The sequence below is a fragment of the Myotis myotis genome, unplaced genomic scaffold (assembly GCF_014108235.1).
Source record: "Myotis myotis isolate mMyoMyo1 unplaced genomic scaffold, mMyoMyo1.p scaffold_m19_p_4, whole genome shotgun sequence".
NCBI classification, from domain to species: Eukaryota; Metazoa; Chordata; class Mammalia; order Chiroptera; family Vespertilionidae; genus Myotis; species Myotis myotis.
The window spans coordinates 1,409,792-1,550,895 of NW_023416346.1; the positions used below are offsets into that span (position 1 = coordinate 1,409,792).

At 57.0% G+C, this 141,104-nt stretch overlaps 1 protein-coding gene across 9 annotated transcripts; it reads right to left on the reverse strand.

Annotated features, from left to right (window-relative positions):
* Positions 1-19,922: 19,922 nt before the first annotated feature.
* Positions 19,923-101,551, reverse strand: BCOR (BCL6 corepressor). 9 transcript variants are annotated; one of them, XM_036304482.1, is made up of 15 exons: positions 101,405-101,551; positions 42,073-42,198; positions 40,882-40,960; positions 37,184-40,018; positions 36,520-36,573; positions 35,865-36,051; positions 30,953-31,213; positions 30,368-30,712; positions 29,525-29,844; positions 28,983-29,237; positions 24,652-24,818; positions 23,473-23,618; positions 23,000-23,077; positions 22,657-22,813; positions 19,923-21,075 (listed from the first exon to the last, which is right to left on the reverse strand). In XM_036304482.1, the coding sequence occupies exons 2-15, from the start codon at positions 42,156-42,158 to the stop codon at positions 20,784-20,786; spliced, it is 5,262 nt and encodes a 1,753-aa protein (XP_036160375.1). In that variant the 5' UTR covers positions 42,159-42,198; positions 101,405-101,551; the 3' UTR covers positions 19,923-20,783. The 9 variants fall into 9 exon arrangements, with proteins under 9 accessions (XP_036160375.1, XP_036160374.1, XP_036160378.1 ...); XM_036304481.1 differs by having other exon boundaries at positions 101,382-101,549; XM_036304485.1 differs by lacking the exon at positions 101,405-101,551 and adding an exon at positions 59,357-60,201 and having other exon boundaries at positions 28,983-29,168.
* Between the last annotated feature and the right edge of the window lie 39,553 nt (positions 101,552-141,104).

Genomic DNA, 141,104 nt, shown 5'->3' on the forward strand with positions numbered 1-141,104 from the left:
CAGAGGCCTGGCCACAGGGATGAAGACAGCACCCTTGCCCTTGCATTTAACGAGGTGGCTCTGCTGATGGGAGGTTTAAGCGCTCGTTTTCTGGCGGACCTCCTTCCCAGAGGTGACAGACTAACATTGGGGTGTCTTCCCCTGAGCCTTCGCTTAGTCCTGGCCTGCACACCACAGCCTGTTACATACAAAATGTGAAAATCCATCAGGCTATATGCATGGCTGGCGCACTTTACCAGTGAGTTACATCTTGTTGGTGTAAGTCACACCTTGTTTTTGATTACCTGTTACTGGGTAAAACCACCTTGAAGCTTAGTGGTGTCAACAACAATAATCATTTACTTTCCTCCAGAATCTGCAATCCAGGCAGGGCTTGACAGAGACGATTCACCTCCACGCCCTGCTGTGTAGCTGGGACCCCAGGATCCCTTTCAAGATGGCTCGCACGTGGTTGGCAAGCTGGTGCTGGCTCCGCTTCCCCTCCATGTGGGCCTCTCCGCAGGGTCGCTCCAACTTCCTCCCAGCGTGGGGGCCGGGTGCCAAGAGCCAGCGCCCAAGAGGAAAGGGAAGCTGCCATTTACTTAAGGCCTGAGCCTGGCGCCAACCGTGTGGGTTCCGCCACGTTCTATTGGTGAAGCAGTCCCAGAGCGCAATTCAAAAGGAGGGGACACGGAGCTCTCCCTCCTCTCCCGACTTCATTTTTTGTTTTACACCCCACTCTTCCACATCTCTTTCCTCCCAAACATCAATGGGAATTATTTGATATCCCAGTAAATTTGTGTGGGTGTGTATAGAAAAGACCATTTACATTGGGGGCTTTTGTTTGCTTGTTTTTTTTAATATATTTTTATTGATTTCAGACAGGAAGGGAGAGGGGGAGAGATAGAAACATCAATGATGAGAGAGAATCACCGACTGGCTGCCTCCTGCATGCCCCCCACTGGGGATCGAGCCCACAACCCAGGCCTGTGCCCTTTGCTGGAATTGAACCTGGGACCCTTCAGTCCGCAGGCCAACTATCCAGTGAGCCAAACCGGCTGGGCACATTGGGCTTTTAAAATTACTATTAATTTGTTAAAGTTTTAGATTTTAAAATCTAGACTTTCACAAGTCTTTAACTTTCATTTATTAACCTTGTTACTTATTTATTTTTAAACCCTAAGGGAAGATGCAATTTATGTTTTTAATATATTTTATTGATTTTTTTACAGAGAGAAAGAGAGAGGGATAGAGCGTCAGAAACATCAATGAGAGAGACACACCGATCAGCTGCCTCCTGCACACTCCCCACTGGGGATGTGCCCGCAACCAAGGTACATGCCCTTGACCGGAATCAAACCCGGGACCTTTCAGTCCGCAGGCCGACGCTCTATCCGCTGAGCCAAACCGGTTAGGGCTAACCTTGTTATTTTTACATAAAATTAGAGCAATCATTCTTAAGAGAGGGCTTTGATTAAGGCTCAATCAAGACAAGTTGAACAGACTAAATTCCCTTAAACTGCCCCCCCATTTTTAAATTTAGCTAAATTTTCCTAAACATTTTAGACTGCAATATGTATATTGAATTTGTTTTCTTTTCTTTTTAACCATTTGAATGCCTGAGTGAACAAACTTATGACCTTAGTAAGCAAAACCTTCTTAAACATTTATAAGTCACATAAATTGAATCTGTGAATATGCCATTGTCTTAAACAACGCAACTCTGCTTTGCAAATCAAATTTTAATTCCTTTTACCTTATTACTGAAAGTTTCAAGTCTATTATACATTTTTAAGTTGAAATCAGAGGGTAAACTGTCTGAGTCTTTACTACCATCAAGTTTTCATAAACACTACCAATTAAATGGCATTCATAGATTATTCTTAAACTTAACACCGAAATCTCACCCCAGTATCTCTGATTGACTTCATCTTCTCCATATTCAATTCTCCACCTTCCCAAGGTCCCTACCTGGGAAGGGACCACCCCCACCCCTGTCAGTTTTGCTTCCATTTGTAAATTTATTTCAATATTCCTGACCTATAAATAGTTCTGTTCTTGGGATTCTCCTTTAAACTGGTAATAATATCACACCTTCCTCTACTTAGTGAGTTAAATAGCCACGCTCGCCGGGCAAATAAAACCTTAGTAATGCGTTCATTTTATATGTGTATGAGAGGCATGATTTTGCCTTCTTTTGAGCATTAGCCTTTAACATTGGTCAATGGTTCACCACATGATATAAATCATATTTGTGGCCAGCGGGAAAATGGAGGCCAGGACGAGGGATATGGGCCGTACAAATCTCCAGGGAGAATTTGCTTACAGCCCGCACAGACCTACAGAGCCCTTTTTAATCCCCCATTTATAGTTGCCAGGACAACTGAAGATCCAAGGCTGTACCCTTCCGGTGGAACTTTTTGTTTCTCAACATCAGGTTCCAGGTTCAAGGTAAATCCTACCCTGATTCTTTCAAACCTCTTCTTTCTCTCCACTCTACCACCCACATAGCTCCAATATTTGATTGCATTCCATTCTCCTATTTACTACCTGTGGTGGTTTTTAACTGTGTCCACACATTCTTTGATTCTCCACCTTCAAAAGGTGGAGCCTGCTTTTCTCTCCTTCCCTTAGTCTTGGGCAATGCTTAATGAATCGGTTGTAATGAACAGAACATGACAGAAGGGACCGTCTCTGACATCCACGATTAGGATATAAAGGCTTTCTCCTTGCTATCTGGGGGAAGCCAGCTGCCCTAGCGTGGGGACGCTCAAGGAGCCCTATGGAATGAGCCATGCGTCGGCGAACCGAGGCCTCCTGCCAACTGCCATGCGAGTGCGCCATCTTGGAAGCAGATCTCGGGCCCCAGTGGAACCTTCAGGTGACTACAGCCCCAGCCAACATCTTGCCTGCAACCTCGCGAGAGTCCCTGAGCCGCAAGCATCTAGCTACGCGGCTCCTGAATGCCTGATCCACAGGCAACTCTGAGATAATAAGTGTTTGTTGTTTTAAGCCACTAAATAGTGGGGTGATGGGTTGTGCAGCCATAAATGACTAATGCGTGAGTCGTCTTGCATCGGGACATAGCTCTCAGCCGTTCTAATAGCACTAAACTCATTTCTATTTTGCCCAGATGAGTGGCTGTGCCTCATTCAACCCCCAAAGGAAGACACCCATTCATTTTTCTCAGCCTGGAGAACCGTTTTCTAAAAGCCACGAGGAATAACTTAAATCACATCGCTGGGAGTAAAACAGTGAACTAAATATAGATGGCAAAATAATGTTTCCGGCAATAACAGTGATGATAAAGGAGCAGGAGCAGTAAAGCAGTTTTAAGTACTTCTTTTGATCACTTTGCAGTTGAAAGTCAGATCTTTGTAAGAACTCATTACCATGTAACTCAGAGAGAGGACCATTCTGGGAGACAGAGTCAAAACGAAACGAAACACATTCATACCCTGCAAGAAGCCACCAAAAGCGTGAAAAGCAAACCTGGAATGATTCAGTTCTGGAGGAGTGGATCTGCTATAGGTATGCCCCGAAGTGCTGCTTAAAGATGAAATAACTTCCTTTCTCTCGGTGCAGTATTTTTCAACAACTGAAATGATAAAATTTTTGGAGTGTGACCTAGATGACTCAGATGACTTCCTGTGCCAGGAACAGGGACCTGGTAGTGTAGATAAGACTCCTCAAAAAGCTTAGGCCGGTATAGCTCAGTGGTTAGAGTGTCAGCCCGCAGACTGAAGGGTCCCGGGTTCGATTCCAATCAAGGGCCCATACCTCTATGCAGGCTCCATCTCTGGCCCTGGTCGGGGCGCATGCTGGAGGCAACCAACGGATGTGTTTCTCTCACATCGATGTTCCCCTCTCTCTGTCTCCCCCTCCCTTCCTTTCTCTCTAGAAATCAATGGGAAAATATTTTTAAAAAGGGGGGGCACTTACTGTCTGATTCAGGGCCAAACTAGTCTTTGTGGTTAGAGGTCGGGACAAGGGTTGTCCTCTCGGGGGAGGGGGAGGGGTGACTGGGCACAGGCGTAGAGGGACCCTCAGAGACCACAGAGGTCTGTTCCAGCGCATGCACTTGCCTGCACGGCCGTTGCCCTTCACTATGTGTGAGGAGGACATGGCACCCTCCCGGGGAGGGTGGGCTCGGGAGGAAGGGGAAGCTAGGGAAAAGCTCCCTGGAGGAGGCGATGGGGCCTTTTCTTCACTTGAAAGTCTGCCTTAGCCTTGGGGAGAACAGGGAGGTGCTGAGAGAGCAAAGCCAGAGAGGCCGGTATGTGGGGGAAGTGTCCCCAGTCTCAGTGGCCAGGAGAGAGCGCCCGGCTCTCCAGTCACCATAGACCTTGTCTCCCTCTTGCTCGCCAGCTGGGCTGGGGAGCTGTGTTCTCTGGCCTGGCCTGCGCGGCTCTGGGGCTGAATGAAAGGAGGGGTATTTTGAAAGCTTCTGGGAAAACACATTTAAAAATACAGTCTGTTCAGCTGCCTATAAAAGCGGCGTCACTACATTCTTAAGAAAGGACAGAATTCAGTCATCAAAGGGGTGCCCCGGTTTCTCTAAAACAGGACTTCTGAGCTTGGGTTAGAATTCACGGGACTGGCTTTGCTTTGATCTAAACCTGAACTGAAATTCAGCGCGTCCTTCAGTCTTGCACGTGGACAACAGTCGCATCGGTGTTAGCGGCACCTGTGACCTGGTCCCTGATCAAAATCACAGATATTTTCATATCATATCACAGGTACTGCTGATCACAGGTGATGCCGATCTCTCGATGTATTGATCGCATCGCTAATTTGAAATTATGATATGTGTTAGGCCTGCTGCTGAGTCTTCTGATTTAATTCGTCACTCAGAGGCACATCCATTCGTGTTCCGCTTGTCCATGCTCCGTAACAAATTGCCTCAGAATTTAGTGGCTGAAAACAATCGTTGCTTTTGCTCTTGAACCTGCAATTTGGGCGGGGCTTGGCAGGCTGCCTGGTCTCAGCTCCAGGCAGTGTCGGAGGCCACAGAGGGCTGTCCCAATGCCTCTGGGCTCCTTAAGCCTCTGGTCACTCCGTCCCTCCAGGAATCTCCTAGCCTGTCCCTGTCGTGGGTTAGAGTGAGCCCTGCATCGTGGTGGCCTCTGCAAGGCTTCCTCTGACCTCGCTCCCCTGAGAAATGCCAGCATGTTGCTTCTGCCACATTCTATTGGTCAAAGTCAAGCGACTCTCTTCATAAGGTCAGTCTAGATACAAGGGGAGGGACATAGACCCCGCCTCGCAATAGGGGGAGTGCCAGAGAATTTGTGGACAAAATGACCATCAGAGATTTGTATATATTGGTATGTTGATAACACACTTCAATATCATTGGTTTCCTTTGTAATTCTATTGTTTCATTATACACCTTGTAAAACACTTCTGATTCTAAGCGTCCTCCTCTGTCCATTCCCCACAGCCTTGACCCTGGTCCAGGCTCCCACCTCTCTGGCGGGACCGCTGCAATAGCACCCTTATTGGCTTCTGCCAATGGCCTCCTCCATCTCAAATCCTTATTCCAAAGCCCATCCTTTCTTAAGTCCAGATTCATCCATCCACCCATCCATCCATCCAGTCAGTGATTCGGCCGTGTGATCATCTATGTAACAGGAAGTGTGTTCTCTCACCAGACACCAGACCTGTCATTGCCTTGATCTTGGGCTTCCCAGCCTCCGGGACCATGAGAAAGAAATGTGTGTTTATAAGCTACCCACTCTATGGTATTCTATGATCGCAGCCCGGACAGATGAAGACAACACCGCCCCTTTTTCTGTATTTTCCTTTCCCTTTTCCTTTCGGAAGCCAATTCTGTTAGGTGACATCTCTGAGCATTACAAACCAGCACTGACTGAGGTCACTTCCGGTTAATGGGTCTTCCCCAAACACTACTTTGTTATTCAGAATCAAGTCATTGAGCGTGTCCTCCAAACCAAGAGAGGGAGAGAGACAGAAACATCATTGCTGAGAGAATCATGGACCGGCTGCCTCCTGCCCGCCCCACACAGGGGATCGAGCCTGCAACCCGGGCACGTGCCCTGACCGGGAATCGAACCCTGACCTCCTGGTTCATAGATTGAAGCTCAACCCCTGAGCCACACCGGCCGGGCTGCTTTATTTCTCTTTAGAAGTGTGACGCCAGGGAGGGTTCTGAGAGAGCTAAGGGGGGAGCAGGTGAAGGGCAGCCGCACCTCTGGGAGGAGGCAGGTGGGGAGAGCTGGTGTGGAAGGGCAGGTGGTGGACAGCAGACTTGGAATGAGGGTCCCTGGGAGCGTTGGCCTATGACCTTTGACCGGGAGAATGAGAAGAAAGCAGTTCTGAGAGACCCTGGAGCCAAACACGGGCTGATTTGGGGGTAACCTGGAGGGCCTCAGGAAAGGAAGGACTATGAGCAGGAGCTGACAGGCGTCGGGGTGGGGTGGGGGAGCCGCGTGGTGGCGGGTGTCCCACTGGGGGTCTCAGCAGGGAGGGAGGGTTGAGCTAGGGACTCCAAACATCACATGGGCCCGGCCAGAGGGAAATGGCAGCTGGAGGTGTGGGGAAGTGGGGTGGGACTGGGCCTGGTGTGTGGGGAAAGGGCCTCTCCCATCTCCAGAGAGGCCCCTGGAAGTGAGACTCAGTGCCTGCCTCCTCGTCTGCATGGGCCTGGGCATCCCGTCTGCCAGAACAGATGCCTCCCCCTCCCTCAGCGAGCCCTGCTGGGAAGCAGCGCAGGAGGGGCTGAACTAGAGATGGGATGGGGGGCAGGGGGAGGGGGGAGAGATGGGATGCAGCGCAAGGCTCACCTCTGGGCTTCCCTGAGGTGAAGATTTCCGCTTCTGTCTCATTTAAGCTCCGACTAGTTTATTGACCTGTGGTTGTTCATTTTTTTTGGTTTGGGCCCTCAAGTCCAAAGCCATTCCTGATAGGTTCCACAGGGCATTAATTAACTAAATCCTAGCACAGTAACTAACCAGATCGCCATCCAACACCCTAAGAGAAGTGTGCTCCCGGCACACATGTGTAAGAAGCGGCTGCACCACGCCTGTGCGACATGAGGCCACGGACCAGAGGTCTCCGCGCGCAGACCCAGCAAGTGGGAAAGGCGCTCACCAGCAGCCGGCCTCCCCTTAGTTCCCAGGAAGCTAGCCAGGGAGCGGCTGTGGTGGGGCTCTAGATCTGGTCTCTTTGCCCTGCAGTGGGGTGTGGGGCGCACGCGTGTGCATGCGTGTGTACGTCTGTGTGTGTGCATGTGTGTGCATCTGCACGTGTGCGCATTTGTGTGTGCATGTGTGCGCGTGTATGCATGTGTGTGCATCTGTACGTGTGCGCGTGTGTGCATGTGTGTGCATCTGCACTGTGTGCGCGCGCGCGCGCGTGTGTGTGTGTGTGTGTGTGTGCATGTGACAGAAACATCAGGACCAAAGGGGAGCATGATTCTAGAAACTTTCTCTTTTTGTTTGTCAATCCTCACTTGAGGATATTTTCCCATTGATTTTAGTGAGAGTGGAAGGGAGGGGGGGAAAGACAGAGAGAAACATCGATGTGAGAGACACATGGATAGGTTGCCTCCTGTACATGCCCCGACCGGGGGCCAGGGAGGAGCCCGCAATGGAGGTACATGCCCGTGACCAGAATCGAACCCAGGACCCTTCCATCTGAGGGCCGATGCTCTATCCACTGAGCCACACCGGCCAGGGCTCTGGAAACTGATTCCATCTTCCCACGTGAGTGAAAAAAGTGTCCAGAGTGTGCGAGCCGGTGTCGGGCCTGGCTGCGAGGTCACGTCCAAGTTCACACTGCTGGCTGCTCTTTGGAAGAATCAGGAGAGCTGGCACCCCAGGGTCACGGGGCAGCGATGGCCTGTGGCAGAGCAGCACCGGCGCCTTTAGACAGGACACTGCCCGGTTGGCACAGCCCCTGCCACCTTCTGGGGGAACCCCAGCCCACATGCGTGTGCCCATCTGCCCAGCTACTCCTCTCACTGCCGGTGGCCCCGCAGCACTGAGTGCGGGCCCTGGGTTACACTCACGGGATGCTTGCTGTCTGCAAAGATCTCGGTGAGGGGGAGGGGTGGTGGCTTTATCTCCGGCCTCTAAAGTCTTTGACGCTCTTCCTGCAAAAGATGGAGTCTAATCGGTCTCTTTTTAAAAAAATATTATTTATTGATTGATTCATTTCAGATAGGAAGGGAGAAGGAGAGAGAAACATCCATGATGAGAGAGAACCATGGACCGGCTGCCTCCAGCACACCTCACACTGGGGTTGGAGCCCACAACCCCGGCCTGTGCTCTGACCGGGAATCGAACCCTGACCTCCTGGCTCAAAGGTCGACGCTCAACCACTGAGCCACGCCAGCCGGGCTAAAGTGTATAATTCAATGGTTTCAGTCCATTCAGAGTTGTACAACCATCACCACCAAAAAACTCCACACGACCCTCCTATCCCCTCCCCCAGCCCCTGGCAGCCAGCAGTCTACTTTCTGTCTCTGTGGATGTGCGTGTCCTGGACATGTCACTCACATGGAATCATACATGTGGTCCTGGGCATGCAGCTTCTTCACTCAGCAGGACGTTCCCAAGGGTCACCAGCGGGAGCATGTGTCGGGACCTCGCTTTTTATTGCCAAGTAACATGCGTGTATGGCTAGACCACGTGTCCACATTCATCCACGCATCAGCTAGAGACATTGGTTCCTATCCACTTTTTGGCTTTTCTGAATAATGTTGCCATGAATATTTGTGTACACGTCTTTCTGTGGGAATATGTTTTCATATCTCTTGAGTGGAGTGGCTGGGGCATTTGGAAAATTCTCATTTAACTTAAAAAAATTATTGATTGATTTTTGAGAGAGAGAGAGAGAGAGAGAGAGAGAGAGAGAGAGAGAGTTGCTGTTGCACTTAGTCATGCATTCATTGGTGGGTTCTTACATGTGCCCTGACTGGGGATCGAACGCACAACCTTGATACAGGGGGAGGGAGGATGTTCTGGCCAGTGGAGCTACCCGGCCGGGGCCTCAGTTAACATGTTCAAGTTCGGCCAAGTGTCTTCCAAAGCTGCTGTGTCATTCGGAGCCGTCTGGTGGCTTTGCTTTACACTCCCTGATGCCCCTTGGTGTTGAACATAATTTCTTGTACTTATTGGCCATTTGTTTATCTTTTTTGGAGAAATGTCTATTCAAGTCCTTTTCCCATTTTTTTAATGAGTAGCTTAATTTGCGCTTTTATTATTGAGTTGTAGGAGTTCTTTCCATATCCTTTCTCCAGCCCCCGTCAGATACATGACTGGCAACGCTCTTCTCCTCGTCTCTGGGTTGTCTTTTCACTTTCTTAATGGTAATTACCTGCAGCATGAAAGCTTTTCAGTTTGGAAAAGTTCCATTTGCTTTTGCTTTGGGGGCTCATGCTTTTGGTGTCATATCTAAAAAGCAATCGCCTAGCTGAGATTAGCTGCTGTGCTTTCTCTGAAGAGTTTTATAGATTTAGTTCTTGCTCGCAGGTCCTGGCTCCATTCTGAGCTGGTTTTGGGGTATCATGTGATGTGGGGTCCAATTTCATCCCGTGCCCACGATACAGAGCCTTCCCGGCCGCGTCTGTTAGGGACCGTCCCTTCCGTGTTGAAGGGTCTTGGCAACCTTGTAGTCAGTCATGTGACCAACTGCGTGGCTCTGTATCAGTCGGTCTGTCTGCCTTCAGGCCAGCCTGAGCCAGGAAGTTTGGGGGTGACTGCCCTGAGCCATCGTGGCTGGAGCAGGGAGGCAGGAGGGAGGGGAAAGCACATGGGAGAGATTGAATGAAAGATGAGAAGGAGAAAGGCTGAAGGGAGGACAGCATTTCCTTGCTCCCTTTTGAGTCTCCATCAGCCCCGGCCTGTGATGGCAGCTGGCTTCTGACCCGAGACGGACCACGGGGTGCTCCTTTCTGGAGAAGTGAAATGGAGCCTTTGGTTGGGGACCGTGTTAGAACTTGAATAGATTTTGCAAATCTCTGAGTTGGGGGTGGGGTTGCAGAGGCAGGAATTAAGCCTGGGACGGATCAGCCAGCCTGCAGTTGCCTCCAGAATGCGTTTAGGATCAGGGTGCCACCCACTAGCAGGATTATCCACAGAGGAAAGCCGGGCACACAGCGAACCATTGCAAACGCGTGTGATTTTCCTTCTAGGCTGAGGCACATGATGCGCCTGAAGACCAGACTCTGTTACTTCTGTTACATTTTAAGCGCAGCGCAGGCTTCAGTCAAAAGAAACTGCCGCTTCCAAAGTTTGTATCCTTGGCAGCTCTCTCACCTCCCCTCCCTCCCTCCTTCCCTCCCTCCTTCCCTCCCTCCGCCCCTTCCTTCCTAAACCATTTCCCTCTCCCAATCCCCTGCCCCCACAGGTAACCACTGTCCTGAGTTAGATATGATCACTCCTGTTCTTGTTTTTAGACCTTTACTAACGATCAGAAACCTATTGAGAAGATGGCATTATTTTGCCTGTTTGTAAATGTTGTGTGACTGTGTCACCCTGTACACATTCCTTGGTAATTTGCCTTCTATTTCAGTCAGTATTGTTTGTGACACGCATCCGTCTTGGTCGGTGTAGCTGGGATCTAGTATCGCGTTGGTGGACGATGAGCCAATTTATTTATCCACTTGCCTGCTCAAACGCCACCTCCCCAGAGAGGCCTTCTGGGGAGATCCCAACACAAGTGACCTAACCACTCATATAATGTCCACCTTCCTCCTCTCCCTCCTCCCCTCCCCCTCCTCCCTCCTCCCTTCAATATGAACACACTGAGGGAAAACACCTTTCAGAAGCAAAGCTGGCTTCTGCGAGTCCTGGCCCCAGTCCCCTTTCACAGTATGTGTGACATCTGGGTCAGCCAAGAAGCAGATGCCAAGATGCCCTAGCTCAGGGGTGGGCAAACTTTTTGACTCGAGGGCCACAATGGGTTCTTAAACTGGACGGGAGGGCCGGAACAAAAGCATGGATGGAGTGTTTGTGTGAACTAATAGAAATTCAAAGTAAACATCATTACATAAAAGGGTACGGTCTTTTTTTTTTTTTAGTTTTATTCATTTCAAATGGGCCGGATCCGGCCCGCGGGCCGTAGTTTGCCCACGGCTGGACTAGACCAAAAAACAGTGAGTCATTGGAGGAGGCAGGAAAGGGAAGGGAAGCCCTCCGACCTTGATCTTGACTGCCACTTGTGGAAGAGAGGAAGGAAGGAGTGGGAAGGAGATGCTCACACTGCAACATAGTTGCAATGCAGTCCCAGCTGGGCCAGGAGGAGCCTGGAACCAGGTTCCCATTGGAGGAGCCCACAGGCGGGGGACTGAGCCGGCCTGCGCCCTGTGTGCTGGTCACTGGTTGGGAACAGCCCACGGAAAGTGTGGCCTTAGCCCGAGCCCTGAGCGTGGGGGTGGGTTGCGGAGGGAGGCAGTGGGGTCTTGAGGGACATACACTCTCCAAGGCAGGTCTGAACAGCCTGTTCTCCCGGCCGGCCCAGCAACCCCGGCCAGGCCTTGGTTCTGCCTGCCTGCAGGTTCTGAATGAGGACCTGCCTGCTCAGCCTGACACCTGTCCTCCCATTTGTCCAAGTTGAGGGCTCTGGGAAGGAGGGCGTATGAACTGAAAGTCTGGGCTCCCCCCAAATTTCATATGTTGAAATCAATCCCCGATGTGCTGGTCTGTCTGTATGTATGTATGTATTTAAAATATATTTGTGTTGATTGCAGAGAGGGAGGGAGAGGAAGGGAGAAAGAAACATCAGTGGTGAGAGAGAAGCATGGATCAGCTGCCTCCTGCACGCCCCCCACTGGGGATCGAGCCCGCAACCCGGGCCTGTGCCCTGACCGGGAATCGAACCCTGACCTCCTGGTTCGTAGGTCAACACTCAACCACTGAGCCACGCCAGCTGGGCAGGCCTTCCGTTTTTGACAGAATCTAAATACCTTTCAGAAAAGGGAGACGAGTGACGAGGCAATGAATGTTTTCACCTGTCGTTGTTTCATCTTTCTCCGAGGAAGCAGCTACGAGAGGCATTTTTGCCCTCAACTTCTTATTTTGAAAAATTTCAAGCCCATAGAAAAGTTGCAAGAACAGTTGAATGTACGCTTTCCCCAGATTCGCCCGTTGCTAATGTTTTGCCCTGCTCTTATCTCTGTGTGTTCACTCTTTTCGGAACCATGGAAAGTAAATCACAGACATCGTAATTTACCCCCAAGCACCGCGCGCGCATCGCCCAAGAATAAGAACATTTTCCTACATAACCACAATGCCATTATTACTCCTCAGAAAATTTACATTTATTCAATAATACCCTCTAATTTATCGTTTTTATTTCAATTTCCTCATTGACTCTATAATGGTAGAAACCACATCAGGGGTTGCTTGGGGTGAGGGGGCTGTTGAAAGCAAAGAAACACAGGGCACTTTTGGGGGTGACGGAAATGTGAAATTCTTGACTGGGGGTGGTGGTTACCGGGGTGTAAAATTGTCAAAACTCAGCCGAAACCGGTTTGGCTCAGTGGATAGAGCGTCGGCCTGCGGACTGAAGGGTCCCGGGTTCGATTCCGGTCAAGGGCATGTACCTGGGTTTCGGGCATATCCCCAGTAGGAGATGTGCAGGAGGCAGCTGATCGATGTTTCTCTCTCATCGATGTTTCTGACTCTCTATCTCTCTCCCTTCCTCTCTGTAAAAAATCAATAAAATATATTTAAAAAAAATTGTCAAAACTCACAGAACTGCACACTTAGAATGGGTGTCTTTTATTGTATAGAAATTATACTTCAATAAAACTGATTTTTAAAAATTCCCCAGTCGTCCCTAAAGTGTTTACAGTTATTTTTTCCCGGATCTAGGGTTCTAGCAAGGTTCATGCATTGTGGTTGGTTGCCTTGTCTCTTCAGTCCTCTCTAATCTAGAACATTCCCTCCCGCTTTTGTTTTCCATGCCACTGATTAAAAAATAAAAAAATAAAAGGGCAGGCCAATTGTCCCGCAGAGTCCCCCATTCTGGATGGATCTGTCTCCTCATGGCTGGATTCAGGTGACACATTTTTGCCAAGAACCTTGCAGAGGCAATGCTGTCCGCTTACCCACCGGATGGGGAGGTCTGCCAGCACGTGTCAATGCTTCTTAGGGCCGTTTAGTGGGCGGAGCTTGGAAATGCACATTGTGTCTGTTTTGTTTAAATCTTAAGTTGGCAATTCAAACCCAACACAAGGTTCTTTCTCCCTTCCCCACAGTCCATGTCTGTATCAGAAGAGAGAGGGAGAGACAGAGAGAAACATTGATGTGAGAGAAACACATCGATGGGTTGCCTCCTGCACAAGTCCTGACCAGGGCCTGGGCCAGGGAGGAGCCTGCAACCAAGGTACGTGCCCTTGACCAGAATTGAATCCGGGACCCTTCAGTCTGCAGGCCCACACTCTATCCACTGAGCCACACTGGCTAGGGCCACAGCGGTTTCTAACATTACCAATATACTTATCGTTTGCCCTGTCATCAGTGCATATACAACTCTTTCAGAATTACAACACAAATACCTCTATGGGAGACTTACTAAGTAAAGTTCAAGTTCACAGCTATTTTTGTTCTTAGAATATATTCCACTAAAGATGTACACTGTGTACTATTGTCAAAACTTTGGTTCATCCTTTCCTCTGTGTGATAATGGCAGTGTGATACAAAGTTGCATTTGTTCTTGTTCAAATTCAGCAACTTTGTTTTTGACTTTTGGATGTTGAAACCATTCAAAACTGCAGAGTTGGCGCACACAGAGAAGTCCTGCCCATCCCCGACCCCCGGAGCCTTTGCAATTGCCATTTGCTTGTTTTCTTTCTCGCCCAGCTTTCCCAGTGAAAGGCAGCGGTAAGACAAACACAAAGCTAGTCAAAGAGCTTGCAAACCGTGTGGGGGGCACTAAAAAAAAGAGGGGCCCTGAAATGAGCCTGTCCCCCCTCTCGGTTTGCAAGCTCTTTCGTGTACCTGAAGGTATTTTTCCCATTGCTTTTTAGAGAGAGTGGAAGGGAGGGAGGGAGAGAGAAAGAAAGAGACCGATGTGAGCAACACATTGATTGGTCACCTCTCAAACATGCCCCAACCAGCGAACCATACATGCCCTTGACCGGAAATCGAACCCTCGACCCTTCAGAGCTCAGGCTGACACTCTAATCACTGATTTCAAATGAACTCAAGAGTAGAGAGACCAGCACATAAACCTCCATGTGCCCATCACCTGCACCAACGCTTACCACCCGGTCTGGCTTGTTCAGCCATGCCTCCTCCTCCCAGGTCCCCATCCTTTCACCCACAGGTGCTTCAGCATAAAGATAAGAGCGCCACCCAAACATGTGGCGCTCCTGTCTCTGGTTTCCATGACTATTCCTTAGCTTCTTCAAATCAGACTCAAAGATGCCTATTCTGCAACTCTTGGTATTTCTGAGTCTTTTTTAGTGTATAGGTCGCCCCTCCGACTGGTTTTTACCAAGTCATGTGCCTAAGAGGGCCCCAGACCAGTGATGGCGAACCTCTTGAGCTCGGCGTGTCAGCATTTTGAAAAACCCTAACTTAACTCTGGTGCCGTGTCACATAGAGAAATGTTTTGATCTTTGCAACCATAGTAAAACAAAGACTTATATTTTTGATATTTATTTTATAGATTTAAATGCCATTTAACCAAGAAAAATCAACCAAAAAAATGAGTTCACGTGTCACCTCTGACACGCGTGTCATAGGTTCGCCATCACGGCTACAGTCCGGCTTTTGTGGAATATGTACCCAGAGTCCCCTTGTTCCCTATGAATTGTGACTAGATGTAGGCCTGCGAGTGAATCTGTGCCCGTGGTCGGCAAACTGCGGCTCGCGAGCCACAGGCGGCTCTTTGGCCCCTTGAGTGTGGCTCTTCCACAAAATACCACGTGCGGGTGTACACGTACAGTGCGATTGAAACTTCGTGGCCCATGCGCAGAAATCGGTATTTTGTGGAAGAGCCACACTCAAGGGGCCAAAGAGCTGCATGTGGCTCGCGAGCCGCAGTTTGCCGACCACTGACCTAGGCGATCCGCTGTGTAAACTATGCATTGCATTGTTGAGAAGTCTTAGTACAAAAAAAACTAACTCTCAATAATTTCTATAGATTGCACGTTGAAATGGTAAGACTTCGGCTAGATTGAGTTAAAATAAAATATAACAATTTTGCCTGTTTCTTTTCACTTTTTAAAGTATAGCTTCTAGAAAATGCTACATTCCATGCAGGGCTCACATTCTATTCCTAGACTCCTCCATAGTAGGTGTTTCCCCATCAGGAGGCTTGGAATGCCCGGATGTCCCTTTTGGACTCTATTTCACTGAGGGCTGGAAAATGGCAGCGTTCTATTATTGCTTCACATACTGGCCGCGGACTGTTGGAAAGCAGACCGGTTCCTTTCCTATAGGAAAGGCAGGGAAAAGCCTTGAGTCTTTTTCTTTCTTTGCCAGATTTCAAATGATGTGGTTTCCCCCAACATCCCTCCAAAACACATCAGTTTTTGTTGTTCATCCTCACCCGAGAATATTTTTCCACTGATTTTTAGAGAGAGTGGAAGGGAGGGGGAGAGACAGAGAGAAACATCGATGTGGGAGAGACACATCGATTGGTTGCCTCCTGCACACACCCTGACCAGGGCCAGGGATGGAGCCTGCAACCGAAGTACATGCCCTTGACCAGACTTGAACCTGAGACCCTTCAGTCCGAGGGTGGATGCTCTGAGTAACTTCTGTGTTTATATTTATATTCGTTGCAGTCACCCTCACTGATGCTCAGAGCAGCCCATGTTTATCCAGTTGGGACTTCTCCAGGCCGCTGCCCAGTCTCTGGCACGGTCCCAGCAGCCCGTGTATATCCACACGCCCCTCACACGCTCTCCCTCTTCACCTGGAACCCACGATTTCTCAAAGGAACCTCAGTCCTTTTAGTGGGAAAAGGTGTTTAGAAACCACAGTCTGTGAGCTAGTGGTGCTCATTCCCATTGGTAATTGTTTCTGAGCCTTTTCCGTGGACAGAACTAGGGAACACTTTTTGAGATAAAATTCATATCAGTTCACAGTCCTACCTTTAACTCACCAGATCACAGATTTATTAGAAAGAGTTGTAGCTCGGGAACAACCAGATGGAAGAGGGGAAGAAGTGAGGGGCCCCATGACCTCTCCAGGCATCCCCCTCTCCCCGAAGCTCCCATACTTCTAATTCAAGTTCAGCGCCACACTCTCTATCCAATCTCAGCAACGTTACATTCGCATTTCCTTCCTCCCATGCCCCGAATTCCAGCTCTCAACAATACCAAATACTTTTGCTTGAGCTCACAACACAGAAAGGACAGTTTCAGTACAAGGATGAGGTCACTGAGAACAACGTAATGTGGTTTTGCTTAGGGTAAACCCACTAGGGATTATATAATCAATTTATTGTGTCTTAAAGTCACTAGGAATAGCTCCTTTCTGTATGGGTGTGCTACCAAGTGAAGACAGGTTTGTTTCATTTTTCCTTTTGATTCCTAGGCATTGCTTCTGGTTTATAATTATACGAACTCTAAAGTCAAATCTTTAGGGCCATTCAGAGGCTCGCCCTTTCATCCCTTCCCCCTGCAGCCTGTTCTCTCCCCGAGGGAATTTTTAAGGCAGATGTATGTTTATGCCTAACTCCCCATTCCCTGGGTAAACAGTAGGAAACCACGGATACTCTTCTTCCTGTCTCCCATCTCAAACAATCTGGCTCCCGACCAAGTTGTTCGAATCATTTCTGTAAACCCATTTTACTGGGCTTGTTATTTATTTCATTCTCTCCATCACTCCCACCTGCCAGAAGTGACTGCCTTAAAAAAAATCAGCAAACGATTCACATTTCTTTTTTCTTTCTTTCTTTTTTTTTTTTAATATATTTTATTGATGTTTTACAGAGAGGAAGGGAGAGAGATAGAGAGTCAGAAACATCGATGAGAGAGAAACATCGATCAGCCGCCTCCTGCACATCTCCCACTGGGGATGTGCCCGCAGCCCAGGTACATGCCCTTGACCGGAATCGAACCTGGGACCTTTCAGTCCGCAGGCCGACGCTCTATCCACTGAGCCACACCGGTTTCGGCCTTGGGCGTTTCTTATAATCAGAAAAAGTAATAGACCAAAACCACTTACCTGTCAGCTGCCCTTTGTGTTCTGTGCATCCCACGCTTCATTTGGTGCCCCAAGTCTCCCCCAAAAGGGGTTCCCTTGCTCACTCCACGCTGCTTTCTGGCAGTGCTAGGTTCCGTTCCCAGCCATGCCCGGCTTTCCCACCTGCCAGGCGGGAGTTTGCTGACCCCTCCCCCTCCATGTACTTCAAGACCCTCCCTTCCAGCACATAACATCCCCAGCCTCGTCCCTGACCCCAGAGCCCGCTTTGTCTGCTCTGCCTACACATTCTCAGGGTTCAATGCCGGTCTGGGCCGTGCTCAGGGCATTCTGAACACAAGTGGACTTGAAACAAGTTATCAAATCTTTGGAAGAGCCAGGGGAATGTGGGTCAGGGACCACAGCGTTACCACTACCACCACCGCTTCTCATCACCTACAAAGCTGAAGACTCAGTGTTGTAAGGCTGGTCTAGTTACTCCAACTGGTCAGCGTGTCTCCCTGCAGCCACTAGAGCAGGGAGATGCCTCTACCTTACTCTGCCTTCCAAACCAAACAGATTCCTAGCTGCAAGGGAGTTTAGTAGTTTTCAGTTTTCGAACCTCTGCAGCTAAGGAGGACCTAAAAGGAAGTGGGACGGAAATGGAGGGCCAAGTAACAGTCCCCAATGTGGATCCTGCAGTAGAGGAGCAGTGAGGTCAAAGGTATAGGCCTTGACTATCAGGCCATGCGTTTGTACTTAACCTAGAAAGTGACCAAAAAACATGAGGTCGGGAGGGTGAAAACACACAACGAAAGCCCAGTTTCTGAAGATAAAGGGCTGGCCACGACGGAACTGCTGTAGTCCCTTAAGACCAAAGGCAATGCAAACCTGACCGGGGCTTCAAAGAAGATGGGGGAAGATGAGGATTTGAGACGTCAAAATATATGGCCACAAATTGGGCTTTCAGAATAAGACTCCAAATCATATTCTGAGTATAACTCCCCTGAAATCCTCCAGTCTGCTTTGGTTCAGAGACTATACATTGCCCTACAGTTGTCTATAGGAGATTTGCCATTAATAACACTTTTAAAAAAATCTGTGAGAAACCAAGATGGCAGGGTAGGTAAACGCCTATACTCGCAGCCCCCCACAACCACATCACAATTACAACTAAAATACAGAACCACCATCATCCAGAACCGCCGGAAAGCTGGCTGAGTGGAAGTCGGACAACTAGAGAAGCACAGAAGAGAGTGCACGGGGCCTGGCAGGAGGTGCTGAGGGTGCGGGACAGGCCGGGCCGGCACCCACGTGGGCTGCCCTTTTAATCGGGAGGGAGGTCGTCTCTGCAGAGGCCGCCCGGAGGAGCAAGGGGTCCCAGCCCCACACCAGGGTCCCAGAGCTGGGAAAAGATGTCCCCACAAAGACAGGCTGTAAAAACCAGCGGGACTGGGGCTGACGGACACAGAGGCTGCTGGAGACCCAGCTGCTCCTCTTAAGGGGCCGGCGCGTGAACTTACATGGCCAGGTTCTTCCTAGTTCCAGCGCCGGGACCCAGACGCAAACCGGGAGGAGCTGGACTGTCTGGCATCAGGGCAGGAGCTCAGGGGCGGCTTTCTCCCAGGCGCGGTGCTCGCAGGGGTCACGGTGCCTGTGCTGGGACCTCCCTGGCCTGGGCTGACTGGCAGCCCTCCCTGAGTCCCCATCAGCCTGGAGCACACTGTCAGCTCCGTCCAAGTTGTTTGCAGCAGCTTTTCCCTATGAATGGCCGGTCCTGGCTCTCAAACAAGCTGCAGCTGGTGACAACCTGCCCTAAACCTATCAATAAAAGGCCCAAGACCCTGCTCTAGCACCAGCCTGCCTTGATTCACAGCTGGGCCTCCCTCCTGCACAGCAGCTCTCCCACTGTAGTCCCAACTGGTCCTCACAGCCAGTTGGCCTGGAGGTCAACTCCTCCCAGAGACGCACCTACAGGGCCCAGCTAGGGGACTGACGGGGGAGGCTGAGCCACTGGGAAATAATGGAAAACTCCCCCTACCTGCTTAAAGAAATAGACTTCCAGGTCCAGGAAGCACAGAGAATCCCAAACAAGAGGAACCCAAAGAGGCCCACACCAAGACACATCATCATTAAAATGCCAAGGATTAAGGACAAAGAGGAAATCTGAAAAGCAGCAAGAGAAAAGCAGTTAGTTACCTACAGGGGAACACCCATACAACTGTCAGCTGATTTCTCAACAGAAACCATGCAGGCCAGAAGGGAGTGGCAAGAAATATTCAAAGTGATGAATACCAAGAACCTACAACCAATATTACTCTACCCAGCAAAGCTATCATTCAGAATTGAAGGTCAGATAAAGAGCTTCACAGACAAGAAAAAGCTGAAAGAGTTCAGCACCACCAAACCAGTATTATATGACATGTTGAGGGGTATTCTTTAAGATGAGGAAGAGTAAGAAGAAGAAAAAAAAGATTAAAAAATGTGAACAAATGGCAATAAATACAGATCTATCAACAGTTGAATCTAAAAATCAAGACAAACAAAGAAGCAATGTAATGAACAGAATGGTGAATAAACAGAATCTGAGGCATGGAAGCATGAAACAGACTGACGAATCTGGGTTGGGGGGTGGGGAGAGGGCAGGAAGAGATCAACCAAAGATCTTACCTATGGACACAGACAACAGGGTGGTGAAGGCATGGGGTGGGGCAGAACCGGGTGGAGGGAGGCAATGGGGGGAAGAAGGGGGAACATCTGTAATACTCTCAACAATAAAGATTTTTTTTAAAAATCTGACATTTTAGGAATACATAGGACACAACAGACTTCAATGTTCTCCTTTCTTCAACAGGTTTATTGCCTTTTAAGAAAATTTTTGTAAAATATAAATACAAAGGCAGAGAATTTACTTACAAAGTTAAAACACAGATTTCAAACATAAACACACAATTCAGAAAATTTTAGTTTTATGTACATTTTCAAGCAACCTCAACATATTATGTTAGTTTTCAATATTTTACAGGGTACAGAAAAAAATAGCTCAAAGTCTTCTTTAAATAAGAGCATAAAATGTTTAAACATATAAACAATCCGGTTTGATGCGTGAAAACTAATTTCACAGCTTTTAAATTAGGATATAAAAGTTTCATACAATTAGTTGTTGTGTGTGGATATGGTTTGAATTTATATTACACGCCACTGGATTGCATCCAATAGCATTTACCTGACCCGAGCAGGTAGTCTGTAAACAAAACATAAAGTTACAACATCACCGAATTCACCCCCGAACCAACCACGCAGTTGCGCCCACACTACATGGTTGCGGCCTCGGCCATCCATCGGAGCTTTTGTGTGAAATTAAGTCAAAGTGTTGCGCTCCCTTTCCTCATTTTTTTTTTCCTTAAAAAAGAACAGCAAAGAAACAAATCTTCCAAGAAAAAAAACACAAACATATCCCAAAGCGTGTGTGCATGGACAAGTAAAGGAACGGTATAACAACTTCATAAAAACTGACTTAAAAGTTTAAAAAGAAAACAAAAACACGTTGCTAAGTCCTTCCGACTGGGGCCGTTTCTCTTATATAAAGAAGAGATATTTCCATATGTAATAGTGTCCTTTCTTTACAGAAATAGCCGTATTATGACACATATGCACAAGGATTAACACTATGACACACTGTACAGGCGGCCGGGCCGGCTCACCAGTAGTCGTCTGAGCCTGTGTCGCTGGGGTGCAGCCACTCCACGGTGGAGCCCAGCAGGCTCTGCAGCTCGCCCGTGAACTCGACCAGATCCAGGAGCTCCTTGCTTTCGGGGTTAAAGGCCTCCAGGTCTTTGGAGCAAGAGAACAGGAGACTGGCTGAGACCTGCCGGTAGAACTCGGCCTCGGCGATGGTGACGATCTCCACGTTGGGGAAGTTGCAGCGGAAGATCCGGGAGGACATCTTCAACTTCTTCAGCACGTCCGACAGCAGCAGCCAGTTGCGAGGCCTGCGAGGGCAAGGAAAGCCGTTCCAGTGCCTGGCAACGTGCGAAGCGCTTGCGAAGCGTTACCTGCCACCCCGGGAGCTCGGGCCCAGGTGGGACAGGGCCACTCCCTCTGCCTGGACACCACTCGCCCCAGCACTTCCCACCCAGAACAGGGAATCCAGTTCTTGCCACTCTCTTCTGGCTGCATCTCCATTTATCAAGAGGCCACTTAGGGCCCGGCCCGCGCGGCTCAGTGGCTGAGCGTCCACCTATGAGCCAGGAGGTCACGGTTCGATTCCCGGTCAGGGCACAGGCCCGGGTGGCGGGCTCGACCCCCAGTGCGGGGCGTGCGGGAGGCAGCCGATCCAGGATTCTCTCTCATCATGGATGTGTCTCTCTCTCTCTCTCTCTCTCTCTCTCTCTCTCTCCATCTCCCTTCCTCTCTGACATCAATACAAATACATTAGGAACAAACAAATAAAAGAGGCCCCTTCGGGAGGACCAAGCAACTCAGCCAGAAGCCGAGCAGCAGTTGTGAAGGAGCCGCAACAAACTGCTGCGTCACAGGCGCTGATGGAAACTGACTCAGGTCCTCGCTCTCCAAGGGAGGGGGCCAGGCACAGCCGCCTCCGGTTTCTCCTCCCTCCACCCTCACAGATAGAGCATCACGAACACAGGCGGGCTCTCCTTCCTCTCCCACGCCCGCACCCCGGCCCGCAGTGCGCCTGCGGAGGTGAGCTACCTTCCTCACGCACGTCCTCGCCGCCCTCTACGGTTCCTATTACTAATACGCCGTCACTGTGTCCATACTTGTTTCCCGCCTTGGGGCCCGAGGAGGGTGTTACTCATTCAGCACCATGTGGACACACAGCAGAGAACAGTCTCCTCACAGGTCCGCCACAGGCCTCGGGCACAGGGGCAGCGCCCGGCCACGGGAGCCACACGGGATCTAACCAAATCTGATGACACACAAGAGCCCGGGCGCCTCACAGCGCTTTTCCTCATCAGATACAAGAAGGGCATGTCCCCAATGACATAGGTCAGGGGACCGCAGTGCCCTGGAAGGCTCCTTGGTGGCCCGTTGGAGGGACTTAGGATCCCTTTCCAAAGACTTTAGTGAGTGAAGGCTCCAAGAGTGGAAACTTCCAGTCACTGACTTCCAGGTCCTTTGAGCTCTGGGGGTGTATTCTTTTTTTTAAAAAATATATTTTTATTGATGTCAGGGAGGAAGGGAGAGGGAGAGAAACATCACTGATGAGAATCATGGACCGGCTGCCTCCTGCAGGCCCCACACTGGGGATAGAGCCCGCAACCCAGGCCTGTGCCCTGACCAGGAATTGAACCGTGACCTCCTGGGTCATAGGTCGATGCTCAACCACTTAGCCACGCCAGCCAGGCTCTGGGGGTATGTTCTGATGAGAGCAGTTACCAACCATGCTGTGGCCCCACCCCCACCCCTCTTCAGGGAAAGATCTGCATTTTGAGTTTGAGGTACACTTTGGAATTCCCTCCCCCACCCATCCTACTGTTTCAGGGGATTTCTAACTCCGCCCCCCCAAGAGCAGCTGAGCCATTTCCCGAGCACACGACAGCCACGCTCACCCCTGAGCGACGGACACTTGGACGTTGTAACACGGTAAGAGAGGGCTTTCTGAAAACTCAAATTCGAACACATCGCTGTAGGCCTCGTCATCCTCCTGCAGGTCCTCTGGCCCCGGGGGGTTCGCTAACACGTCATATCCACTTTCATCGTCCGGCTCTAGAGGAGGGCGAGCGAGAGAGCGAGAGAGTGAGGCATCAGTCACAGCCAGACTGTGTCAGAGAAGGACTCAAAGACTCTTTCACAACGAGCCCTGCTTGTGGCACCCACACCCTCACCCCCGGCAGAGAAATGGTCCGAAAGGCACGCATTTCCCGCTGAACCAGAAAGAGTGATGCTGCTCACCACACACGGAGCTGCCGTAAAACTCCCAGAAGCTGCTGGAGTCCTCGTCGCTGCGGCCCTGCAGGTCTTTCAAATAGTCTGGGGAGAAAGAGGGTAAAGCTGCTGGTGAGGACCAGGTGCGGGAGGCCGGGGGGCATCTCACCCCCAGTCCACCCAGGGTGCATCCTGTCCCACACCGTTCCCTGCCCCCTACCTCCCCACCATGGACGGGCCCCCCTCGCCCTCATCAGCCCCTCGCCCAGCAAACCAAAGCTAGACAGGCAAGCTAAGGATGTTTTCCGCCCTCACGGGCAAAAATAAAGCTGGCACCTCCTCTCTGCATTCCGTATCTGCTCTTTCCAAAACTAACGACACGGCGTGACCCAGTAAGTAAACGAGGTAAACACGGATGGACCCACTGAGCGAGTGGCCAGGAGCTCGGGGAATCCCCACCCTGGGGTTTGAATGAGGCCATGGCGTGAACTCTGTCGTACCTGTTAGAAACCTTTCCATGAGTTCGCTGTGCGTCATCTTCATGATGGTTCTACCTGAGTACGTAGCCAGAGTGGGGTCAGCACCATAGGAGAGGAGCAGGCGGACGATCGCCAGGTGGTCGTTCTCGACCGCATCATGGAGGGGTCTGGGGGACACGGGCAGAGGGTCAGCTCCCGCGCGCACCGCTGGCCTCTAACAACACCGGCACGTGTGATGCCGCTGACACTCCCGAGAGGGACACTGAGGCAGTGACTGGCCCAAGGTCAAGCAACGTGTCTACTATCCCAGGCCTAATTCTCAAAGGCAAATGTACCTTAATCCAGGGCCTAAGGAGGGACACAAGCCAAAATGAAAATGTTTTCAATGAACTTAAGTAGTTGAGATAACTTACAGGAGAAAAAGCCCACCATTGTGGAATGGCTCAGTGGGTGACCACTGACCTATGAATCAAAAGGTCATGGTTTGATTCCCGGTCAGGGCACAGGCCCGGGTTGTGAGCTCAGTCTCCAGTGTGAGGGCGTGCGGGAGGCAGCCGGTCCATGGCACTCTCTCATCATGGATGTTTCTCTCTCTCTCCTCCTCTCCCTTCCTCTCTGAACTCAATAAAATAAACAAAAACAAAAAAGCCTCGTCTGTTTTTTAAAAGGTGCAGGGCCCTCTCACCAGTGTCCACGGATGGGAAATGCTATTCGGAAACCGTAAACACATTTCCCTTTTGCTGCTGTTATGACTGTCAGGGAAGGCCTCGTGCCCCGCTTCCCAGCAGCACCCCATGAACCAAGGTCAAGGACAGGGTGTGCGGGCTATAGATGTGTGTGGCCCGGGCAGATCGTACACCAAGCCAGTGGCAGTGGCCCTGTTTGGATTCTGGGACTGTCGGCTCCAGGATATTTTAAATGCTGTAATTCAATAGATGCTGATGGAAAGTATGGGGTCTTAAAGGGTAACGTCTCCAATTACTCAGGCAGGCTCGACATTTTCAGACTTTTGTCCATGGGAACATTGCAAACTTTGAAAGTTCTCCCTAAATTTGCCAGAAAGGTCTGGTCGATTCCACCATCCGTGTGCTGCCATGTGACTCTCCATCTTTCCTTCTGGGGTTGCCCATGTACCCTGAAAGCCACTGCCTGTGCCCCGCAGCCCGCAGGGCCAGGCTGCCACGAAGACCTGCAACTGACCTGGTTCCGTCCTGGGCACTGCAGTTGACATCAGCACCGTATTCAAGAAGGTGTCGCACGATGTTCAGCCACCCCCTGGCACAGGCTTCATGCAGGGCACAGTATCCGGCATTGTCACGGTGGTTCACGTCACAAATCTTATTCTCCAAGCAGTACAAGACCACCTCCTGCGGGGAGCGAAGGGGGACCGCCATCAGACCGCCACACAATGCACCTGGTCAGGGTGGCCGAGGCACCCATCCTTGGGTCCGAGAGCACGTGTGAAGGGCTCAGTGATGGAGAGAGTGTCCTCTGGGCTCTGCAGGCTGGTGACTGTACGTGAAACCAGCAGCTTGGCCCTGGGCAAATTACCCTTGAACTTCTCCTCATGTCCATTTCCTCCTGAGACAGGAGAGCCATGGAAGCTGTAAAGGCGGCGGGAGGATGCCATCAGCTAGCTGAGGCCTCAGGCCAAGGCTTGGCTTGGCCGGGACAGGTGTCCGGCTCTAATCTCTTAGATGACACATGGACAAGCACAGCCTGCGGCGCACACGCTCCCGTTCATATGTTGAGTAGAGGCAGAGCAAAGCTCTGTCTGTGCATCACCAAGAAATGACACAAAATGCTTCGCATACACCCCTTGTCCCATTTTGCCTCACCGTCCACCCACTTGGGGCTGAATGAATAGCATGTTCATGTTTACTTCAGTGAACGACAGGGACTGAGATACCATACACTGGCCCTTTCTCAGAAGGAGTTCTGTCAGCAGTTCGCACCAGAATCGCTGGATTTTTACTCTTTGGCGTGTTCATAGTCCTATGAAGCGCTCCTAGCAGGCAGAGCAGTCATTTGGTCCCTGTTTTATTATTACTACCCTGACGAAGGAAGTTTTCAAACACAGAAAACAGCGCTGGCCAGCAGAAGACACGCTTTACTCTTTTCCTACCAGCCACGCCCAGCAGATGGCCCGACACATGCTCCAGTGGGTCGGGGGTTGCCGCGTGGGTCACGGCAGGCCTCTCCATGACAACTCTTCAAGGCCCTTTGCGGGACATGTCAATCAAAGGTGACCCACCACTTGGGAGCTAACCAGAATGTTCCACATGAGAAGGGAAGGCTGCGTGCTGGTGAACGCGGCCAGCGGTGCCCTGTGGCTTCAGGTCAGTGCGGCAGCTCCCTTCCAAAAACAAGAGGAGGAAGGGACAAGCCATGCCCACAAATGCGCTCTCCCTTCAGATCTTAACCTGCCAGCAAGCCCACAATCCTCTGGGCTCCCAGGCCACCTGCCCCGAGCCCTGGTATCCAGGATACCGCATGAAGCTGCTGCTCTTTTAGCAGGTCCTCCCCAGCCAGGCTGGAGCGGGCGGCTGCAAGCTAATGAGCTGTGTGCCCCGCCGGGGAGAGGCCCTGTCACGTGGTCTGGGATCAGGTCTGAGCGCCACTGACTGCTGTGCACAGATCAATTTCCCCGGGGCCCGGTGGCCTGTCTGGTGGCCTGTCACCCGGGCTTTATTTGCTCTGACAATTATGGCCCTCACCTGGAAACCCTCGTCGCTGCCAGGGCTGAGCGGAGGGCACCCAGAAATGAAAGGGCAGCAGAGCCGACGGGCAAGTCAACTCCTTCCCAGGAGGGTGGCAGGAGGCAGGAGCAACCCACAGCCAGGCCAGCCGTTTTGCCACGGGCTGTCCTCGCACAGCCACGTTGCTGTCACTATGTACACAGCACTGCTCGTTTCAATGAGCGTGCCTTCTGTCGCCCCATGCCATGCCATGCCACAGTAACCCGTGGCGTGCCAGGAAGGGAAGATGGCACTGTTCTCATTCAACACTTGGGGCAACCAAACTCCAGAGAAGTTAAACCCCAAGTTCAATGGACATGAAGTCCTGGAGCTAGAACTCGGGGCTTTTGGTACCTGGGCAGCTGGCAAGGTTCAAAAGGCCCCAGTGAGAGGGACGCAACCCAGCCGTGACGAGCACCCGCAAGCCCTCTGTCAGGGTCAAGTGGGCTGACTACCTTCTGGCCGGGACGGCCTCTAAATGGACAGGCAATGCCTGTGCACCCAATACATTTCTTGGTTTATTTTCTGCCCTAGAAATGGGAGCGCTTGCCGGGCAGCCCACCCGTTCCCAAACAAAATCACACTGTTTTCGTTGGACAGTTCTCTGTTAAGCGGCTATAAGCCGAATGCCATTAACCACAAAATGTAACCATAAAGGCCATAAACCCGACATTGTTAATTAATTAAATGCCTCATTAACTTTTTAAAAAACATGATTTATTCAATTCATAGAAAATTTAACCATCACCACTAAACGCGCAAGCATGTGGTTGCACATTGGCCTTTTAGCCTACGAACCAGAAGCCTTAACTGGGAGGGAAGGTTTGGGCGTCTCTGGCCAAGCGAGTCGTCTGTTCCATGCAGAGGGTGTTTGCAAACCTCAGGAAGCAGCTTAGCGGGACACAAAGCTCAGACAGCCTTTGACTGCACCTGGCTCTTCAGCACCAAGCCACGACGGGAAAGACTAACTCCAGGAAAGCCCGCCCCGCCCCGTGCGTCCAAACTACACCTCCAGCGGGTTAAGCAAATTGTCCTTCGACTTTCAAAGGTTCCAATTGCCACATCTCCTGACCAGCTGCCGTCCTGACATAAATTCTGCCTAAAGAAATCCTCGAAAGTTGGGTTCGAAGTTGAATTGGTTCCCCCAGCAGTGAAATGTTCACTACCAGAACCGGTGACCTGCGCAATTTACATATGGAAGCAGCTGTCCGGACACAAACATTCCCAAGGTCTCAGGAGCCATCAAGGGCCTGGGAGCCTAAAAAGTATGGTCAAGGGCGCCTCGGCCCAAGCCTCCGACCCACCGGCTCTACAAAACGCAAATGGAAGCTTCATGGAGGGGCCAACAAGGGCCTCTTGAGGTCTCTGGTCCCAAAGGGAGACTGGTGGGAACAACGCCAAGATCAAAGGCAAGGCCAGGAACCCCGAAATCCACACATGTAGAGCAGGCTGTCCTCCTGCCTCCCCTCCCCTCCCCCCACCTCCAGTGTGTGCTGGAGACACAAGTCTATTTTCTCAACCACAACTAGTCAAGGGTGCACACGTGGCCCGAGGGGTCCAGCCCAGTGCCACGGGCAGTACCCACCCGGTCCTCCCAGTTGCTACGATCAACTCCAGGACGGACATGTTGACAAAAGCAAAGCACATACAACCAACAACCAGATAGCCCCAACTAAGAAAGCACTGTTTCCAACAGCTTCCCCACAGTCACGCCTCGGGGGCCCGGAGTGGGAGCCCAGCAGGGAGGGCTCCCTGCGCCATGGGAGCCGGGCTGTGGGAGCCAGAGCTGCAGACAAACCCTGCGGCCCTCAGCCACCAGGGCCTGCCACCGGAGCTTCTCCGCACCTCCTCTCTCAGCTTGCTGAGCTGCATTTTATTTTCCCCATTCAACTCCCAGAGGGCTGATGCCAGCATAAAAAAATGCCTTTGCCCTGTGGGCTATTACATCACAATTTCAACTGACAGGCGTGGTGGGGGAGCCGCTGGGGCAGAGGGAGTCATCTATCTCTCGGAGGTTAGCTGTGCAAAGGGCAATTCCAGTTCGAGCCCAGCCGGCCTGGGAGAGGGTGGGGGAGGGGCAGGAGGCGGGGGAGGGGCTGGGCTCGCAGGATCACTCAGTACCTGTACAAGTTGTCATTTAACCCCTCTGGGGCTGTTCCCTCATCCGAGAACGGGATCACATTAGTGATCGGCACGGGGAGAGGTGGAAAGGGGGAAATGAGTGACTTTGGGTCATACGGGCTTAGAAACACAGAAGGTGTCTTTCTTTGGATATTGCGCCAGCGCCTCAGGGCATGCCAGATGGGGATATGGGGTCAGTGAGGGCAGTGATTTGGGGGCAAAACCTGAGCTCCCCTCCCCCTCAGCCCTGGGACTCTGTCACACTCAGAAAGAGGGCTCAGGTCTCCCCCACCCCCTACCTGCACAGACATTTCCTGCCCGCAACCCAAAACAGAGCCAGCAACTTCTTTCCCCCATGCTGATCAGAATCCAAAAGGGCTCATTAAAATTCCCCCAGTCGCCAAGCCCTGGGTTATGTCAGATTTCATATCAGAGATAAGTGAGCGGGATGGAAGGATGCCAAGCCGCCTGCGTGCCGGGACACGGCCTGCACATCACAGGCCTTCCTTCCACACCGCGGCTGAACAGGCCACCAGAGAGAGACGGCAGAGGAGCCGGCGACTCCGACAGCCTGTGGGCCACCCCATGGGGCACCACTCCCAGCCCTCCCCCAGCGCCAGGGGCGGCCGCCTGGGGTTTGGTGGGGAAGCCAGGGGCCGCAAGGACACTGACCTCATAGCCCAGGCGGGCCGCGCGCTGCAGGAGGGTCTCGCCCGCGTTCTTGTTGACAATCAGCCTCCGTGCCTCGGGGGGCATGGGGCGCGACTGCGTGGCCTCGGGTGGGGAGCTGGAGCGAGGCAGCTGGGAGGACTGCGACGCGGGTAGCAGTTGCTGCAAACGGTCAAAGGGCTTCTGGTCCTGCTTGGCCGGGGACAGATCGTAGTCGGAACTGGACTCGGGCCGCTTTCGGACTCTCCTGACGGTCACCTGTCACAGAGGGGGCAGCGCACACGTGTGAGGCCGGCAGCCTCCCCAGCCTCTTCCCTGGGCGGTAAACACCCGAGTGGAGGTGGGCAATTTCCCTGCTTTTGGTGCGGGGAGGGGTGCTGGGGGCAGGGATTCCATTCTCGCTACTTTGAAACTTCACTACCACCCAGGAGCCATGCCCCCCACGATGGGGGAATGATCCTGGGAACGGAGTCCAGGCAAAGGAAAGCCTGGTGCCCAGAAGCAGGTGTCCCCCAGGCCCAGGGACGGGCGAGGGGCAGACGTACCTTGCCGTCAGCATTGTCCACGTAGTAGTCCCCGGGCAGCGGCAGGCTGCGCCGCGGCTCCTGCGGGATCAGGTGCTTGGTCTTGCACAGCCGCTTCCCGGACGGCTTCTCGCCGTCGGTGTATTTCTGCAGCAGCGCGGCCTGGCAATCCTCCTCCTCGTCCGTGCACAGCACATCTGTCTTCGGGTTTTCTTTAATTTTCGGATGTTTGGCAGGCGGCCTCGAGGCTGGCGTGCAGCTTGGCTGAGTCTGCTTTTTGCCGCTCGCATTGGGGGATGAAAGGCCCTTCATGGGCGGAGAGGCGGCGAACACAGGCAAACCTGGACGCGGAGGGCGAGAGGGGGAGAGGCGGGTGTTACGGAGCTGCAGCCGGAGCGGAGAAAAGCCCATTGTCGGCGCCCCTCGCTAGAGCAGCTTTGGGTTATCTTAAAGATACACCAATTACGTTTTCAAGGCGTTAATATTTTAATTAGCCCACATCCAGACGTCAAATAGGTTAACCCACAAAGCACTGTGGTGAGTTCTCCAGGGGCGCTCTGGCTCCCACCCCACGGGGCCTGGGAGCCTACAACCTGCCCGAGCAGGGCCAGTCTGGGTGCTGAGGACCCAGCGGCCAGACACGCCTGAGGCTGAGTGAGTGCCCGGGGGTCACCCAGACTCCCCGGCGAGGAGCAACCCAGGAGGTCCAGCTGCCGCCTCTCAGCTGTGCTCCTCACTGTACATTCCAGAAGGAAGCACGAGGGCTGGAAGGACATCATGGAAGAACTCCCCGCCTGCCGCCACCTACATCGCTCAGGTCCCCCTCGAGGGCCCTTTCCCACCCCCAGGGTGGCCTCCGCTTACCTTGCTCATTGTCACTGCACTTGAGGGCCTCTTCCGCCCAGCTTCTGTTGCCTTTGGTCTCTGCCCTTTTCCTGCCAGGCTTCTCTTCGGAGAGGCTATTGCCCTGGGCTGTGGCCTCAGGCTGACTGGCCTGGGTCACTTCCTTCCTGCCCTGCCGGCCAGGTTTGCTGTCTGCTGCCGACACCTGCTGCTCCCACTGTTCTCTAAGGTGCAGCAAGTGGCGTTGCTTTTTAGGATGCAGCCCTGTTAATTCAATGCACACCTTCAGGTTGGTCAGCTCATTATAATGTGGGTCTTCTAAGTGGTTAGAGGAACTGTTTGTCATTTCCCTCTCAGGCCAGTCATCTAATGGAGAAATAACTACAAATTAATCAAAAAGCCTCCCGGGAGGGGGAACCAACTGTCTTACCCATCACTAACGGGGGTGGGGGAGGGGAGGGGGGGCACTAGCTCTGCCTCTGGCTTTGGGGGAGGGAGGTGTGAGCGGGTTCCCCAGGGCTCTAGGGCAGCGCCAGAAGCATCCACTGCACCACCCAGGGCCGCCCCGGGGCCGCTAAGCAGGCAGCCGCCGCTGACCGCGCTCACCTTTGGAGACGCGTCTGCGCTTGGCTTTGAGCAGCGGGTCCTCTGACAGCTCCTCTCCGGGGGCCTCCGCGTGGGTGCTGTCACCCGAGGCTCTGCGCTTTCTGTCCAGCTGCAGGGCGGGGCTGCCCGGCATATCCGCGGCGGCCTGCTCGCTGGGCGGCTCGCTTACTGGCTGCCTGTCCACAAAGTACTTCTCCAGGGACAGGTCCTTGTTCTCCGGGGGCTCGAAGGGGTCGTGTTTGTTTCCAACACCATATTCACCTGGGGGTGGGGGGACAGTGACACAGAAATGAAGGCCCCAAGGTCACCGTGAGAAGGCAGGATTGGAGAGCAGGCAGGCCCTCCGTGACCTGAAACGGGGCACGTGATAAAACAGCCCCCACCTGCTACAGGGCCTTTTCTCACAGAGGATGGGTGACCCCAAAGCAAGATCCAACCAGGCCACGGCCACGGCCACCCCCCCCCCCCCCCGGGTAACAGGGGAGATGGTGAAGGAAGAGGAATGGGGGAGTGTTGGGGGCCAGGGAGGCTGGGAGACCAAGGACACTGGGAGGAGGGGTGTGGCCCACACACAGGGTCAAGTTCAATTTCAAGGAACTCAACCTGATCCCTCCCCTCTGTTCTCTCTCACCCACCTCAGGGGGAGGGGGAAGTGCATCGCTGCACCACGCACACCCACAGGACCTTCCCAAGGCAGGAGGCCACCCCTCCCTCCATCAAGTCACCCCTGTCCACGCGAGGCCACCATTGGCTGAACTGCCTTCCTCAATCACCTCAGCCCATCTCTCCCTACGAGCCAGCTCAGCGGCTACTTGGCTGTTCCCAGTTTTTCTAACACACAAACAATTCCCAAACCACCATGGGGATGTCCAGGTGCTCCCCCCACTGACCTGCACGTCACCATAACACTGAGCTAATGACACCATCCATGTCCATTTCTGGGTGAAATCAACACACTCCTCACACGCTGACCGCTTCCAATGTCACCTCCAGCCTTCTCTGGGGGGCATTCCTGGGGCCCAGTAGCAGTCAGTTCTGGGGACAAGTGTCATCTGGCCTTGGCTAGCCTGTGCTCTTAATGCTGGGCCCTGTAGGTGGGGCAGTGGGAGTCGCATCTACTCTTGCAAAGGATCGAGGGCTTGCCCCCGCCACGTGGGTCCCCCCTTGTGGCAGCGTGGTGGCAACGCCCCAACACAAAGCTGGCAGAGCCGGGGGAGCCACTGCTCACCCCCATCTCCAGCCCGTGCAGCGCGGCTGCGGCTCTGTGCTCCGTGACCTGCTGAGCCGCTCCGGCAGGAACAACGCCACTTTCCAGCCCGGCCCCCTTCAGCTGTAAAGTGGGGACATGACCGCGAGCCGCCTCCCGGGCGGGCGTCATAAACAGGTCCAGCCGCACCGGGGAAGCCGGGAGAAACGGCTCCAACCAAAGGGCACCAAGCGTCTCCAACCAGGTGGAACCGCAGCCCCAGATGCACTACATTTAAGGACATAAGCCCTCCTGGTCACACCATTCAACTTTGCCAGTCCATTCAGCCATCCCAGAGCCCCGGGGAGGGCCTGGGGAGCCGTGGGAAACTAAGCGTTTTCTTAACAATCACCACGTGCAATTTTAAAAGTGTGCTCCCCCTCCCCCCCTTTAGGCAGGAAAGATGTCCAAACCAGGTGGTTGGCAAGCAGAGGTGACAGGGTGATGACACGCGCCTTCCAAGGCCATGATCAGGCCGGGGCTGGGCCTGCATGGGCCCCGGCCAGAATGGGGTGCTCGGCCCGTCACCCCGCCCACACCTGCGCTGCCCCTGAGAGCCACTTCCACACTCTACCTTTCCGCTCCAGGCCGTGGGGACCCGAGCATGGACAGTCCCAACCCCGCTGCAGAGGCACCTTCCTCGGGGAGCTGCTTTCCCACATCTTCGCTCTCACGGCCAACTTCCTGACAGCAGGGCCGGCCTTGCCCACCGGGGACAACCACCTGGAGGCTTTGTGATGACTTAGTTCACGTGTCAGCAGGCTGGGGCTGGTAAGGCTGCCTGGGCGTGGAGGGCGCCCCTCCCCCCTCCCCCCAGCCGCGCACAGGCCTGCATTCCTGCCCTGTCCCCAGGGGCCCTGCAGGGTGATATTGCTGGCTCTTCCTGAAGTGTCATCAGGAACCCCCCATTCCTAAAGGTGGGGCTCACTGCCATCTCCTCCCGCCCCCCGCCCACACATAAACTTTAGTTGCTTTCTTCCCCATTTCGCACAAGGATCTTTTCCCAAACTCAGTGCTCCACCCTTCCCCATCTAGGCCTCTCAGGCAAAGAGCCCAGTTCCCCGCTGCCGCCCGGGCCTGAGAATAGCCCGCAGGACACCCTGACCGCCGAGGCATGCATGGCCGCCAGCTACGGGGCAGAGGCTCCGGGTCACATTCCTGCACACCGCCTGGGAGCTCCTACAGGAGTCTCCCAACCACAAGCCACAGGATCACCCTGGAGGGCAGAGGAGATGTGCCGATAGCGGCGCAGGCCTCTCGCCGCACCTGCACTCTTACTGCTCTCGGCCCTTCTGCCAGGGGCAGGCCATGTGCTCCCGGCCACTTGGTGTAAAGCAGATGTGACTGTGGCATTGTTGTTTGTGGTTTAACACTTATTTCATCCCTGCAGCCTGGTCATATGACTCAGCACATACATCCCATAATTTATCATTGTTATGCCATTGCATTATTTTGCAGCAGCATTGCCATGGCAACATTTACAAGTCACCGTGGCAACAAAGCACCCTCACCACTGGTGAGCCATGCCCAGTGAGCCCGACACAAGGTGGGAAGGCTGCCCGTGCCCGAAAGTCCCCCCTCTCCAGTAACCACAGCAGCCCCAGCAAAGGCTAAGCTTGTGAACACACCGTCTACAGGAAAGACACGGCGATCTCTGTTCCCAACTCAAAGCAGTTTCCAGGACTTGCAGGTGCCCGGCCAGAAGACAAGTTTCCTGAGCAAGAAGTTTTGTGGAGCCCTTTGACTCCCGCCTCTTGCAGCTCCTGCCCGGGCGCCACCACTGAGCAGGTCCTGGGGCTGCCTTGGCAAAGGAGCTGTCACTTCATATTCACGGTGAGATGGACGCATGCCTCCTGCCCTCCCCACCCTCAAAACGCCACTGATGGCTCCTATTCAGAAAGTCCCAGGCTAAGGAGGCTCCTGACTCATCGGCTGAACTTCTAAAATAAAAACCTCACTCAGCCACCTCCCTCGCAGACCAAGAATGAGTGAGAATCCTGGCCATTGTGTTTTCAAGTTCATTCACCTTCCCCGAGCCGGCCCCTCTGCGCGGACTGCACCCACCATCTTAGAAGCTTCTGGTGCCTCCAGGAGTGGAGGGAAGACTGTCTCGGGAGGGGCAAGGTGCCTGGAAGGCACCCTGAACCCTCTTTGTGACCCCTGCCTGCTCCAGCCCCCACGTGCTCAGAGCTCGGCTCTCAGCCACAGCGCTCTCATGAGAAGAGAACCAATGGGGGGGGGGGGGGGAGACAAGCCCACATGGGCTCAAGCCACAAGGCCAGAAGGAGAAAGAAGGCCTCTCGCCTTCCCCAACCTTTTCCCTGCCCCCATGGTGGCTCGCTTGGCCATGTCCTGGGGGCCCCACTGGCCTGGGCTTGGAGAAGCGTCAGGAAGGCCTTTCTGAATCACCCCGGGCTTGGCCCGCCTCCCCTCTGGCCACACCGAGTTCTCATTTCCAGGTTCAGCAGAACAGACTGGGGAGGACACCAACTTCTCCGGGAGCAAGGCCGGGGTGAGGCCGCTGAGATGTGAGGGGTGTGCGCCATGTGGGTCTGGCCATGTCACTGGAAAACCAAAGGGCAGGAAGACTGGAGGCTGGCTCATTCCCACTCCTTGCAGCCTCCCTCGCCATCCACCCAGAGGGCTTCTCCCTGGCAGGCGCTTTTCCTTCTTCAAAGAAGAACCTGCCCAGGAGCCGGCCTTGCCCACTTCCACCGGGTCTCCCCAGGGAACTTCCCGGACAGCTGGCACCCGGGGGCCTCAGACGGGAAGGGTATGTGCCTGGTGTGGGCATGAGCTGCCCGGACCCTCCATTTTACCATGTCAAGCCCGTGAGGCCAAGGAACAAGGACACCTTCACTTCAGGTGCATCCAGAACCCCTGCTGCTCAGGTAAGGCCCCTGACAAGCAACAGCAGCGCCTTGTCCTGGACGAACGCAGGACACATTGGTCCCGGTATGGCCTCCTCACAACCACAGGCTGCTGCCGACCCCCAGGGTGAGCGCTCCTGGGCCACAAATCCTCCCCAACTCCATCAAGTGTGCGGAGGAATGGCAAACCTCTGACATTTAAAGGCACAGCGCTCCCAATCACACCCATCATCCCAGACTGTCCTGTCTTGGGGGGGTGGGGGGGCTTTTGCACCCACTCTCTCAAAATGCCCTACTTCCCCATCACCAACGCACTGGGCAGAGAAGTCATGTGAGCAACCCCCAAAGGCCACCGCAGCCGTAGACCAGCTGGTGGGACTGAAGAGTGGCTGGAGGAAAGCGAGCTTTCTGTCCACATTTTGCCTCCAAAACAGGAAACACACTTTGTCTAGTGGGAAGAAGCCCTTCATTTACACGGTGCGCCTCCCCATGATGACAAGCAAACCCGCCACAGAAAAGGAGTCTGCTCCTCAGCCTGCATCGCATTCAAACAAACCCTCTGCGTCTGGGAGAGCACAAGTCCTCTCTCTTCCAGACCAGACTGTGCCTGCGGTGGTGGGAGCCACCTCTGGCTACAAGTATCATTCCGCTGCTACAAAAAGAACATACATGGGCCACACCCGACTCCTAGTCTCCGGCTGCCGACCTGCTGTTACACTGTTACTAACTACAGGACACAGTCTTCCATAGGTGCCTCGTTCCCGCGGTCCCACACAAGCCACTCGGGTTCACTTACATCGCTCACTGTCATTCTGGTCAGCAATGGCCTCCTCCAGGGCGACCAACTTTGGCTTTTTGTCCTGATTTCCTTTCAAGCTTTCCCACTCTGCAGGGCTGAACTTGCACGCCTCGGAGTCTTTGGTTGTTGGGTGGCCACCTTCTCTCTCTTTCATCTCCAACTCTGAGAAGCGCATCATTGCACGCTAGAAAGAGAACGAAGATGGAAACAAAAACAACACCTTACCATAAAAGCTATTTCATTTGCCTTACCTTAAAGGAAAGTATTTTCAAAGAAAAGTTTGCCCAAAACCAACCACAATTTATGATACAACTGAGATATTTTAAAATTTAACAGATAAAAATTTAAGAGGATCTATATGTAAGTAGTCACACATTCTTTATTCATAAAGCCATATGTATAGATACGTATGCGCTGTGTATGTATAGCCATACATACACTCTTGCATAGAGACAGACATTCTCTCTTGAAGGTAAATAAAACAGAACGAAAACACAACGCAAAGAAAACAAAACAAAAACACAACAGAAAAGAAAAAGTGCACAATGAATAAAGACGACCATGGCCCACAAACTTCCCTTGGTATTTGGAAATGAAATTTAACTCAAAAGGTTTATGGAAGATTCTAGTAATAAAAATTTGAAGAACTGACCTCACAGTAAGCAGCGGGTAGACATAAAATACTGTCCTCTTGTAATCCTTCCATCTATGTAATTAAATGGATGAAGTTATCTAAATGATCCATTGAGTGCCCATTTTAATTTGGCTTTATTTATCTTTTAATTAAAAGTAAAATATCTTAAGGAAATTCCTATACAACATCTATCATTCACTAGCAAGTTAAATACATACTCTATCCCTTTAAGCGACTTTTATTTTTTTTTTTTGGTGAAAAAAAACTGCACGAATCCCACAGACATGCGGCTGCTACACACCTCCACCAAGTAGCGCGTCAGGCATCCTAAGTAGCACTTCTAGGCATATTCGTTAACGTACAGTCACGGCAAAGAAATTAAAGCAACTGATAGGTAAACGTCATGCAGTCTTTAGCCTTCACACTCATTAACTTCCTTTATCAGCATCTGAGTGGCGTTCTTAAAATCTACAGAATAACTTAACATAACCAGGCACATGAACCTCCTCAGTGCTCCCCCTCAGGTCCCCTTACTGGCCACCTTTCATACATTTAAATTACCATAAGCTTCATAACCACACCTGCCTTACCAGACCCCCCCCATGTCCCCCCACCCCCATCCCTTTACACATTACAAAGCTGACAACTGGTCAAGTCACTGAGATTCGGGGGTGGGGCTCACCTGCAGTGCCCGCTGCTCCCGGCTCAGCTGACTGGAATCTGCGTACAGTTCGGTGGTGACACACTTGAATCTGTCACCCACGTAACCAGCGGAGTTGGCGATTCTCTTGGCCAGCTTCGACGGCTTCGGCTTCAGCACTTTGCCATCAGATTCTGCCTCATCAGCTCCATCTTTGGTATAGGTGGGGGTGACGTCCACACTGGGTGGGGCACCGCCCACACAAAATGGTTTGGGGTCCTCTGGGGTTTTACCAAAAGTTACAGCAGGGCCATCGCTCCCGAGTGTCGGCTCCAGGAACGAGGTGGAGACCGGCACCCCCAGGTTCTCCTTGCTGGGGCCCGCTGGAGCGCCCTCCTTGCTTAAGCTGAAGACGGCCTGGCCCGCGGCCTGTTTGAAGGCATAAGCTTCATGGAAGTCACTGATGCGCCCCAGCTCCTCTCTCAGGGCCATGAAATCGCGGTGCGACTGCAGGGCCGGCTCGGCCGCGGGCTTGGCGGGCTCAGGGGTCTGGCCGATGCCGTCGGCGGCGAAGCCGGCTTTGGACACGTTCGCGTCAGGTTTAGTGTCTGACTCTTCCCGAAGGAGGTCCACATACACGAGCTTGTCGCTCTTGATGACCGTTTTGCCTTGATTCCAGCCGGGGCTGGGCTTCAGGTTCTTGTCGGCTGGAACGTCTGGGTGTAACTTGGTGCTGCTCGCTTCCAGCAGATCGAAGCGGCTCCGGAGGGTGGGGTCCTCGTAGCGGCCTCTCTCGTGGGACCGGGACCTCCTCTCCGGCTTCTCCTCCTTCGCGATCTCGATGGGCGTGTGAGGTATCAACATGGGATGCACCATGCCCAACCCCAGCGCGTCCTGGTAGGTCACAAACTCCGGCCGGCCGGTGGGCAGCCCATAGGGCAGGCCGGGCTTGGGGGCCAGGTGCCCGGGAAAGAGACTGCCGTTGGGCAACAAGACCGGGTGAGGGTAGACAGGTCCCTTGCCGTGTAAGGAGAGGGGGCTGATGGCAATGCCCTCGGGCGCTGGGTAGGGGAGGTAGCTCCTGGGGTAGGGGATGGGTGGGGACCTGAACGCCTCGTTCGGAGAGAGGAAGATGGAGCTGGGCGGGAGGCCATTCTCGCTCGCTTTGAAGCTGGGGTCTGGGTTGCTGGCTTTGGCGCCCTTGCTGCTGGCCCCGCTGTGCTTGGCGGGCGTGGTCTGGGGCTGGCCCACGTGCTGGATGACGGACGGCGTGGTGTCCACGGAGCTCCTGCTGGTCTTGCTGCCATCGGCATTGGCATTGGCATTGGGGGCTGGCGATGCGGAGGCCGGGCGGCCCGCACTGGACACTGCCCCCGAGACGTTAGTGACCACAGTGTCCGTGCCGCCCATGCGAGGACACGAGGAACTCCGCTGCTGCGGGAGGGCCCAGTCCAAGGCCTTGTTTTTGAGCGGCAGGCCCTTGCCATTGTTCTCCTCGCTGGGGCTGGGCCCGGGCACCACCCAGGACGAGGGCGCCGTGCTGATGATCTCAGATCTATAGATAGCGCAGCCGCTCCCCGGAGGGGATAAGGTTTCCTTGGGCATCTCGCCCCCGGCCAGCACGAGGCCACTGGCGGCTCTGCTGTGCACCAGCACCGTGGGAGCCATCTTCTTCATGTGCTCGGCTTTGGACGCATCTGCGTCCACCACCTTCGAGGACAAGTCCAGCGGCTTATCGGTGACATCTTTGGTAATCGTCTGCTTCTCCAAGAGAGGAGGGGAGCCCCCGTCTTTCCTGTCCTGACCCGCCGTTTTCCGAGGGTGCCCGGGCACCGGCTGTGCGCTGTCCGTCCCCTCTGCCACCTTCGGGTACTTGGAGAGCCGGGCCACCGGGAAGTCTCCGCTGACCGTCATGTATGGCTTCGACAGGGTGACGGAGGGCGACGTGGAGATCCGGGCGAAATGCTTGTGGAACTCGGGGTAGGTGTCCACCGTGGGCTGCGAGGGCAGGTGGACCCGGGGTGAAGGCCGAGGCGAGGGCGGCAGCAGGAGCGCCGCGTCCCCGGGCAGGCCACTGCTGACCGGCTTGGAGGACGGCACCCGGGGCTGCTTGCTGTTCTGGATGTGGGGGTAGGCGTGGGAATCGACGGGGCTCCCAGGGTTGACGCCCATCTTCCAGGGCAGACTCTTGTCGGCACAGTGGACCAGCGGGGGGATGGCTGGGGAGGCCGAAGGCGTCGAGAGCCTCATGGGCGAAGCCAGGGACGAGGGGATATGGGGGCTGACGTAGTGGGGCGGCGGCAGGTAGAGGAAGCGCTCCCCGTTGGTACAGACGGGGGAGTAGAGCGGCTGGGCCAGGCTGTAGGACTGCTGAGGTAGCAAGGCCTTGTACATGTTCAGGGGGTACTTGTTTGGCGAGTCCAGGAAAGGGTAGATGGCTGGCGTGGCCCCCTCCATGTAGGGGTTGACCCAGGGCAGCCGCAGGTAGCTAGCACCATTGATGTTGAGAGGGCTCTGCTTGTCGCCGGCCGGCCGGTCCAAGCCCAGCGCCTCTGCGGGGGGCACCGCGCCTTTTTGTATTCCGGGTGGCGTTTTGTAGATGGCACTGAAGCCATTGGGGGCTTTTCCAGAGACGGCGGAGGCCTCCACCGTCTCAGGGGTGTTGGGTTTGAACTGCACCTCTGGGTTTCTTTCGGAAGAAAACCCGAGACCGCCGAGGGAGCTGGCGGCGGCCTCCCGGCCTTTCTCGGAGCCCAGCCCGCACAGGCTGGAATACACGATGTTGCCCGGGACCCGCAGCCCTTCCCGAATGAGGCCGGTGCGGTCCATGCTCAGCGCCGTCAGGCCATCGATCCGGTGGGCAGTGGTCGCATCCACCTTGGCGGAAGAACACGGGGTTACTAAGACATTCCTCCCAAGCACCCGGCCGTCCCAAAGAGCGACTGCCACCTGCTCAGGAACACACCAGGCGCCTCAGCATCTGAGCAGAAAGGGGGGAGGAGGAAAGGGTGCGGGTTCTCCGGCGCCCTCCCCCCTCATCCAGAACCCTTGGCTGCCAGCTCCACTAGGGACCCACACGTTATCAGTCATCTATTAACTCTGGGAAATGCACCTTCTCAGCAAAAAAACACGGTGCCGCCACGGACACACACTAACTCCACGCCTCTCAGGGTCCAGAACTCAGACTAACCCTCCGTGGCCCGTGGGTGGGGGCGGGGCCATGCTCACTGGGTCTTTCCTGGATGCTATTTAACATAACAAGAAACAATCTTCAGCGGAGGACTGAAGATGGCTCATTTCTAAATCAATAAAGAGGCCAGGGGTCAAACTGCGGTTGCATCTTTTGACTTCCTCTCCGTGGTGTCTGAGAAGCTCGTGCGTTTCAGACTTTACTGGAAACGGAAACCCTAAGGATCTCTTTGGAGGCTGGCAATCTCTCTGTCCGGGAGCACTGATGTGGCACGCAGCTTAGCGAGGAAAAGGCGGCACATCTCCCACCCGGCTAGGGGACGTGGGCACGTCGAAAGGAGCACTCGGCCGGGACCCGGGGTGGGTGGGAAGAGATGAGGTAAGGTGAGGGCCTAGTCCTGCGGCAGACAGAGGCTTCCCACTGAGCCCTGCCCTGAAACACCAGGCTCCACCCCCACCCAAGCCCTTTAATGGTATGCAAATTAATGCACGATTGATTACAGATCACTGCGACTCAGATAGCACATCAACAGAAGCCATTCATCTCTTACCACGTTGTGGTTCAAGGGATTTTCTTCCCTCAGTTCCAGTCTGGCCTTTGAAGCGTCACCGTCATTTACAGGAATTTTCCTACGTGAAAGGACACACCGACTTCATGAAAGCATCCCTCGCTGAAGCCATCATTCCCAGATTGCCCCCAGAAAAGACCATTTCCTAATAACTCCATTTTTTTTCAACTGCCCTTAGAAAACATTCCTCCCCCATGGCCCATGGTGATTTAACTGGACCGGGGAAAACAGCTGAAAATTAAGCCCAGCCATTCCTCCAGCACAATCTTTTCTCCAGAGATGCCAATCTGGGCTCTGCTGTCTTAGACGACCCTTATAAGCTCTACATGAGGACAGATATTAGCACACTGGTCAAAGCCCAAAGCAGGGGACAGAAGGCTGGAGTGTACTGGCCACATCGACCACTTCCGTGTTACCCACGAGGGGAGGCTCTCAAAACTTTTCCCCCAAAGTTAGGTCCATGTCCTCCGAAACTGGTTTCCATGGTGACAACGAAGCCATATTTGATTGCCTTTATCAAAACGATGAGGGATAAACACTAATATCATACAAATGTCAGCTGCTCCCGGCTCCAGAGGAAGCCGCACGTCTGTGCCAGGCTGCGGCAGCCGCCCTGGGACTTGTTATCAGGGAGCATCGATAAAGCAAGCGCCTGGTGCCAACTCCCAAATCCCCAGGATAAAACCGCTGACAAGCAGCAGGGGAGCTCATCATTACCCCGAAAACCAGCCTCGATCATCTGTTTAGATGTCTCCACCCCACACCCTAAAATCACCGATTAGGAACTAACAGAGCTGTCAGCTGACTGAACCCAGGAGCCAACAGCCACGCTGAATGGGCCGCACAGGACGCCTGGAAACGCTGGGCTTAACCGCAGTGAAGGGTGGCTCTCTCCCCAGTTATTACTGAGCAAACTATTTGTTTTAAAAGCACATCGAATGCCGATCCACCTGGGCCCGCACTCCTGACATTTCGAGTTAAAGCAGCATATAGACTGGGATTAATTCTCCTTCATAAATATGAAATAATAAATTAAGAACGAAAGTGCACTGTAAATCAGGGGCCGCCAGCGAGGCAAATCTTTCTCCCCCACCCCTTTCGGGGCCCACCGTGGCTGTGAGACCCGCATGCTTCCCTACCTCCCAGCCCTCCCAGCCGGGCGCGGGCACTCACCTGTCTTCGTTGATCCCGCACATGCGGACCCGTTCGCTGCTCATCCAGCTGTGCACGTTCCCATACAGGGGGGTTGCTGAGAGCATGTCGTCTTCTTGGATGGCAGCTTTTCTTCAAGCGTCTAGTCTGTTTAAAACAAAACAAAACAAAATCCCAGGAGGTTGACTAAAGAGCCAACTAGGAAACGAGAGAAGCCCTCTTTCTAGGCAATCCCCACAGAGCGCAGACCCGGGGAGGCAGACGGTGCCCGGGGGCTACCGGTGGCACACACCACACCCCAAGGTCCGGGGAGGCGAGAGGGTTAAAGCTCCACCTCACACCACCCAGGACGGAGCCCCTCCCTGCCCGCAGGCTGGCCTCCTCTGCCTGGGCTGCGGCCTTTGCATTGGGGCAGGTGGAAGGCACAACAGCCAGCGAGGCCCACGCCACCCTGAGTTTCTGGGGCTGTGCAACTTCCAATTCAAGGGTTAAAGAGTCGGGGGGCTGGTGGCCCATGGCACCCCAATCCTAGATTAGATTAAGCACCGAACCTGGGTGGTTTGGCCTGGGAGCTGCAGGGGGAGGCGGCTGAGTAATTCAATGACGCCTGCTCACTGGGGACACAAATCATTAGCGAGCGAGCGCACAGGTCTTAGCAGCCCAGGCTGCTGGGCTGCAAGCCGCTGGCGCCCTGGGAGCAGCCAAAAGCCACCCATTTTCCGCCTCCTGGGAGGGGACGGCTGCCAGCCAGAGGGGGGAGAGCACCTCTCCCCACCCCCACTTCCTTACCCCCTCAGCCCTGCCCCCACCCCAGCACATTCTAGTTTGCTGCATGAGTGAAGGGTCAGGACAAGCTGCATTTTATTAACAGGATTATCACGGCGCGTGATTTATCCTCGTGCAGGATTTTAATTGCTCTTCGGAGGTTGAGCCGTTTCTTTTGACTGCGCTTCAGCCCATATCCTGCTGTTAAATGCTGGGTTAATAAGTAGGGGAGCCTTTAATGCCTGGGACCGATGGCCCTGGGCAATTCCCTGATCGCAATCACAGCCCGGCTCCCTCGGCCGGCAGGCCGCGCGGCATCTCTCCCCCGGACCCAGGCCCCAGCGTGGAATCACTGACGTGAACACCATCAGGGGAACTTTCTTCCTCCTTCTCCCTCACACACCCACCCACACAGTTTCCGAAAGCCCAAATGTTCCCTAAGTCGACACATTTCCTTTGTTAGCAGGAAAAAATATGCAAATGATCGTTTTTTTACACTTTAGCGCAGAAAGCCTGCCGGGTCGCCTGGGATGGAGGCACCCGGTCCGGATCTTTTCAGAGGCGCAGAGGGTGGGGGTGGGGAGCACCAGGGAGGCCTGAATCCAAATGCCAGGCTGTCCTTGGGCATTTCTTTGTCCCAACTAGGCCCTTTGTCCACCAGCAGAGCCCCACCAGCCCCTAGACATACAACACCGTCTGTTCACCAAGCGCACGGGCGTGGGCACACCGCGCCCCGCGTTCAACAATGAAGCCAGAGGAACGCGGAGGCCATCTGCAGAAGGCGGCAGGCCTGGTGGGGTCCTGAAGGGACTAGTCCTCCAGGAAGCATCTTTCTTCATCGACGGGGGTAGTTTCCAAAGCACAAGCCACGCCCCCTGCCCCCCAAAGAGTCAGGTATTGAAGGTCTGCAGAGGCGCGGGGGCTTTTAGTCCAAATATACAAATGGAGTTGGGGGAGGCCACCACCTGTGCTGGGACAACCACTAGGCATGTCCCCAAGGCTCCTTTGAACAAAAGGAAGACATCATGAGCGGCCTGATGTGGACGGTGGGCAACATTCCTCGGTGCCAGTGTCCTTGGCCATTGGCTGAAGCAGTGGGACCAGACCACGCCACCCCCACTGTGTGCCAGGCTCAATGCGGAGATTACACAAGGAGCTGAAGGGTCACTGAATCAAACCCCCAAGAAAAGGATGCGGAAGAAGAAAAGTGTGCACCTGCGGTGTCCATCTTCAGAACTGGCCTTCCCTTGCACAGCCCCTCCCCGCACACCTCCTTAGTAGCCACTCGGTGACAAGGACCCCCGACACCTGGCTGAAGGCCGAGGGAGGGAAGGGCTGCTTCCATCAGCCCCGAGGTCCTTCCCGGGCGCCAGGATGCGGTGTCTCACATGCACAGAGTCAGACACGCACAATTCAGTGTCACGTGTGTGTGTGTGCGCGTGTTTAGTGGTGACGCTGGAAGGGGGATGGGCAGGGATGAACACGAAGAAGCAAAAAACAGACGGGGGGTTTCCATTGTTGGATCCTGCTGACTACACACACACCCACCCACACACACACACACACACACCCCACACCCCACACACACACACACACACACCCACACCCCACACACACCCCACACACACACCCCACACACACACCCCCACACACCCCACACTTATAATCTATAGCTGCCCCATGAACTTTTTGTGAACTGTTTAAAAGTGGAGGTCTGTTGAACAAACCGGCGCCACTGCCAGCCATAATTCCATTGCAACAAGCTAAAGACTTAACTCTTCAGGCTCCTGGCCCAAGATGGAGCCGAGTGGAAAGGGCCAGTGAGCCGTGGGCCTGCCTGGCACCGGGCCCTTCTCAGGGTGACAGACAAGAGCAGCCCAACTGCCCGGCAGGGACACTTCTAGAAGTGGCTGTTGATCTAGTTGGGACTTTTTTTAAAAAACCTCTAAAGGGAAGTGTCTCAAAACTGGCTTCGCTGACCCTGGGCCGTGGAGGATCAACAGGGCAGGCACTTTGCGGCTACATAGAAGAGGCTCATCTGCCCTATTTCTCAACACCCCCACCTCCCGCACAGGCGGCTCTGCTTCGCCGAGTGCCAGGACGTGTGAAGTCACTCAGGAAAGCACTGGGCAGGCACCAACCTGCTCGCAGTGCGAGCTGCCCGGCTACACCCAGGCTCCGGGTTAACCCTTTTCCCAGGAGCGGAGACGAGGGCGCAAGGCTGCGGGTCGGGATGAAGATGGAAGATGGAAGATGGAAGATGGGGAGGCTGAGGAGTGGCTGGAACAGCGGGTCTGGGGAGAGAGCTGGCTCGCAAGATGCAGACACACACCGAGGGGCCCACACACCGAGGGGTCCCTGGCTCTCAGGTTGGCGGTAACCGGAAGCGCGGGAGAGCTCAGGGCTCCCTCAACAGACGTGGGCAGACATCTGCTCTGGGAGCCAAGAGCTATGATTAGTGTCTGAGCCCGGCCTGGCCCGCGGAGAAGGGCCTGATTGGCAGAAAGAGGTCAGAGGGACCACCCTCGGTGACAAGGCCTAAGGGGGCGCACGGGCCTCAGGCAGCACCGCCACCGGCATGCCACTTATTCCTGCGTGAGGACGCCATTAGGGACGGAGGGAAAGGAGAGAACAAAGAGCAGGTTGGAGAAGAAGGCGCCGGGCTGAGAGGCGGGCTGAGCGAAGGGAGGGAGGCAGCACAGACCCCATTGGCACCTGTCCTTCCTCCCCGCCCGGCTCCTCCTGGCGCCAGGCCACTTTCCACCGCCTCCGCCCGCCCTCAGGTGCCCATCAGTTAAAGTCTGCACACCACGCTTGTCAAGTGAAGCAGACAGAATGGAAACATCGCCACCGAACCGTCCAACTCTCGCGTCTCACACATGCGCTGATGGGGCCCCTTCCCAGGGTCTTCCTCGCTGGGCACCTTGTCCCGGGCGGGGACCCCGGCCGGCGTGCTGTGGGGCCTCCTCCGGGAGGGGGTGCCCCTCACCACTTGGCTGTTCTCTGGAGAACATGTGTGCCTCTGGGCAGGTGGCTGAACCTCGTCAACCCTGGTCCCTCATCTGTAAACATGCGCACACGCTTTCCAGGGGATTGGCCAGCCCTATGGACTTGAGCTCTGCCTGGCAATCGCGGGTACAGGCCGCGTTTCACCCCATTAGACAGCAACCCCAGAATCGCAGTCTAGCTTCTCTGTGGCACCAGGAAGGCCGAGGCGGGGACAGAGGGGCTGGGCTGGGGAGGGTGACCTTCAGCAGAGTTTCGAGGATTTCGGGGAAGCAGAAGCTACCCCTAGGGATCCCTTCCTGGGGCAGCTCTAAGTGCAGCCGGTGTCACACACTGGGTCCTGCTCTGCTTGGGGTGGGGTGGGGGTTGCTATTTTACGATGGGGGGCTCTATGGGGTGGGAGATGAGAGGAGAAAGTTCCCCCCATGTGCAGTGTTGGGGCGGGTCCCCCTGGGTGTGCATAGCAGCAGGTAGCTGGCACCCCCAGGCTGTTCCCCAAGGTCGGGCGTCAGGCTTCCGGAGCTGTGGCTGCGGGAGGTGCGGTGTGGGGGAGCGATCCTGCCTGCCCTCCTGGCACACTCCCAGTCGTGGTGATAGCCTCCGGGGGCCTCCCCACCCACGCCCCAAGTTTTGCATTAGTAATAGACGGAGCAAGGGGTGGGGGAGGGGAGGAGGGCGGGGCGCTCCTGCAGCGCCCCCTTTCCGAGCAGCCAGAACCTTCCCTACCCCCTCGCAGGGCCGTGGGTCAGAGGAGAGAGCCACTAGGAGTGAACTTGGCCCTGGGGGGGCGGGCGGCGCGGCGGCCGCGAGAGCAGCAGGGGCGCCCCCTCCCCCGACTCAGCCCCGAGCGCGATCAGTCGGCAACAAAGGGATTTTCTCTCCCACCGCACGCACCCGGGCGGCTCCGGGCTCCCCGCCCTCCCCGCGGGGCCGCGCACACCCGCTCCCACGGCGCGACCCCGCCTGGCCTCCCACGAACCGCCCCCCCCCCCCAGCCCCTGACCTGGATTAACCTAACCCCTCGCCCCGCACACTCCTGGGGGCCGCTTTCCCGAGCCCTCGCTCGGTACCTCCGTTCCCCGACACTGTTTCTGACAAAAAGCAACTTCGGGAGGGCGCACAGGGAGCCCCCCCTCCCCGCCTAGGCTCCCTCCCCACCAGCCTGGAGTGTTGCCTCCTTAGACCCCTCCTCCAAGATGCAAGCCAAGTGTAGCCAAGTGTAAAGACGGAGGGGTAGGGGAGCCCCAGGATGAGGGGGAGCTGCTGCCCCTCTGGGGCTGGCAGCCCAGCCCTGCACTCCCCGCCCCCCACCCTCAGCCCCCAGGTAGATCCATGGCCTGGGGACAGCTCAAGGGACCAACGCTGGACCCGTCCCCTCCCCCGCTGCCCAGCAGGCCACTGCCCCGGCTTTTTGTTCCTTTCACTTTCCCTCCCGGCTGTGCCACACACAACCACGTGCGTTTGCAAGAGGGGGGTCCATTTGGAAGCTCGTGGCCTCCCCAGCAGGAGGAGGCCTGGACGGGAACCCTAGGTTGAATGCAATTAATCACTTACCCCCCACCCCCAAATCCCACACCCCATTCTGTCTAGTCTCTACAGAGCTGGGTTCCCACTTGGCATTGATACAACCTGGGGGCAGATCCAGACTAACTGATTCCCACAACTCCACAGGGGGTGTCAGCGCCCCGCGGTCCCCACCAGGGCTTTGCAGAAACGAAGCCCACGTAATACCCCCCCCCCCCAAAGGAACGAGCCACACCATAAGGCTATTAACAACAGCTACCACCAGCACACACAGGAAGCACAAAGGAACTTTTTACGAATAAAAGATGCAGAAAACACAGGGTCCTGTGCCTGCACCCGCGTTCCTTGCCAATTGTGTGCTGCCTGGGGGTCCTGGGAAGGCTGGAGACGAGGGTCAGAGGAGGAGAGGGGCACCCACTTTCTTTACAGGGAACAATGGGAACCCCGTGTCTGCTACTCAGCCTTGGAATCGGAACATCCCAAACAAAGCTGGGAACAAGTGTGGCTGAGATGGGGGCCCGTGAATGTTTGTAGCTGCTCAGAGCTTAATTACTCCTCCTTGATCCGTGGGACCAGACACGACACCGCCACCGCCAAGGTTAAAATGGCCCGAACAGCGCCGAGCAGATGTGAGCGAGCTGGCAGACGCGCAAATGAGGCCTGCCTCGGAGCACGATAACAAGTGACTAATACATTGCATATCGTTGAAAGAAAATTATTTTTCTCTAATTTGCATTTGCTTGGGGGGAAAAAAAAGCCAACCAGAGTCCCTCCTCGCAAGCAAGCACGGAGTCTAATCCTGGAAATCCAGGCCGGCTGCTTTAAGAGAGCTGGAAGGAGGGAGAGGCTGCCAGTGTTTTGGCGATGGGAGCTTGTTTATCTTTCCGCCTTTCCTCCGAGGCGAAACTCGTTTTGCAAGCAACATTCCTACAGAAAATGGCACACGTCATAAAGAGAGCCCGGTTTCTAGAACTGGCACCGAAGTTCACGGATCACTCCAGAAGCATCTCCCGGAGTCCACGTTACCGCTCCGACGGGGAGACCTGGCCGGTGGGGGCAGGGCGGACTCCATCTACAGACATCCTGTAGGCAGCGCACCTGGGGACCTGCCAAGTCACCCGGAACAGGGCAGGGTCCTCTTCCGCACCCTGGGGGCTGGGGCTCAGAAGGCCACCCCCCTGGGGAGGGACGGGGTGACACCACTGGCCCCAGGACAGCCCAGGGGCAGACCCCCCCACCTTTGAGGCCATCCCCGAATTTCCAGGACTGGAGATGGCGGATCACTGCCACCAACAGCTGTCCCTCCCACCCTGGCGCCTCCCTGCAGAGCCTGGTGGGGGACGGGGTGGGGGTGGGGGTGGCAGGAACTCAGAAGGCCTGTGGCCGCGGGCCTCCAGTTGACTAAGTCAGAGTGGGTGGCGCTGTGGGCAGCCCTGAGGGCTGCCTCTCTTTGCCCTGCAGCTGAAGCAAATGCACCCTAGAAAGGGGGCAGGCTGGGGAGGGCAGGGAAAGGGATGTGGGTGATCAGAACCCAAGCTGCACCCCTCCCACCCAACCACACCCCCCTATTTGGGTCCCGACCCCACACACTTGGGTAGCCAAGGCGAGGCGCGGGCCGTTCCGAGCACACACAGCGCCCGCCTGTCTAACTTGTGTGAATAGCGGGGCCATTTCAGAGGAGGAACAAGGGCCTTCAGAGCCTTCAGTTTCCAGAAGCCTCCAGTTAATACATTGTTTCCAAGCAGCGGGCTCAGGGCCCAAAGTTAGCTCCCCAAACCTGAAAACCCCTATCCCGAGCGGCTAAGGACCCAGGCCCACAGATCCTGCCTGGCCCAGCCCCTCCAGACAGGGACACCCACCACCCCTGGGGCCTGCTCCCGCCACCTCTCTCTAACAAGTTCCCTCAACCACAACACACAAGCCATCCTGCCGGGCCACCGCCAGCCCCGGGAGCCGGAGAGGTGCGTGTGGGCGGGGTGGGGGGGGCGCCGCGGCGCGGAGCGTTCTCTCCTCGGAGGACACTCTGGCCACGAAGTGGCGGCCACCTCTGCGGCCGCATAGTGTGCGCTTTGTGTGCGCGCTGGGGAGGCGCGGCGCAGCTCGCGCACCAACAGCTGTCACATTATTTGCACTCGCTGTAAACAGCCTTCACATTCCCCCCTTACCACATCGTTAGAGCCAGACTAACAATCCACAGTTCGAGATCAAACCAACAACAGCAGCATTGTGCCTGCCTCCGCGGCCTTCGCACCGAGCCCAGCAGCTGGCAGGTTTCTCCGGAACCAGGGGACCCCCCCCCCCCCCCCCCCCCCCCGCGCCTCCGGCCTCCAGCCGAGGCTAGCCAAGGCAGCATGCGTTTGTCGCTGCCAGATTGTCAAAGCAAGAGAGCACGGCCATTTCACCAGGGTGGTGGCGCGGTGTATCAGCCGGCTCCCAGTTTGCTCCTCCTGGTGGCCTGGGGGACGCCTCCCCCCGCCCAGTTCCTCAGCTGGGAATAGAGGTTGTGCAGGCTCCCAGGGCTGCTTGCTATGCTCAGCAGAGCATGGGCCAGCCTGCCTGGGCCACGCTGGGCTGAGGATCGGGGCGGGGAGGCCTCCAGCTCTACTGGCCGCCACAGGGGCCCGCCAGGCAGTTCTGCGCTTTCGCCAGCCCCAGTGTTTCGGAAATCGTCCAACTCCCTGAATACTTACTGGTCGCCCCACTGATCAAAATGTCTCCTTTATGATTTTTGGTTAAGTCGAACATTTCCATAATCGTCATTATTAGCGCAAATTACACGCCTAATCGGTCCTTAAATAGATTTTAATTAAATAATCATACAAGGCTCATTTTATGACTTAAGAAAGGCATTACTTTTCGTTATAAACTTTCCACCAGGATATAGAATAACGATATCAGACAAATACTTTGTCTTTGAAAATCACCGATAACCAATGGGCAAAGTGTGATGGAACGGACTAGATTTCACCTTCTGGAGTCCAAGGGGAGACCAGGCCCGCCACATCTGTGCGTTGGTCCTGAGAAGAGGGGGTGGGCTTCGTCTGCAACATTACTTTCTCCTTCTCTTTGGAGCCAGCAGAAAGCGACCCCAAATGCCACTCCTCCTTCCTCACTGAAGAGCTTTCTCCAGCCAGAAGCCTCCTAGCCCCCACCCCCCTCCACCAGCCCTCCCACCCCCCACCCCTCTGTCTGCAGGGAGCGCAGCTCGGGCAGGCTGCTTGTTAAATGCCGTGTAAAATGCTGTTAATAAAATAATAAATACAAAGGTGGAGGCTGCTGGTTCCACGGGTGTTTTGACTGGCGAGACCTTGGCACTTGCCTGTGTTTATGGGCAGATGACTGGATGTTTCTAGACTTCATTTCGCCTTTCCTAAAGGCCTGGGCCGGGAGCGAGCGCAAGTTGGCCTTTGGACAGAACTGGTCAATGCCTCAGTTTCTCCGATGGAACCAAGTTTCACACTCAAAGCTGGAACATGCCCCACTGAGACCTCAACAACAGCCCCCTGCCCTGCTCCCCGTCACCCCCCTCTGGGGGTCCCCAGGGCAAAGGTTACGGTGTCTTCAGACGGCAGGCAAAGCCCGGGCTGCCCGCTATGCAAAGGACCGCTGTTTGGTGCGTCCTGGCCACACTCTACCTCAGGAACAGTGAGCTAAGATGGGGGCAAAACTGCTGGCCTGATAAAACCCACTGCTCACGAAACAATGTCAGCAAAGGCTGGGAGGCATTCTTTAGAGAGGGACAGGGATTCGTGCCTACTGAAGCTCTTTCCGCACAAAGGCTTTTAGGGGAAGAAGGGAAAAAGAGGGAGGAGGAGAGGGAGGAGGAGGAGAGAGAGGGAGGGCTCCTGTTTCAGAGCAGGCATCCCCTGAGAGTCAAGAACCAAGTGTAGCTTCAATCAAACGCTGACTTCCCCTCTGGGAGTGAGTAGGAAACCTGATCACAGTAGCACACTACCGGCCGGGATCCATGCAGGTCTGGTTTTCTTCTCATGCTAGTAATTTTTTTAAATACATATCGATATAAAAGAAGCAATCCCTGGCAGACTTTATTGAAAACCACACTGAGCCCTCATAACATCCGGACTTAATCCCTATCAAACAAACCACAGCACCTCTGGCTTCTGCAGCAGGCCACCCCCTCTCACCTCTTCCAACCAGGTCCCCCCACCCCCACCCCCCAGCCACTGCCGTCCCCTCCCCCAAAGAATGACGGGAAGACCTCGCCAAAGAGCACCCAGATACCGGTTCTGGAATCAATTCCTAACCATATAATGATCCCACTTGGGGGGCGGGGGTAGCCAAGTCCTTTCATATGGAACCCTTTAAAATGCAGAATGCAAAGAACTGTAACAAAGGGAGAGAGGGAGGGACCCAGGGAGGTGGATGGGGTAGAAATATCCTTGGGGCAACCCTGGGAGGGGAACTTAACCTGCAAGTTGGTCCCCAGACAGGCCTCAGGTCTTCAGGGGAGCGGGGACTGACGGAGCAACCTATAGGAACACGACCGGCCATTCAAAGCAGTCCCTAATCCTCGGGGCCTACTATGTGCCAAGTATTCTTTGATCCTAAGGTGGATAATTATTCCCAGTCTTACAAATGAAGAAACTTACCGAAGCTCAGAGGCCATAAATAACTTGCCCCCAAGGTCACACAGCTAGTAAAAATGGGCCACGGTCAAACTCAGTCCTGGAGTTGCGGAGAGGAGCCAATTATTGGTCTAATTGTGCCATTCGAAATCCCCAAGAAGTTCAGAAGGCTTCCACAGGCCTGTTACTCAAGTCCAGGGTTAAAAAGCTGGCCTTTAACACCGAGGGAACTCCCTCCACGGGAGCCTGGAACCCGGTCCATTTGAAGTCTTTCGACATTTCCCCACACCCTCCACATCTCCCTGCACTTGGTGTGAGGTCAGGGCTCCACTTTCTCCTCCATCCGGGATCTCAGAATAGGCTCGGAGAGTTGGTGGGTTGCTACTCTCGGGTCTCTGCAGAAAGTGCTGATTCCTGCCACCAGGACTAGGCTTGCCACCCTAGTTTCACCACATAGCAATAAATCAAATGATCTAGATAGAGCAAAAGCCCTTTGGAGAGAGTGCCTGCACCCACCATTCCTAGGGTTGTAAGAAAAAAACCCTGGGACCCGAGTGTGGTGGGGGAGGGGATTAACGTGGAAGTGGCTAGCAAGACGCAGAGCCCTACTGGACCCCTATGGGTCCCCAATACAGAAAGCCATTCCTTCCCAATCAGCGCCCAACATCCCCTCCCTCCCCCACCCCCAATTTCCAGGTCTGCCCCGGGCTTTCAGATGCTCCTGAAACTACCCACGCCGGGCCGCTCAGCTCGGAGGGGGAAGGCACCAGCGGCGGCAGGAGCACCGGACCAGTTGCTCCTCCGTAAGCCTGGGCTCCGGATGTGTGAAACCTGCAGGAGCCGCGGGGCGGCAGGGGCCGGCCTACGCGAGGAGGGATCGCCGATGCAGGCGATGGTGGGCCAGGTCCTCACCCTGCCAGCCAGCCCAACACGCCCCCGAGGCCCGGCTTCCCCTGACTCCGGGCCAGTGGCTTGCTCTCATTTTCAAACTTTCCAGCATCTTCGATCGGGGCAGGGTTTCCAGCTCCCCACCTCCGGCCTCCCCGCCCCCCAGCTCGGTATAGGCGCTTCGAACCTCAGGGGAGTGACCCCCGCCCCCAACCGCGCGAGACCGTGACCCCGGCAGACGCCCCCCCCCCCCTTGGGCCACCTGGAGCGGGCGGTTTCTCCAGCGACCGGCGTCCGCCGAGTCTGGGTGGGAACTCCGCAGCCTCCAACGGCCGGAGTCAGCCCTGGGCGGAGGGAGGAGAGGGAGGGAATGAGGCAGAAAGGGTTATTGGGCCGCTTAAAAATTTTTTAAAAAACTCTTCAGATGGAGAGTTCTGGGTGTTCCTGACACGACTGCAAGCGGTCGCTCGGGTAGAACAATAGAAACGGGGGAAAGAGGCGGAAATGGTGCGGGAAGACCCCCATAAACCTCTCCTCCCCCTTGCAGCGCCCATGGGCATTAAAAGACTCCAGTGCCTTCAATGCAATGGTGCCTGTTTATAACTTTTTCCCGCTGGGTCCCCACAGCCTAAACACATCCCCTCCTCACATCAGGAACCACAAACGTCACTCCCAAATCTGTGACCTGAAACTCCGCCCCCGGCACACAGACCCCACTCGCCCCCCTTCCCCAGCAGTTCCTCCGGTTTGCACCTAGACAATAAATTTAGTTTAATTTAGCTTCCGGTCTTTAATTTTAGCAGGTCTCCTTTTTGCATGCAAATCAATATGGCAATTACCATCTAAAAGCTCGCCCAGCCCCGGGTCAATGTAAATTGATCATTGTCCGCCTTCCACAAAATAACACCGGGAGGCTGTGGTGCATAATGAGATTATACTGGAAACTGTCTCTTAGATCACAAATTATATTTTATGCTGTCAGGATCTCCTAGCGGACTTCCCCACGGGTCTAGCCACGGGGAGCCGAGCCATGGGTGCTGAGGGGTGCTGTCGGCTGGGGAGACATGGCTCTAAAAATTAAACAACTGGGGATCCCCATTTTTGAGCCCCTCCATTGGGGGCAGGCACAGATGAGCTTGCGCTGGCAAAGGGGACCTTCCTTCTACAGAAATGTCCAGGAAAAGCGTCGTTCACTAATTTCCATCCAACACCAGGTCACCTCTCACTCCCAGAGGAACACACTGGGGACAACCACAGAAAGCCCACAGGCAGGGCTGGAGTTCGGTGGCCATCCCAGGCCAAGTGCTGGTGATCAGGCGGCTGGCTTCTCAACCCGGCGACTGCCACCCAGGGCTCAGCAGCGCAGCCGGCTTTGCACACAGACAGGATCTGGCCGGCCAGGCACGTTGGCAAAGCAGCGGGGGCGGGCCCAGGCCTCCCGCCCAAGGCTGGGCGAGGTCTCGCCCGGCTCGAACCTTGGGGTCCGGGGATGAAGCCTCCAAGATGGTCCTTTCTCGCCCAGAGCACCGCTCTCCCGCCCTCTGCGGCCCCTGGGGCACGGGTGTGACCCTGGGGCCTAACAAAGGGCCATCTGAGCTCCTTTCAGCCCTGGGCTGGCGGGGGAGGGGTGGGGCCGGCCCTGCGCACAGCCCCCCAACCCCACCGGGCAGGAGCCCTCGAGGAAGCCAAGGTGGCATTGTCAGGGCTGCCAGGCGCTCCTGAGGACGGTCCTGGCTGTGCTGGGGTTCAGGCGGCACGACGGCCTCCGAGCCTGCCGTCCAGCCTGTGGCCCAGCCCGGCCTCGCCCAACCCGGAGCGGGCTCCACCCGGGAGTGCGGTCTTCCCAATAAAAGCTGGAATTCCCGGCTGGGCTCAGACAAAGAGGGACCGTGCCGCAGGCAAAGCAAACCAGAGCCTCATTGACGTGCGCCTTTGGGGTCAGAGGTGCCTGCTAATCACCCAACGCATGCCGAACCCACACGGTCCCCTCCAGGGAAAAAGCGAACCAGAATGAAAGCACGCCCCTCTCCCTTCCTCCCAGGGGCCCAGCTTCGCACCTCTCCGGGTTCTGTCTTCTCAGCCCACTGGGCCCTGGATGGCCTTGAGCAGCTGAGCAGTGCACCACCTCTTCCTCTGTCCTCACCCAGTGTGACCCGCTCCTCCTGTTCCTCCATCCACTGAAGGTCAAGAACTCACAATCTCGTAGGAATCCACCTACCCGCTTCACACATACCCATCTCTTCCAGTCTAGATGGGAAAAAACTATAACCAGAAGGAATATTGGTAATTGCGGGCCATCCACCCTTACGCTGGTCAGCTTTGCCTGCAGTTCCCTTCTAGCCAAAGACACATAATCTCCCTGTGAAGGAGGGTGTGAAAGTGATGGCGTGGCCCACGCTCCCGTGTCCATCATGGTCTCATTCCGAAGGAAAGTGTGCGTCAGACACTGAGTTGTTGGCCATTCAGCCTGTGTAGCTAAGCATGGGTGTGTGCGTATGAATGCTTTCTGTTTCCAACTGACCCTCTTCACACCTTTAAATGGGCTTTTGTCTCTGGACCCAAGTTACAGAAATTCTGCCCGTTTCCAGCTCAACCAAGTCTGGGCTTTTTCTTAGAATATCGCTACAGGTCTCTGCACCCGCAAGTCCATGTATACATCCCTCCTGAAGGATCTCTTGCTCCTTACGGGCATCGGGGCCCAAGTGTCTTGATTTGTCTCAGCACATGTCACCCAGGCTCACATCTTAATCTGAGCCTGTCTAACGTGTACACCTCCCTACTGCTTCCATTCTTGCCTTGACTACATGTGGCTCGTTATCAGGCAGGTTAAATGTAACCAGAACATCCCATAGACAGCAAACCCTAAAAGGGAGAGGAGGGGGAAGGAGACCGGGGTGCTACTAATGATTTATTTATATACAGTGTAACCCACCCACCAATTTCAACCCCTGGCACAGCTGTACGCAATTGTTAGACCAATTCAACACTGACCCCATGTATGCGTACACAGACGATCCATCTTGTACACATCACTGTCCAGCCCCCGTTTGAAGGCAGTCTTCCTCACATATCTCATACTAACTCCCCACAAGTTCAAGTTAAAAGTGGGTCTATTTATACAGACAACTCAAGGGCCTATCTGCTCTCCCCAATGCAGACCTGTACACAGTGGCTTAGGTCTTCCATTGGCAGCGGTCTTGGTCAGAGGCCCAAACCGACCACAGCTCTGAGCCGACCTTCGCCTCCTGGATCGCCCACAGGTCTCTCCTGCGTCCAGGCCTCCCCCAGAGACAAGCACCGGGTGAAACTCGATCATCTAATCAGCTGCGTTTGGTTTTTTGGAAGAATCCAGCCCAACGCACCAGGATGTGCGCATGCAAACATTAGAGAAAGAAAAACCCCAGGTCCAGACTCCTGCCCCTCCCCGCGGGGGCTCCTCTGCCTCCAGGAATTCCTGCCAGGCTTCTTGCCCACCGCACCCCCCACCCAGCCGGCCCCCTCCACCCTCCTCGCTGGGCCCGCAGGCTGGCTCGCTCACGCTGCTCACGGGAGTCTGCCGCCGCCTCCGCGGCCCGCCCCCGCCCCCCCTTCCCGTCCTTCAGCCGGGAGGGAGCCTGCATGCCTGTCTAGACCGATCTGTCACCGGCACAGCAACCACCCCCGCGAGAGCGCGAGCCCTGCCCGGGTGCCCCTGCCCGCGCGGCTCCCGACGGACAGAGCCCGGGGAGCGTGACCGCGACTGCGGGGCGGAGGGGGAAGCCTGCGGGCGCGGGCCGCCCCGGCCCCGGCCCCTCGAGCTCCCGCCAAGCCGGCGGCCCGGCCGCAGGCCCCGCTCTGCGCTGGGCGGCCCTATTTTTATCCGGTCTAATCCCCAACTGGGCGGGGAGCACCGGCGTCGCGCTCGGAGAACAAGAGACAGGCGAGGAGGCGGGAGGGGCGGCGAGGCGGCGACGCGAGCGGAGCGAGTTAAAGACACAGGCGAGGCGACCGAGGGCAGGAAGAAAGAGCGGCCGCGTGGGCCCCGCGGCGCCGCACGCAACGCGCCGCCCGGCGGAGTTCCACTCGCCTCCGGGCCCCTCGAGGCCCGGCCCTCCCCACCTCCCAGCGGCCCGGGCCGCGGGGCTCGGCCTGTGTGGGAGGCAGAGGCCCGGCCGGCCCTGCAAAGGGCTGGAGAGAATCGCTAATGAGCTGTGCGGCCCATTGATCCGGAGAGCACTTCCTAATTAACTCTCAGTCACCTACTGGTGACAGCGCCTCAAAGGACAGCGCGGGGGCTGTCCGCGCCCCAAGCTGCCCGCCGAGCGCCGGGCGCCCGAACCCCGCGCATTCCCCGAACTACCCCAGGCGGCCCAGGTTAGCAGTGGCGTACACTCGGCACACCGAAGGCCAGGCTCGGATTAAACCTGGACGGCATATGAATCAACATACCCCCCCCCCCCCACTTCCTGCACGCGGTGAAAGCGTGCCCCAGATAAACACGAGAGCCAGCTCCGCCAAGCCTAGACCAGATCACAGGTCGGGGGTGGAGTGGGAAGGTCGAGAAGCAAACGTCTTCTCCGAGTGTCCAGGTACAGGAGCCTCCGAGGCTGACAATTAAAACGCCTTCCACACCAGCAATTCTGTTGGCAAAACCGAATCCAACAGCCTCGTCAGGATTGATTTCGACCCGCGGTGTCCGTTTCCAGAGCCACAGGAAGTGTCAGGTCGCTAGAAATACCCCAGTCTGTCTGGGTTCACCACCCACCACCTTCTGGGGTGGGCCATTTCCTCCCCATTTTTTACTCCCAGGCCATTTTAAGGATCTTTCTCCAACAGGCTAGCCCTAGAACATAACACCATTACCTCTCCCCTAGCCTCTCAAAAAAAAAAAAAGAAAGAAAGAAAAAAAAAGAAAAAGAAAGAAAAGAAAAAAGGGGAAAAAAGAAAACCTAAAACCCTGAGCTGTCTAGTCTAGACGCAGAGAAGCTGTGCGAATACCTATTTGAAGCGCACTGGTTTCTTTTCAAGGTTTGTTTTTAAATACGCATACCCCCCCCCCCCTTCACGCTTCCATCCCCCAACCCCCACCCTTCAGACGCCGGCGGCGCGCGTCCTCGCGCGCGGGCACTCACAGCCTCTAGCTGGAGATCTTGGACTTTCTGGAAAAGATTCATTAACAGCAAATTAAGCCTCGCCTGGCTTCGGCCTGCACACGGCCAGACTCCGCCGTCTCCGGGACCGGGGGACGTGCCCACTCCGAGGGCTAGCAGCAGCGGGAAGCCCGCAGGGACCACGCGTGCCTGCAGCCGCCCGTATCCGCACACGGCGCCTCGGGGCTCGCTTCGTAAACAGCAGGCGCGCGTCGCCGCCGCCCGGAGCCCCCGAGTTGGCGGAGGCTCCGCAGCGCGCCCCCCGCCTGCGCCCAGCACCGGCTCCGCGGCGCCTCGCCCTCCCCGCCGCGGCCGAGGATCCCGCCCGGGTGCGCAAGTTCCTCTTCACCTTCCACCTCCACACCGCACAGCCTCCGAGCGGGACCAACTTCCTCCGGCCGCAGACTCGCCCCCGCCCCGCGGGGCTGCCCACCAGACTCCCCGCTGCCCAGCGGAGGGCCCAGGGCTCCCCACCCCCGCCCTCCCTTCCCGCCGCCGCCCCCGCCCCGACACAGCCTACCCCCACCCCGGGGGCTCAGAACTTCCAACCTAGCCCGCGGGGTCGAAGCAGGGTGGGGATGGGAGGGGGTCGCCGATTGCAATTTTACAGGAACATTTACAAAACAAAGCGTCTGACCTGGCGGATGGGCGGACGGGCCGAGTCGGAACCCCTCGCTCCGGTCGATTTCCTAGTAGTTTTTTTTTTTAATCCACGTGATTCGTGCTTTGGGGCAAGCCAAGAAAAAACCCGGGACTCCCCTCCCGAGTTGCGCGGCGGCGGCGGTAGCAGGTCGAGCTCGGCGCGGCCGGGGCGCCTGCCACACACCCTGGCGCGAGCACACGCCAAGTTCCACCAGGAGGAACGAGCGCCCCCGGAGAGGCGAGACGCGGCGGCGGCGGCGGCTGGGGGTTTTTACAGTTCTTTCCCGAGTCGAAAAAGAAAGCAGACGGGAACCCGCCGCCCTCCCCTTCCTGCTCGCGAGCTAACGCCGAGCCGAGCTTCCCAGCTTCCAGCCCCGCTGCCCCCCCTCCCGCGCACGACTCGCGGCGCTCGGCGGCGACCGCGCTCCCGCGCACGCAGACACACACACACAGGCTGCAAACTTCCACTCGGCGAACTCCGGCTCTCCCCCCGGGCCTCCGGGAGGCGGCAGGACCCCCGCCGCGCCCCTCCCTGTGCCCGCGCCCGGCCGCTGAGGGTGGCTGCATGTGTAATAAGTTCGAGCGAAGACATAAAAACGAAAGCGATCGCAGCCCAGGGAAGCGCGAGGCGAAAGCTTCGCGGGGTCCACGAGTCAGAGGAGCAGCCCGCAGCGGGCGGGGGCCCAGGGAGGGGGCCGACTGCAGCCCGCGGCGCGCCCGCCCGCCCGCGCGGCCTCCCCGCGGAAAGGGGCTTCGGGCACTGACCTGAAATCCCCGGCCGGGGAGTCAGCCGGGAGCTGGCGATCCGGAGCTGTGAAGTCCCCCCGACCCCGAGCAGAGTCCAGGCGGCTAGGAGCCAGGGGCGGCCGGGTGGGTGAGCGTGGAGAGGTGTGCGGGGTAGGAGGAAAGTGCGGTGGCGACGGCAGCGATCAGAGATGGAGCCGCGCCGGGGAAGCGTGGCAAGCGGCAAAGTTTGCCGTCCCCGGCTGGCTGCCACCCGCTCGCGGCGCCGCGCTCGCTCGCCTCCCTCGCCGTCTGCTGCCAGCCGGCTGCCCTCGGGGTCGGCCCCGCTGAGGGGTGGGCTCTGGATCGGGTGGGGGCGGGGCGGGGCTCAAAGCCTCCGGGCAGGTGGCGACAGCCCCGAGCGATCCTCCGGGCTCCCGCGGCTGGGCCGGGCTCGGCCGGGCTCAGCAGCTCCCGCGCCGCCGCTGCTGCCACCCGCGCTCGGGCAGGAGCCCCAGCGCCATGTTGACGGATCGCCGTGAGCGCCCGCTCGGGCTGTGTGTGTCTGTGTGTGTGTGTGTGTGTGTGTGTGTGTGTGTGAGAGAGAGAGAGAGAGAGAGCGAGAGAGCGAGAGAGGGAAAGAGAGAGAGCGTGAGTGTGTTGGCCAAGTCGTCCCTGCGCGGCGACAGCGCGGCTTGGGCTCCCCGCCTGGCGGCTCGCGGGCTCCCCCTCCGCCGCCGCTCGCTTCGCTCCCGCTCTCGGTCGCGGTCTGGGCTCCGGCGCGGCTCCCCCGCAGCTGCCGAGCTCCGCCGGCGATCAGCGAGGAGCGTAGCTCAGGCTCACCTTGCCGCTGGGAGCCCGGGCTCCGTCTGCCGCCGCACGCCGCGATCCCAACGCGTCTCCCCTCCCCGGTTCCCTCCTCTTCCTCCTCCCCCTCCCTCCACCCGCCCTCTCTCCCTCCCTTCCTCCCAGCAGCCGCCTCCCCTCCCCCCGCAGGCGCAGCGTTCGGGCGACAACCGCCCGCCCGCCGCCGCCTCCAGCTCTCGCAAGTTTGAGCTCCCCTGGCCTCGCTCACCCTCTGCTGCGGCGCCGCGGCGGTGGGCTCGCGGCGGGGCGCTTCCCCGGGAAAGGGGGGCCGGAGTGGTCCCGGCCATCAGCGATCCCCCGCCGGGCGCGTTTCGCCTCTCGGGGTCCGAACCCCAGACCACTTGGGTGGCGCCCCCCTCGCCCCTGGCCCTCCCCTTCCCCGCTCGGACCGAGTTGGCGGCGCACACCGGGTCTGGGCGCGCCCCAGACCGACTCCGGCGGCGGCGGCGAGGGCGGCCCGCAGATCCCCAGCGCAGGGGATGGGGGCGGCGGGGGCGGCTCTCCGAGACTCCCCTCGCTACCCAGAAGGCCAGTGGAGGCCCGCGATTACCATAAAGCGCCTCGCACTCCGCTCAGCCAAAGCTGTCAAACCCCCACGGCAGCCGCCGCCGCCTCCTCTTGCCACCAGCGCGGCGCTCCCCCGGCCGCCCGGCCCCTCTGAGACCCAGCGGAGCCCGGCGAGTGCCCAGGGGCGCCCATCCCCCGCCCGGGGCGTCCCTTCCTCCCGGAGGAGCCCTTGCCCGTTGAGCTGTCAAGAGCTACCTGCAAACACGGCCCCAGGCACCGGGGGCCGTTCCGCCCTGAACTCCGCGCCCGAGTTCCCCGGACGTTTCAATTGTGTGGGAATTGCTCGGCGAGGCGGGGGGTGGAGGAGGCAGCCCTCGGAGCACCGGAGGCGGGAATGGGGGGGGGGCACGGTAGAAGAGTGCAGATCCGCCAGAATGTCTCCCAGTTCGCGGGCATTTCACAGTCTGCACCTCAGAGGGCGGGAGGGTCTGCCCGAGCCCCCCACCCGCACCCCAGGAGATTATCTCCCGCGTTTTATTTTCCTTGGCAGGGAGCAACTTTTGGCTTACACCATTCGCCCCATAAATTTCCACTCGGTAACGTTGTGCTGATCGTACAGCCCGCGCCCGCAGCAGTTAATTCAATTGACACGTATTGAGCTTCTCCAGCGCACCCGGCGCGGCGCTGAGCGCGGGCGGGGGGGGGGGGCGGCGAAGGAGGGAGGCGGGGGCAGGCAGGCGGGAGGGGGAAGCGGAGAGGCGAGGTTCCGGCCTCCCCGGAGCGCAGGGCCTCTGGGGAGAGCCGAGAAGCCCCAGTACCTGAAGCTAGCGGAAAGGGGTGGCAGTGGGGGTGGGGTGTACGGGCCTCACCGCACCCCGATCGCCGGGACTACGCTGCCAAAGGTGACCCCACTCCGATGCACACTGGGGTCTTTTCGTGCTGGAAATGGGGAGTCTCTGCTTAAGGACAAGATGGTGCAGGCTGGATGAGAACATCCATCCGAAATGGAGGTGGCTCGTGAATCCACACGGAAAGTTTTAAAATATCCTGGAGTGTGTCCATGCCCAAAATAATCAAAAGCATCTCAAGTTGATTACTAAGTCAAGGTCAAGGCCAAAATCAGCTCCAGCTAGAAGATCCCTTTTAAAATGTAGACCTAACGCCGACTGCGGGACTGGTGTTAGGTGCGATTTTATTTATTGTCTTAGTTCTTAGCAGTTATAAAAACAGCCCTTCCCAAAGCAGAAGCGAAACATCTCTACCGTTTGAAACCCGAAACTTCGGGCAGAATCAAGTCTTCGTGTTGCAGGGCTGCTTATAAGAACTGATGTAAAAGACAGGCGGGCAAGTGCCCCGCCAGCGGTGCCCAGCCCCGTGGCCCCTGCTCCTAGGACCTGCGCCTGCAGGGTGGAACGCCCGCTTTTCCCCTCGTCTTTCTGGGGGTGGATGTCTCTGGAAGCTAACCCACACATTTTTTTAATCTCCGGTAACAAGCAGAAAGACACCTGGACTATTATGCTGTAAAGCTATTTTTTATAAAGACGTTTTAGGGCCAGACATTAAAAGTTATTAGACCGAATGCATGCGAGTTACAGACGCAGCTGGAGGAAGGCCTCTGGTTGTGTGTTGGAGCAACATTTCTTTTTGAAGCGACTCCTTTTATTCAAAACAAATCTAAAATGACCGAGAAGGCTCAATTGGGCGCTTGTGGGGAAACTCTCCCAACACGGTTCCAGGCAGAGAGGCCGCTGAGCCGCTGTGGGCCGGTCTGGCGAGCTGGCCTGGCGATTGGGGAGCGTTGCCAGGCTCTTCCGGCTCGGTTAGGCGGCCGCAGGGACGCTGGCCACGTGCCCAACCCTCTTTGCTCCCCTTCCCTTGCCTTCCCGACTCTCCCCCAAGGCATAGGCTTTTCCCGGAGTTAAGAACTGCAAGTAACCGGCCAGAATTTTTGGAAAATCCCGGAACCAAGCGAGAGGATGGAGCCTGCTGCCTCTAGGAGTCCGCGGCCCCCCGGAGCTGCTGACAAAGGGGCCTGTTTGTCTGACTTTAAAAGTCTGAGGGTTGAAATGAATGGGGGGGGGGGTCGCTGTAAATGTGGAGGGGCCTCCAAGAGGGCTGACTGTGGGAGAAATTTGATGCTGGAGACAAACAAGCCAGTAAATTCGCCTTTGACGTAATTTGCCGCATTTCATACCCCCCTTTTTTCAGGAGTGTCGCCTCCAAGGTATCCTCGTTTGGGCTGGTGGGATTAAAGGGGTTCTCTTCCATCTCTAAGGGCACATTTTCCAACTCTGTGGGATTTAAAAAATATCTTATTAAGGGAGTCCTAAGAGGCATAAGTGTGTGTGTGTGTGGAGGGGGGGGGCAGGGAGGTGTTCATGACTCACTGAGAATTAAAATGTGAGATTTTCCTGAGGTGATCCAAGCCAGAAGGGGGTGGGTAGGGATTGCATCCCTATTGGCCCGGTTAGCAGGAAAGCTCAAGGGCAGCCCCATCGTGGGTTCCCACGCAAGAAGGGGCTCCAGGAGCTGGGGACACACGGAGCCTGCAGCGTGTGTGCGGGCAGCCGGGGCCTTCAGCCTGCTCTCTCCCACCAGCCCCTTGGGAGCTGACGCGGGGTCAGGCCGCTAGACCAGGCACTCTGTCAGGAGAGGGTTTCAATGAAAGCGGAGAGCAAGTGAGTGAGTGCGATGGAGGGAAGGAGGGTGCAGGGCAGTGGAGACACAGAAGAGGCGCTTCTAATTGACCTGCGGAGGGCCGCCCCTCCCCTCTCCCCTCCCGAGGGTCTCCTGGTGCAAACATATGCCTGGACCTCCAGCTCCCAGGCACTCTCCTGCTACAGGTTCTATCCAGGCTCTGCAACTGGGCGAGCAGGTTGGGGCTTCAGGGAGCAGGCCTGGAGCCTGGCCACTCTTTTCAGGCCAGACTAACTGCAGGGTGGCCCAGGGCCTCCTCCTCACCTTCAACCACGGCCCAGGCCTAGGGCAAAAGGCCAGGCACCCCATGGTGAGGTTCTTACTGGTGTCTGGAGGGTCCTGGGATCCCAATATTGCGCGCGGGGGGGGGGGGGGGTGTCGTTTGTAACACATGCGTAGGATCTAAGTCATAAAGCTCTGCAGGGCCCGATGGCTCTCTTCAGAGGCGGTTCTCAAGCTGATGACACTGGTCACTGGAATAAATGGGAGTTGGGTGATTTCAGATCATGTATTTTTACTTTACAGTGTGAGCCAGCCTGTTAATGTTAACCATTTACACACACACACACACACACACACACACACAGTCTTCCTGGTCACTTTGTGAAAGAACTCAGGGCTCACCCAGGGGCCCTTAAAACAGCCACTAGCCCACCCTCCCAAGCACAGGGCATCCCTGTCCCAGGAATTTGCTAGAGAGAAACTGAAGGTAGCTGCCTTCCATGGGGGAAGCCTTTGAAGAGTTATTGGGCCTTTGGGGTAGGATGGCCCCAAAGGCCAGGCCCACGTGGTAGCAGCAAGCAGCTGCCTCTGAGAATTTCTGGTCTGGGCTGGATTAGTGTCAGGCTCTGAGATTCCCCAACCCTAGGGACAGTGGGTGAACTGCCACTGCCACTGGGGGGCCCGCTGGGTAGATAGGTGGGTGTCAGCTGAATAAGCATAAATGCAGTCCCTGTGTGTGGGGGGGGTCCTGTCTTGCACTCCACCTGGTCCCACCTTAAGAGCCCTCAGGCCCAGGTGTTGGGCCGTAGCTCCAGCAGGTAAACCCGGCCGCCATATCCTGCCCAGGCTGCTAATGTAGCAAGGGCCTCCAGCTCAGATTTTACCCGCTGGGGGTAGTGCCGAGACTAACCACAGGGATGCGGAGCGGAGAACCATCAACTACTAGTCCAACGGCCCAGCGCCCCAGCCTCCAGCCCAAGGCATTTTAGATCAAGGCTTCCTCCATCACTCCCCTGGGACCCCTGCGGATACCCACCACCCCTGGGACTGGAATGATCTGGAAGGCCCCCCGTCAGCCCCTTGCTGGGGGCAGGAAGGGTGTAGGGCCCAGCAAACACCACGCTGATTCTAAGCTGATCTGTCCCCAAATACCTCTGAGCCCCCCCCCCCCAACTCGGCGCAGAAGTGAGTGGCGTAGGGAGGGTTGCCTCAGGAAGGTCGAAGCCAGGAGCAAAGCTGGGGGGTGGCACAGAGCCGGAGAGTCCACACAGCCTAATCCACGGCGCTTTGACCTGCTCCCATCCCCCTCACCCACAGTGCTCAGCCTTGCCCCCCCCCAATGATACCTCCCCCATCCCTGCGTCTCTAGCCCGTTAGCAGCCGGCAGCCCCCAGCCACGAATGAGGGGGGTGGGGGGACGCAGGGTGTTTTGTGTTCCGAGGCCTGACAGAACCTTCTGTGTGCGGCAGAGGGAGGAGGCGAATGCATAATGCACAGCGCCTGGAAGCCCGGCCATTAGCGGCCTGTCGGTGACACAGATAAACGACTGAGAGGGAGGGGAAACGCCATGATTTAAAAGTGTGTTTGCAGACACTCGCATATATTTTAATGATTTCCAGCAGGCCCTGCGTCCCGGCCTTGCACCCCCCTCCCCAAAAGGGGGATCTGTAAGGGGGGGGAATGAAAGCAAAGCGAGAGGCCTCCATCGGAGACTCACGCCAGCGTTTGCGAGATGAAGGGGAAGAGAGGTTGGGAAACAGCCCCGAAAGTGAGGCCTAGGGAAGCCACATGACCCAAGGCCATCCCCAGAATCCCCCCTCCCCCCCAAATCTGGCCATGGAACCTTCCACCCCTACTGGCCCCTCTAGGTTGTACTAGGAAGGCCTGGGGGAAAAGCTAAATCCTGCCAACCTTGCTGTTCCCAGGCGCCCATATTCTGGAATCTTCCTTTCCCACTGGCGATCAGACCTCTTTCCTCCAGGTTGAACACACCAGTGCTTTTTAGCAATTAAGGCGAGAAGGGGGTGGGGCTGAAGATAAGCCAATTTTTTTCCGCCGCGCAAGTGTGAAAGATAAGATAACGTTAAGCTGGGGCAAAGCGGCTGCTTACAACCTCCCCTCAGCGATTTTGATCGGTCACTTCTTATCTCGCCAAAATGCTCCTTTGGAAAACTGCATCCAAAAAAAAAAAAAAAAAAAAGAAAAAGGCTAAAGGGAAGCATTTTCATTGGGAAGTGACATTTAAAACCCACCTCCTCTAGGCCAGCAACCCCCTCCCCATTGGCAGGGCTCCCCAGGAAAAGTCGCACCTCAACTCCAGGGTTTCAGGATGGGGGGGGGGGGGCAGGATTACTAGTGTAATTAGGCCGAATAAAACCAGAGATGCGTGAGGAGGGCTCATCTGCATCCAACCCCAAACCCGGGTTTTCCTTCTTAGTTACTGGTGGGTGTTTGTGTCCGACCACCGCGCTGGTGTTGAAACTATAGTTATATCTGGGAGGGTCGTATAACTGTGTCAACACGAAGTGGTTGTTAATGCGAAATAAGAAACTGCTTATTTTTACGGGCCCCTGGAAAGGAAGGACAAGGCATCGCACGCCCCAAACCCACGAATCCTCAGCTGGACTCTCGGGAGTTTTATAAAAATCCTTTTTTCCACACAAAAATCTCACGAAGGGGTTTCCGGAAGACTTTGTTTTGAGAGCGGTTTCGGTATTGAACTCCAGGCCCCCAGGGCAGCCTGGAAACTCACCCCAGCCCAGCCCGGCCGCCGGCCCCAGATCCCAAACATCCAGGCGGGAGCCCCGGGCCCAGTGGACAAGCCTCTGCGCCACGTCCGGCTCGGAGCCCCAAGCTCCCACCTTCTCATCCCCCATCCCGAGTTCGCACCTCCATGCGGGAGGCAGCCTCGGGGTGCCCCCTCGGGGCCCGGGCTGCACGACCTACAGCCCGGGGCCAGCCGCGGCGTCCGGATTGTCCCCGGGGAGCCGAAACCGCGGAGCGGGGAAACCCCTCCTCTCGCCCTTCCCCGAAGAGCCTGACCGCGGCGTAGGCGCCGAGCGAGCGGGCATCCGCTGACAGCCGGGCCTCACGTCAGGCCCACAAGCGACCCATTAGTCAGCCTGAGTTCCCCTCGGGCCAGCCGTCTGGCGCGGCCCCAAGGCCGGGCGGGGAGGGGGTGCGGGGCGGCCGCGAGCGGGGCGCGGGGCGGGGGCGCGGGCTCTGCGGGGCCCGGCCGGGCTCGGTTCCGCGTTCCTGGGCCCGCGGGTAAGCTGAGCCGGCGGGGCAGGCCGCTCCCTGGCTGGCGCCGAGGCGCCGAGCTGCGCTTCACGTGCCCGCCATCAGCGGCGGCGGGAGGGGAGGGGGCGGGGAGGCGCGCCGCAGCCCCGCGGGGTCCCGGCCGCGGCCTCCCTCTCCGCCGGGGGCTGGGCCCGGGCCACCCTCAGCCCCCAGCCCCGCTCCAGCCCCGAGCGGCGCGGCCGGACGCCGGGAGGCTCCCCGGGCACCGCTCCGAGAGCTGCGCGGCGGTGGCAGCCGGGGAGGGTGCTCCTCGCGGCCGCCCCGGGAACTTCCCGGCCGCCCCGCCGCAGTCACCGGCACCGGAAGCCCTAGCGCCGCCCGAGCGGCCTCCGCTGGCCCCCAAGGCTGTTCCAGAAGACGGCTGGCCGCGCGTCACCCTCGATCCCTCTGGGCCCCGGCGGCCGTCCTCCCCCTGGGGTCTCCCCATTTCAGTCCGCAGGATCCTTCTCGCCTCCAGCGAGATCCCCCTCCACCCCGCCCTCCGCGCCCCCCGCCTCCCGCCAGCCCCGCAGCTGGGACGGGAGGGGCGCGGAGCCAACGCTCCGGCCGGGCAGGAACACCTGCTCCAGGCCCTGCAGCTGGGCGCGTGGTGCCGGGAGAGGCTGCCTGCTGCTGCGTGCACAGATCGCGGGGAGAAAATGGGGCTCCGAGGCTCGGGGCGAGACACGGCCGCACGTCGGCCACCCCCATCTCTGCCAGCCCTCCCGTGGGATCATGCCCGAATCTTGGGGACTCGGGTCTTCTGAGGGTCAAAGGGCCGCCTCCCTTGGGATGGAGCTTCTGGCCTTAAGTAGTCGTCCGCCAGACAGTTGGGGCAAAACCTGTTTGGGGAGCCTTCCCTGTGTTCGCCCCCGTCTCCAATCGGCCCCCACTCTAGCCTCGGGAGGCGGACGGGAGGAGGTCACGGGGCACCGGCGACTCCCCCGCCACCCCCGCTCGAAGGGCCTGGTACCAGGTACGGACCCAACGTGGGGAGGGCCAGGGACCCTCCTCATCTCCGTGCCCCGCGGATGGCGGCGGCCGACGTGACCCGCGCTGCTGGCGCTGCCTCGCCACCGCCTTCCCCGTCCCGCCCTCCCTCGCAGTCCTGGCCCCGGGCCCGGCCGGGGAAGGCGTTGTTTTGCCAGCGGGAGCCAAGCGAGTGCGCAGAGAAAAGCCTCCCCGCTCTAATGAGAGTGCACGCAGCGCGGCGGCGAGGAGGATGATTACCCGGCGGGCGGGGGGCGGGGGCGCGGGCCCGGGCCGCGGGCAGCGTGTGCGGCGGCCCCGCGGGCCCGGAGTCCCCGCCTGTCTGGCTGCTAATCGCACGCTTTCTGCTCTTACGGAGGCAGGCGGGAGCCGGCGGCCGAGCCCAGCGCCGGCGACTCGGCGGGTGACACGGAAACATGGCGCAGCGCCCCTCCCCCGCCCGCCTCCCCGCGCTCCCGCCTCGCACTTCCTCCCGCCCGCGCGGCTTTTGCAGTTCTGCTCTGCTGTCGGCCCGGCACCATTACGCCAGCAGCCTCTCCGAGGCGGCCCCGCGCGTCTCTTTCCCCTTTGTTTTCGGGGTCTATAGAAAACGTTTGCTTTTGTCCCGAGCTCTCGTTAAACCAAACTTGTGGTGGCAACGCCAGGCGCTGCGGGCGGGGAGGGGCCCGGGGATTTTGGCAGCAGCCGACCAGAGCGTGGTGGAAACTTCTCTCGCTGGGTTCCCCGCCACCCCGCCTTCCTCTCTCCCCCGCTACACACACACACACACACACACACGCAGGCCAGCAGGCCTGCCGACGCTTCCCCCTTCTCCCCAGAGAGGCCTCAGCGCTCCAGGAAGGAGGTCTGGGCCTGAAGGACCGTGCCCAGGGGGGAAGAGCCTGGGGTGCGTGTCTGTGAGCCCCGAGTTTGGGGCACTCGGTGGCCTGGCTTCTGGCGGCCCTGACTTGCCTCTCCCTCTCCTTGATCTTTGGGGCTTTGTACGAGCCGGTGGAAAGGAAGGGGAGGGAAGAGAAGAAAGTGGTTCGTGTGTGAGGTTTTTATGTTCAGTTTGTTGGAACCTCTCACCCCCGCTGTACGGCCTCCTTTATAGGATCTCGGGCGAGAAAGGGGACCGTGGGCTCCACGGGGAAAGGGTCAGAACCTTAGGCCTGGGAGCTGGACCGTCCTCTGCTGGCTGGCTCGGCCACCCTCCTGCAGAGTGGGGCCAGGTCCCTCCACACAGAGACACCGAACCTCCCTCCCCGGCGCGGGAGCGCCAGGCCCCCTGCCCCCTGGCGCGCTCCCCAGTCCTGCGCGAACGCCCGTGGCTCTCCGCCCTGGAGCTGCTCAGGCGGCAATTTTTTAAGCCTGCAATTAAGCGAGGCGTCGCCGTGTCCTCTGCTAGTGTCGATCCTGTCAGTCGCACATGGCCTTGGTGCTCCGGTCCGAGGCCCCGCGATTAGTCACAGGCTCGCTTCGCTCCTTCCCTAATCCGCCTCTGCAGGCAGCCTGGGGACGCGGCCGACTTGGCGGCGTTGGCAGGGAGCCACCGCGCGCGGGGCGGGCGGCCTGGCCAGTCCCAGCCCCGCTGCGCCTGAGCCGGCGCGGCCCCGGGGTGCGGGCTTGGGACTCCCTCCCCTCTCGCAGCCTCCAGGCTGGGGCGGCGGCGCCCCTCCTTCTCGTCCTCCTCCTGGGCCTGGGAGATCTATTTGCGTGGTGTCATTTGTGTTTCAGTGCGTTCGAACGCGGGAGGCGAAATCCTTATTGATGTGCCTGTGTGGAGCCCTGGGTTGTCGGAGCGGTTTGATTTAGGGTGTTTGTGTTGCCTTAAGCGAGAAACGAGAGGAAATCCTCGCAGCGCCTTCGGCGGGCCAGGCCCCCCGGAGCATCCCCCCGTGCGCCGCGCGGAACTGTCCGCCGCCTGGACCTCGGCGCGCCGAGCCCACAGCGAGCAGGTTGAGGGCCAGGCGGGCGGCCCATTATGACTCATAAAACCGGGCAGCCTAATCACCAGCTGCCAACCCGTTTACGTGTGGCGCTTCCCAATGCTCCGTTCGCCCAGCCCGGGCCTCCAGCGGGTTCGCCCCGCTCCGTGGGGGCGAATCCAGTGGCCGCTCTGGCCCGTGGGCAGCATGCCTTCCCTTCCCCGGCGACCCCCTCTCTCCCGGCCTTTGCGCCGCTCGCCAGCAACTCCTCGGCTTGGACAAATAGCTTTGGAGGGCGCCGGCCGCGCGGAGCCAGTAAATCAATCATTAACTCCCCAGCGAAACCTGGCCAGGGGAGCGGGGGGAGTGGCGGCCAGAGGCGAGGCCGTGGGGCGAGCGCCAGGCCCCCGCCTCGGGTTAGGAGCCATCCACGTGCCAGCCGACAAGGTGCGTGAAGGCCAGTCTCCCTCCCCTCCCTCCTCCACCCCCCCCCCCGCCCTCGACCCCCTCCAGAAGCCTCTGCCTGCCGTGCCTTTCAGGCCCGCACCTCGCCGCGCCTGGCAGGTCGGGTTACCGCGCAGCCCCGGGGAGGGCTTGAACATTAACGAGCCGCCCCGGGCCTCGCGGCCTGCTCTCCCCCGGAGAGCCTGCCGCGCCTGGGCAAGCTCCTCTGATCCGGTCGGGCTCCTCCAGACTCCGGTTGGCCCGACTCAGCTGATCGCCCTCACGTCGACCCGTCTCCCTGCGGCGCCCTCTCTACGGAGCCCCCGTGGGGCAGCACGCAGGGGGTTAACCTCTCCGGTTCGCCCCGGCTCCTCGGCGGCGCAGAGGAAGCGCCGATCAGAGTGCTTACAGGGGAGGAGACGCGCGTCCTCGGGCCTGGGTCGAAGAAAGCCGCCTCGGAGAGAGGCTCGGAGCCGCCCGCCTCGACCCGCTTCCCACACTCCCGGGAACGCGGCGGCGGCGCTGGCCCGCGCGATCCTCTCCACTAAGCCCGACGCTGCGGGGCCGGGGGGGGGCGCGGGGGGGGACTAGGGGCGGGAGGCGAGCCTGGGCTCCGCGCCAAGAGGCCGAAAGCCGCAGATTAGTCACCGCTCGGCTCGGCGCTCGCGGGTGCGCCGGGAACCGGGAGGGCAGGCGTCGGCCCCGCTCGGCCGGACTCCCGGGGCCGGGGAGCCGCGGCGCGGGCGCCCCGCCCCCACCCCACCCCCCGCGCGCGCTCGGCGCGCCTGGCTGGGCTCTCGGGGACCCGCACCGCCGAGATCCTCTTGTCAGTTCAAGGGCAGGACAGAAACTCTGCAAGCGGAGTCTTGCGAACAGGAAATTTCTCATTGACAAGGTGCCGCCCCTCCCCCACGCCGGCTTCAAAACAAAACAGAAACCCAGCGCCGGCCGCCAGCGCGCCCAGCCGGGGCCCGCCGCCGCCTCGGCGACCCCCGCGTCTCGGGCCCCGAGCGCCGGGGGCGGCAAACCCACAGGCCTGGCGGGCAGGCCCGGCTCGCGCTCCGCCAAGGGCGCCCGGTTGCCACCCGCCGGGGCCTGGGGTCGGGGCGGGCGGGGGCGCCGATCGCGGGAGGTTCCGCGCCCTCCCGGGTGATGAGCCCCGCGGAGCGGCTTTGCGGAGCTGCGGGAGTCAGGCCAGGTCGGCGGCTCCCCGGGGGGAGGGCGACGCGGAGGCCGTGCGGCGCCGCCGACTTGGCGAATCCCGCTGCGGGGACTCGGGAGGGCTGCGAGCTCGGCCTGGCAAAGTTCCCGTGGAAACTCCATGTTTAGAAACTCCAGCCGCGTTGCGGGAGTGGGGGGGGGGGGGGGGGGGGAGAACGCGCAGGGCGCAGTCCGCACCTTCCTGCCACTTCCCCGCGGGGGGCTCAGCGCCCCCACCCCCCAGCCCCATGGGAAGTCAGGAGGGTGGGGAAGGCCGGCCACCGGCCTGTTCTTTTGTTTATGTCCCTCCCTTTCCTCCACACACTAGAGGGAATTTCTAAAGCGTTTTATTTATTGAATTCAGCCAGGGGAGAGAGGCTGTCTTTTTAGGACCCTGATATCCAGGGTAATTTCGTATTTGACGCATGTAAATACTTACTTCTCTCAGGTAAGGTCAAATTATTTATCATCTTAATTTATATTTCAATAGGCCCACAATTTAGAGGCGCGAAATGCCTCCTTATGAATCATTATGGTCTATTAGGGGAAGTAATGTATAAACAGCACTATTTGGGAGGGAATCACTTATGTTGACATTTAAATGGCTCTTCAATAGTTAAAAAAAAAAGACATTCGAGTGCCTTTGATTAAGTATACAATTTACAAGACCATCAGCAAAGCCATCAGGAATATAAATTCTTCTTGGGATTTTTATTTACTTCTTTGCCCCTTTTTTAAAGCCTTCCAGGGCATGCATGTCATTTAATCCCTTTGGGAAAATCTACAAATTTCAGGCAAAAATGTCATTCTCTCCTCCAGCTAAGGTCCAATCAGGAACCCAGGGAGCCACTGGAAACGTGAGGAAACTCGCCCAGCAGGCCGGGTGGGGGAGGGGGGAGTTTGTACACCTTTGTACCTCAGTAACAGAATCAACCACTTCCTAACAATGTTGCCGCTGATTGTCGAAACATCATAGCTTCCCTGTTCGCCCACCCATCCACCCTCAGACCACCTGAAGTATCTCTTCTACACTTGCTACAAATGACCCTAAGGCCCGTCCCCTCCCCCACCACACACACTCTTTATTGAATGACTTTGTGTATTCATTCCCCTGAAGCACCTCCCATCTTGACCCCACATCCCCTTCCCCGCTCCCTATTTATCTGCTCCCTTGCACAGCTGTTCTCAAAAGGGGTGTCTGCGTCCAGGCGGCACCCCATTTCCTTACCTGGTGCACATGCTAAAGATCAGCGAGCGTTGAGGTTATTCTATATATTGGTATAAAAACAGCTTTGTAACAGCGTAAGATTAGAAGCAACCCAAATGCCCAGCAATGGCATTGATGGTACATGCACACAAAGGAATATTCTGTAGCTACTTAAAAAATAAAGAGCTGCTCTGTGTACTGATATGGAATGACCCCGAAGATCTACTGTGAAGGGAAGGACGTAAGGTACAGGCAGGAATGAGGACGTATAATATGGTACAATGCGGGCATGTTACAGTTTGTGTCAAAACAAAGGAGGGGAGATGTAAACATGTTTATTTGTATGTGCACTAAACATCCTTAACACCACGGGGAGCACCCCCCCTACCACCCCCACCACCGCTCTCTCTGTACACACGCATGTCCTTAATTTTATTTTCAAAAATCTTTTTTTTTATAATAAATTTTATTGATTTTTTACAGAAAGGAGGAAGAGGGATAGAGAGTTAGAAACGTGGATGAGAGAGAAACACCGATCAGCTGCCTCCTGCACATCTCCCACTGGGGATGTGCCTGCAGCCAAGGTACATGCCCTTGACTGGAATCGAGCCTGGGACCCTTCAGTCTGCAGGCCGACGCTCTGTCCACTGAGCCACACCGGTCAGGGCTATTTTCAAAAATCTTACAGGTCATTTTCTATCAGCACATGGAGATGGGTCTTGTTTGTATAGATACATTATTTCTCTCACTCTTCAACCCACACCTCCAGCCTCGCTGGCCACTCTGCAGAGAGTGCTCAAGATCACTAGTTATACTGGCCAGTGTGGCTCCGTGGTTGAGCGTCGACCTAGGAACCAGGAGGGCACGGTTTGATTCCCAGTCAGGGCACAGGCCCGGGTTGTGGGCTCAATCCCCAGTGTGGGGCCTGCAGGAGGCAGCCGATCCATGATTCTCTCTCATCATTGATGTTTCTCTCTCTCTCCCTCTCCCTTCCTCTCTGAAGTCAATACAAATATATTCAAATTTTTCATTCTTTCCTTTGGGTATTTGCTAAAGGCCAGACACGGCAGTAGGTGCTGAAGAAACAGTGGTGAGCAAACTGTCCCTTAAGAAGGGATGAGCGCCTCCCTTCCCTTGGATCCTGTCCTTTGTCACAACTCCCTTCCCTTTCAGAGAAAATGTCTCAGCCACTCAAGTGCTTAAAGCAAAATTGGGGGGCGGGGGCTCCTTCTTGACTTATCTCCATCTGGTACCTCCAGTCCACTGGCAAGGCTCACTGATTCTACTTCCACACGTTCTATGCGGTAAACCCACTCTTTCCCAGGGTAAATCTACTCTTTCTCCCACAGCACCCTGAGGCCGGTCACCACCTTCTATACAGGGTTATTCCAGCTGGGTTCTGTGCCCTCACCCCTCCAACATCCTCCACAGGGCAGCTCGGAAGGGCTTTTGAAACGCCACACAACACTACCCTACTAGTCCCCACTGCACTTGGAACAAAACCCAAACTCCTATCTGGCCAGTGTGGCTCACTGGTTGAGCGTCAACCTATGAACCAGGAGGTTGCTGGTTGGATTCCAAGTTGGGGCACATGCCTGGGTTGCAGGCTCGGTCCCTAATGTGGGGCCTGCAGGAGGCAGCTGATCCATGATTCTCTCTCATCATTGATGTTTCACTCTCTTTCCCTCTCCCTTCCTCTCTGAAGTCAATAAAGATAATATTTTAAAAAAATAGCTACTGTTTATTAAAGGCCTCTACTCTTTTTTTGTTTGTTTGTTTTTGCCTTTACTCTTTTCAGTAACCTTGTGAGATCCATTTCCAAGTTATCTCACATAAGCCCCCAAACCACCCTATGGGTGAGGTATTACAATTCACACTTGAGGTTTGAGGAAATTTAAGCTCTTACAACTGTCTTCCCAAAATACACATGGAACCTAGCCGAGTTCGGCTACCGAGATTCCGACTCCAGACCTGGGCTCTTTCCCGTCCAGTATATTGTTTGCTTCCCGCACACATGCACTGTTCCCCACAAACCTTAAAGTATCTCTGGAATCAGATCCTACAGAGATTCTCCAGTCTTGTCCCTCTGGGGTCGTCCTGGCAACTCACCAACTGCTGTAAATATTGCAAAAGGAGTTTGTTTCTTTCTGGGGTCAGCAGGACTCAGCTGATTTGCTGTGTTCGCCATGGGAACCTAGGAATTTATCATCTACATGAAGCGTTGCCTTCCTCCCAGGTAAGCTTGGAAAAAATGTGGGGCCACGTTCAAGGGAGGGACTTCCTCCCCAGAACAAGTAGACTCTACTTCTGCTGATGAAGTTCTGCACGCACGTCCACCAATGCTGAATGATGGCCCAGCCTCTGGCCAGATTATAAGCAGCTGTCCTTTCATTATTTCTGGACAACTTTTCTCCCCGCTTTAAGCTTTTATAATGCAGCCCGGCCGGTGTGGCTCAGGGGTTGAGCGTCCACCTATGAACCAGGAGGTCAGGGTTCGATGCCCGGTCAGGGCACAGGCCCGGGTTGTGGGCTCCATCCCCAGTGTGGGGCGTGCAGGAAGCAGCCCATCCATGGTTCTCTCTCATCATCAATGCTTCTCTCTCTCTCTCCCTCTCCCTTCCTCTCTGAAGTCAGTAAATATATAATATATATATAGGCAATTACGCTGCTCTTACCATGGAGAGAGCTACAGCAGGGAAAAGAGGACCCAGGAAGAGCCCCCGGCACAGGCCTCTGAAGCTGGACACCTTTGGGCTGTGGGGACAGAAGGATCATTGCTTTGCTCAGCTCTTAGAAGAGCAGCAGCTAGGACTCATAAGGGCTGATATCTGCCACGGACAGTCCTAAACACTATATGCATTACTCATTCCATACAGAAGGCGGCCCTCTAACAAAGGCATCTTATCCCCATTGCACAGATGAGGAAACTGAGGCTTGGGGGCTAATTAACTTGCCTTCCTGCCTGGACACTCCTCGCCCCATTCCTAGAGCCCAAACGTTTCTGCACACAGTCCTTCAGGCCTTCCAGACACCGTGGTCGGCTTTAGGCTCTGCCCACTCCACGGGCTCATCGCCATCGGGTACCTTACCCGGACCTGAGGGAAATGGCCTGGGCGCGGGCGATGTCGCTGGAGGACATGGCCACCGTGCTTCTGTCCCCATGCCCCTCTGAGATGCCTCTTCTGTTCAGTGGCTTCCAAAAACGTGGCCCGTGCAGGGCGTGCGGCAGCGGTGGTCTGGGCCCCACAGCAGAGGTGACACCCCTGCCCTGTGCCCTCTGGTCAGCGGGCGGACGCCCTGGCCCGTTCACTGCCACTGGCTGCGCCGGGACCTCGCTGACCTGCTCGCTGGCACAGGGAGTGCGGAGGAGGGGAGATCCATCTTCTAGATAATTCAGGTCTGTCTTTCCTCGAACCAGCCTCTGTCCTCTGTTCTGGGCCTGACGACGGTGATTAATGCGCAGCCGAGTATTTCCTCTCTCCGGCTTCTTCCTCGCTTGGGGGTTTATTTTACAGCCATTGCCAGAGTTTCAACCCAGAAGAGAGTAAATACTCAGGGACCGGAGCCCAGCCCTCGGTGCGCCTCCGAGAGCGTCCCAGGCGGCAGGTGGCACCGGGCCATTCTGCCAGAGGTGACGGGACTGTCTAGGGCTCCGTGCTCACCCACCTCCTCCAGCAATAAGAGCTTAATCTTTTAATTATTCTGAAAATACCAAAAATAAGGTTGGCAGGGAAGGCAATTAATAGGATCGCACGGTCCATTCCTTGTTTGCAATTATGTATTATTATTTCTCTCCCCATTGTGTTCCAGTAATGATTTGAGGCTGCTTCCGTGATACCCAAAACCCAGCACAGAGCAACAGAAGAAGTGGGACATGAATTATAATGTCACGCCTGCTCACATCTTTGCCCCCGTCCACATAATGGAACTGAATTCATAACGCCTTTCAGAAATGAGGTAATTCAGCTCTTCTGGTGGCAACACTGGGCTCTTTGTCGGGTGAGGGCGGGGGGGGGGGGTATGCGGTCATGGAAAGGGCCGTGGAGGGGCCCAGCAATCCCGTTGCTAATGCTGGCCTCTTCGGTGTGTGACCTTGGGCAAGTCACTCACCCTCTCTGGACTTTGGACTCTGAAATCCTTAAATGTCTTTAAGCTGCCCACCACCCCCCCTCCCGGCAGAAGCCAGCACTGCCCATCTGGCATCAAGCCCCCGAGGAATTACTGTTAGAGAAATGGGTCCCAGGAAGCACACGCTCCATCCTGCACCACCCCCTCCACCCCCTTCTCTCTCTCTAGAGAGAGAAATCTTCCCAGACACAGGGACAATGAAACCTGCGCTGCCTCCTCCCCCAAGGCAAGGACCCCCCATCTTCGCCCCTCAGACCTCCCCTCTCTCCCTCCTTCCGGTGGGAGCTTCTTTCTCTCCTCTTGCAGTTCAAGAGCCTCTTCTAACCTGGCCAACCCCAGTCTCACTTCCCCTTCTCCTCCCTGAGCCGCACCTGCTTCTTGTTTAGCCTCTGGCGCACCCGGCACAATGCTTAGCGAACACCCAGGCTGTCCTGCCCCACCCAATGGCTCCGCTGGCCCTGCACTGCCTTCTACCAGGGCTTCTGCCAGGGTTTCTCGAAGGATCCACCGGCCAGAGGGCCACCGCAGGCTCAGCCCTCATCACTTGTCTCGAGTGGGAGGCTGCCGGAAAGACAATTTTTATTTGATTTTTATTTGTATTGATTTCAGGGAGGAAGGGAGAAGGAGAGCGAGATAAAAACATCAATGATGAGAAAGAATCATGGATTGACTGCGCCCCACACTGGGGACGGAGCCCGCAACCCGGGCCTGTGCCCTGACCAGGAATCGAACCGTGACCTCCTGGTTCATAGGTCGACACTCAAACGCTGAGCCACGCCGGCCGGGCTAGAGAGCAGTTTTCAAATGCAAAAACATGCAGCAACATGGGCGCACCCCAGGAGTGAAATTACACAAAGGAAGGCCACCTCAAAACACAGGCCCCAAGCTTCCGGCTGGTGGCCACGCGCAGGTTTGGGGCCAGTGGCTGGCCTGGGTGGGCATGGAACTGTCCAAATCCTCTCCCCGGCCCTAAGCACCCTCCCATCTGGCTGTTCCCAAGTTACAGCTTTTATAGTAAACTGGTGACGTAGTGGGTGAAAAAACTGTACAAGATTCCATTTGCATTAAATTTTAAAGTGGGCAAAGCCAACGTGAGGTGTCGGAAGGGGGACAGGAGGCGAGCACCTCTGGGAGGGGGGCACCAGGGCCTTCTGGGGGGCGGGGGCACTGCATGTCGAGCCGGCTGCTGCCTGCACGGGCATGCTCAGCCGTAAACATTCATCAAGCTGTACATTGAGGATTTACACACTTCTGTCTGTTTGCTGCACTTCAATAAAATGTTAACAAAATAAAAAATACAATAAATAAAAAATACATAAACACACTGGGGAAGAATAAGGTTTATCGCTGCATGTGAGCTCTGGGCAGGAGACCGGGCTGCAAGCGAGCGAGCGAGCGGGGAGCTGGGGGTGGAGGGGCCGCGAGGGGGGCAGTGAGCACAGGTTAGAGTTACTGAACACATGTGGTTGGCAGTGCAGCCCCAGGCAGAGGTGCGGGCCGAGGCTTCTTGGGGCAGCTTCCCCGCAGCCCTGCCCGCAGCCCAGGCCTCGGAGTGAGTGGATGGGAGGCACCTTGGCAGCTGGCCAGACCCCCATCCTGTCAGTCCTGGCACCTTCTCCCTTGTACCTTCCACTCCAATGAAACTGGACTTTTCCCTCTCCCCGAAGCGGGCACAGCCTTGTCGCCCACACATGGCCCCCTGCAGCCACCCTGCTCCCTCCCTCCCCCTGACCTCGCTTCTTCCCCGGGTCCCCACCAACCACCTGGCTGGCCATCAGGGACCTCTCTGAGCGCCTCACCCCTCCAACCTGACCCTCCCCCACTTCTGTTTTCTTTCATTTTTAAAAAATATATATTTTTATTGATTTCTGAGAGGGAGGGGAAGGGAGGGAAGGAGAGAGAGAGAGAGAGAGAGAGAGAGACATCAGTGATGAGAGAAGATCATCGATCAGCTGCCTCCTGCATGCCTCACACTGTGACCTCCAGTTCATAGGTCGATGCTCAATCACTGAGCCATACAGGCTGGGCCCCAATTCTGTTTTTCCCCCCGCTGCACAGCTCTAAGAGTCATGCAGTCCTGTGCCTCCAGCGCTTGCCTAGCACAAGCTCTCGCCTAGCCTAGGCCATGGCCGTGACCTAACTGGTCTCCCCATGCGCTCCTGCCCCTCTGTAGTCCATTTCGGGCTGAGCAGCCACCAGCAGCCTCCACCCCTGCAAAGATGGACTGCCCCTGGGCGCCAGGTGCCCCCATCCCCACCCCCAGGGACAGATTGATGGCTGCCCCCAGAAGCTTGTGTTCCAGCAGGAGAGAGATGGATGGTAAACAATGACGGGCTCTGCGCTGCCGAAAGAGAAACAGAAGTAGGTAAGGGGTGTCGGGAAGGCAGGAGGTGGGGAGGAGGCTGCGGGATTAAAGGATAAGGAGGTGAGGGGGCGCCCCTAAGGAACAAGCAGGATTCCAGGTGGAAAGGAGGGGGAGGAATCCGAGGGCTCGCAGGGGCCCCTGCAGCCAGAACCACGGAGCCCCCACAGCTGTCACTACCCTCAGCCATGCCTCAGGCCCGCCCTCCTCACCTTGGCTCTTGGATTCTGTTTCCGCCCCTTCCCACATCTGGGCCTTGCCTGGACCTGGCGCCGCCCCATCCCCCCTCCTTTGGACTTCTCATTTGGGGCTCTACTCAAACCCCACTTCCCCCAACACACCTTTCCACGGAAGGTTAGTCCCCCCCACCCAGCTTCACCCCCTCAAAGCGCCCTGCCTCCCCCACACTCCAGGCCTCACCAGTCCGCAACGATCCGTCATGAAGTCTATAATTAGTGCACTGGGGCCATCGCATCTGTGACAGGTGTTTGCTCTGTGCCAAGCACTGTCCTGCGTGCCAGCACCGTGGAGAACAGGACCCACAAGGTCCCTGTCCTCTGGGAGACAGACGTAAACAGAAAGCAAATAGAGAAGACAACTCCAGAGGCTACAGAGAAGGTGAAACTGGGCAGCGGGGCTGCAAGCAGCCACAGGAGCGTCTGTAGGCAGCATGGCTGGGAGGTCTCATTCAGGGAAGGCCTTTTAAATATATATATTCACTGATTTCAGAGAGGAAGGGAGAGGGAGAGAGAGAGAAACATCAATGATGAGAGAGAAGCATGCAGCGGCTGCCTCCTGCACACCCCACACTGGGAATCCAGCCCGCAACCTGGGCCTGTGCCCTGACCGGGAACCGAACCACGACCTCCTGGTTCATAGGTCGACGCTCAACCATTGAGCCACGCCGGCTGGGCCAGGGAAGGACTTTTTTTCTTTTTTTCAATCCTCACTGAGGATATTTCTCCATTCTTTTTAGGGAGAGTGGAAGAGAGAGGGAGAGACAGAGAAACATTGATGTGAGAGAGAGACACACCGATTGGTTGCCTCCTGTATGTGCCCTGACCAGGGCCTGGGCTGGGGAGGACCTGCAACCTGGGCATGTGCCCTTGACCAGAATGGAACCTGGGACCCTTTGGTCCACAGGCCGATGCTCTATCCACTGAGCCACACCGGCTGGGGCCAGGGAAGGACTTCTGAGCTGAGAAGGCACCAGCTGTATGAACATGAAGAAAGAGCTCCAAGCAACCAAGGAGCAAGCACACAGGCCCGAGGTCGGACTGACCTTGAACTGAGGAAGGACGGCCTAGGTGGCTGGAGCCGACTGGGCTGTCTGTCTAGAGCAGCGGTTCTCAACCTGTGGGACGCGACCCCTTTGGCGGTCGAACGACCCTGTCACAGGGGTCGCCTGAGACCATCCTGCAGATCAGATATTTCCATGACGATGCATCACAGTAGCCACATGACAGTGATGAAGCAGCAACGAAAATAGTTTTATGGTTGGGGGTCACCACATGAGGAGCTGTATTTAAAGGGCCAGAAGGTTGAGAACCACTGGTCTAGAGGTAATGACAGTCCCCCAAGACACAAGACCCCGTGTTCTCTTTGCAGCTGCTCCCACCGCGCTGGCCCCCGCGGTGCTCATGCATCTGTGGGTGAAGGAGTTGCTGTTTCAGTTCTGCCCGTCCGTCAAGCCCACGTTCTCTGTGAGCTCTCCGCAACCCACTCCAGACCCCCCAGAACACTTCCTACCCAAACCCAACCTCAGAAGCTTCCCCTGGGAGCCTCCAAGGGTCTGCTGGGGGCCGGGCCACCCCTGGAAACCATATGAAAATGGCAGCCTTCATGCCTCTGCCCGCATCAGAATCGCAGAGGATCTGCGACGAACCATCATGAAACAGTGGTCCCAACCCTTCACTTTGCAGATGGAGACGCCAAGGTGTGGAGGAGGGACTGCCCACCAGGCTGCCCGCTGCTAGGACACACGATCCAACCAATCTGACTGGGAGAAGCCCGGTGGCTTCTGTCGTTGGCACTTGGTCTCACAGCCCTGTGTGAGGCAGCGTACCTCTGGCCCCCTCTCTATGGCTGCCCTTGCCTTTTTTTTAAAAGAAAATTTTTTTATTGATTTCAGAGAGGGAGGGAGGGAGAGGGAGAGAATCATGGGCCGGCTGCCTCCTGCACGCCCCACACTGGGGATCAGGCCCGCAACCTGAGCCTGTGCCCTGACCGGGAATCGAACCATGACCTCCTGGTTCCTGGGTTGACGCTCAACCACTGAGCCACACCCCACTGGGCTGTACTTGCCTTTTACAAAAGATTTTTTCCCAATGATTTTTTTTTTTAATAGAGAGAGTGGAAGGGGAGGAAGGAGGGGGAGAGAGAGGGAGAGAGACAGAAAAAGAAACATCGATGTGAGAGACACATTGATTGGTTGCCTCCCACATACACCCTGGCCCCGGATGCAACCTGCAACCCAGGCATATGCCCTTGACTAGGAATTGAACCACTGAGCCACACCGGCCAGGGCTGGCTATCCTTGCTTTTATCTGAAATGTACACTATCTCCCTCCTGGCAGGAATATCCTCTCTCCTCAGATCATATATTCCTTGAGAGCAGGCTGAGCACGTTGGCCTTTTAAAAATGTTACTTTACCTGATCTTGTACTTCCACGTCTACACAATTCCAGTTGAGGGACCCCAGGAGCACTGCGTGCCCACGGGCTCCCTCCTCCCACGCCCGAAGGACCAGGGAGGCCGCCACGTGGGCGTTCACTGGCTTGTGGTCAGGCCTGTGGCTGTATATTCTTAGCCGCCCTTGGCCGCCCGTCCTGAGCATTTCAACTCCCCTGTCACCAGGGCTTAGATGCCTCACCACCAGGGCAGAGCCGTCCTCTCTGTGCGGGCAGGCAGCTCCGCGTGCAGAGGGACGGGGACTGTGTTGTTTAAAGGCCCGCAGCCCGGTGTCGCACAGCCTGTTGCGGCCGCCGCCGCCAGAGCCTGCCTGGCCAGCCAGACTGTTTGGAAAACACGGTCTGGCTCAGCAGACCTGCCCGGCGCGGCGGGAGCTCCTGGCCACAGCATGGCACTTAGCATGTCTGACCTCTTTCCTCAGCCCGGGGGCAACTCCGAGGCCTGGAGTCTGGGACACTCGCTGACCTTCCTTTATGGAACGTTCCAGACAGCCACGACGGCCACTGTGGGTCAAACTGCAACTTTATTTATTTATTTTTTTTTTTAAAATATATTTTCTTGATTTTTTACAGAGAGGAAGGGAGAGAGATAGAGAGTTAGAAACATCGATGAGAGAGAAACATCGATGGCTGCCTCCTGCACATCTCCCACTGGGGATGTGCCCGCAACCCAGGTACATGCCCTTGACTGGAATCGAACCCGGGACCCTTCAGTCTGCAGGCCGATGCTCTATCCACCGAGCCAAACCGGTTTCGGCAAACTGCAACTTTATTTATTTTCAATATATTTGTACTGATGTCAGAGAGGAAGGGAGAGGGAGAGAGATAGAAACATCCATGATGAGAGAGAACCATGGATCGGCCGCCTCCTGCACGCCCTGCACTGGGCATGGAGCCTACAACCCGGGCCTGTGCCCTGACCGGGAATCGAACCCTGACCTCCTGGTTCGTAGGTCACCACTCAACCCCTGAGCCATGTCGGCCGGGCTCAAATAGCAACTTTAAAAAACAGGGCTGCGGGGATCAGAACGCCTCCGTCTGGTCCTTTCCTGCCACCAGTCCCTGGGGAAATCCTCCGTCTACATAAACCGGCCTCTCCCACCTCGAGGGCATGTCCTGTGCGGACTGGCAGCCAGCTGTGTGCAGGGGTGGGGGCACAGGCAGGGATGCTGCGGCCAGTTAGGCGGTTGTGGGGCAGGTTTCTGCATAGTCACCACCTCTTCACAATGCTGTTCAGAGACACACCTAGTCCGACGGCCCGGAGAGCGCGGCTCTGGCCTGAGTGTTGGCGTCAGCCTGCTGGGCGCCCCCTCCATGTCCCTGAGCTGCACCATGTGCCCATCAGAGCCATCAAGTATAGGGCGCTACATCTCTCCAAAGTCCACGCCATTTCTTCTTGTTTTCTCCCTCACGTTCTCATTTCTCCTGGGGTGGCTGAACCTGCAGCTATGTCTTCCTTTATTATTATTTTTTAAATAAATTGTTATTGATTTCAGAGAGAAGGGGAGAGGGAGAGAGAGAAACATCAATGATGAGAGACAATCATTGATGGGCTGCCTCCTGCACGCCCCGCCTCCCCCCCACTCCCCCACTGGGGATGGAGCCCGCAACCTGGGCATGTGCCCTGATGGGGAATTGAACTGTGACCTCTTGGTTCAGAGGTCGACGCTCAATCACTGAGCAACACCGGCCGGGCAGCTGTGTCTTTCTTTTCTTCACTTCTCTGGTTGGGGAAGTGCAGGGCCACAGCCTGGGAGGAAATGCGGGCTGGGGTGTGGGATAGCCTCCTGGGGGGTGTGTGTGTGTGTGAGAGAGAGAGAGAGAGAGAGAGAGAGAGAGAGAGAGAGAGAGAGACAGGGAGAGAGAGAGAGAGAAAGGGAGAGAGAGAGAGAGAGACAGAGAGAGAGAGAGAGAGTTAAGAGGGAGCAGAAATACTGCCTCTCTCCCATCACTATCCTTCCACCAATCTACAGCAGATAAAAGTCAGGTTCAATGTCAAAACTCTGAGTCTCTGAGGGCAGCATGCATAAGGAAAGGCCGCTGAGGGATGGACTGGGGGGTGATACGCACCGAGAAGCGGCGCTCGGGGAAACCTGCCCAATGCCCGCGGGGCTTTCTGTGACTTTGGGATTTGAGGCCTCGGGAGAATTGTTGAGCTGGGGCTTAAGGGGACCACGAGGCCTCTGAAATGGATGCAATTCTACACATGCTTATTGGAGAGCCCTTATGTATAAGGCAGGCGCTATGGGAACAAGCACGCATGCTCCCTCATCTCAGAGGCAGTGTCAGTCAGATGGAACATGAGGGGTTTGCGTGGGGGGAGGAGGGGGGGATAAAGCAGGGGAGGCTGGGAGGCTGGCCTCACAAGGAGCTGGTAATAAACTGGCAGAAATAGTAGTTCTAGAAGCTGACATAAGGCACTGTACAATCTTTTGTAGTAGCTTAAACTTGGCCACAACTTCCTTGCAGTTCCTCACACCAAGGGGGTGTGTTATGGGCTGAATGGTGTGTCCCCCAAATCCATATGTTGAAGTCTTTGAAGAGGGAATTAAGTTAAAGTGGGGTGATTAGAGTGGACCCTAATCCAATACGACTAGTGTCCTAATAACAGGAGGAAATACGGACACAGAGACACATACAGAGGGCAGACGTGTGGGGACACAGAGAGAAGGCGGCCGTCTACACTCCAAGCAGAGAGGCCTCAGGAGGAACCAACCCTACTGATACCTTGATCTTAGACTTGCCGCCTCCAGACCGTGAGGCAGTACATTTCTGGTTATTTTTTAAAAATATATATTTTATTGATTTTTTCAGTGAGGAAGGGAGAGGGATAGAGAGTTAGAAACATCGATGAGAGAGAAACATCCATCAGCTGCCTCCTGCACACCCCCCCACTGGGGATCAAGCCTGCAACCCAGGTACATGCCCTTGACCGGAATCGAACCCGGGACCCCTCAGTCCATAGGCCGATGCTCTAGCCACTGAGCCACACCGGTCAGGGCCATGTCTGTTGTTTGACCACCACCTGTGGTACTCTGTTCTGGCAGCCCAAGCAAACTAACACAGGGCGGAGTCTGCGTCCCCACCCCCGGAATCCGGGTTGCCCTGGTGACTCGCTCTGATCAACAGAATGTGGCCGAGGTGACACAGTGTAACTTCTGAAGCAGAGCCTGCAGCCTGCAGCTGCCTGCTTCGCCCTCTCAGTGCTGAGCAGCCAGGGAAGGAACCAGCCTCGTATACCAGGGAAGCAAGGCAACAGGGAAAAGAGCCGCAGCCAAGAGCTGCCACCAACTGCCACCTGCATGAGGCCAGTGCAGGGGTGAGCCTAGCCAACCGCCTAGGAGTGAGGAAGAAGAAGAAGCCATTGTTGCTCAAGCCAGTTTTGGGGTAGTTTGTTACACAGCAACAACAGACTGATACACCTCATTGCAACATCCTGTAGAAAGGTTTCCAGCCAAAAGTCTCACCTTATCTGCTACTATTTCTCCCCTCAGGGCTTCCTGGCTCCTGGAGTTGCCCCCCAGGGAGCCTGCTCTCTCCTATTCTGAGGCACAGCATGAGGGGCCTCTCAGGAGGGACGGGCAGGGAGCTCTCTCTCTGAATCATTAAGAAAGAGAACCCCATTTCTTTATTTGTCCTCTAAGGACAAGCAGCCACCTATACCAGTCAAATCCCCAGATGTTGCCCGGCTGGTGTGGCTCAGGGGTTGAGCATCGACCTATGAACCAGGAGGTCAGGGTTCGATTCCAGTCAGGGCACAGGCCCCGGTTTTAGGTTCCATCCCCAGTGTGGGGCGTGCAGAAGGCAGCCGGTCCATGATTCTCTCTCATCATTGATGTTTCTCTCTCCCTCTCCCTTCCTCTCTGACATCAATAAAAATATATATTTTTAAATCCCCAGATGTCGACAAATCAAACACCTTCTACCAGGGGTTGGCAAACTTTTTGACTCGAGGGCCACAATGGGTTCTTGAACTGGACTCAGAAGAAGGAGCTGCAGCCGTGTTTCCCGACGTTGCCATGTTAACACTGCTGCTAGTGAAGGAGCGGAGGGGAGAGCAAGAGAACCCTCTGCTCTTTCGGCTCCGCGGGCCGGATAGAACAGCCGGACGGGCCGGATCCGGCCCGCGGGCTGCAGTTTGCCCACAGCTGTTCTAGCTACACAGCATAGAAACACTATAGAAATAGCCGCCATTTAGAAAGCACCTCCTAAGCACAAGGCATATATTTAATCCCCGTGGAAGTATGGTCAGCACAGGCTGCTAGGCACCGTGACTACCCTCTTTCGTAGGTGAAGAAGCTGAGACGGAGAGGTTAAGTCGCTCTCCCGAGGCCACAAAGCTAGCGGGCAGGCCTGGCCTCCTAAACACGGGGTGTTCCCTCTCCCCCAGGGTTTGACAATTAAGGGGGTGGGGGGCGGTCACATAAGGAGAATGGAGATTTGGGCCCCAGCGAGGAGGAATGCGCAGAGCTGGTCACATGAAAGTGGTGGGCTGGGCCAGGCGGGTATGAGAAGGCAGAGCCCTGGGTGGAGAAGATGAAACCAGCCAGGAGGAAGGGGGAGGGGCTGGGAGGCTGGAGGAGGTTCCGGTGGGGGTGGGTGGGGGTGGAAGCTCTCTCTCTCTCTCTCTCTCCAGACCTGGGGGCAGAACCAGCCAGTCACATAGAACCCACCCCCTGGAGCAGGCTGTCCCCCCCGCCCCCCCCCCCCCCCCCGCACCTCCTCCTTCTGGTTCCTCCAGATCTCCGCCCTTCAGGCAACTCCGTGGGGGGGGGGGGGGGGGGGGCGGTGTGTGTGTGTCTGTGTGTGTCTCTCCCCCTCCTGGTTATGCGAATCCCTGACATGTGAGGACCAGCATGACTAGGGGCCCACAGTGCCAGAACCTTCATTTCATCCTCATGGAGACACTTTGAGGGGGCGCCTCATGACCCCCAATTTACAGACGGGAAACTGAGGCACGGAGCTGTGAGAGGACGGACAGCCTGCGGTATGGCCTTGCTTAGTCATTCCGAGCAGGAGTCCTCTCCTGGCCTCCACGGTCCTCCGGGACCTCCTGTGGTGAATTCCTAAGGTTTCATGCAGGTGTGTCATAGGCACGTGGTGTGGCTCCTCCACCCGCACCAGGGAGGCCCACGGGTCACATCTCACACCGGCACAGCGGCGGGCACAGAAGGAGCCTAAGAATGTGAACTCCGGCGACGAGGCTGGCGCATTGCGTGCAGCTCTGAGCACATCCCACCCCACTGGGCGGCTAGCAGTGGTGGCCATGGGGGACGTGAAAGCAGGACCAGAGAGAGCAGAATAAAAGTGAGCAAGCCCAGCCGGTGTGGCTCAGTGGTTGAGCATCAACCTATGAACCAGGTAGTCAGGGCACAGGCCCGGGTTGCAGGCTCGATCCCCAGTGTGGGGCGTGCCGGAGGCAGCTGATCCATGATTCTCTCTCATCATGGATGTTTCTATCTCTCTCTCTCCCTCTCCCTTCCGCTCTGAAATCAATAAAAAATAGATTTAAAAACAAACAAACCAGAATAAAAGTGAGCAAGAGGCATAAAGGGGCACATATGCCACCCTGGCAGCAACCGGAGCCCAGCCTCCTGCCAACGCAGCCTCATCCACAAGCCACCGCCCCTCCCCCTTCCTCTGGGAGCCTGGAACGTGGCCCGAACGGTCAGCTCCCCGAATCTCTTCAGACTGGGACTGAAAAAAACAGGGGGACCCACGCCTGAACATGAAGCGGACCACCATGCCCACAAAACCACTCTGACTGCCTTCTCTCCAGGGCGCGCATCTTGTGCTGATGGCACTGCTCTCGGCCGGGTGGCCCCGTGTGGAGCCCACGGCAGGGTTGACGGGAGGCAGGAGATCCTGGGGCACCTTGTGGACCCAGCCCCTCATGTACCCAACAGCCACCACACGGGCAAGAGAAGGTGCCCCCCGCTGCCCTGTACCAACTCTCCAAAGGACTAGAGACCAGCAAAGACTGTCCCTTCACCCCAGGGACACTCACGTTTGGCCAGCATTTCAGAGACCATCTCACTTAACCCTCAACAACCATGAGGAGCTGTGGTGGTTTGAAACATGTCTGCCGAGAGGTGGGGTCGATGCCCCCTCTCCTAGACACCTGGGTGGTGTTGTGACAGCTTTTTAAATATATTTGTATTGATCTCAGAGAGGAAGGGAGAGGGAGAGAGAAACATCCATGATGAGAGAGAACCATGGATCGGCTGCCTCCTGCACGCCCCCCACTGGGGATCGAGCCCGCAACCCGGGCCTGTGCCCTGACCGGGAATTGAACCCGGGACCCTTCAGTCTGCAGGCCGGCACTCTATCCACTGAGCCACACCGGCCAGAGCTTGTGGCAGCTTTGAACGCAGCAGAAGTGATCCTGTGAGCCGTCTGAGGCTGAGTCAGGAAGACACCATGCAGCTGCCCCCTGGGGGGTTCAGAAAGAAGTCCACAGTCAATCTGGGGAGACACAGAGCTGGGGACGCGCAAGGAAACGTCCCGGGTGGCAGCCCCACCACGCTCCCAGGCAGCGGCAGCAGAAACCGGGAGCCCTCCTCAGCAGTCCTCACACGCAGAACCGTGCACAAACCAGGCGGTTTCTGGAAGTGGTGAAGTCACTTGCTGGTAAATAACCAACAAAGCCGGGGTGATCTGAGGCGCGGAGGGGCTGTGTGCCTTGCCCACGATCCCTCACCTGGGAAGGGGAAGAGCTGGGACTCAGGCAACGTCGGGACATCGCCTGACAGCCCCTTCCCCTGGGGCCCCTGGTGTTTTCTCACTTCCTAGAAGAGAGCATTCTTTTCAGACTCAACTAGTTTCCAAACCTGGCTGTGCGTCAGAGGCAGCTGCGGTGCGTGTCAAAGACAGGCGGCCAGGCCTGCCCGGCTCCTGAGTCAGACTCAGGCGTGGGGCCAGGGCGTTCTACACCGACACCCCAAGTCGCAGCTAGTCCGTGACTGAGCCAGCCAGGGGACTCCGCTCTCAGCCAGGTTACTGTAGAGCAGTGATGGCGCACCTTTTGAGCTTGGTGTGTCAGCATTTTGAAAAACCCTAACTTAACTCTGGTGCCGTATCACATATAGAAATGTTTTGCTATTTGCAACCATAGTAAGACAAAGACTTATATTTTTGATATTTATTTTATATATTTAAATGCTATTCAACCCAGGAAAATCAACCAAAAAAATGAGTTCGCATGTCATAGGTTCGCCATCACTGCTGTAGACAATTAACTGGGACCAGCACGCCCTTCTTCAAAATACACCGGTGTTAGGAAGTCACTCCTGATCTGTGCTCACATGACTACATTCAGACTTGCTGGACCCTAATGTCCGAGAAGTCTCCTCCGGCCCCACACAGCTAAGAGACAGCCTAAGGGCGTGGACCAATCAGGAAGGGCACTGTGGGCAACACTGTGGGCAAGATGCGTTAACACCTTGGATCCTGCGGTCCCCGTCCTCGAAGAACTTAGATGTCACTCATTTCAGAGGAACCAAAGGTTTTGTGGCCGTGACAATAAGTACAAAGAAAACAAGTGCGCCTGCAGCTGGGTGTCAATAGTGAGCAAGGAGGTCAGTCCTGCGGGGAGCCTGGGAGCTGAGGCTGCCTGGAGGGCAGAGCCAGCAGGAGGGCGCAGGTGGGTAGTGGGGAAGCATCGGGTTGCCTGGAAACCAGAGTAGGACCAGGTGGGGGGAAAGGAAAGGGGGACCTTGAAGCTCGATCATCAAGCTGTTGTCATGAAGGCTCAAGGACCCAATTTCAGATTTTCTTGCAAATGAAAAGAAAACCATAGGCTTGCATTTCCCAGGACATCAGCCAGCATTTTCCCAGGATGATTTTGTAGGAGGCACTTGGAAGAATTTTCAAGGAAGGAAAAGACTATTTCTGCCCTTATAGAGCTTGCATTCTCACAGGGTCCACACAGTGCCTAAAAGTGAGAGAAGCAATTTCCAAGTGCTGACAAGGAGCGCTCTCATGCTCAGCGGCGGGAATACACACTGGCACGACCATTCGGGCACTATTATTCAAACTGAACACAGGCCCCACCTATGGCCCCAACAATTCAACTGGTGGGGATACACACACCCGGCAAGAATGTGTCCCTCCCTTCTCCACAAGTGTTCATAGCGGCGAGATTAGTAATCGCCCTGAAGCAAAACTGCCCAAATGCCCATCAACAGGACAACAGTAGAGAAATAAAATGTGTTGTAGTCACAACTGAACACCAGACAGCAGAGAAGGAATGTGCCACACAGCGCACAATACGGATGGATCTTAGAAGCACCATGTAGGGCAGTGGTTCTCAGCCTTCCTCATGCCGCGACCCTTTAATACAGATCCTCATGTTGTGGTGACCCCCAATTTCATTGTTACAAATTGAACATAATTAAAGCACAGTGATTCATCACAAAAACAATATGTAATGATAGATGTGTTTTCCGATGGTCTTAGGCGACCCCTGAGAAAGGGTCGTTCGACCCCCAAAGGGGTCGCGACCCACAGGTTGAGAACCACTGATGTAGAGCAACAGAAGCCAGACACAGAAATAGTTCATACTGCAGATTCCATTTCTATAAAGTGCGAAATCAGGCAATGCTAATCAACGCTGTTAGAAGTTAGGACAGCAGTTATCTTTGGGGCCACAGTACCAGGAAGGGAGGGTGAGTTGATTTCCGGGGTGCTGGTGATGTTTGTTTCCTGATCTCAATACCAGCCATATGGGTGGGCTCACCAAGCCCTACACTTATGACATGCGCACTGTTCTGTACAGCTATTTTGACTCAATAAAAAGTAAATCATCATCATTGTCATTATCATCTAATGGGGAATGAAAGCCGAAAGCGCAGAAGGTCCTCCAGGGGACAGTCGTGAAGAGATTTACATGGGGAGTGGCAAAGAGGGAGGGCCAGGCATGGACAAGTTCAAGATGGACCCGTGAAATCAGAGACCAAACTGCGGTGTCAGGCATGCCCGACGCACTCCATAATGGCAGCTGGTCCAGGAGGCGATTGCATGCAGGTCTAGGCTAGGATCAGGTCCAGAAGATGGATCACCTCGAACACGTTTGGAGCCAGGAGCCAGAATCCCCCCAAATGAGAGAAGGTCTGAATCTCCATGAGGCCCCACCATTAGACGTTTGCCCCCACACCTCGCTCTCTGCTTCCAAGACGTAACGCTCCACGCTGCCACCTGGAATTTTCAGACCATGGATTCCTCCGATTGGAATCGTTCCGGGCAAAGGCGATTAGGTTCCATTAGCCATTGGAACCAACTGAACAGCTTTCCTTCCTGCAGGGAAGGGCCAGGTTCCAGGACTTGGCCGACTGCACAGCCCTGGAGGAATTCATGGAAGGGAGGCCTGATTTTCAACATCATCACTTTCTGAAGAGACACTTACGGATCCCGCCCACATTGCTCAAGGATGGCAGGCGAAAGGCAGGGCAGGACTAGAGGACAAGGAGCTGCAAGGAAGGGCTGGGATCTTCCATCGCTGCCCTCATATAGCACAAGAAGGCACGACCTAGATGGCCGGTGGACCAGCTATAGGTCTGGTTGGTAGTAGAATGGCACCTCCTGGGTCCTGCCTCCAGTGGTCTTTCCCACGCGCACCATCCCCGCACCGGAAGTGCAGGCAGGAGGAAAGGCACCCATCATGGTGTCGCTCAGCACTGGGATGGCCTGTGGTCCATCTTCCCAGGTTTTCTGAGGTTGGTAGCCATGACCCAGAAGCCTCTGGCCCCATCATAAACCACTCCAGGGCCGCTAATGTGTAATTATTGCCTGGATTTATTTCAATTTAATTTTAAACAGGAGATTCCAGCCAAGGCAGTTCTCGCATTTGATCTATGTATTTGTGTATCTAAATGTCTTAGCTAGAGATACATAGTTTGGGTTTGAACCATCTGTTTCCGATTGCATTGCTGCTCTCAAACCTTCACCTTGCCCCGTATCTACTCCCTTTACCATAGGACTCCACAAGGCATCCCGCTAGAGGTGGAGCACACCTCCCCATGCCCTTGACCTCAGGCCACAGGCTGTCTCTTGGCCAATGGCATGTAAGCAGAAGTCACCGTGTGAGCATTCTGAGTCTAGGACTTAAGAGTTATGTTGTTTCCCCTCTGCCCATGAAAAGAACATGTCCCAGGTAGCCCACTCATCCATGGAGGACGAGGGATGCATGGAGCAGACTAGATCCACCCACACTTAGAGTCAAGCCCAGTTGAACACAGATGAGAGCACAGGTGACCCACAGACACATATGTGAGAAGTAAATGCTATTGATAGAAAAAAATGTGTATTGATGTAAGCTACCCAGTTTTGGAGTGGTTTGTTACACAGCATTATTGTGGCAAAGTACTGACTAATACATCCCCCCTAAGTACTTTAGTCCATCAACCCAAGATTTATAACGTACAATCTACCATCTAAAACAGTGGTTATCAACCTTCTGGCCCTTTAAATACAGTTCCTCATGTTGTGGTGACCCCCAACCATAACATTATTTTCGTTGCTACTTCATAACTGTAACATTGCTACTGTGATGAATCATCATGTAAATATCTGATATGCAGGATGGTCTTAGGCGACCCTGTGAAAGGGTTGTTCGACCGCCAAAGGGGTCGCGACCCACAGATTGAGAACCGCTGATCTAAAAGAATATTCCATCTCTAGCCCCTCACCCAAGGATATTTTTCCATTCATTTTTAGAGAGAGTGGAAGGGAGGGGGACAGAGAGAAAGAAACATTGATGAAATACATCGATTGGTCGCCTCCCACATGAGCCCCAACCAGGCTGGGGATTGAACCTAGGAACTGAACCCGAGACCCTTCAGTCCACAGGCCAACACTCTATTCACTGAACCAAGCCGGCTAGGGCTTCCCTTATCCTTCGTAATTCTTTCTTTCTTTCTTTCTTTTTTTTTTTTTTTAAAAAAAAAATTGATTTCAGACAGAAAAGGGAGAGGTAAAGTGATGGAAACATCAATGACGAGAAAGAATCATGGATCGGCTGCCTCCTGCACGCCCCTCACTGGGGATCAAGCCCGCAACTTGGGCATGTGTCCTTGACCGGAATCAAACCTGGGACCTTTCAGTCCACAGGCTAACACTCTATCCACTCAGCCAAGCCAGCTAGGTCATCCTTCATAATTCTTTACAGCATTTATTACAACCTGAAATAATATATATATATATTTTTCACTCATATATTTATTCTCTTTCTCTCTCCAGAAAAATGCAGTTTTATGATGGCCAACACACTGTTTGTTCCTAGCCATAAATGAATGTCCCAAGCCACGGTAGGGGTGCCTAGTGGGTGCTAAATGCCGCTGTGTGGAATGGATGGATATGGTCCTTTTGGTCTGAAGTTAAAATGCTTCTCTAATTTACACTCTGTGTCAGCTCCACGCCATGGCGCGCAGCAAAGCCGGGGAAGAAGCAAGCATTTGCTGGAGAGAAGTCGCAAACAGGAGACCTCCATGTGTCGCCCCCAAGGAGGATGAGGTATTCTTCCTCCAGGAGCCATTCCCAGAGGTAGGGGCCTCAGAAACCGCAGCTGGCGTCCAGCACTGCGACAAGGCGGCAGGTGGCTGGGCCAGTGCTGTCCCTGTGACCACAGCGCAGCTCCATCTCTGTGTCCGATCGGGGCTGTCCGCAACCCTAGGCGGTCCCTCCGTGTGTCAGCTCACTGAGGGGAACTTCAAAGGGACTTAGGTGGCTCCCAAGAGCTGTCAGGAAGGTTGACTTTCTGGCATCGGGCCAGCATCACACGTTAATTAAATTACGTGGCAGAAACACCACAATGTCAAGGTCAGATACTCCAGCCGTCAAAGCTCTGGCTCTTAAAACATTCACCATCCGACCATTCCTATGTGAGGAACATCCCAGTCAGCTTTGTCTGGAGGGTCCACAGACCCTCTCCGGCTTGTCACACAGGGGAGACTCCTGGGAGTGCACCCACTTGCCCGTGTGACCCTCGACTCGGGCCTGAGCCTGGCTTCTGTGAGCCCGGCTCTGTCTTTGAAGTAAATACAGCCCGGCCGGCGTGGCTCAGGGGTGGAGCGTCGACCTATGAACCAGGTCAGGGTTCGATTCCCGGTCAAGGGCACATGCCCGGGTTGCAGGCTCCATCCCCAGTGCAGGCTCGATCGGGCAGGAAGCAGCCGGTCCATGGTTCTCTCTCATCATTGATGTTTCTATCTCTCTCTCCTTCTCCCTTCCTCTCTGAAATCAATAAAAATATATTTTAAAAAATAAAGTAGCCCTAGCCGGTTTGGCTCAGTGGATAGAGCGTCAGCCTGTGGAACAAAGAGTCCCGGGCTCGATTCCGGTCAAGGGCAGGTTACCTTGGTTGCAGGATCCTCCCCGGCCCGGGGCCCTGGTCGGGGCTCATACAGGAGGCAACCCATCGATATGTTTCTCTCACATCGATATTTCTGTCTTTCCTCTCTCTTCCACTCTCCCTAAAAATCAATGGGAGAAATATCCTCAGGCGAGGAGTAACAAAAAAATAAAAATAAAGTAAATGCTAGTTCTTTTTTCCAACATGGTTCTATCAGCAGGGCAGCAACTGGCCAGGCTGCAAATGGGAGGAAAAAACCCACTTTCTCTCCAAATGTCTTTTTAATAAGCATGGCTGGAGACTCTGTGAGCGTGGAAACTGTCCCTGGGATGTCCCCATCACTTAGATGCCACTGGGCCTCGGCGCAGAGCTGAGCTGGGCGCGGGGGGAGGGGTTAGGAAGCCCATTCCTGGTTTCCTTGGGCCTCTCTCAGGGGGAAGCCGTGAGCTCAGGGCCAAATGAGTCACTTGCAGTCACGTAAGCAAAGGTGATACGAAACATGTTTAAGTCTACCCGGTACCTATCAGGCACCTTCCATATGCCAGGCGTGACTTTAAGTGCTTTATGTCCATCAACTAATTTAACTGTGGCAACCCCCATTTTCTAGACGGGCAAGGTGAGGCTGCTGGAGTCACTGCCCCAGGCCACACAGGTGGTCCAGTGGCAGACAGGTTTCTGCCCAGGCAGGCCGGCTCCACCAGCAGCCACAGCGCAGTCTCTGCTGTTGACCCCACAGCTTCGTCAAATGCCCACGGTGAGCAGGGCACACCGGGAAGTGCTGGGGCTGGGTGGCGGGAGGGTGAACATCCAACATAACTACAAGGGCAAAGTATTCCTAAGTAACGTTTTAAGATAAAGGTAAATTAATTTCGATCTCTGACGGGCTTTTGAATTCTTGCCAAGGGGAGGTGTGCTGAATAAATAGAGCACTTTTGAAAGTCGGCCTTCGTATATGGGTGCTCACTGTACCAGTCTTTCGATTTTTCTGTGAGTTTGGGATTTTTTAAAATAAAATAAAAATCTTGTTTTTTAAAAATCCTCACCCTAGGATATGTTTATTGATTTTAGAGAGGAAGGGGAGAGGGGGGGAGGGAGGGAGAAACATTGATTGGTTGCCTCCATAGGCACCCTGACAGGAGATCAAATCTGCAACCTTTTTGGTGCACGGGACGACGCTCCAACCATTGAGCAACCCAGCCAGGGCTGAAATAGAAGTCTTCTGAAGAGTTAGCCCTCATAGACTACCTTGGGTGACCGAGGGAGGGAAGAAGCTTACTGCTTCTGGGCACACCCCAGAACCTGAGAGCTGTGTGGGTGTGCAGGGGTGACCCCTAACGCCTGCCGCTAACGTGCTGCCGTGTGGGTGCTGGAGTCTGCGGGAGTCTGGTTACCCAGCTGTGAGTGGACGTGGGCAGAGACACCGTCTGCCCTTTGGTTTGCAAACACGTGCCTGAGGGGGAATAGCAAGGGCACTGTCTCTCCCGGCTACGGCCACATGGGGCTTCTCTATTTCCATGAGGACTCAATTCTCTAAGGAGGCCCCCCCCCCCCCAACAGTCGCAAGCACAGTGCCCAACAGACAAGGCGGCTGGATGGGATGTCTGTTCAATGATTGAGCCAGAAAGGGCCACGTGGCCTGGTGGTCTCCCCCTTGTATGTGTGGGTACCTCTGGGGCCCTGGATGTTGCACTTCCCACGAGTCGGCAATGCTTCCAAGCCCTGGCACGCGCACAGGTGATAGCATCTTTATGGCACACCATGGCAAACAGCGACCCAGTGCTCAGACTGCCCAGCACGGTCGCTCAAGGCCTGAAGCTATCAGCCAGGGGGCTCGGGCCACCCCCAGACCCACCAGGCCACCCTGAGGAGCTGGCCAACTGGCCAGCCGCTCACTCCTTTTTTATTTTTTAATATATTCTTATTGATGTCAGAGAGGAAGAGAGAGGGAGAGAGAGAAACATCCATGATGAGAGAGAATCATGGATCGGCTGCCTCCTGCACGCCCCGCAACCTGGGCCTGTGCCCTTGATCGAAACAGAAACCGGGACCCTTCAGTCCACAGGCCAACGCTCTTTCCACTGGGCCACACCGGCCAGGGCCAGCCACTCTGAGGAAGTGTTGGGTTAAGGCAAGGCAGAGGCCAATCTGGCTCTGGAACTAGCAACTGCAAGGGAGAGAGGACGGGCTAAGGGGCAGCTGGGCTCCCTGGGGCCCGGCTGGGTGCGAGGGTGTGCCCAGGGCCGGGGGGCCACTCGGCCTGAGTGGTGGGCCGGCTCGGGCGCCCTGCCAGCTCGGGCTGGCCCTGGGCCAGGAAGTCTGACTGAACGCGGGCCAGCCCTGTTGGCCCACAGACTCTGTAAGCTGAACTGCTCGGCACTCCTTGGCCTCTTTGTTTTCACTTCCCCACAGCTCTCCCTTAGCTGAGGAATGTGCTTTGAAGGTTCCAAGAGCAGAGGCTGGGCCCGGGCCAGATGGCTGCGGGGAGGGCACCTGTGATCACACCGCGAGCTCCCCAAGGGGCAGGTGGAATCCGGGGGGCACAGAGCGGGGAGCACCAGGCCAAGCGCTCTGCGCTGCAGGGAGACTTCGTCTCCAGGCTCGTCTCCAGGCTCCAGCGCTGAGCCGGGGAGGATGGGTTTGTTTTGCCGAGGGAGGGAGGGAGGGAGGGAGGGAGGGCGGCAGTGTTCCCTCGCCAGCTCCCCCGGGGGAGCCTGTATTTGTCGGGGAGCTCCGGGGACAAGCTCCACTCTGCTATTTGTCCAGGCAACAGAGGGACTGCGGGGAGCGCCCAGCCAGACAAGCTGCCTCCTCCATTGGCATTACACTCGTTTCCCTGGCGGCCTTGGGAGCACTCAAGCCTCCACGGAGGCGGCAGGAAGGGCCCGGGCCCACATGGCCTCGTGCACCTCCACCCCTGTGAGAACAGGCTGCCGTCCAGGCCGCCCTCCTGCACGCCGGCCAGGTGTGACTCAGTGGTTGAGCGTCAACCTATGAACCAGGGAGTCAGGGCACAGGCCGGGGTTGTGGGCTCGATCCCCAGTGTGGGATGTGCAGGAGGCAGCCACTCCATGATTCTCTCATCATCGATGCTTCTCTCTCCCTTCTTCCTTGAAATCAATGAAAAAAGAAATTTTTTTTAAAATGCAAAATCCTCCCCCCTCCCCCACAAGTGCTGGGCATCCTTCCCTTCTCCAGCCCCGTGCCCACATCCTCATGGCCTTCGCTATCAGGCACAGAAAAGTCTCCCCTACTCAGTCCTCGGGGGCACACAGCACTGTGGCCTCGTAGGCCCAGCACACGTGCTTAATAACTGACTACACACCAGGCCTCTTCAGTGACCAAGAGCAGCCTGGATCTTTCTCTAACCAAACTTGCTTGCCTCCTCTGATCCATTACCCAAAGCAGGGAGCTCTGGGTTCTGGTCTCACCTTTGCCACCACGTGTCACTCTGTGTAAGTGTTCTCACCCTCTGCACCCATTTCCTTAGCTGCGCTAAGTGGGGGCTCAGTGAGAGCCCCGACAGCCAGCCGACCAGACCTCCGCCCCCTCCTGTTCGCCGCCGGCTGTCGCCTTATCCTCAGGGCAGACCAGGCCCAGGTCTTGTGGGGTCCCTGACCTTCAGTGGCGTCAAGTCCCCCTGCTTCTCCACGCTGTTTAGCTTCACAACACATACCTGGGCCTTGGGCGCCTGCCGCATCTGCTCCTTCCTGTCCTCACAGCCATTTGTACAGCTGCAGCCCCGCACTGTCTGCTCGGAGCTCGCGGGGCCTCCCTCCTGCCTGGTGGTGGCACAGGCCCTGCTTGGTTAAGCGTGGGCCATGGATTTTCCTCTAATTTCCATCTCTCCCTGATTTCAGCCCAGGAGCTAACCACACTCCCGGCTCTGCTGAGGGGAAGCGGAAAGTGCCGTCAGAGGCCCTTCCTCTCCCTCAGAAGAGTCACTTTCTCTGCGCAGGTAATGACCGTTTCCTCCCAGCTGCCTCTCAGCCTCCGTATATTTAGTGCACGTCGCCCTGGATAGAGTTTAATTAGGCACCAACTCAGCACCCAGGGGCAAGAAGCGAGGACCCCTCTCGGCTGAGCCAATGGGCCCAGCCCCAGTGCAGGAGGCCGCAGCCAGCCTCCCCGGGCTGGTAAGTGATGGGCTGCCAGCAGGTAGGGGAGGTTGTCCATTCTCAGCTAATGATCGCCTTAGGCGCCAAGTGATGGGAAATCCAGGCGGGCTGGCGAGCTACAGGGCGCAGCCAGGGACAATTGTATGGACCAGTTTAACCCGGCTGGGGGAGGGCTGGCAGCAGGAATGCCGCCTGTGTGTGTGTGTGTGTGTGTGTGTGTACATGTGTATACTTCCTGGTCTCTTTGCTCTCCCCTCCCTGCTGCCTTTCCCTCATTCTTGTTCTCGCTTTCAGGTTTCTCTTCTGTTTCTAGCCCACGCAAGTTGAAATTAGAAAGGTCTTTGCATTCATTTATTTGTTTTTAATAAAGACAGTATTTTTAAGCGGCATATTTGCAGCAATTGAGTGTTCAACTAAACACCAAGCCAACTCAATGTGTTCGGGGGAAATGAAAAGTCAGTTTACAAGAAACATATAATTAACACGTTCTTTGACTTTCCCTAAGCCTTTGTCTGGCTGGGGACAAGACAGAGAAACCATAATCAACTTTAATAAAATGAAAGACGGTATGGGGGCAAAAGGGAGACGGAAAAGTTTGGAGTGGGAAACGACCCTCAAGAGGGCATTCTGAAGTTCCAATAAATACGTGAGAAAAGGAATCTTTTGTTGCCTTATTTTTCGTCAACAGCCATTTTCTCCCTCAACTACAAAGGCTCGGGTTTGTCCTGTACCTGTTAACAAGGCCTAAAGCTCGGCGGGCGGGGGAGGGGCGGGGGAGGGTGGGAGTTTCCGGAGGCCGCTTTCCCCAGGCTAATGGAAATTACTATTGCACAGCACCGGAGCCTTCACGTGGCCTGACTTCCAATCAACTGTTCCCCCTCCTCACCCCTCGGAGAAAGTGAAATAAGACATTAGACTTTCAATAATCTCATACGGTGATGATCAATCAAAACCCAGAGGAGAAGGCCAATTTATAGAAATTGTATCTGCTTCACTGGGCGGCTGGAACCAGAGAGCTGAAAAGAACACGGTGCTCACCTTTGATGTGTGAAGTTGCCTAAAAAACACCCAACAAATGCCCCCCAAATATTGCCTATCCACACCGGGCTTTTCCGGGGGAGGGGTGCTCCCCAGAGGCCTGTGTCCGGCAGGGCACTGTAGGGACCCGCCTGGCCCAAAGGCGCACACACATATGTTTAGGCCACATCAAAACTATTTATTTTTATTATCCTTCGGCTATTTTAAGTTGGCCTTTCCATCTTTCTTGTTTGTTTTATCACCAATTAAGTTTATTTACTGAATTAACTTTTAATGGATCCTCTACTTTGTTCTTCAGAGTTGGCTTCTAGGACTTGGGCCTTTGTGAGCAGCTCTCTCACACACACACACACACACACACACACACACACACCCATCCCACTCCCGGAGGTGGTGGCCTCAGCCTCTCTGTTAACTCCTTGCCTGCTGGTGTCTTTTCTCTGTAGCTACTAATCACCTCCTTTTGATCATTGCCAAGTTCTCAGGTTGAAGGAAGGAGAAAGGACCTCTTGACCATTCTGGCTGGCTTTCCACATGAGCTTGAAAATGTCGACAAATTTGAAACATCTGCCGGGTTGCTTTGGTCTGATTGCTAAAATATGCCGACCTCCAGCCCCTCCCCCCGCCCCTTTTAATCTGTTTCATATTCACAAATTAAGCATTTAGTCTGGGTAATAAATCAGAGCGGTTTACGAGACTCACACGAGACAAACAAGCCTCTGGAAGCGGAGTGCGCGGAGCTGCCAGGAGTCTGAAGCTCCACGCGCTCCGTCGCGGCCGCCCCGGCGCGCCCCGACAAGCCGCCGGCACCCTCTCTTTGGCCGGTCCCCGAGCGGACGGAGCGGAGGGGTACAGGGGAGCAGCCCTGGCCCGGACAACCCCCCCCCCTCACCTCCAACCTTCTGCGCGAACCCGCCTCGGCGCCCGCCCGCCCCAGCTCTAGGCAACTCGGCGCCCCCGCCCCGCCAGGGAGGGGCTGCTGGCAAAGGAGACAGCCTCACCCGGCACACACCCAGTGATGGGCCCATTAAGCCTCTCCCAGCCGAGAAGGCTGGGTCCCCTCCCCCACCGCTGCCATCCGGCTGGGCTCGGCCTTAAAGATCTCAGGCCCGCACCGGCCAGAGAAGCAACGATTCCCCTCCACATCCACGTGTGACCTCCGCTAAGCCTAGGCACCAGCAACCCCCGCGCCCCCATCTCTCCGCGCCGCCTCCTCCCAGGTTTCGGTTCAGGCAGCCACAAAGCTACTTTCAGATTCAAAAAGGAGCGGGGGAGGGCTCTCCTTCGGAGTGGATCGAAGCTTAAGAGAGGCATGGGAAGGCGAGTAAAGGCACAAACAGGGCCGAGCCCCCCCCCCCCCCCCCCGCCGCCGCAACCCACCCAGGCGTCAGCGACCACCCAACTCAGGGGCTTCAGCCGGTGCGCCTCCCGCCCTCCCCCGAGAAGCGGACCTGGACCAGGGGTCCTGGCCAGTCCCAGCCTAGGACTTGGGAGACCCGAGGGGGAGAGCGGCTCCAGGTCGCCTGGCCTGGGTCTCCGTCGCCCTGCCAGGCTCAAGTTCCCTACCGACTGGCATTCCCGATGCCATGGCGGGACTCGGTGGCAGAGGCGGAGGGCGGGAAATCGGGGAGACAGAACGTGCAGCCCACCCGGGACGGCGGGAGGGGGGAGGCACCGGAGCAATCCCCCCATCTCGCAACACAGAGCATATATCGCCCTTCCTCTCCTCCTAGCACACATTCCGACTGCGAAAGCCATTACCGCCGGCGCGCGAGAGACTTTTTAAATATTTACAGCCCGCTCTCCGCACGGTAGCCTGATCCATCTTGTGGGCGCGGAGGCGGGGCGCGGGGCTCCGCTCCCGGGGAGGTGAGGAACCGGGGAGGGGGGCGCCAGCGGCCTCCCCCCGCCGCCCAGGGTCCTCCGGGAGCTCCCCACCTCGTCCCCTCCCGGTGGGGCGAGGGGGGAGACTGCGCGCAGTTCGCCCGGGCCCTACCCGGGCCTGAGCATTGGGGGCGGGGGGGGGGGAGCGTCCGGGAGGAGGGAGGGCTGATTTAGAGGTTCTCACCGGGAAGCGAGCGAGGCACAGACCTGAGAGCCGCCGCGCGGTGAAATCCGAGGAGCTCTCTGGGCGAGGAGGGGCTGTCAGGGGCCATTTATCTCTCGCCAGAGTGGAGGCTCGGCTCCCACACCGCCCGCGAGTAACAATGGCAGCGATCAGCAGCTCTGCACGCGCTCCAGTGCATGAATGGATTGCGGAAGATGCCTGCGCTCCTCCGCTCCGCCGGCTCCCGGAGCGCCCCCTCCCCGCCGCCGCCCCCGCCCCCGCCCCCGCCCGCCGCCCCCGCCCCCGCCCGCCGCCCCCTCCCCGCCGCCGCCGCCGCCGCCCGAGCGCGCGCCTGGAGCCTTGGCGTTCGCGAGTCCGGTCCCACCGCGGCGGCCACTCGCGCCCGAACCCCGCTGCTGTTACCGGGCCTTGGCGCCTGGCCACCGGGGGTGATTAGGGACTAAAAGTTGACACAAGCCTCCGCGACGAAGACACCCCCGCCGGCCCCCTCCCTCCTTTGCTTCCCTCGTGGCAAGTTTCCTCTCCAGGAGTTGGACGGGTTTTCGCCTCCAAGGCTGGCCTCGTGCAGGCCCGGAGCGAGGGGGCAGGCCCGAAGGGGGGTTCCCCTGCCCTGCGGCCTGGGGTGTCCGAAGGCCCCTGGCTGGTCCCCAGCCCCAGCGCTCCCTGCCCCACCCCCTTGGTAGGAGCTCATCCACCAAGAGTCGCTGCGATGGGCACAGCACACGCTCTCGGGCCCCCACCCGGGCTCACGCGTCTGGCCAACTTTCAGGTCAGCGGCAGAGCTGCGCACTGGGTGGGTTCCAGCCAGGAGAACTGAGTTCAAGGACCGCCACAGGCGGCGCGGGGTCGGCCGCATAAGTGTTTCCCCTCAGCTGTGCCACGCGGGTCTCCGCACCCCGCTCCGGCCGCTGCCTGGGGCTGGAGCAGCGGGGATGCTCTGAGCCCTCCTGGGTTGGCTTTGGTGGAGCTAAGCCAGAACCTGGGGAAGGTTTCAGCCCTGATCACCGAGCTCCTGATGCGGCAGCCTGGGGTGGGGGTGGGGGGGCGCAGGAGGTGGCACTGGCGGCAAGCCCAAGGCCGCGCCAGATCGCCCCAGAGAAGAGGCCGAGCGGACTCCGGGTGGAGGGGAGGTGGCCACACGTGCGCACAGAGCGCGGCCGCCTAAAAGCAGAGACGCACTCCGAGAGAAAGGCACGACCCGCCGACCGGGAGGCTGGTGAGGGCAGACTCCGGGAAGCTGGCAGCGAGACAAAGCGGGAGGAGAACGCCAGGGAGGCTCCGCCACAGACCCGGAAACCCAGGCAGCAGCAGACGCCCGCCGCCGCGGAGGCGTGTGCAGCCAGGCCCTGCCCGGCACACCCGGGTGTGCGCCCCAGGGACCACTCGCCTCCCGGTGGGGCCTACTGCCCCAGCTGGTCACTTTTGGGCCTGGGCCGGCTTGGCATGGAAGGCCAGCAGATGGCGGGGTCCCCTGGGTAATCTTAACTGATAGGGACCCGTCTGGTCTCAGCCCCTCCTGGAACCCGGACAAAGATAGTGGGGTTAGAGGAGCAAGGTCTGGGGACAGCTCAGGTCTCCGACCTGAAGGCCTCGGACAACTGCTTATCTGACGTGGAGGTTCTGGGGAGCCGCCACCCTGTACCGGATTGACATTTGGGCTTCACAATTGCAAGACCCTGATGGCGCGGCTCACGCCCTGACTTTTTACAACAATCGGAGATCCTGACTGGACTTCCCGCAACGAGGAACAATGTCATGTGGGAAGAGGCCTCTAGCCTCGGGGTCTCCGCCGCTCTCCCCCCACCGCCTGCACAATCAAAGGTCCCAGCAGCAGCCGCCCCCCCCCCCCGCCAGCAGCGCCCCCCCCACTCTCTGCCCACCCCCCAGCTCCGCAGTCCCTGGCAGCCGCGGTGCAGCGTGCCTCTCAAATGAAGCCTAGCGCTTCCCTAGGCTGTTGCCTTTGCGCACACTCGCTGCACCCACCCCCATCGCGCTCTCTCTCTCCCTCCCCTCGCCCTTCCTGTTTCCCTGCTGGGCGTCCTCCAAACCTGACTGCCTAGGCTCAGCACGGAGTCCCGGCAGAGTGGGGACCCTGGGAGATCAAGCGAAGGTGGCCCAGGGAGAGGAAAGGGCCCAGAATGAAGGAGGGAGCTCCTGGTGGAGAGAGAGACGCGCTGAAGACAGTCTGCGGAGAGGGGAGTGCAGAGGGAAAGCCAGCACTAATCCCTCAGCCTGCCTGCGTGGGGCCTGAGAGTTCACAAAAGCCTTTTCCCTGAATATCATCTCATCTGCACCAGCCTCGCAACCGGGCTGTGAGGGAGGTAGAGCAGACAGCATTACACCCCCACCGGCAGGGGAGAGAAATGGGTCCCGGGTTGAGAGATGTCTGTACAGAGGGGGCAGAGCTGAGTGCTGGAGGAGGCCCGAGGCCTTGGCTTTCTTGTCCCCAAGTTCACTTTCCTGTTCAATAACTCTGTGTGCATGCTTGCGTGCGTGCGTGTGTGCGTGTGTGTGTGTGTGTGTGTGTGTGTGTGTGTGTGTGAAGAGCTGTGTGGAGGGGAAGGGATGGCCAGACAGGAATGAACAATCCAGTTAGGGAAATCCAGGAAGGAAGGACACGGACAGCCCCACGCCTCTTCCTTTCCCCAGGTCTCACACGACAGCCCCGGCCCGGGCTCTCTCCCCAGCAGCCGGGAGCACTGCCCGGTGCCTGGCTGAGCCTGAGGCAGTGGCCCCACCCCCACCCTTCTGCCGGGCTGCTCAGGGCTCCTCTCGGCCTACCGTCCCCGCCCCCAGCCTCGGTTGCAGGATGCCTAGCGTCCAACTGTGGTTTCCGGGCAATAAAACAACTATTAAAGTCTCAGGCTCGGCTGGCGATTTGCATCACATCCTCTCGTGCATGGATTCAATATTTAATACACAATATTGAATAGGATGTTAAAAATCAATAGCGAAGGACCCGTGGGGAGGTGGCACAGTGCGATCCGCTTCAGGAACACAACCAGCTCCTCTGACACAAGGACGGCAAGTTCAGCCAAGCCGAGCCCAGCGTCGGGGGAAGTGAGGAGCGGTGGATGCCTCTCAGCTTCCGGAGCTGCTTAACTGCGCATTCTCCTAAGCCTGGCTAGGGGGAGGCCAAAGGAATGCCATGTCTCAGGCTTTACGTGTGTGTGGGGGGGGCGGGGGGGCATGGCGTAGGGTTTGTTTTCCAACAAGCTACCAGGTGGATGGAGCGCTTTTTGGTTGCTGTTTGCACTTTGGTTTTGGTTTGGATCTGAGTCCTGCAGGTGAACTCTCAGCTCTTCCCACCATGATGGCTTCTCGAGACATCCATCAACATCGGTCCCATCAGGAGTTCTGGCCAAGCTTTCAGCGAGCTGGAACAGGCATGCCTACGGCTCAGAAGGTTCTGTGCACCGTGAAAGAAGTGCGAAAATGCCTGAGACCAGGCTCAGAGGGGCCGGGTCTGCCCAGGCACCACCAGCCTTCAAGACAGAAACCCTCAGGCCACGTGACCCGCCCCAGGGCCTGGTGATGGCTGGGTGCTGACAGAGGGAAGGGGACAATAACCCTGAGAAGGAGGCTGGGACATTGAAGCACTCCTGCTCCAGAATGCGAACCCAGAGTGTCTGTTAAAGAGCCAGGACACAATTCTCTTTTCAGGCCTGAAGAGGAACAGCAAAACAGAGAAACACACTTCACCCCACCCAGAACCCAGGTCCTCACAGGCTGGCTGGTAGTGGTGGAGGAGAACAAACATCTTTGAGCAGATTCACCTTTTCCACTACAGAAAGAGAAGAGAAACTCACAGTGGGAGACACATGTTGGTTATCTGACTGCAAAGGCTGGGGGGCTTTTGGACACTAAAGAACCAAGTGAACTTGACCTATGGAAGTGCCATTCGAGACACCAAGTTAGAATATTAACGTTACAGATTCCCTTTTCATCCCAGCTTCACTCGCATAGGGACCGAGTTGAAAATCTTGCCGTTTATGAATAGATTCAAAAGACACCTCAGGAAACCCCCGAAGTGGTGATTTGGGTAAAAGTGTAGAAGGGAAGGGAAGTGGTGGAAAATGACAGCAAAGGAGCCAGTGGCCTCATCTCTTGGTTCCCTAACAGTACAGTTGTCAGAGGAGCAAAGGGAGGGAACGGGTCCCCTTCACAGAACCGTCGCAGGAAAAGGTGACCCCCAGCCCGTGTGTATGGATGCATTTCCCGGGCTGGGGTGCAGCTCCTTCTACACCATCAGGCGCCGGCCTGTGAAACCACCAGCGAAAGTTCTCTTCGGAGGAAAGGACATTCTAAGGTGGATGCTGGATAGAAAGCAACTGCAGCAGCCATTAGCAACGCCTTCTGGAGTCCTTCAGCACTACCAGCCGCCTCCCTTCTTCCCACCTTGGATGTGGGCCAGGCTCTGGGCCTCCTACGGACCCAGTCAACCTGACAGTTAGCACCTGGTGGGGCCATGTGGTTAAGGTATAAGACAGCTGGCCAGGGGAGAAGAGAAGCTCAGATTGGGGGGACCCAGCTTGGGGGAGATGCACCTCCAGAACCCACTAAGGCCCACGCATCCCCCCCTGGACCCACCTGGTACTTCAAACCTAGAGGGCAAGTGGCCTTATCCGATTTGGGTGGGCCAGGCCCAAGGTGCAGGAGGGACGCACACATGAAGTCCCAAATGCCAGTGGGAAGGGGCTGGAGCAGGAGAGGAGGTACCTTTGTGCCTCCCATCACCCCACTTCTTTAACATTTCCTGGAAGGAACTGGCGATGCCGGTGGAGTTATTCCCCAAGCCTCGCGGGGACTGTCATTCCCTCCTGATGCAAGACAGCGGGGAAGACGGCTCCCTGGGAGAGGTGGCCGGCACCGTATTCCCACTGGATTGATTTCACCAAACAAGGAGCCACAGATTCTGGCGCAAAACCTCCCAGTTGCCATTAAGACTCTACCCCCCACCCCACGCCCCCCAGAACTGCTGGGGTGAACCCGGGGCCTGAGGCCAGGGGCAGTGGAGGGACCGTCCCCACCACCAACAAGTTGCCAGCCCAGATCACAGCTGCGGAGGGGGAAGGGAGCCAAGAGGCTGCCGCACTGGCGGCGGCGGCGGCGGCTCCAATTAGCTGAGCCAACTGGGAAGGTAGAGAGCGAGGCGATGGCCCGCGATCGTGCCCGGGGCGAGCGGGCGGGCGGAGGCGCAGGGCCGCGGAGCAGCGCGGGCGGGCAGCCCTCGCCGGCCCCTCCCGCGGCCCTCGGAGCGCGCCCGGTGTTTACACACTGTCCTTCCGACACGGGATCAAGTTTCAGGCCGCGCCGGAGGCGCCGGGGGCCGGCCGCAGGCCCGGGAGAGGGGAAGAGCTGGAGCGGGATCTGGAGGGGTGGGCACAGCTAGGGCCGCGGGCTCCCCGGGGGGGGGGGGGGGGGCGGCGGGGGCAGCCCAGCAGGCGGGGTGCGCAGGGTCAGGGGGTGCTGCGAGGCGTGACCCGGGGGCCGAAGCATCCCTCAAGTCTCAAGAACACGGTGCTTTCGCTCGCTGGGGCCAGAAAACCTACCCCTGGGAGGGGAAGGGCTGCTCAGGCCGCCCCTGGAGAGCTCTGCCACCCTCCCCCCAGCGCCTTTGATATACTACCCGATCCCGGCCATTGTTGGGGGGGGCGATCTGTGGGTTAGAGGAGGGGCGCGGGAGGAGACCTCGAGCTTCCCTGCGCGCCCTGGCCCAGGGCTTCGGAGGCCTCGGGCCCAGCGCCGCAGGCTCCCCGCGGCCGCCTCCTCGGGGCTGGGAGCGCGCTGGTGCCCGGGCCGCTGGGCGTCGGCGGGGGAGCTCCCAGCGGCACCGGCTCTGTAAACAGCTGCGTGCCGCCCTCCCTGCCCGGGCTGAGAGCCTCACCCAAACACCGTGTCGCCGCCTCTCAGCTCCCAGCCGAGGCTGGGGGGGGGGGGGGGGCAAGGCTTTTGTAGCTGAGTCTGGGGAGAGAGAGTCCCCCACCCCCAGGCCACTGGGAGGCGGCGTTCAGAACCCGCAGGGGTGCGGGGTGCGGGGTGCGGTGGGAGGGGAAGGAGCCAGCGCCTGCCCCCTCCCCACTGAATGTCTGCTTTGTTCCGGAAAACAAGGGAAGCATTAGGCTGCTGCCCCCGGGGAAACACAAAACTTCTTTTTGAATCTCGGGAAGGGCGGTTGACTGCGCTACGGGGCTCCCGAGACAGAGCGAGGAGGGGAAAAGCTGAGAGGGCGGACGGACGGAGACAGGGAGACTCCGGAGAGGGGACGGGGGGGGGGGGGGTGCGCTCAGGGTGACCGGGCGGCAGACCCGGGAACCCGACTCGGCGCGAAGGTGCCGCGCGAGTTCCAGCGAGCAGCCGCCCGGCCAGGTGGCGCCGGCCCAAGCGGGCGGCCGTGCCAGCTTCCTGCCCTGCCCGGGGCCGCGGAGCAGCCGGGGACGCCGCCGCAGGCTGGCCCGGAATCTCAGGCCAGCGGGTGGGGTGGGGGTGCGAAGCCGCAAGTCAACCCAGGCTAGAACTTTCTGCACCTCACCGCCAGCAGCCCTGAGAGTGGACCCAGACCCCGGGCCTGTGGCTCGTCGACTTGGGGCTTTCGACCTGGGAGGGTGGGGGCCAGGGCTCAGGCCCCCGGCGCGGGAGGTGGGGGGCAGGCTTGAGTGTCTTTGGGCTCCTTTGATGACCGCTGGTCCGATCGGCGCTCCCAGGCCAGCTCTGCCCCAGGGGGCGAGTCAGTTCTCTCTCCTGGGCGGTGGGAGCGGACTGGGGGGCTGTCCAGCTCCTCTTCTCCGACCGCCGCCCCCCACGCGCCCTTCCCGCACCTAAGAGAGGGGAGGGCGCCCCAGCGCTGCCCCACCCCTGCGGGGCGCTCCCCTCGGCCTCCCTCGGCAGCTCCGACCGAGAGCGAGGGTTTTCCCCTTCCCCGGGGCTCGCTGTGTTTCTAACTTCCTCTCCACCTCCCTCCTCGCCCCGAAAAGCCCCGAGGAGAGGAGCCGAGAGGAAGCACGCCGCGGGTGTGCGAAATGAGGACCATGTGTGGGGACGGCGGCCTCCGAGTGCAGCCGCGGGGGGGGGGGGGGCCGCGCGGCCGAGGCTCGGGCGGCAGCCAGTGCCTCCGCTCGGCGTTGGGGACGCGGAGACGCAGCGAGAAGAGGCGAAGCGGCGGGGCCGGCCTCGTGGCGGGGGGAGGGGGAGGGGGGCGCCACGCCGTGGGGGGCGGGGGGCGGGGGCGCAGCCGGGGCTTCCTGGGCCGCAGCTGCGACCGAGGGCGCAAGAGCAGATCGTGCTCGGCGGCGGCGGCTCGGGTCCGCCGCGCTCGCAAGCTGAGAATCAACAAAGGGAGGCGGCGGGCGAGCGGGGGAGGGGCGCCGCCGAGCGTTCGCTGGCTGCCGCGGAATAATAAAAAATAATTAATAATGATAATCAGAGAAAAATCCCCGGGCTTTCATGGCTCTGGGTTTCCGTGTGGCTGCAGCGGGAAGCGCGCTGTCCTTGAGGCGGACTCTCGCCTGGTCTGCCCGCCCCTCCCCCTCCCTCGCCCCCTCCCCTCCCCTCCCTCCCAAGAACCGGGAAGAGAAAGGTCTGCAGCTGACAAATATTATCCATTCTCCCCATCGATCGCGGACTGTACAGATGTGAGCGCTTGATGTGCCCGCGGAGCCGCGAATCCTCCCTGCTCGCTCGCTCTCGCCCCGGCTCCGCTCGCCACCCCTCCTCCCCCTTTGTTCTCCTCCCCTTTCCCTCTTTAAATAGATTTCAGGGCGCTGCCTGCTGGAGAGCAGCTGGCGATCTCTCCCGACAGAAGGAGCGAGCGTAGCCCGAGGTGCCCGGCCACCAGCCTCCCCTCCCCCACCTCGCCTTCCTCGTGCAGACCCCCTCCCCACCTTTCTCCCGTTTCCCAAACACCAAACACCCGGAACACCCACGCTCACTGGAGCCCGGTGTCAGTGTCACTGTGTGTGGAGGAGGGAGAGGGCTGGGGACGTGCCGGAGGAGCCGAGGGTCGGGATCTGTCCCCGGCTGCACCAGGGACGCAGCTCCGGTCACACAGACAGGGGACGGTTGACCCATTAGGGGGGGACAGCCAGTGGGAGCAGCCCTTTATCCCTCCTTTGCAGATGGCAGATCAGGCCGACAGCGTCCAGCCTCAAAGGGGCCGGCTGCTTGGCGAAGGGTTAACCCGTTGGCCAGTGATCGCGCGCACACACGCGTACACACGTGTGCACACACTCACACACACACACACACACACTCACACACGCGTGCTCGGCGAGCCCTCCCAGTCCTCCCGGGCGCCCGCCACAGCGCGCGGTGCGCCCGGAGCTTAAGGGGGGTTTCGAGGGGGGAGGGGCGGGGCGGGCTTAACCAGGCCGCTGGACTGAGCCGAGGCCACCTCGCGTCCGTCACTTAAATGACTGTCCTCCGTTCCGCTCGGTGCGGTCAGTAAGGGCTGTTAACAGGCAGTTGCAATCAGTTTCCGAAAGGTCAGCCAAGGTCCTCCGGCTCTCGCAGACGGAAGGCATTACGAAACCGCTTTTGTATCTGCAGGCACTTTAGAGAAAGGCGAGGAGGGGCGCACCGCAGCGCCGCGCTGCTGCGAGCCCCGGGAGACGGGCGGGGGAGCTCGCCACCCGCCACCCCACCCCTGGCGGCGGGGAAACTACCCGGCGAGTGACCCGGGCCCTCCCGGTTTCGATGGGGAAGCAGGAAGGAAGACGGGGAGCAGGAGGCAGGCGATGAGGGAAGGAGGAATGGGAGGAAGTGGGAGAGGCGTCCTGGCTCCCGGCCTGCGGCCCACAATAGCACCCGGACAAGGGCAGGCGGCCTTGGGTGCGGCCAGACCCGGCTCGGACTCTCGGGTCCTCCTGACGCAGGGAAGTGGGGCGAGGGGTGCTCGGAGGAAAAGGAGAGGCCCTCGCAGAGCAAGCGAGTCCCCGCGCAGTGTCTGAAGACGCTGCTGCCGCCGCTAGAAGTCGTCCATCAGCAACCAGTCCAACCTGCCAGTGATAATGTGCGATCAACACCAAATCACCCCCGCCAGGCGCGATCCATCATCGCGGCGCGCCGCGGGCCCGCGTGAGGCTGGCTTGGGGTTGGGGGCGGGGGCCCGCGGCGCAGGAGCCGGTCGCCTATCGCACTGGGACTCGGCGTCCCTCGCTGCCCCTCCCGGAGGCCTGCACTCCGGCGTTCAGAACTCTCCAAGTTCCCCGGCTATGGGACGCAGACCCGGTGGCTCCCAGTACCCGGCGGCTCCCAGTACACCCTACAAAGCCGTCCCTTCTTCGGAACTACTTTGCCTGTCCCTTCCCCCTCCTTCGAGAAAGCCTGGCTGGCGGGAAATTAATATTTAATATCGTGAAATTGATTAAAGGGCTGGAAGCCGGCGACGGGGTGGGGGGAAGGGTAGGGGCGTAATTAAAGATCTGAGAGTCATGGCCGCTCCTCCTCAGCCCCAGCCACTCGCGGCCTTTGTGAGGCCAAGGCGGGGTGGAGCCCGGCCCCAGGTTGGCCCGAGGGCGGAGGTCAGAGGTGGCCCGGCTGGGCGGACTGTCCGGAGGTGGCAAGTAACCTAAGCGCACCTGGGGCTGCGCAGAGCCGCGCCTCCCTGGCCCGCCTGTATCTTGAGGGTCGGGTGTTGAAGCTCCAGGCTGCTAGTTTGGCCTGGCAGCACCTTCCCTGCCCCGGGAGCCCTGACCAATGCACTCGCTCTGTGACCCCAAGGTCCCCCAACGACCTTCCATTGGGCCCCGCTCCAAGGCCGCCTCCCCAGCCACTGACAGGGCTCTTCCAGGCCTCCACGCAGCCCTTCTGAGTCAGGTCCACCCAGTTCTGTAACTGGGGTTCCGAGGCTGAGGCTGGGGTTCCCCGGGGCTCCCGCAGCTTCTTTCTGGTTCAGGCCCCACCCAGGCGGCTCACGCTGGGGGCAGCTTAGCTAGTTCAGCTGCACTGCAGGTGGGGCCTGCGCAGGGGCGGGGGCGGGGCTGGGGCTGAGCCGCTGGGAGGTGGGTGCGCTTGGGCCGCTGGAGCTGGCGCTACTGCAGGAGGAGGGCTCTAGGTTTAGAAACCAGCCGGTTGACTCCAAAGGGTGACTTTGAACTTTTTCTTGGATACGATTTATTTTTGGTGAAGCGGTAAAGCGGTCTGTGAAAAGTCCCAACAAGTGTGCCGAGGGGAGAAAACACGTCAACACAACATCATCTCTGGCCCTAATCAGTTGGCTGCCGGCCAGCCTCCGGAATCGCTAGAGGGAAGGTCAGGACCAGGGCAGACCAGGCCCAGCCTTGGGGTTCTTGCTGCACTTGAACAAAGCTCTGGGTGCTGCCTAAACGGGGGCAACTGAGAGGTAATTAAAGGGAAAGGGGTGGCCTAGCCGCAGCCTCCCAGCCTGGGGAATCTCCCTTAGAGTAACAAGCTTGGGAAACGGTCTGCAGAATGACTCAGTTTCACCAAAACAAAACCGAAAGGTTCACGTTCAACCTCCTGCTGAGCTGATAAGCAACCTGCACGCTTTGGATGGGACCTTGAACCAGAGGGAAGGATCCACCCCGCCCTGCCCCGGCTTACAAAGGGGATGGGGGCTGTTCCAGGAACTTCCCTCTCTCCCCGCCATGCTGATTCTACCTGCGGCAGCTCCTCCCTGGGGGGCCGTGCTGACCTCCCAACCCGAGCCCCAGGCGAGATCGCTCCGAAAGCACCGCGTTCATCGCTGCCTTTTCATCCATCGCTGCCTTTTTGGGGAAAATCGGACGGAGGTTTGGGAGTGTCCTGGGAGGAAGGCAGCCTACACCGGGCACACACCCGTCAGAGTGAGTGTGCTGGGCGGCACTCACTCTGTCGCCTCCACTAGATAATGTTGGGATTTCACAACCAGATTTTCCAACACATTCCTCGTCGCAGGAGCTCTGGGCCCTGTGTCTCAACAGGGTGTGATCCCACCTGCAGTGTACCCAAGGTGTCCCCGGCTCACTGGCCAGGCTGCCACGGCGGGCAGAGATGGCTCGAGGTGAGGCCAGCAACCCGTGGTACTCGCTGGTCCTCCATCCACCATCCTCCTCCCAGTTGTCGTCTCAGCCAAGGCCGGTCCCTACCTCCTCCAGGCGGGGGGAGGGGGGAGGGGGCTGGGTGCTCAGTATGCCTCTAGCGCCTGCCCCGGTAGGTCGCCTGCCGGAGGAAGGCGCAGGCTTCCTGGGGGGTCCTTGTGGGCCCAGGAGGAGCGCCGCCTCCTCCCCCGGGGACACAGCTGTGCGCACGGGAGGTCCCCGCGGGCGGCCCGGCAGCTGCGCGGCCGCCATCTTGGCCCGGGCCCCGGGGCGGCGCTGCCCCCCCCCCCCCCGCGATGGGACCCGGAGCCGCAGCCGCGCCCCGGCCCCCCAACCCGAGCGGCTGCTCCTGGTTAGGGCGCGGCCTGCCGTCCCCACGACGCCAGGGCGGATGTCAATTCCGAGAAAGGACCTCTCGTGCCCGGACTCCTAACCGATCAACACGTTGTCGCCTCTCCTGCGCTCCGCGGCCGGGCAGCAACCCTGGGACTTGGGCTGCTGCCACCCGCGGAGGCAGTGCCCTGGGGGCGACGCCTGCAGTGCACCCCCTCCGTGCTAGGCGTTTGCAAGGAGCTTTCAGGGCAAGAGAGGATGAGAAAGCTACCTCTCTTTAAGGGATCTTTTCAAAAAATAGCTTTTATTGATTTTGGAGAGAAAGGAAGAGGGACACAGAGATAGATTCATCGGATGAGAAATAAAAAAGAACAAAAAGAAACAAAAACAAGAAGTATCCACGAGAGAGCAACGTCACCGATCAGTTACCTCCAGCACGCCCCCTACTGGGGATGGAGCCTACAACCCCAACACATGTCCTGATTGTACAACCCCAACACATGTCCTGATTGGGAATCGAACCAACAACCTCTTGGTTCCTGGGTTGAAGCTCAACGGCTGAGCCACAGTAGCCAGGCTAAGGGGTCTTGACTGGAGAACACTGTCACCCTATTTGTCCACCTTGGGAATGTGTTTACGGAGAGCTTGCTACGGGCAAGGCGCTGCCTTATGTCCCGGGAAATCAAGAAGTACAAAAGTGAATTTTTTAAAAAGACACCCCTGCTCCTCAAGTAATTTACAATCTAGCTTGGCAGGCAGACTTGTAAATGACTAACCAAACAAATAAAAAGCAACGTGAAACGAATGTAAACAATGGGCATGAATCCTGAAGTAAATGGCCTGGGGAAGGGCCAATTAATTATTTAAAAAATAACCTTTACTTCTAAAAATGTAGACTCCGTTCTAGGAGGGACAGGGAAGATAAAAATTTACTAACACTGGCTAGTTCCAGGATTCCAGGGGAGAATAGTCATCACTTCTGAAAGGTTGATGTTTAGGAAAAATGGGGAAAGTTTATTTAAACTAAGCAAAATACTGAGAATCAGAAACTGGATTCCTTTCTCAGCTCCTGACATTAACTGGGTGGTAGAGATGCAAACCGCCATCAACACACAATACCCGTTTGAAATCAGTGAAATTCCCACCACGCCATAAAAAGAAAAGTTTTAGAAAATAAAACTAAAGGGAAGATTAGAAACTTCTAGAAAGGTTTCAGACTTAAAGTGGGAATTAGCCCTAGCCAATTTGGCTCAGTGGATAGAGCGTCAGCCCATGGATTGAAGGGTCCTGGGTTCCATTCCAGTCAAGAGCACGTACCATATACCTTGGTTGCAGGCTCCATCCCCAGCCCTGGTTGGGCCCTGCAGAAGAGGCAACCAATCAGAGGAGTTTCTCTCTCATTGATGTTTCTCTCTCTCTTGGTCTCTCCTCCTCCCTTCCACTCTCTCTAAAAGTCAATGGAAAAATATCCTCAGGCGAGAATTAACAACACAAAGGGGAAATTAAGAAAAGAAATACACACAAGCACAAAGATCCGTCTATGAACAGATGTTCTCCAGGATGATTTGTCCAGAGGTTGGAGAGTGTGGGAAAATCAGTCACAGGTCCAAGAAAATTAAGCAAATTTTAAAAATGAGGCAATTATTAACTCGGGGGTGGGTGGGGGGGTCGTACAAGAAAGTATATACAATCACTAAAGCGTAATTGCCTCAGCAACAAACACTATGAATGTAGTCACAAAGTAACCACTGGATATGAATTTAGTAACAAATTATGATACAGTTCTATTGTGAGAATGCGGGAGGGGAAGTATGTGGCAGGGGATAAAAATCCTCCTCTACCATACTAGGAAATCAGCACATGATGGTGGCCATGGATTATTTCAGAGCCCACACCTACACATTACTTAGAAATATGATGGGATCTTCCAGAAGAAAAGGCAGAACAAGGAATGGGGTACCCACGGGGGACTGCTTTTTTTGCACCAAGACTTTCTTTCCCTATTATTTGGCTTCATAAGCTTTGGGTAAATAATGCCTTTATGAAAAGTACAAATTTTAAAAATTAAACACACACGGACTTAGAAGAATAAAACTCTGAACCCTAGGTGGTATACTCAGTGGATAGAACGTCAGCCTGCGGACTGAAGGGTCCCAGGTTCGATTCTGGTCAAGGGCACAGGCCCGGGTTGTGGGCTTGATCCCCAGTGGGGGGCGTGCAGGAAGCAGCCAATCAATGATTCTCATCATTGATGTTTCTCTCTCTCCCTTTCCCTTCGTCTATGAAATCAGTAAAAATATATTTATAAAAAAATAAAACTCTGAGAAATCCCAGTCACAATGATGTAATTAATGCCCTTTGAAACTCTCTTCCTTCAACACACCCAACTCAAATTACCCAAAGTGTAGAAAAAGCGGGAGGGGAGGTGAGTGGGCTGGGGGCCCGGGGCTACACGTTCCTGGTGATGAGGGGAGAGCAGGCCCTGAATGTGGCCTTCCCAAGAGACCCCCCATTTATGGCTCTTACTGTGGAAACGGCTTGCCAAGTATTAATGGCATTCCCAATAGCAACCCAGTCCTCCGGAGTGGCCCGAGGCTTCCCCCACCAGCACTGCTGGCCCCACCAAAGCCCCGCATTTGATTAGGAGCTGCTTTCCCTGGGGATCCTGCGCTTTTAAATGCAAATTCTTTTCATCCGCCACACGTGAGTGTGAATGTTTGTTCACAGGTAACTTGTTAAGATGTCAAACTCTATTGCACCACCGTTAGGGTCTTACACTCAGACACCTTATACCTGACACCCCGCACTTAAAGGCTTCACATTCCAAACCAAAGAAAACAGACCCCCAAATCCCACCTTGCTAGCTAAACAAGACACTTCGCTAGGGTGACACCGTCGTCTTTTTTTTTTTTTTTTTTTTAACACCCAAACCAAGCCTAGAAGTGACCCAGTAATTTATGAACACTGGACCAGCAGATGAGCGGTAACAAAACAAAGATCGAGTCAATGGGCCTATTGAACCAACCTGCTGGGTCAACACTGGGCCGGGCTGCAGCCTTAGGCCTGCTCTGCTGCCAAGATGCCCTTTTGACCCCCATCCGGCCCTGTGTCAGCATCTCTTTTCTTCTTGATCAGAGAGAGAGACTCTGCTTCTCCTCTGCCCTGAGAATAGAGCTGCCACTAACCTACCCCGTGGCTTGGCTTGGTGAGAAGCGGAGAACTGTGCCCATGGGCCTGCGTGCCAGTCCCTAATGCCTCGTCTTGGCTGGGACCTGGGTGTAGTGTGCAGACTGCACAGCCTGCCGCATGGGTCCTGCCAGAGAAGCCAGCTTATCTGAGGGCCCACCCCGAATATGGCTCAGTTCTGAGCCCCAAGGTTCTGGCTGAATCTGGGTCTCCTGGGTCATAGAAAGACTGGGCCCTGTAGACCCCAATCACCTGAAGGAAGGCAGGGGCGAGCCAGGTGCATCCTGGGAAATCAGGGTGAGGTCAGGCGCCAGACGGGTAGGTCAGAGTTCACCCAGGAGCTCTCCAGGAACTCTGGGCTTCTATTTGCATCAACATCCAAAGCATGAACCTCGTTCCCCAAAGCCGGGCTGAGAAGGAAATGATGAGCGAAAAGGAAAGCAGGCCAGAGGGTGCGCCTGCCTATTGGGAAAATGAGTAGATTTCATCTTAGGGAAGGTGTGTCGTGTTAAGGGAGCAGAGAAAATAATAACTGATGATTCCCAAGCAAAACAGAATCAGGTTTCTCTACCGTGTCTCTATCTCCTAGTCGAGCCACAATGAAATAGCAGACCAAATAGCAGATCAAAGGCAAAGGCAAATACAATTATGCCGCCTGTGAAACCCGGAGCATGAAATTTGAAGTCAAACTCTCCATTCAGGGGTTAGAGACAAGGAGAATGCGAACCTGGGGCCCTAGAGATGTACCCAGCCCCTTGCAGTCACAACGTATCCTGCTGGATATTTTTAAAAAATTGATTTCAGAGAGAAAGGGAGAGGGAGAGAAAGAGAAACATCCATAATGAGAGAGAACCATGGATCAGCTGCCTCCTGCATGCCCCACACTGGGGATCCAGCCCATAACCCAGGCGTGTGTCCTGACCGGGAATTGAACTGTGACCTCCTGGTTCATAGGTTGATGTTCAACCACTGAGCCACACTGGCCGAGCTCCATGCTGGTTATTGAAATTATTAGAATAATGCATTGTGTTTTCCACACTTCCTTTAGGAAATACACTGACTACATTTACAGCTTTGTACATAAAGGTATCTGTCTGTTGGGGAAAAAAATGATTTGTAAACAAACAGTGAAAATAATTGCCTGGAGCCATAAAGGGTTACCACAGATTCCCCCCCAAGATGGTGGGCAAAGGCTGGTGGCAACCAGATTGCCATTCGCATCGCCTACCCACTTTCCCTTTCGCTTCTGAAGGGCCCACCGCCCACGTTCCTCTGTCCTCCCCACTCTGCACGAGCTCCTGGAGGAGCTGGCCTTTGATCTGGCTTCATGGCTCTGTTTCTCTGACCTTGGCCTAGTTTCAGCTCCCTGTCCCCCCACCCACCCACCCACCCCATATAATGTGCACGGCCTCTGGAGGGTACAAGCTCCTATTATAACGTAGACTCTTCTGTTTGGGGCCGCTGCTAATTAAGCTTAGCTCTCAGCAGTGCGTGGCAGGGCTTGCTTTCTTTTTTTCCCAATGGCCACAAGTTCTTGACACTCTTCCCATTGAGAGGGAGGGTCTGTGTCCCTTCCTCTTGAATCTGAGTGGCCCCACGACTGACTGTAAAAGCACTAGACTAGACGGCAGCGTGAATGCCGCTGCTGCTCGGTGACTTCCGAGGGCGGGTCAGGAGGTGACGCAGCTCCCAGCTCCCAGCTCCCAGCTGTTTGTGGGCTGCACATGCGTTGCTTTAGAATCCCTGAGCTGCCAGTAACTTCCAGTCCTACTACCCTTAAGCCACCCTGCTGGGAGGAAGCCCAGGCCGCAGGGGCCGCCCAGGCGTGTATATGGAACACAGCTGAGGCCCCAATCAGTAGCTGGCTACATAGGGAGGCGTTTCCAGATGATTCTAGTCCCCAGCTGCTGAGTCTTTCCACCAAAACCCCCACCCACAGAATCCACGAGCAGAAGCCAATTGCTTCCCAGCCAGCCCCCTGGCTGCCCACATGCTCTGGCCCTTCTTTTTGGGACAGTAAGTGGGGGAGATGAGGTTTTGTTTGTTTGTTTGTTTTTAATATGTTTTTATTGCCCTGGCCGGTTTGGTTCAGTGGCTAGAGCATCAGACTGCGGACCAAAGAGTCCGGGTTTGATTCCGGTCAAGGGACTGTACCTCGGTTGCAGGCTCCTCTCAGTGTTCTCTGTCTCTCCCTCTCCCTTCCACTCTCTCTAAAAATCAATGGAAAATATCCTCAGAGAGAGGAAAGGAGAGGGAGAGAGAGAGAAACATCAATGATGAGAATCATGGATCAGCTGCCTCCTGCACACCCTACACTGGAGATCAAGCCCACGATCTGGGCGTGTGCCCTGACTGGGAATTGAACCGTGAACTCCTGGTTCATAGGTTGACACTCAACCACTGAGCCACGCCAGCCGGGTGGGGAGATCAGGTTTTATAAGGCTTTGCTAAATCCTGGGAGAAGTGAGCTGGATTAGAAACCGAAGGATGGCAGGCAGGACATGATCACCACCCGTCATCCAGCTGTGATGACACATGCCTTGTTCTTTACGGACCCGCGCTGGCCAGTGGCCTGCCTCCTCCGCAGATCCGATCTCACATCTCCCCTAAAGGGAGGAACCAAGCATTTTCTCTGGGTGAGCTTCCCTGTCCCTCTATTCTCTTCTCTCCCCACCTTTTCCTTGCTGCTTCTCGAAGGTTCTCTGGTCAGGGACGGGGAGGGGTGAAGTCTGGAAGGACTGTCATTACCTCATTTTCTTCTCAATCCACCCCCCTGCAAAGCCCACTATTTTCCATCTCTGACCCCAACTCCCCGACTTGTGTCATACTCCAGACACATGCATTTTGTTTTCTTTTTTAAATCTTCTTTTATTGGTTTCAGAGAGGAGGGGAGAGGGAGAGGGAGAGAGAGATAGAAACATCAATGATGAGAGAGAATCATGGATTGGCTGCCTCCTGCATGCCCCCACTGGACATGTGCCCTGGACCGGAATCGAACCCGGGACCCTTTAGTCCGCAGGCCCACGCTCTATCCCCTGAGTCAAATCAGCTAGGGCCAGGCACATGCATTTCCATTTACAGTACTGAGTCGGTGGTGCCACTGGCTCCTCCCTCCTCCCTTCCCTTCCCTGAAGCTGGGCTCACGGACTGTCTCCTGGGGGTGCTGAGCTCAGGGGTGACCTGGGGAGGGGCTGCAAGACATCAGGAATGTGGAGGACTGTGGAAGGGGGTGGGGGGAGCCCAGGTCCCAACCTTTACCCCACCAAGCAGGGCAGCCAGAGAGCAGGAGATAAATAGGCCAAACTGTGTATATGTGTGTGTGTATGTGTGTGTGTGTGGGGGGGGGGGGTAGGGAGTAGGTGGGGAGTTACTGAACAGGCCAGAATGGGACAAGCAGCAAAGAAAAGTAGGCAGCACCCCCTCCCCGGCTGCCAAATGCTAAGGGATGAACTTGCCAAAGATCAAATACTGCATGAAAGTGGAGCAGAGGGCGAGCGAAGGGACAGCTCCCGCCCTGGCCACAGAGAGCCAGCACCAACGGGCTGATCTGCCCGCCACTCCTCTGGGGTGGCTCGGCCCTCAGTGCACAAGCAGGGCTCAGGCACAGTCAGCCCCGTGCAGGGAAGCCCAGGGCCTGGGCCCTGCCCCTCCCCCAGAGCCTGAATCCCACAGCTGGCGAGGCTGCCCTCCCAATTCACAAGGGCAACGGGGACACACATCTTAGAAGTAATTCTCTCCTCAGACCCAAATCCCAGCCAGGACAGTGAGACCGTCCCCAACGAGAGCCTTCCAACACTCACACAGCACCAGCCCCCCCCCCCTCCCGCCCCCGCCGGCTCCAGAACCAGGACACAACCTTTATGACGCCTTCCCCGTGTTTTACACGCAGTAACTTCACCTATTCTCTCCCCAGCCCTGTGATGGAGGCCTTCTTATGCCCATTTTACAGACCAGTAAACTCCCATCTTTTTTTCTTTTTCTTTTCTTATATATTTGTATTGATTTCAGAAAGGAAGGGAGAGGGAGAGATACATCAATGATGAAAGAGAGAAACACTGATCAGCTGCCTCCCACACACACCCACACTGGGGATCAAGCCCACAACCTGGGCCTGTGCCCTGACCCCTAGGTATCGAACTGTGACCTCCTGGTTCATAGGTCGATGCTGAACCCGATCACATATTTTGTGCCTGGCCCTGTGCTGGGCTTACAAAGGTAAATTAGACATTCTCTGTCCTTGGGGAATTCGTAGGCTAGTGGGAGAGACAGAAACGCCGCATGCGTGGGCTAGGGACTCTGAATACCTTTCAGAATATCATCACGCTCCATCCCACCCCCGCCCCCGGCCCCCAGCCCCCGGCCCCCACCTCTACTCTTTCAGCCCCTCCGGTTTCATCTCACAGGTTGCTCTGCTTGCGCTGACTTCCCTCCCATGGCTGCACCCACACACCTGGCAGGGACCCTGGTCCCTACCTGCCTGGAAAGGCTGCCTGGGCGGGGAGATGTCCTTGGCCTCTGGGGCTCCGGGGCGGGCGAGCCTGACGGCAGCCCCAGGCTTCCACAGCAGAGCAATGGGCCCAGGCCCGCAGCAGGCTGGTAGGCCCTAGCAGGGCTTTTATTGGAGTCTGTTAAAGGGCCCCGGGCTTCCTCTGATGAAAGGCACGTAAGTGCATCTGGTTTTGATTACAGGGGAGGAGAAAGCCAGGCGGTCTCTGGGGGGTTGGAGCAGTCATTTGGCTCTGCCTTCTCTGGGCAGAGCTGGCTGTTGGGGAGGCCAGGTGTGGGGGGCAGGCAGGAGGCAAAGCCAGTACAAAATCCCCCAATTCTCCGAGGCTCTTGACTCTGCCAGGTGGGACCCCCAGAAACAGCACGGTGGCTCAGAGAGGCCAGACTCCTTGGAGAAAGTCAAGTTCAGAGTGGCCTCTGCCCAGCCCTGACCCACCAGCTCTTCACTGATCTCCACCCCCTCATCTCCAACACATCCTCCCAGGGACGCTGACCCTCCAGCAACCTTCCCACTGCTGTCTCCCTCCCTCCGGGTTAAGACGAGCTGCTTCTGCCTCCATTGCTTCTGCAAGTGGTGAAAAGGAAGAAAATGCAAACTTTTAAAAGTTAAAAAAAACCTCATTTTTTTCAACTAGCCGGGTATCATTTTCCATAAAACAGACATCGTTAAGGATCCCCCGGCGCTGTAACTGACAAGCACGCTGAATTAAAGGAAGAGATTCATGCTCCAGTCAGGCGGCCAGCCAGGGAGTCCCGAGCCGCCGGGCGCCGGCACCTGTCCCGGCGCGGGACCGACTCCACGTGGGCACAGAAGCTCTCGGGGGATCAGACGGGTTAAGCACAGCTTGTGGCGCTACAAACGAAAGCGCGTGTTCCTCTTCCCGCCCTGATTTCAGCCTGCTGCGTGTTATTATTGCCAAGTCTCTTCGCACCACGTTTCTAAGAAAAGCCGTGGGGCTTGCGCGGCCCTTCGCCGCCTGCTCGGCTTTTATTGTGTGCGCAGCCCGGTCTGTCTGCGTGGATCCAGCACGTCGTGACCGCCTCGCAGGCGCGCGGACACCCACGGATTGGCATTTCGAGAAGAGCCGGGCGCATTGTCGCAGCGCCCCCCGCGCCTCCCCGCCCCCCCCCCCCCACACACAAACAATAAAGGGCTCCAGCCCCTGGCCAACCTCCTCGCAACCCATAATTAGAGGTGACCTTTGCGAAAGGCAATTAAAATATGGTAATGATCGGCGCGCTCGCCCCTTTCCAAACTGAAAATACGCAGGTGTTGGCTTCCGGAGGCTGCGCCCGGCCCGGCCGGGAGGCCTCCTCCAGCTCATGAATGAACCCCTTCTCCCGGGAGCCCTCGCTGCCCCGCCACCTCCGAGCGCGCTGGCTCCCGCCGACCTCCCCTCCCCCACCGGCAGGCGCTCGCGGGCGGCGGCGGGGCTTTGTCATCCGGACGCACGGAGACACGCACACGCGCGCACCCGGCCTCCGCGGGACCGCGGCGGCTGCCCCGCGTCCTCCCTCGCCGCGCGCCCCCCCCTCTTTGGAGGAGCTCTTCCAAACCCTTTCTCCTGCCCTTTATGTGTACGGACCTTTCAAGCGAGGAGCTCAGAAAGCATTTTAGGGGGGGCCTCCCGCGGGGCGCGGGACGGCAGGACTCAGGACACGCGCGGAGAGGCCCTTGGGGCAGCTGACCTTTGTTCGGTCCCTTGCCGGGGTCCCGAGGGCGGAAAGACCTCTGTCGTGCCGGGGCCCGGCGGCGCATTGGCGGCAGCTGCCACCAGCATCCCCTGCCCCCACCAAACCAAACGTAAAATCCCCTCCGGAGTTCGCTCCGGACTTGTGCGGGGCGGGGGGAGGGGGTGTGGGCACCGCCTCCGGGAAGGTCTCCCGGCCCACAAGTGGCTCCCACCGGGACAAATGTGCAGTGTCACTACGGCGGCTCCTGTTGCTCCAGGCGGGGGGAGGGGGGTGCATTCCACCCCCAACACCGCGCGGAGGGCGACAGGAGGGCTGCCTGGAGGAGATGCCGCGTCCTGCCCTCCCGCACCTCTTTGCTGCCTTGCGGAACCGCGAGCACGGAGCCAGGGCGGCCTCTCGCCTTTCATTACTGGGCCTACGAAAGCAGCAGCCCAGGCAAATATGTAGCTATTAAAATTAATCGCCCTGCGTTGTCAGCTGAACATAATGCAAATTATTTATGGGCTGTCTGCGCAGTATTTATCATTGTGCAGCTCCGGGCGCTGCGCCTCCCGGCCTTCCCCGCCCGGCCGGCCGGCGCGGGGCGAAGCTGCAGGCAGGTTGCGGCGGGGCGGCCGGGGGCTCTGGGCACCAGAGTGGGGTTCCGAGGGGGAGGCCGCGCGCCGAGCTGCCTTCCGGGCCCAGAGCCTCACTCTAGTTTGTCATTCGTTCCACGTTTGTTGGCCTCGAGTAAAATGAGGTCTGCGAAACGGGGGGTGAGGGTGGGGGTCGGGGGTGCAAACCAATTTGGAACAATCGGAACCAGACCAGCTCGGGCCGAGGGCGATGCAGGTGGAGGCACCTTGGCCGCCCAAGTGAATCTGCTGTGGCTCAAGCCTGCCCGCCCCGCCCCCCCCCAACACACACCCTGGGAAACCCACGTTTGCGGAAGGTGGGTTCGCACCCGAGAAACCGAGAGCACCGGACGTGCCCCACAGATCCGATACCACGCCGCCGACTAGAACCGGAATTCGGTGTCCTTCGGGCCTCAAAACTTGTTTGCTGATCGCAGATAACAGATTAACTGCTAATGGTCGGAATCGGCCAGCCATTTAGTTGATCACTGCTGGGGGCCCCCGAGGTATTCGCTGCACTTTTTATATGTAAAAAAAAGCCTTGGTCCCTCCGAAACAGCTTTTGTGTGGCTTTTGTTTCTCTTTCAAATACGGTGTTTTGAAAAACAGCAGCAGCACGCCACCCCACCCCCTTTCCAACCGAGCCTTCTCGTTGTTTTTTTTTTAAAAGCCCAGGAGGAGAAATAATCTCTATAGGACAATCCCCCCCTACTGGTCGGCGCCGGCGTTCGGGCTTTTTACGCAGATCGAGTCGCCCTGGGCGGAGAGGTAAACAGCTCTCGGCTCCGCGGCTGAATGAATCACGAGGGGAGGAGGGGAAGAGGGGAGGAGGGGGGCGGCGGGCGGGGGAGGCCTCGGGATCCCGGCTCCGTGCCAGGGCGGGGAGGGCGCAGCACCAGGGGCAGCGGCCTAGAGACCCTGCCCTGAGGCCTCGGGGCCAGGCAGGTCGGCGGGCGGTCCAGCCAGAGGCCCGCACTCGCTGTCTTCCCGGCGGGGTGAGGGCGCAGCCTGGGCGTCACCTGGGGCCGGTCACGCTGCCGTGAGTCCATCTGCGGGGAAGGAGGTCACGGGGCGCTTCTAGTAGCTCTGGGCCTTCAGGAGGCGGAGGCGGGCCCACGTCTTCCTTCTGATGTGCATTTGAAGCAATGATTGCCCTTCGTCGCTGTCCCCACCCTGACCGCCTACGTCACCTCGGGGGGTCCTGGGGGTGGAGTGGGTATCCCTGGCACCTGCTCTCCCGGCTGGCAAGAGGGTACCTAGCCATTGATGTTCTTTATCCAGTTTCCTTTGTACAATGTGGTTTGACCCAATTTTCTTCCTTAACCCCCCCCCCCCACACACACACACCCATTTTTTGACCGGGAGTTTTCTTCAACATTCCAAAGATTCTCCCATTACTTCAGAAACTTAACTCGGAGTGATGCAGAAGGAGAGGGGTTCAAATGAAGTTGCTTCTGGATCTCCTTTATCTCCCGCACTCCTGCCTGGCTTGGCGGACGGGCTGCTTTTCACATTGTTTTGTTTTCTTTTAATCAGCAAGTCATTGTGTTTTCCAGGGTGAAACTGAGCATTCGTCACCGTAAAGTGCAGAGGTCACCCCCGTTTACAAAGAGCTTTAACACGCTGGTCCTCACAACCCCACCTGCGAGGGGCAGGTAAGGGGCCTCCCTCCCAACGCCGAGGTGAGGGGACTGAGCGCCTCCTCCCCCAGGTCTCAGGAATCTAGGCCTGTTGAGCTGGGGCCAGAACCAGGTGAAACTGGCCTGCTCCTTCCCGCATCCCCTCCCCCAGCTTCATGTCACGTAGTGAATGCTGCACCCTTTTCTGAGGTCTAGCTACTGGGGTCCAGGCCACCATCCGGCTTGAGGCAGCCCCCACCACCCCCATTTTAGGCAGCTCCTTCCACAGCCTGCAAACCGCCGTCTGTTTACTCATTCCCTCCAGGGGGTCAATTCCACCCCAGGCCCGGAGGACCGTTTTTAAGTATTTCTGCAGACAGACCCTCTGCCCGGCCGGAAGTGTTTTATGGACCCGTGAGCCCAAGTAATCCCAGGAGGGGCGATAGAATTGGTGTGTGGTGGGAGGGTTCCTGGGTTAAGGTTTAATCCTTTAAGAGATGGGGGTCTGGTGGCTTTAGCCGTGGGTACCCCTCCCCTTTAAACTCCCAGATCCAGGCCCAGGCCATGGCAACCGAGGCATGTGGCCCTGGACCCCCAAAGCCTCGATCCTCCGCGAGGCAAGGTGTGGGGGGCAGGCGGCGCCCAGCGTGGACTCGCCCCGGGGGATCAGTAGGGACGTGGAGCGGAGAGCGCGGCTGTGTGTGTGTTTCCCCGGGTTTTATTCTCCCAGCCCTGCGGGAAGGAGAGCCGCAACCGGGGAGGGAGCCGGAAAGAAACACTTAATCACCGGCGTGTCGCTGCTCGTCACGCGAAGATGGCAGCGGCTCCCCTGGGTTTCAAGGTTCCGGGAAAGGCGTGTGTTCTGCCTGGAGGCGCGCGGGCTGCTGCGCTCCCTCCCGCGCTGGGCAGCCCGCCCAGCTCCCGGCGCCCCTCGCACGGCCGGCAAGTGCGGTCGGGCGGGCAGCGGCCCCTCCGCGGCCCCGGGGTGGCCAGGGCAGTTCGTTCCAAGGTCTTCGCGAGCTAAAAAGTAAAGGCTGGAGGAGGTGGGGAGGCGATCATCCCACGCCACCTCGGATCCCGAACATTCCTCCCGCCCCCCCCCCCCACACACACACCGGGTCGTGGGGTGACAGGCTGTGGTCAATCCAAGACATGCTGGCTGAGCTCCTGCTGGCCGCCGCCCGAGGTCGAGCCAAGCTTCGCCGGAGCGCGTATTCTCTCCACCATCTCCTCGCAGGCCCCACAGGCCGACCCTCCCCTCTGATCCCGGTCAGCAAGGAACACAGCTCGCAAGTCCCTGCCGGCCGCGGCCACTTCCCGGAGCGGAGGACGCGGCGGAATCCCCAGGCCTGGCTGCCTGCCGCAGGGGCGCCCGCGTGCACGGGGACGCCGGGGAGCAGAGGGCGGCGAGGCCCCTGCACCCCGACTCTCCCCCGGCGCAGTGCAGCTTACGATCGCCTTGGGCTTCCGAGCGCCGGAGCCGGGAGAGGGGGGAGGGGCTGGGAGCTGGGCTCGTGTGTGTGTGTGTGTGTGTGTGTGTGTGTGTGTGTGTGTGTGTGTCCCCAGTGTGAGCAACCGAGAGCCGGGGGTCCCAACCGGGGCTGACTGGTGGCCTCCCCAGCCCCTGCCAGCGGAGGCTCGAGGATGCGGAAGGCGCTGCCGGGCGTCGGGCCAGTTCAGGGCGAGGAGCCCGGGGATCGCGGTGACCCAGCCGCCCCCGCCGGCGGCCGTTTAGCTCCGCCCCCGGGGACCACTGACGCTCGGCGATAAGGAGCCCTCGGCGGCCCCCAGCCCCCAGTCACCTCCGGCGGACGTGAGCGCCGGATGCTAAGCGGCGAGGTGGGGCGAGGGGCCTTTGCACCGCCTTCGCCGACCCTTTCTCTGCTGCGGAGCCACAATAACAAGCTGCTTCTACACGCCGCTCCGGAAGTTTCCTTTGCAAAAGAAAGGCCAGATGTTAGGCCCTATAGTTTCTTCCCACAACTTTTCACTTTGGACGGTGGGGAGTCCAGGCAGTCCTCTCCAAACACCCGCAACAGCTTGCCTCAGTACACATCACTGGAGTGGCAGCAGCCCTACTTCCCGCCCCACCGTGCCCCTCTAGGCAAGCCTCCTCAGTCTGGGCCTCGGTGTCCTCACCTGTAAAATGAGGCCCCATAGCCCGATCGGTGTGGCTCAGTGGATAGAGCGTCGGCCTGCGGACCAAAGGGCCCCAGGTTCCATTCCGGTCAAGGACTCGTACCTCGGTTGCAGGCTCCTCCCAGGCCGGGCTCTGGTCCGGGCTCATGCAGGCAGCAGCCGATATCTATTTCTGTCTTTCCTTCTCCTTTCACTCTCTCTTAAAATCAATGGAGGAATAGCTTCGGTGAGGATTACAAAGAAACGAGGCCCACAACAATGTTTCTAACTCAGGGTTGCTGGGAGAATGAGTTAGTACATAAAGCAATGTACTGTTCGGGTTGGTACTCTTGCCTTTGAACGGGGAGGAGGTAAGAAAAACGTCTGGGTTTCAGTTCTTGGAGGCCAGGATGGAGTGAGGTTTGGGCAGGGCGCAAGGACACCATCACCCATGAAAAAGTTAAGGCAAAATGGGCTCTTCGTGGCCACCAGACTTTTCATTGCAGGCCTCCCCGGGCGGCTGTGATGTAGGGGGAATGTGGGCTGTAATGGCGCTCATTTAGACTGGATTAATGGGAAGCCGCTGCCAGGGCGCAGGCACCATTACCCACCCTCTCCCTGAGGCCTTGGGCAAACAGCACTGGTGTAGAGACCCCCATGGACTCTACCAGGCCACGCTTTTTGTTTGTTTGTTTAAATCCTCACCCGAGGATGTTTTTCCATTGATTTTTAGAGAGTGGAAGAGAGAGGGAAAGACAGAAACATCGATGTGAAACGCATAGATTGGTTGTTTCCTGCATGACCCGGGCCGGGGAGGAGCCTGCAACAGAGGTACTTGCCTTTGACTTAATCCGGGACCCTTCCGTCCGCAAGCCGAGGCTCTACCCACTGAGCCAAACCAGCTAGGGCCAGGCCACACTTTTGATGGCTCAAGGAGGCACTGGGTGAGAGCCACATCCTCTGGGTCTGCACCTGGCAGGTCTAATCCCTGGGCTATTGGTGGGCCTCACTGTAGGGGCTCGCACACACGCACACGCACGACTATTTATACTATAGGATACATCGGATTTCCAATTTCTAAAAGCTTCTCATTTTCTTTGAAATGGGGTCTCCTGTGTGATGGGGAGGAGTTGGGGTAAAGAAGGGCCTGAGGAGGCCTCAGCGCCACTTGCTCCGGGGTCTGGCCTCTCCAAGGTCACTCATCATTCATTAGGCGGGACAGCCTTCTTCCTTTTCAGACAAGGCAAATGGCCTTTCGCTCTCGCGGCTGCGGCGTCCACCTAATCACTCCCCGGTGATCCTTATCAGGACTGTGCGTGCCAGGCTGCCGCCTCCCCCCCCCCCCCCCCCCGCCCCGCGCAAAGACAAAGACGCGAGCCCCGCCAGGTTTGCTCCCAAAGCCTTGGTCACCTCGGGGACGTCTTCACAGCCTCCGATCAACCCACAGCCCCAAGTCAGAATCCCAGTTCTCGGGCGCCACCCGGGGAGTTCACATTCCCCTCCCCCGAGGCGGTGGTGCGTAAGCGAGACTCGGGGGCGGCGGCAGCACACGCGGTGGGGGTTCCTCCCCGCACCCAGCAGCACGTAGCAGGGAAAGAAAAAATCAAGAGAAAAAAGTGGACTACACAAGCCGAAGCCCAGCACCATCTACGAGAAAAGTACAAACAATCCCAGCCAGGCGTTGGCAAGGAGTAAGCAGCCCCCACATAAAACTGCAAATAAAAGAAACCCCCTGTAGATGAAAAGTCCTCGAAGGTGGCGTGCCAGGGGGGCCGCGTCTTCCCAGGACACACGGGTAGGGCCAGGGGGCATGGCGCTCACCCCGCATCTCTGGTCCCAGGCTGCGCGAGTTCCTCGCCTACCCAGTCACCAGTTCTCAGTATTCATGACGGAGTCAACGTGCACTTGATTAAGAAAAAGACGGATCGTGCTTGAACGCTACATGGCAACCTGTGTTTAGATGGGCAGCTGTCTGACCACATTTGCTGGTCTCTCCAAGAATCCACGGTTTTCAGCCCGGGAAGGGGCAGGCGGCCCTCGTGGCTCCTCCTTTGGCGGTTTCCTGGCGAGGCGCCCGTCCTCCCCAAGCCCAGGGAACGGCGGCGGCCGCCTGAACAGTCGCGGGGAGCCCGCTCTGACCTATACTGTCACTTTTTCCATCGGTCAGAGTCGGGGGGGCGGGTTCTCCTCTGAGGGGCTCTGCACGGATCATCGGGTTTTCCCCGGCGAACTTAACACAGAGGCGAAAGGGGCAGATGGAAACCAGGCCTCGGCTGGCCGGGCGCGCGTCAGCGCCGCGCTCGGCAGCTCCACGCAAAGCCAGGGCTGGATTTCCGCGGCCCGGGCCCGGCGGCCTCCCCGCGCCGGCGCGATCCCCGGCCCCTCGGGCTGAGCGAACGTGCTCGCCAAATGCCGCCCCGGAGACAGCAGCTGTGCGGCGAGTGCGTGTGCGTGTGTGTGCAGGGGGTGACGGAGGGGGCACGCAACTTTTCCAACAGAAAGTGCACGCGCGCAGGAGAGGCGCGGGCCCACCCCGATTCCGTGCACGTAGCGACACGGCATCTAATCAGTGTCACTGCCAGGAAGCCGCTTCCGCGGCGGGCAACACTCTCGCCCCCGCCAACCTGCAGGAGGGAGGAGGGATGCAAATGGCGTCTCGCGTCGTCCCAGACTCTGCACAGCGCCGGCTGCTGCGACTCCGACATGTCAGCGTGCCAGGCGCCGCCACTCGGGAGGGGAAAACACGCTGGCGGCCCGCGCCCCTCTCCTGCGCCCGGGTCGCGGGAAAAGGGATGAGCACGCTCCTCTTTCTGAAGCCACCCCCGCCCCCATCTCCGAAAGAGCGATCCTTCCCCGACGGGGGGGGGGGGGCGGGAGGGGGCGCGGGAAACTTTGGGAGACAGTTCCGCGCCTTCCCCGCGTGGCGCCGGAGAGGGACGTGGGTGGGTTTCCCATCCAAGGCCTGTGCACACTCCCCCCACTCTTCCAGGCCTTGGACCTGAACCTCGTGGACTATGGGGGGGGGCATTTGGGGCCACTGGGGGGGACACCAAAGTCAGGCGTCCTAAGGGCCCTGGCGCGTGGCCAAGTTTGTGTCCTTTCCTTCCCACGATGGGGCAGCGCGAGGGGCTTTCGGCAGCGGGAGAGTCCTCACCCCCGGCCACGAGGCCAGTCCTGTCCTTGCAGCGGGGCCGACGGTGTTTCTAGAGCACCGCCTCCCGCGCTGCGGCCCCCGCATCCCCGGGAGCCCCCAGAGGGGCCCGCACCTCTCCCCGCCCGCCCTTCCGGGGGAGGCGGGTGTCGTGTACCCCGACGCTGCGATCCGCACCCTCTGCTGGGCTACCTCGGCCGCCCTCCCCGGCCGATCCCCGCCCTGCGTCGCCATGCGGGGCGCAGCCTCCCCCGAGCATAAAGGTATGGCGGTTCCGGGATTTGCGTGCGAGACGAAAACAAGGCCGGCGATGACGGGAGCGGCGCCTCCATTCTCTGGGTTCAGACGCCCGCGCCGTCTCCGCGTCGGTCCCGCTCTCACCACTTCGGCCTGGGGGGGGGGAGCTTCCGTAATCCCCCGCCCCCCCCATTCCCCATTCCGCCCGCGCGGCACAACGCGGAGCTCCCAGCGCCCCGGCTCCCGCCCCGGGACCTCCATGACTCCCGCCTCCCTCGGCCCGGACTCGGGGCGCCGCTCGCTCGCTCGTGGCGCCCCGATCCCGCCGGTTCCACCCCCGGCCGCGAAAGCCGCCGCCCGGCGCCACTCCCGCCGCCCGGCCCGGCGCGCTCCCCGCCAGCTGCGCCGCCGCACGTGACCCGCCCCCGGCGCGGCTTCCGCTGGGCCGCCCGTTCCGGAGCACAAACAATTTCTGCTCTGACGCGGGCCTCCCGGGCCCCGGCGTCCTCCCCTCCCCGCCCCCCCTTCCGGGTACGAGAACTCAAAACAACTCGCTGACCTTCGGGCCGACCGGCTCCGGCTGCCACGGGCTCCCGCATTCCGTTCCAGCCCGGCCGAGGCCGCTTCTAAGATTTCACTCGGAGCTGGGCGGGGGGAGGGGGGCTCTCCGGGAGGGGGTGTCTCAGATGGAAAGAGCACCTCGCGCTTCTTCCTCTCCTCCCAGGTCCGTTTGCAGACTCGGAGATGCTGCGGAAAAGCGCGGCTCGAGGAGAAACCCTCCCCGATCCCCCCCCCCCGCCCCCCGCCATGCTCCCTGGACTAGTGTCTGGCGGATTTCCAGGGTCACGGCCCAGCGGCCGAGGGCTCGGCCAGCCTCGGAAATGCCGCCAAGCTGTGGACGGTGGCCCCGAGCGGGGCTGGGCTGGGCTGGGGCGACGGCCCAGAATAACAGGGGCTCCCACGCCCGGCTCTGCGCCGACCGCCTCCCAAGTCCTCTGACTTGACAGATCAAGAAACTGAGGCCTGGAGAAAGGTCGGTTAAGGAACTCGCTCCGTCACCCAGCTGGTTAAACGGCCGCGGGGATGTGACCCCAGGGCTCCCAGAGGCGGGCGGTTACGCATTGCGCTGCTGTGAGAGCTATAGATTTTGCGTGTGGCCGGTGGAATATGGGTCTGAATGACGGACAGAATCATTGATGACAATTAGGGAAAACAGCCTTAACCCTTGTTCTTTCCAAGTGGTTTGTTCTACCTTAATACAGTCTCCAGCTGTTTTTTCCAGGAAATTCCTATTCCAAATGCATATTAGCCCTGGCCGGTTTGGCTCAGTGGGTAGGGTCCAAGGTTTGATCCTGGTCAAAGGCACGTACCTTGGTTGCAGGCTCCTCCCTGGCCCTGGCCCTGGCCCTGGTCAGGGCTCATGCAGGAGGCAACCAATCCATGTGTTTCTTTCACATCGATGTTTCTGTCTGTCTTTTTCTCTCTCTTCCTCTCTAAGAATCAATGGAAAAATATCCTCAAGTGAGGATTAACAAATAAATAAAAATAAATAAATAAATAAAACTTATTTTAAAAATGCATATTAACCTCCCACCTCTACCCCTCCCCCACTCAAGCCAATCAGCATGGCAGCACTTGAACTTGCTGAGGCACATACCCAAGGCAGCTTTTACTTGGCCTCAGTCATCCCCGTCCCCCCCCCCCCCCACACACACACACCTTGTCCCTTCTCTGTAGGACTTCGGCTCTGGGTCAGGCCACCTGGAACGGATTGTGAACCTACAGCAAGAAGAGAGGCGTGGACCAGACATGGCTCATTGGCTTTCCTTCCGCAGGTGGGTGGTGGTGGGATGGGGAGAGCATGGCTCACACTCAGGGGCCAGTTCTTCATTCACTGACCACATCAGGGACACCACCATCCGCGCAGCTTGCTTCAGAGTTGCGGCCCTCGCCATCTCTTGGAAGGCAGCCATGCGCCTCCACCAGCAGCCCCGAGGTGCTGCTCAGTGGGGCCACATGTGCCATGTGGAGAGCTGCTCCATGCTCCGTGCTGTCCTGCTCCTTCTGGGGCCCCGAGAGAGGAGGCAGTTCAAAAAAACACCCCAACATTGGTCCATTTCGATATCCGATAGAAGGCACTTCCACACCATCTTGTTCTCTTCCCCCCACCCCGCTTCATTGTCCAAACCCAATCAGCTGTCCCTTCAGTCCTTAATTGAGCAATCTGAAATGAGGACAAATTTCACTTCCGGTTCCCTGAAAGCAAACTTTCTCCTTTCCAATGTGATTTCTCCAACATCTGCTGAAGGCATGCCGCTGTGGGGTAAGTCACGATGTTAGGCAGAACACGGAGCAGGAAAATCCCTGCTCTCTGGTTCTGATTATTGATATAGTCTGTCCTCCCTCCCTCCCCCCGCCCTTCCTCACTTTCCCCCTCTCTCTGACAGTTAGCTATTTCGTTCATGTTCCTGCGCTTATTAACCAAGAGACGAACATGTTTATTTCCTCTCTAGTAACAGCCCAGTCTCGATGATAAAGCTGGGGTCCAGCAGCCTCTTTTACAGGCTCGTCTGGAATGAGCAGCGGACCCTGTGGCCTCAGCCATGTGGCCTGGCGGGAACTGACAACAGCCTCGCGGAAACTCACGGAGCCCTGGCGGCCGGGCCCTGGCGACCGGTGATGCTGCACCAGGGGCTCAGGATGCTAATTTGATTTATTATCTTTGTGCAGCCTGGGGAGGAGAAAAGGCTCATAACGTGTTCCAGGCTGGTCATTCTGAATGTGAGCATTTATTTATCTGCAAAGCTGCCGAGTGTCCCTGCAGGAAGTGGCGGGCGCAGCAGCCCCTGGCTGCACAGACAAAAGTCTCCCCTGTGCGCAGGCTGCTTTTATTGTTTCCAGCAGCTTTGTGCTCTCCCCGGGGACGGAGGAGCGTCACAGAGCGAGGGTTCTTCCTCTTTTCTCACGCTGCGGAGGAAGTGATGTCGTGGCATTAACTCGGCCTGTGAACCACATCAGAGACAGAGTTGGGAAAAGCTCGGTGCAGGGTGGCGTCTCTACAGTCTTCCTCCTTCGGGCCCCAGCCTGGGTCTGAGTTCGGGGATGGTGTGCACACAAGGTTGGCACAAAAGCAAGAGAAGTCATTCCCTGGAATCGTCCCCTGGGGACAGGGGGCTCCTCGGGGTGGATGCGCCTGGCCCTGAGAGTCTCCCCATTAGGAGGAAAGGCCCAAAGGACATGGGGAACACTTTTCATTCATTCTTCATTCATTCCCTGGACAACGTTTAGGGACCACCCACATGTGCTGGGCCCTGTGCTGAGCCGAGGTAGGCGATGCTAAGCCACAGATGTGGCCCCTGCCCTCCGGAGCTTACACTCTGCTTTGCACACAGAAGGTTTGGGATGTGGTCCCAATGATCAAAATCCTGTCAGTCCTACCATCTTTTTCTTCTTTTTAAATATTTTTATTGATTTCAGAGAGGGAGGGAGAGAGAAACATCAGTGATGAGAGAGAATCATGGATCAGCTGCCTCCTGCACGCCCCCTACTGGGGATGGAGCCCGAAACCCAGGCATGTGCCCTGACTGGGAATCAAAGTTGGGACCCTTCAGTCTGCAGGCCGATGCTCTATCCACTGAGCACACCGGCTAGGGCGGTCCTACCGTCTTAACGTGTCTCCTATGCTCTTCCTCATTCTACGCTCTTAATTCACATCCTCGAGGACTCTTCAAGGGACAACTGAACCCACCTTCCCCAAACCCACTTCTCCCATCTGCTCATGCTGCTCGCTGCTTTAAATCCTCCAAGTAGCAAGGAGGGGAGGGGCAAGGGGCACCCCCTTCCGCTGAGTCAGCCTCCTTTATAAAGATTTCTCGGAAGTCCCACCCAATTATTTCCACTTCTGTCGCATAGGCCACCTCTTGCTGCCAGGGAGGCGGAGAGATGGTCCTGTCAGCTTGGGTACATTGCTGACTCAAATGACGAAGGAAGGGGGTGGCTGTTGGGGTGGGTCACCAGCCACCTCTGCTCAGCCTCACAGAGTATGTGACACTAGGAAGTATGCAAACACTCCCTAGCTGGCAGGACAGGAGTCAGGGGAGGCCTTTTGGGGTCATCCCTGGTCTCTGAGAACGGCCTTCATCTCCCCCGCCCCCAGGGTCGTTGCTGTAGCGGCAGGGGGAGCCTGTGGGTCAGGGCTGGCCTTGCTCTGTGGCATCTGACTAGTGGACTCCGGGGCTCCATGCTTGGGGTTTCATGCCCTGTCGTCACCATCCTGAATAATAGTATCCTTTGTTGTTGTTGTTAATCCTCACCCGAGGCTATTTTTCCATTGATTCTTAGGGAGAGGGAAAGACAGAGAGAAACATTGATGTGAGAGAGACACCTCTATTGGTTGCCTCCTGCACAAGCCCTGACCAGGTCTGGGACCAGGGAGGATCCTGCAACCAAAGTACGTGCCCTTGACCAGAACAGAACCTGGAACCTTTTCGTCCGCAGGCCAACGCTCTATCCAGTGAGCCACACTGGCCAGGGCGTGAATAATACTGTTTTTGAATTTGTGTTTGGGACATTGGGACATGCACCCCCGTCCCCTCTTGCTCACCTCCCTGAGATGGCTTCTCAGATGCCCACCTCCCACCTCCAGGTGCCCTTGGCCCTGCCCGGCCCCTCACACCATCCTGGCCTTGGGCCTGCTGCTGCCTTCTCCCCCGGCAGCCTGGTTGCGAAGTCTCAGAAGGTCAGGGTTGGGGGCAGGTGTGCCTCATGACATCCCGCACCGTGGACCAGGCAGCGAGTGCCCGACTGGTGACTGATCTGACTTGGAGGCCACCGACTGCCTTGGGCGGAGGCAGTGGGCGTGTGGGGAGGGGGGCCGGCGTCCCCGCTCCTGGCTGGGGCCCTGCATTTTAATTTTGTTCTGGGCCCCGAGGGGCGGTGGCGGGCTATTGTGTTTGAGGCCAGGGAGGCCAGGCCTGCAGGGAGGCGGAGAATAATAGAGAAGTTCAGTAAGAAACAGAGTGCTTTCTGCGTGTGATGCGGGGCCGGGGAAGGGTTCTGGAAGGGGCGTCACTGTCCAGGTCCTGCACCCCCGCCGCCCCCCCCCCCCGGGGAGGCCTGGCTGCACTTTTGCTCCTATGTTCTTCTCATCAAACCTCCTCTGTCCCCTGGGCTCAGATGAATGCGTCGCCCTGATTGCCAGCTCCGAGTCCCCGACCAAGACCCAAACAAGAGCTCCTTGTGCGGTGCGCAGATCGGGCTGCAGTCCCAACTTCGCCTTTTCACCAGCTGGGGGGGCCGGGCCAGTCGGTTCTTCCATCCGAGCCTTTGTGTCCTTAAGAAAAGACGGGGCATCGTGGTAGCAACGCGGGAGGTTGCTATGAGGCTTATCTGTTTGTGCTCCTTGTCGTTAGCAGAAGGACTTACGCACAAAGGCCTGCAGGAAACTCAGAGGGAAATGACTTCCGCGTCTCATTGTTTTCTCGGCACTTACCCTGCGCCCTGGAATCTGGTTCACTCAAGTGGCTAGAATGGGGTCAAACAAGATGGATGGCATAGGTTTGAGCGCTCCACGGTGTGCTTCGCCCATTCCCATGGCCAAAGACGAAACCCCCAGTTACTATTGCTGCGGCCCGCAAACAGAGCGGGCTAAAATGACAGCCATGCTCCTATAGCTCCTGATCTTAGGCTGGCTCTGCATCGCTGCATGGTTTAAGAGCCCCCCATGTTCAGCGCCCTGCTCGTTCCTGGCCCCCTGCAATGCTCTATGGCTTCCATGCCTATGTCATTTGGGCACCTCACAAAGCAGACCCTGAGCCAGGATTTGGGGGCACAAGAGGAGTGATTCCAGGAAGCACAGTGAGGGAGTGGGGATTGAGACAGGGGAAGGGAGGGCAGTCAGTCAAGGGTGCGAGAGTGAGCAGGTTGCCCCTGTGGTGCCCCTAGGACCCTGTGGGACACCCCCCTCAGCACTGCCCCAGGGAGGGGCCAAGAAGCTGAGTGCTTACCCACCAGCTCTGGGTCGGTACCTGCTGCTAAACCAGCCTTCTGGGAGGACAAAGGGTGCCATGTGGGATCAACCAGAATCCCTCTGTGGTCCTTGGGTGGGGGATGTGCAGGGCTGCAGGGTCCACATCAGCTTTATGCATAGGCATGGCCTTGGGTGGGGACGCCTGGGAGGCTGGGCTCAGCTGGGGCTGTGGCGTGGCTCCTATCCGCGGCCTCCCAGCTGGCGGCCAGGGTCGTAGTGCTTCTTACGTGGTGGTGGTGGCCAGGCCTTGTACAAAGATGTCCAAGGCAGCATCTAGAAAGCCTCCACTGACCTAACTTTGGACATCATGTGGCACCCCTTCTGCCAATGCACTTGCTTACAAGAGTCACGCAGATTCAAAAGCGGGGGACGGCACAAGGGCGTGAATGCCAGCAGGCGCGGGCCATGGGGGGCAGCTCTGGAGACCAGCTGGCACAGTGGGCCGACTGCTCTCACATTTGTGCCCTGAATCCTGGGAGTCGAGGTGTGGGTTCGCGGATGGAAGAGCTCAAACCCATCCCCCACATCACCGGAAAGGCTCTAGGAAATCTGGAGCAGGAGATGGACAGCTTCTGGGGAGTAGCAGCCCCTGCAGAGTATCTGAGAATTACTTTGGATGTTCTGCTTCAAAGCCAACCTTTTGGGCTCTTGAGTTTCAAAAAGACAAATCTCAGCCCAGTCGGTGTGGCTCACTGGATAGAGTCGGCCTGCCAACTGAAGGGCCCCGGGTTCCATTCTCATCAAAGGCACGTACCTGGGTTGCAGGCTTGATCCCTGGCCCTGGTCAGGGTTTGTGCAGGAGACAACCAATGGGTGTGTCTCTCTCACATCCATGTTCCTCTCTCTCTGTCTCTCCCCCTCCCTTCCACTCTCTCTAAAAATCAATGAAAAATACCCTCGGGTGAGGAACAACAACCTCCCCACCCCCCCAAAAAAACCACCCAAAACAAACCTCAGATTCTTATAACAGACTTACTATAATTACCTCCATTTCCCATATGGGGAAACTTAATTAAATTGTCTAGAGTCACAGCTAGAAAATGAATCTGGAATTCAAATCCAGATATATCTAATGCCAAAGCAACAGGTCATTTTATAATTTTTAGTTTAAGTAACTTTCCCATGGTCACCCAGAGAAACCAGAAATGCAATTCAATACCCATTCATGGTGATGCCTGGCAAACTTAGAGGAGAATGGAAATGCCTTCGTAAAGAATTTGGAAACGAAAGAGAAAATGAACAAATGGGACTACATCAAAATAAAAAGCTTCTGCACAGCAAAAGAAACCATCAACAAAACAACGAGAAAACCCACTGTGTGGGAAAACATATTTGCCAATGTCATATCTGATAAGGGCCTAACCTCCAAAATTTATAGGGAACTCATACAACTTAACAAAAGGAAGATAAACAATCCAATCAAAAAATGGGCAAAGGACCTAAATAGACACCTTTCAAAAGAGGACATTCAGAAAGCCAAGAGACATATGAAAACATGCTCAAAGTCACTAATCATCCGAGAGATGCAAATCAAAACAACAATGAGGTACCATATCACACCTGTCAGACTGGCTATCATCAACAAATCAACAAACGACAAGTGCTGGAGAGGATGTGGAGAAAACGGAACCCTTGTGCACTGCTGGTGGGAATGCAGACTGGTGCAGCCACTATGGAAGACAGTATGGAGTTTCCTCAAAAAACTACAAATGGAACTCCCATTTGACCCTGTGATCCCACTTCTAGGAATATATCCCAAGAAACCAGAAACACCAATCAGAAAGGATATATGCACCCCTATGTTCATAGCAGCACAATTCACCATAGCTAAGATCTGGAAACAGCCTAAGTGCCCATCAGTAGATGAATGGATTAGAAAACTGTGGTACATCTACACGATGGAATACTATGCTGCTCTAAAAAGGAAGGAACTCTTACCATTTGCAACGTCATGGATGGAACTGGAGAGCATTATGCTAAGTGAAATAAGCCAGTCAATGAAGGAAAAATACCACATGATCTCACTCATTCATGGATAATAGAGACCATTATAAACTTTTGAACAATAATAGATACAGAGGCAGAGCTGCCTCAAACAGATTGTCAAACTGCAGCAGGAAGGCCGGGGAGGGTTGGGGGGCAGGAGGTAGGGGGGTAAGAGATCAACTAAAGGACTTGTATGCATGCATATAAGCATAACCAGTGGACATAAGACATTGGGGGATAGGGGAGGCTAGGGGACTGTCTAGGGCGGGGAGATAAAATGGACACATATGTAATACCCTTTGTAATACTTTAAGCAATAAAAAAAAAAAAAAGAATTTGGACAAACAAAACTTAGAGCAAACATTATGTTTAATGGTAAAATACTGAAAGCTTTGCCCCCGAGATGGGGAACTACATAAGGATGCCTGCTATTGCTTCTTCCATTTGTTATACTGGAGGTCGTGACCAGTGCAATAAAGCAAGAAAAAGAAATAAAAGCACCCACATTGCATAGGAAGAAATGAAACTGTCATTTTTTGTAGATGGCATGGCTGTGCACATAGAAAACCCCAAAGAACCTACAAACCCACGATTAGAATTAGTAAAGAAGCTCAGCAAGCTCACGGAATGTAATGTAGGGTTCGTGCGAGGATACAGTGAGAAGCTTCTATCAGATCCTGGACCCTTACCTGGTTAAGCCACACAACAACCTCTCTATGGACTTTGGCAATGGTGACACTTCCTCCTCGACATTCCCTTTCCCTGGCCTCCTCGACACTGTGTCCTTTGGGTCTTGTCCCCTCTGCCTCTGGCTTTCTCTGCCGCCTCCTCCTCTGGTATCTGCTCCTGCAATGCCAGCCATGCTCAGAGTTCTGTCCACAAGCAGTGCTGTGGCAAGCACACCTCAATTTTATATATATAATTGATATATATAATTGATTTCAGAGAGGAAGGGAAAGAGAGAGAAAGAGAGAGAGAGAGAGAGACATTGATGAGAGAGAATCACGGATCGGCTGCCTCCTGCACACCCCACACTGGGATCAAGCCCAACCCGGGCATGTGCCCTGACTGGGAATGGAACTATGACCTCCTGGTTCATAGGTCAATGCTCAAGCACTGAGCCACGCCGGCTGGCCACACCTCCATTGAGTTCTATATGCACGGCACTTCCCGTGGCTGTCCGACACCTATGTCATTTCTTCCCTGGACTCTCTCACTGACCTGAAACACACAAAACATAAAACTTACTTTCTAACCATTATGTTCTAAGTATATAGCTCAGGAGTATGAAGTACACTCACACTGTCGCACAGCCGTCACCACCGTCCTCCTGCTACCGGCCTTGCTCTCTTTGCATCCATCTGTCACACAGCCACCAGGGCAGCCTTCCGAAAACGCAAACCTGACCTTGCCCTCTTTTCTCTGCATGTTGACTAGCCCTCCGCGCTCAGCGTCCTGCTCCTTCCTGGTGCACCTTGCAGTGCTCTCTCTGGCTTCCATGCCTATATTTCTTTTTTAAAAATATACATTTTTATTGATTTCAGAGAGGAGGGGAGAGGGAGAGAGAGAAACATCCATGATGAGAGAGAATCATGGACCGGCTGCCTCCTGCACACCCCACACTGGGGATCAAGCCCGCAACCCGGGCCTGTGCCCTGACCGGGAATGGAACCGTAACCTCCTGGTTCATAGCCGACGCTCAACAACTGGGCACACCAGCTGGGCACTTCCATGCCTATCTCATTTGGGCACCTCAGAAAGCAGACCCTGAGCCAGGATTTGGGGGCACAAGAGGAGTGATTCCAGGAAGCACAGTGAGGGAGTGGGGGTTGAGACAGGGAAGGGAAGGCGGTCAGTCAAGGGTGCCAGAGTGAGCAGGTTGCCGATGTGGGCAACTGGGCTGCCCCCTGTGGTGCCCCTAGGACCCTGTGGGACACCCCCCTCAGCACTGGCCCAGGGAGGGGCGAAGAAGCTGAGTGTTTACCCACCGGCTCTGGGTCCGTAGCTGCTGCTAAACCGGCCTTCTGGGAGGACAAAGGGTGCCACCATGTGTAGTGTTTGCCAGTTGCCACAATGTCCACACTCCTGCCGTGGCTGATGTTAAGCTACCGATGGTGTCACAATGGGCTTACAAATTTCCTGGAGATGAAGTCAGTCTCTCCAGAGCTGGCAGCGTCGCTCAGCCCACCCCGCTCTCCTTCTGTGTTAGGTGAGGGCCACTTCTGGGAAGCCAGGATCAGGCCTGCCAGCTGCACAGGCTTCGGGGGCCAGGGCACACCCCAGCAGAGGTTCAGGATGCGGTTGGGAAGCCTCTTCAGGTGCCTTCCCGGGTGGATGGAGGGACACGGGTGGGGCATCCACAGAGCTTGCTGTAAGGTCCCTGCAGGACTCGGCCCCTTGTTGGGAAGGCCTGCTCCTTCTTAGCTCTTCTGCTCAGTGTTCAATATTCAGCCCTGGTGTCACCACCTCCACGAAGCCCTCCCTGCCTTCCCACAAACCATCCTTGCTCTCATTATAGCTCCAAAGCACGCCCTTGGTTTAATGGTGACCCATCTTTCTCCCTCGCTGGACTGCAAGCCGCTAAGACCAGGGATGCTGTGTGTTACTCTCTGTGACCACAGTCGTAGTCCTCTGTCCAGCACATCATAAATAAATAATTCTGCCCTAGCCGGTGTGGTTCAGTGGATAGAGCATCGGCCCAAGGACTGAAGGGTCCTGGGTTTGATTCTGGTCAAGGGCACAGGCCTGGGTTGCCGGCTCCATCCCCAGTGGGGGGCACGCAGGAGGCAGCCAATCCATGATTCTCTCTCATCCTTGATGTTTCTATCTCTCTCTCCTTCTCCCTTCCTCTCTGAAATCCACAAAAAGATATTTTTAAAAATACATAAAATAAACAAATATTCCCCCTACCCCGTAGGTAAGCAGGTAGGAATGGCTGAGTCAAATTAGCACCCCCTCCGGTTCCGCATCCGCTGCTCAATCAATCCGTTTGGTCTCGCTCCAGCTTTACGGCGCGTCCCCGGCCGTTTCCAAGCAGGCGCTTCCCTTCCCATGAAGGTGTGAGCGACCATATTTTCTGAAGCAACGATCGGGACACGTGATCCGACACATGTTCCGACACATGGCCTGACAATGGGGTAGAATATTTTAAATCACCGCCGGCTCCAAAAGCCGGGGCTGCACGGAACCGAGCCAAGAGCCAGGCCTCGCCACA

Coding starts and splice junctions, on each gene's coding strand:
- BCOR (XM_036304482.1), bottom strand. CDS start 42,158: ATGCTCTCAGCAACCCCCCTGTATGGGAACGTGCACAGCTGGATGAGC. Junction 36,052..36,519: donor TACCCGCTGCTTACTGTGAG/GTCAGTTCTTCA, acceptor TTCTCTTTCTAG/CGTGCAATGATGCGCTTCTC. Junction 23,078..23,472: donor CATGGAAAGGTTTCTAACAG/GTACGACAGAGT, acceptor CTTTCTCCCCAG/ACTATTTGAAAGACCTGCAG.